Genomic DNA, 144,179 nt, shown 5'->3' on the forward strand with positions numbered 1-144,179 from the left:
CCCACTGTGGTTTATCTGACATATGCAAAATTGTTCCATGCGTTCTGGCTACAAAGATACAGTACGAACCAAACCCGGTCCTGAAGGTCTACTCTTAACGTATGGCGCTGGTGCTGTGCTTACAGTTATTCTGGAAGTAGTCTGTACTACAGTTACATTTTATAGGACTGTGAGTATCCCTTATTATTAACCCATTGACTACTTTTTTTATGATTTGCCAATTTTTTTTTTTTTATTTCGCCATTTTTTTTTTGTTTGTTTGTTTAGTATAGGCTTTTGTATTACTGTACTAGGTGTTCTGGTGACACATGAAGGCATTTATTTGTTCTGAAATGCAATGGGATGCGGCCGAGTCCAGTCACTACTCTCCTTCCCATGTACAATGATGCCTGGTTTGCTGCTCATTTTTGTGGTTACAGACACATTTTGCAGTGATCTCATTTTCCTTATTTTTTTTGATTCTTTTCAAATTTTCTGCCCTCTGGGACACGGGAACATCTGCATCCTGTTATTGAGAGGAAATCCACGGAGGAGATTACCTTCAGAACACTCGTAAATTCGACAGACACAGGTAGAGGACAAAGCATCATTCAGCCTGAGACACAGGGGCCATTCAAAGCAGAATACTCTCTATGGTGCATCTCCAGCAACTGATCAACTAACGCCGCCACTGAGATCTCAGCTCCTTGCCTTGGAATTTAAGAAAGCGAGTTCGTGTGCAAACCAACTGAGCAATGGAGGTATTATGGGGAACTGTATTGAAAATATTAAGAAATTAATTAGTACCTTAAATAGTAAAGCCTCATTAAACATATATTTATTAGGGGTGTGCACCGGCCACTTTTCGTGTTTTGTGTTTTGGATTTGGATCTGGATCTTTCTTCGTGTTTTAGATTGGGATTGGTTTTGCCAAAACCACCCTTCCGTGTTTTGGGTTCTGGGTGTTGTGTTTTGGATCTGTATTTTTTTTTAAAAAAGCATAAAAACAGCTAAAATCACAGAATGTGTGGGTTTTTCTGCTCCTATGCTATTATTAACCTCAATAACCTTAATTTCCACTCATTTCCAGTCTATTCTGAACACCTCACACCTCACAATAGTGTTTTTATGTCCAAAAGGTTGCACCGAGGTAGCTGGATGACTATGCTAAGCGACACGAGTGGGCGGCACAAACACGTGGCCCATCTAGGAGTGACACTGCAGTGGCAGACAGGATGGCAGTTTGAAAAACTAGGCCCCAAACAGAACATAATGCAAAGAAAAAAAAAAGGGTTGAGATGTAATTGTCCTTGGGCCCTCCCACCCACCATTATGTTGTATAAACAGGACATGCACACTTTAACAAACCAATCATTTCAGCGCCACGACTGTGGCTGAAATGATTGGTTCGTTTGGGCCCCCACAAAACAAGCTGGCAATTAATCCGTCCCTGCACAAACTGGCTCTACGGAGGCAAGATGTCGTCCTCATCCTCCCCATCCACCGATTCCTCACCCTCTTCAGTGTTGTGTACAACCTCATCCTCACAGAGTATTAATTCGTCCCTGCTGGAATCCACCACCACAGGTCCCTCTGTACGTTCTGGAGGCTGGTCTCCCTGGAAGAGTTGATAATTCATTTTTATGAACATCATCTTCTCCAGATATTGTGGAAGCAACCTCTAACACCTTTCGCTGACAAGGTTCCCTGCAGCACTAAACACTCTTTCGGAGTACACACTGGAGGGGGGGCAACTCAGGTAAAATAGAGCCAGTTTGTACAGGGGCTTCCAAATTGCCTCTTTTTCCTGCCAGTACAGGTACGGACTGTCTGACATGCTTACATGGATGCTGTCACCAATGTAATCCTCCACAATTCTGTCAATGGTGACAGTATCATATGCAGTGACAGTAGACATGTCAGAAATTGTTGGCACGTCCTTCAGTCCGGACCAGATGTCCAAACCGGCCCTTGACTTATGACACATGCGCGCGCTTGGCGTTGCTGCTGTGTTGATGCACGTGCGACTACTGCGCATACATTTTGCACACAAACACAGAAAAAAAAGAATTGTTTATTTTTTGTGGAGTGCACTTTGGGGGTTACACCACCCTTTAACAGACAGACGCACGCTTGGCGCTGCTGCTTTGAGGATGCAGGTGCGGCTACTGCGCATATATTTCACACACAAACACAGAAAAAAAGAAGAGATTATTTTATTTTGTTGGAGCGCACTTTGGGGGTTGCACCACCCTTTAACAGATAGATACACGCTTGGCACTGCTGCTTTGAGGATGCAGGTGCAGCTACAGCCCGCACAATTCACAAAGACAGAAAAAAAAGAAGAATTTTTTATTTTTTGTGGAGCACACTTTGGGGGTTACACCACCCTTTAACAGACAGACGCACGCTTGTCGCTGTTGCTTTGAGGATGCAGGTGAGGCTACTGCGCATACATTTCACACACAAACACAGAAAAAAAGATTATTTTATTTTGTTGGAGCGCATTTTGGGGGTTACACCACCCTTTAACAGACAGACGCACGCTTGGCGCTGCTCCTTTGTTGATGCAGGTGCGGCTACAGCCCACACAATTCACAAAGACAGAAAATATTTTTTTATTATTTTGTTTGGAGTGCACTTTGGGGATTACACCACCCTTTAACAGATGAGCCACAGCCGGCCCTTTACCTATGATACAGGCGCACGCTTGGCGCTGCTCCTTTGTTGATGCACGTGCAGCCACAGTGCACACAATTCACAAACACAGAAAATAATTTTTTATTTTGTTTGGAGTGCACTTTGGGGGTTACAGCACCCTTTAACGGTCAAGCCAGCCGGCCCTTTACTTATGACACAGGCGCACACTTGGCGTTACTTTGTTGATGCATGTGCAGCTACTGCGCACACAATTCACAAACAAAAAAATATATATTTTTTTTTGGAGTGCACTTTGGGGGTTACAGCACCCTTTAACGGACAAGCCAGCCGGCCCATGATTTATGACACAGGCGCACGCTTGGCGCTACTTTGTTGATGCATGTGCGGTTACTGTGCACACAATTCACAAACACAGAAAATAATTTTTTATTTTGTTTGGAGTGCACTTTGGGGGTTACAGCACCCTTTAACGGACAAGCCAGCCGGCCCTTGATTTATGACACAGGCGCACGCTTGGTGCTACTTTGTTGATGCACGTGCGGCTACTGCGCACACAATTCACAAACAGAAAAAACTTATTTTTTTGGGAGTGCACATTGGGGGAGCACCCCTGATGGATAGATCACCTCCTGGACAACACTACAGCACCCTTCTAGGACTACAGCCTTTATGAGACACTGCACAACACAGTCCAGCCAGCCCCTATAGACTTTGGAGTGGACACAGCCCTTATGGACAACTGACTGCATAACACAGCCCAGCCAGCCCCTATGACAGCAGCACAACACAGCCCAGCCAGCCCCTATGGACAACAGCAGCACAACACAGCCCAGTCAGCCACCTATGGACTGAGTGGTCACAATGCCTATGGACAACAGCAGCACAACACAGCCCAGCCAGCCTTAGCTCCCACCCAGCCAGCCTTAGCTTCACTGTCCACAGCCGGAGTGAGAAACGGCGCCGACGCGGGGACCTTTTATAGAATCCAAAACCTGCAAGATCCGGAAGGCGGGATGATGATGTTTTGCCTCGATTTCAGATCCAAATCAGGCGGGAAAAGTCGAGCCTGACTCAGATACGACTCGAATCGGGGGGGCTCGGGGGGGTTCGTATTTCGCTCATCCCTAATATTTATTAACTTCCCCCCTTCTTACTAATTAATACTCATATTGGAAATATTAACATGTCAATCTACAGATGTGGCCACATACATTTTTACTAAATTATCACGCCAAATAGGCTTGGTTGGCATGCCACGGACTTTGCAACTTAGCCATGCCAAACACCCCGCCAGCGACTTTTTCTCATAATATGTGTCTAATAGTCGCTAACATTACATGTACTTCTCTATACGGCTTAGGGTCTGATTCAAAGACGGACGCTTATAGGGGTGGGCAATAAGCGGTCCTAACAGCTGTTGTAGAACTACACATCCCAGCATGCCTTGCCACAGCTTTGCTATTTGCCCATGCTAAAACTGTTGCAAGGCATCCTGGGATGTGTAGTTCAACAACAGCTGGCAGGCAGCTTACTGCCCACCCTAGCAACAGCCTTTGCATATTACCTGTGCTATTATATGCAAAGGCCGCAGAACGTGGTTTAAGTCAAAAGACACCCACTGCCGGCTTCCCTGATCCGATGGCTGCGTCCAAAGACGCAGCCATCGGATCAACTGCGTGACAATTGGATATCTGGGTAACCCTCAGGTTACTCAGGATGTCTGGGAATATCACACTGCCAAGGATGTAGCCACTGGCTTTGGCACGGGTGGAAGACAGGGTCAATCGTTGCCCTGTCGCCACCCCGAATCGCTAACAGCATGTCAATCATGCTGCAGAATTTGGGGACACCCAGGTGTGTGTTGTTGTCCCTCCCCACTGCAATCCCTGCACCCATTATAAATATGCCACTAGTGGGCGGTAGAGCACACACACATTTATCTAATATTCATACTGTTTCCAGCCGCAGTGCATATTCATACTGTATACCTTCCAACACGGCGCTTTCCAAGCAGGACACAAGCAAGGAGCTGACATTGGGGATCATTTACTGACATTGTGTTTAGGTGCAAAATTTGCACTGGACCACAAAACCCAGTCAGTAAATAATAACTTTTATCTGTGTAGTGCAAATTAGAGAATAAATAAAAGTGTGCAGCGGTTCAGTAAACATTCTGCACCCAGCCCAGGCTCTACACAGTGGTCACCAGCAACTCCCCTCCAGGAACTCTCCCTGTGGGGAATACATCTAGTTGGTGAGTATGAGCAGGGTGCCATTTAAAGGTGTCTACATTTCAAGATCAATTAAATACAAAATCATGGTCAAAACGTCCCAATGTTGGACAGCAATCTGAGCACCGGACAAGTGCTTTCCTAGAAACAATTGGATATAGACAAGTTAAGTGAAAAGTCATAATAAATAGACTAGTAAGTCAAAAAGCACAAAAAAAGTTTTAATACAGTTCAGACACCCACAATAACTTTTAAACACACAACATTCATTTGGGAGCTCCATGCTCCAATTAATGTAGTGAATACTCTCCTGTATGTAGGCACTTATACTCTCCTGGGTGCAGGCACTTATACTCTCCTTGGCGCAGGCACTTATACTCTCCTGGGTGCAGCCACTTATACTCTCCTGGATGCAGGCACATACTCTCCTGGGTGCAGGCACTTATACTCTCCTGGGTGTAGGCACTTATACTCTCCTGAATGCAGGCACATACTCTCCTGGGTGCAGGCACTTATATACTCTCCAGGGTGCAGACACTTATAGTCTTCTGGATGCAGGCACTTATACTCTTCTGGGTGCAGGCACTTATACTCTCCTGGATACTAACACTTATACTCTCCTGGGTGCAGGCACTTATTCTCTCCTGGATGCAGGCACTTAAACTCTTATGGATGCAGGCACTTATACTCTCCTGGGTGCAGAAACTTATACTCTTCTGGATACAGGCACTTAGAATCTTCTGAATGCAGGCACTTATACTCTCCTGGGTGCAGGCACTTATACTCTCCTTGATGCAAGCACTTATACTCTCCTGGGTGGAGGCACTTATACTCTCCTGGATGCAGGCACTTAAACTCTGCTGGATGCAGGCACTTATACTCTCCTGGGTGCAGGCACTTAAACTCTTCTGGATGCAGGCACTTATACTCTCCTGGGTGCAGGCACTTATACTCTATTGGATGCAGGCACATACTCTCCTGGGTGCAGGCACTTATACTCTCCTGGGTGTAGGGACTTATACTCTCCTTGATGCAGGCACATACTCTGCTGGATGCAGGCACTTATACTCTTCTGGATGCAGGCACTTATACTCTCCTGGGTGCAGGCACTTATACTCTCCTGGATGCAAGCACTTATACTTTCCTGGATGCAGGCACTTATACTCTTCTGGATGCAGGTACTTATACTCTCCTGGGTGCAGGCACTTATACTCTCCTGGGTGCAGGCACTTATATACACTCTCCTGGATGCAGGCACTTATACTCTTCTGGATGCAGGCACTTAAACTCTCCTAGATGCAGGCATTTATACTCTCCTGGATGCAGGCACTTATACTCTCCCAACGCACTGGCATGCCTGCGTTCGCCCGACCACCCCCCCATCACCACCCACAAACGGCATTTCCTGACATTCACTCTGCCATGGGTCTGCATACACACTGCGCTCTCATTCCCAATCGCAGTGGCTAGTTCTCGCTCGCGCACTGCGATGCATACGCATGTGCAGATCGTGAAAATCGCCCGACTGTGTGCATCTTAGCACTTGCGATCCTTGCGATCCTTGCTGATTCAGGCCCAGAGTACCCAAAATCTCGAGCATCTAGGGAGCTGCATCTTTAGTGTGTTAGTGATGGGTACCAGTGCTAAACTTACTTTTTACACATAGCTTTTAAGGAAGATTTTTTTTTCCCATCTTTAAAGTAAAAGGAGTCAATGAAGGATAAAACGTCTTTTTTTTTTTTTTTAAATCTCTTTCTTTAATGCAATATTTGGACATAGTTGATGGGTTTATTAAGGTTAATGAGGGAAGGGGAAGCTAAGGGGGGCAGGAAAGGGAAGGGTTGAACATTTCCCAAAGCTCAAGGTCAACTTCTTTTTAATTTTAATGTCAAAATTCCAAGATAAAACAGCAGGTGGCGATATAAATGCAACACCACAGTCTGTCATTTTAATCCACAACCTTGTAAACAGTTGCAAGAGTACAATAATGTTAGTAGTATAGGTGGATGTAGGTATAATGTGCATTAGTGTGTGGCTGGATGTAGATTTGCAGTAGTTTCACAAGCTCATCTGCTTCAATCTTCACTTGTTGTGTTATTAGTTCTTGAGAACTCTTATCTTGGTTGATCCACCATACGAGCTGTCTTCTGTCATTAATGAAAGAGGATGGGAAAAGTTGATAAAAGGGGTCAGCTCGGTGGTATCCCATTGGCTTAGAGCAGTGGTTTTCAAACTCGATCCTCAGGACCCCACAAAGTTCACGTTTTGCAGGTCACTCAGCAGGTGCACAGGTGTATTCATTACTTACTGACACATTTTAAAGTTCCACAGGTGGAGCTAATTATTTCCCTTGTGATTCTGTGAGGACCTGGAAAACATGCACTGTTTGAGGTCCTGAGGACCAAGTTTGAGAACCTGTGGCTTAGAGTGTAGGTGCAGTGAACCCTCTACCACAGTATAAATTTTACTAAAATTAATTAGAAAAATTAAAGGCATATATGTCACCAACTCCAACTATATTAACACTTATCAATTACTGCCCTTAATCCTGATTAAAAATACAACCCCCTTTCTATAATCTTCAAATTACTGATGACCAGGGGAGTTACTAGGTATTTGAAGGCTCCATAGCAAAAGTTTGTAAGGGCCCCTATGTACCACCCAATGGTGAAAAATGGATATAAAACATGTAACTTTGACAAGGAAGTGGGCCCCCCTCAGTTTGGGGCCACATAGCAGCCGCACCCCTTGCACCTATGGTAGTTATGCCCATGCTGAAGACCTCTAACTACTACATATACCACCTGATGTCCCCTTTTCCCTTAGCTAACTTATGAACAATTTTCTACCAAAACCCCAATTTCAGTCATCCTATCACATTCACCCAATAGGTCACAGGCTAATAGGAAATAATAAATAGAAATTAACTTATTCTCTAAATACTATAAATTTGCAAAATGTTCTAATAGTTTATTGCCACTCTGTGTTGGTGCACTTACTGGAACAGTTAGACCCAGGTCTTTATAATATGAGTATTAGGCAGTACATTTATTGGACTATTTATTTCAGCATGCCCTAAACTCTCTATGATAAGCAGATATATTTATTGATCCTGGTTAATCCTATACTGCTCCTCTACTTACTGGGACTTCATGAAACGACCACGGTGAGTGAACTTACAGAACTAATCCTCAAATACTGTGGCTGTCTCTGTTTATAATGTTGTTTGCAAGCCTGTTTTTTTTCTTGCAGCTGCCAGCAAGTGACAGATTTCTTGAACATGATTTTTGGTGGCTTGCTCTGCCATTGACACAGCATGCAGGTAAGCCCTCCGCATCAACCACCAAAACTGGCATTATCCCACAGGGGTGTAACTAGACTTAGGGGGGACCCATAGCAAAATTTTCATGGTGAGTCCGTAGGTCCCCCCCCCTGTTTGTTCCCCCCTCACCCTCCTCACTTTCCCTCTTCTCAACTTACCTGCTCTGTGGTCGCACTGCACAGGGCAGGTACACCTCCTCTCCCAGTCGGTTCCATTTTTTGTGTCCTTTCTAGACTTGACCACTTCCCCAATGACATCATGTACCACCGCCATATCCTGCACATTGCCATTAGGTCATAACCTTAAACTATTATGTAGTGTGAAGATTATCAAATCTCAATTCTATTAACAGGATAGTAGACCTCACAGCCTCTTAACCTTCTAAGAGACTCCATTATGAAAAAAAACAAAGACCACATCAAGTAAAATCAATTTGAAAATATATTTATTATGAATTTTTAGAACAAGGAAAATAACACTTTATTTTTACTCTGCATTGTAAATAAATTAGTGCCCAAGATTAGCCGGAGGCTCTTACAAGCTTGTCCTATAAGAGGACCAAGATGGTGGAAGCCTCGTGACTCACAAATAATCATCCTTCAGCACTCAGGAGAGGAAAAACCCCCTGTGGAGGAAACCTCTGGGGACCCATGGCTTGAAGGATTGCCCCTCCCTCTGGGCACTAGGAGGCTATGCAGAGTTATATTTCCAAACTTATTTAAAATACTGTATGAACATTTGACACTAAAATACAGTATACAGTTTACCACATTAATAAATAACATTGGCTGACGTCATTAATATAGTTCCTGTCCACATCTCCTGACATTACCCAATTTACATTCCTCACAAAGCTGCGCAATTTTCTGAAGAGGATGGTCATCCCCTTTTGAGAAGCACCGAGTTTACCCGAATGGCTACTACATTGCTTTAGATGTGCTGTGCTCCTAGAACCTCCAATTATAGAAATAAACAAGCTCAAGGTCATATTTTAGGGTAGTCAAGCTCCAAGTCTGCAGGCACATCCAAGTGAAACGCCCTTGTCTTTGATGAGATACTTACCTCAAGAGGATATTTTGCCCTCAGTGGGCTGGGTGCAAGAGATGTATTTGGAGTATGTTAATGACAGCAATGATAATGCTATGTCAGTGTCCTGGGCGGTTAAGAGTGAGCAACAGCAAAGAGTTACCTTTATGACATCACAGCATGACCTCACTCGTGTTCTACATTCCTTAAAGGAGAAGTGCACAAAATAATCTCTACTGATGTGTGATATTTTTATATTCTCCATCACCTCTGCTTCCCATGATACACCTGCCATTTATTATTATTACACATCTGTCCCTTTGCCTTCTCCTTATTCGCCAAAGTTCTCTTTTACTGCATCCACTCATTGAATCAATCAGTTCCTATCAGCTCTTTCTCATTTCATTAACCTGCTGCTTCTGTCCAATTTTTATTTTTCAAGACTGCTACTTGGGTAGAAAACAAGCAAGGGATTGAATGAAAATGAAAAACACAATTAATATGAAAATACTGCTAGGATGTTTAGAAATTGAAATGACATTAATAGCTAGGCCAAGGCTAGTTATTTCTGCACCTCTATAGTTGTGAGCAAAGCCGAGCGAGGTTTTCCTGCAGGATGACCAGCGTTACATCAGTGTGCAATATTCTGATGGAAACGTGCTTCTTTTTGAATCTCCCCAATAGTCTCTGTTCCCAGTATAGAATAGAATTGGCAATGATGAATATAGAGTGGAGGACCGATTTTGCCCATTATACAGTAGACTTTTAGGATTGATAAATATTCAATTTAGCCTAATGTAACTTGATCAGTATGCAATATATCCCTGTTATGCTTGGCCACTATACAGAATACGTACTCTAATTAGGGGTGAGCGGGTTCGGATTTCTGAAATCCGAACCCCCCCGAGCCCCCCCGATCCGAGTCCGATCCGAGTCAGGCTCGACTTTTCCCGTCTGACTCGGATCTGAAATCGAGGCAAAACGTCATCATCCCGCCTTCCGAGTCTCGCGGGTTTTGGATCCTATATAAGGTACCCGCGTCGGCGCCATTTTCTCACTCGGCTGTGGACAGTGAAGAGGGAGGGTGGGAGTTAGGGCTGTGTAGTGTAGTGTAGTGTAGTGCTGCTGTTGTCCACTACTTCAAAGTCCATAGGGGCTGGCTGTGTTGTGCTGTGCTGCTGTTGTTAATAGGGGCTGTGTCCACTACTTCAAAGTCCATAGGGGCTGGCTGGACTGTGTTGTGCAGTCAGTTCTCCATAGGGGCTGTGTCCACTCCAAAGTCCTGTGCAGTGTCCCAGTCCTAAAGGAGTGCTGTAGTGTTGTCCAGGGGGTGCTCTGTCCATCAGGGGTGCTCCCCCCAAGTGCTAAAAAAATAATATATTTTCTATGTTTGTGAATTGTGTGCGCAGTAGCCGCACGTGCATCAACAAAGTAGTGCCAAGCGTGCGCCTGTGTCATAAGTAAAGGGCCGGCTGGCTTGACCGTTAAAGGGTGCTGTAACCCCCGAAAGTACACTCCAGTCCAAACCAAAAAAAAAATATTTTCTGTGTTTGTGAATTGTGTGCGCAGTAGCCGCACGTGCATCAACAAAGTAGTGCCAAGCGTGCGCCTGTGTCATAAGTAAAGGGCCGGCTGGCTTGACCGTTAAGGGTGCTGTAACCCCCGAAAGTACACTCCAGTCCAAACCAAAAAAAAAATTATTTTCTGTGTTTGTGAATTGTGTGCGCAGTAGCCGCACGTGCATCAACAAAGTAGTGCCAAGCGTGCGCCTGTGTCATAAGTAAAGGGCCGGCTGGCTTGACCGTTAAAGGGTGCTGTAACCCCCGAAAGTACACTCCAGTCCAAACCAAAAAAAAATTATTTTCTGTGTTTGTGAATTGTGTGCGCAGTAGCCGCACGTGCATCAACAAAGTAGTGCCAAGCGTGCGCCTGTGTCATAAGTAAAGGGCCGGCTGGCTTGACCGTTAAAGGGTGCTGTAACCCCCAAAGTACACTCCAGTCCAAACCAAAAAAAAAATTATTTTCTGTGTTTGTGAATTGTGTGCGCAGTAGCCGCACGTGCATCAACAAAGTAGTGCCAAGCGTGCGCCTGTGTCATAAGTAAAGGGCCGGCTGGCTTGACCGTTAAAGGGTGCTGTAACCCCCGAAAGTACACTCCAGTCCAAACCAAAAAAAAAATTATTTTCTGTGTTTGTGAATTGTGTGCGCAGTAGCCGCACGTGCATCAACAAAGTAGTGTCAAGCGTGCGCCTGTGTCATAAGTAAAGGGCCAGCTGGCTTGACCGTTAAAGGGTGCTGTAACCCCCGAAAGTACACTCCAGTCCAAACCAAAAAAAAATTATTTTCTGTGTTTGTGAATTGTGTGCGCAGTAGCCGCACGTGCATCAACAAAGTAGTGCCAAGCGTGCGCCTGTGTCATAAGTAAAGGGCCGGCTGGCTTGACCGTTAAAGGGTGCTGTAACCCACAAAGTACACTCCAGTCCAAACCAAAAAAAAAATTATTTTCTGTGTTTAGCCGCACGTATATATCAAATCGGTATAACATAAATGGAGGACCAAACTTTCTCCGATAAAAATAAAATAGAGAAAGATCAAGAACCACTTCCTCCTAGTGCTGAAGCTGCTGCCACTAGTCATGACATAGACGATAACATGCCATCAACGTCGTCTGCCAAGGCCGATGCCCAATGTCATAGTAGAGGGCACATACAATCCCAAATGGCAAAGTTCAGGAAAATGACCTTGAAAAAGACATTTAAATCAGCTGAAGAGAAACGTAAACTTGCCAATATGCCATTTACGACACGGAGTGGCAAGGAACGGCTAAGGTCGATCCCTAGTATGTTCATGACTAGTGGTTCAGCTTCACATGACGATGGAAGCCCTCCTCCCACTAAAAAAATCAAAAGAGTTAAGCTGGCAAAAGCACAGCGAAGAACTGTGCTTTCTAAGAAGATATCACAAATCCCCAAGGAGAGTCCAAGTGTGGTGGTGGTTGCGATGCCTGACCTTCCCAGCACTGGACGGGAAGAGGTGGCTCTTTCCACCATTTGCCCGCCCCCTGCAAGTGCTGAAAGGAGCACCCACAGTCCACTTGCTGATATGCAAATTGAAGATGTCACTGTTGAAGTACAACAGGATGAGGATACTGGTGTAGCTGGCGCTGAGGAGGAAGTTGGCGAGGAGGATTCTGATGGTGATGTGGTTTGTTTAAATCAGGCTCCGGGGGAGACAGTTGTTGTCCGTGGGATGAAAAAGCCCATCACGGTCATGCCTGGGCAGAAGACCAAACATTCCACCTCTTTGGTCTGGCAATATTTCTATCCAAATCCGGACAACAACTGTCTTGCCATATGTACCATATGTAAAGGTGAAATAAGTAGGGGTAGGGACGTCAAACCACCTAGGAACATCCTCCCTTATACGGCACCTGCAGCGCGTTCATAAAAAGTTACTGTCAAGTTCAGAAACTTTGGCTAAGACCGTAAGCAGTCCAGGGACACCTAAATCCCGTTGTCCTGTTGTATCCAAGCGCCTGCAAACCACACCGTCAACTCCCTCCTCGTCAATTTCCTCCTTAGTCAGGATCGGAAGTAGTCCTGCAGGCCATGTCACTGGCATGACTGACTCTCCTATCCGGGATTCCTCTGGAGGATCCTGCATTGCTACGCCTACTGCTGCCGCTGCTGCTGTTGCTGCTGCTGGGAGTCGTTCATCATCCCAGAGAGGAAGTAGGAACACCACTACTTTTACTAAACAATTGACCCTCCAACAGTCCTTAGCGAGGAGGATGAAGTACGACAGCAGTCATCCTGAAGCAAAACGTATAACTGAGGCCTTGACTGCTATGTTGGTGTTAGACGTGCGTCCGGTATCCGCCATTAGTGCAGTGGGATTTAGACAATTGATGGAGGTAGTGTGTCCCCGGTTCCAAATCCCGTCTAGATTCCACTTCACTAGGCAGGCGATACCGAGACTGTACAGAAACGTCAGAAAAAGTGTCCTCAGTGTCCTGAAAAATGCCGTTGTACACAATGTCCACTTAACCACGGACATGTGGACAAGTGGAACAGGGCAGACTAAGGACTATATGACTGTGACAGCCCACTGGGTAGATGTATCACCTTACGCAGCAACAGCAGCAGCGTCACCAGTAGCAGCATCTCAGAAACGCCAGCTCGTTACAAGGCAGGCTACGCTGTGTATCACCGGTTTCAGTAAGAGGCACACCGCCGACAACCTCTTAGAGAAACTGAGGGAAATCATCGCCCAGTGGCTTACCCCACTTAGACTCTCCTGGGGATTTGTGATATCTGACAACGCCACCAATATTGTGCGGGCATTACATCTGGGCAAATTCCAGCACGTCCCATGTTTTGCTCACACAATAAACTTGGTGGTGCAGAATTTTCTGAAAAGCGACAGGGGCGTGCAGGAGACGCTTTGGGTGGCCCGAAAAATTTCTGGCCACTTTCGCCATTCAGCGACTGCGTGCCGAAGACTGGAGCGCCAGCAAACACTCTTGAACCTGCCCCGCCATCACCTGAAGCAAGAGGTTGTGACGCGGTGGAACTCAACCCTCTATATGCTTCAGAGGATGGAGGAGCAGCAAAAGGCCATACAAGCCTATACATCCACCTATGACATAGGCAAAGGAGGGGGTATGCACCTGACTCAAGCGCAGTGGAGAATGATTTCCGTGTTGTGCAAGGTTCTCCAGCCCTTCGAACTTGCCACACGTGAAGTCAGTTCAGACACAGCCAGCTTGAGTCAGGTCATTCCCCTCATCAGGCTTTTGCAGAAGCAGCTGGAGAAAGTGAAGGAGGAGCTAAGACGGAGCGATTCCGCTCGGCATGTGGGACTTGTGGATGAAGCCCTTCATTCGCTTTGCCAGGATTCCAGGGTGGTCAATCTGTTGAAATCAGACCACTACATTTTGGCCACCGTGCTTGATCCTAGGTTTAAAGCCTATGTGGTGTCTCTCTTTCCGGCCGACACAAGCCTGCAGAGGTGCAAAGACCTGCTGGTGAACACACTGTCAGCTGAAGCGGAACGTGACACGTCAACGGCTCCTTCTTCATTTTCTCCCGCAACTGGGGCTGCCAGGAAAAAACTTAGGTATCCTAAGCAACCCGCTGGCGGTGATGCAGGGCAGGCAGGACCAAGTTTGGACATCTGGTCCGGACTGAAGGACCTGGCAACAATTTCTGACATGTCTACTGTCACTGCATATGATACTGTCACCATTGACAGAATGGTGGAGGATTACATCGGTGACAGCATCCAAGTAGGCATGTCAGACAGTCCATACCTGTACTGGCAGGAAAAAGAGGCAATTTGGAGGCCCCTGTACAAGCTGGCTCTATTTTACCTGAGTTGCCCCCCCTCCAGTGTGTACTCCGAAAGAGTGTTTAGTGCAGCCGGGAACCTTGTCAGCGAAAGGCGTAGGAGGTTGCTTCCACAGAATGTGGAGAAGATGATGTTCATCAAAATGAATTATCAGCTCTTCCAGGGAGACCAGCCTCCAGAAGGTACAGAGGGACCTGTGGTGGTGGATTCAAGTGGGGACGAGTTAATACTTTGTGAGGATGAGGATGTACACACTGAAGAGGGTGAGGAATCGGTGGATGAGGAGGATGAGGATGACATCTTGCCTCCGTAGAGCCAGTTTGTGCAGGGACACATTAATTGCCAGCTTGTTTTGTGGGGGCCCAAACGAACCAATCATTTCAGCCACAGTTGTGTGGCAGACCCTGGCGCTGAAATGATTGATTTGTTAAAGTGTGCATGTCCTGTTTATACAACATAAGGGTGGGTGGGAGGGCCCAAGGACAATTCCATCTTGCACTTCTTTTTTTTCTTTGCATTATGTACAGTTTGGGGCCTAGTTTTTCTAACTGCCATCCTGTCTGCCACTGCAGTGTCACTCCTAGATGGGTCACGTGTTTGTGCCGCCCACTCGTGTCGCTTAGCATAGTCATCCAGCTACCTCGGTGCAACCTTTTGGACATGAAAACACTATTGTGAGGTGTTCAGAATAGACTGGAAATGAGTGGAAATTAAGGTTATTGAGGTTAATAATAGCATAGGAGCAGAGAAACCAACAAATTCTGTGATTTTAGCTGTTTTTATGCTTTTTTAAAAAAAAATACAGATCCAAAACACAAAACCCAGAACCCAAAACACGGAAGGGTGGTTTTGGCAAAACCAATCCAGATCCAAAACACGAAGAAAGATCCAGATCCAAAACCAAAACACAAAACACGAAAAGTGGCCGGTGCACACCCCTAACTCTAATAGGTAATCTGCTACTACAGTCCTCATCAGATGCTGTTACCTTGATTGCTATTGCACAGCTTTAAAGATTTTACTCTAGGTAAATTATCACTACTGCTATATTAGGAGCAATTTCTATAGAGGAAGTTAGGAATATTTTGTGAATCTGTGATGGTCCACTCCCTTCTCACAAACTGTTTATCTTAGACTTTATTGCATCCCAATTTAGTGTGTTGAGCTCTGGGGGTGGGGTCCCAATCAGTGAGCACACAGACACATGTTTGAAACTTTAGTTATTAGTGATCAGTAAGGCTGCAAAGATGTAGGCTGCATTAGATTCAAAGTGTTAGATTATAAGTGTTATTACAATTTAATAACTAAGACGCAGTTACGCTGGAGGAAAACTGATGGAAAACATCCTCAAAGCCAGACCACCTTCTGACCGACATCAAGCAACATATTTATGTGAGTTTCCAAAATCATCATCTGCCGTTGTATGAATACCTAGAACTCTCCTTGCTGCACTCACTACTAGGACATTGCAAGTACCCCCCTATCTGCGTGCTTCTCCTATTGATTGATCTTTGTTGTTCATAAAATTTCTGACTGGATGGTCCCTGTACATTGAAATTTTTCCCCTCATACTACAAAATCTTGTTTGTATTGCCTTTTTCCTTTGCGTCACATATGTTCACCTTAATCATTCTTTTAATAACTAATTCCTGCACCCACTACTCACACACCTCTCTTTATATATCACACTTGTAGCTGCACTAATACATTAGCAGCACTCTTCTTTTACCTGTATTTCTGAACATTTAACTCCAGTTTTCATCTCACTTATTACCTCGTCCACAGCATGAACACGCTTACTTCGAACACCCCCAACATTCAGTGCCCACATAATCCTCTGCTTTATCCATCTCTATCTTACCCTTCTTGTCTCCTCCACTTGTTGTTCCCCCTTTTATCTCTCATCAGTCTGCCTTCAAACCCTCTGCTCCTTTCCCCCACCTTTCCTGTTCCTCCACTCTCAACCACCTCCCTCCCTCCATGGTCTTGTTACCCCACCACTAAGCCATATGCCCTCTTGGTTCTGCCTGTCACCTCCAGGGCTGCCAAGAGAAATTCTGGGCCCAGGCACAACAACAACCTGTGGGACCACAACATGTTGGGCATGGCTACACCCATTTGTGGGTGGGTCTAGCATGTGAGATGCACCCACTGATGGGAGCATGGCATAGCACCCAGCAGCTGGGATTAAAGTAGTCACTACTGTATTAGGATGGCAGGACAGTCCCATAATATATGCATTTTTATCTGGATGTACTGTATTTAGATGCTACAATGTAACACACAATAATTAAGGTGCTACAACTTTATTTTGTACATCTCTCATGTAAATAACACATAATCAAAATCTATTTGTTGACATAGAGATAGATGAATGAAGGACTTAATTTTGACATAACATCAGGTCATCTTATACACACACATTCCGCAGCATATATACTAACCCACTGCTCCATGCTCCTTCCTCACTATCTACCCCATCTGTGTCGCCCCTGTCTGTCTGCCCCTCCCCTTTAGAATGTAAGCTCTGATGAGCAGGGCCCTCATCCCTCACGTGCTTCTCCTCCCCCTACGTATAGTATAATTTACTCCTAACTCCCCACAACAGCACCTAACACTTGGTTGCTTATGTCCTGCTGCTTGTGTTATGCAGATATGTCTATAAACCATGTCCTTGTCCTGCATTGTATTGTATGGCTAATAACTGTTTTTCTTGTGTGCTCATTTATGTACTGTGTAAGGCGCTGCGGAACCTTGGTGGCGCCATATAAATAAAGGATAATAATAATAATAACAATAATAATCTCTCCTCACTGACTGATGCTGGGAGGAGTCGGCCATTTAAGTAAGCAAGTAGAGGAGAGGGGAGTGAGGAGGGTGCGAGGGGGGCCATGGTGCGAGGCCTAGCACCGTAGGTGCAGAGGGAGGGCCGGGCACTGGGTCGGTCCGGGCCCCATAGCAGCCGCGCTCCCTGCACATATGGTAGTTACACCGCTGTTAACCCATTTACTGCCTCAGGTGGAATATGTCACATAAAGTTGGATATAGGGGTAGGCTCTACTAAAGAGTTCGCTCTAATAAACATTTTCAGAGAGCATGTAAAGATATGAAGATAGTGGGAAAGTGTAGTCTGGCATGGTAGGGAATACCACAGTGGGTAGCTGCAGTCATATAGTGGGAGTGAAAGGTGTATATCAGAGACGAGCCTTAGCGCCAAGATGATGCAGATCTAAATACACTTGAGAGATGCGATTGGGGATGTATTAAAGGTTCTATTTTTTATGGCTTTGTGGGTAAAAGAAAGTAATTTAAATTAGGAGGCTACCTGGAGGAATGTAAGGATTTTCAGAAAGCAGCAGTGAGAGGAAGATTAATGTTACTGCAGAATTTAGAGTGGATGGGAGCAGAATTAGACGGGAAGGGGGATGACAGATTGAGGTCGTATTAGTCGACATGGCAGATGATGATTTTGAGTTGTGTTATAAAAGGGGCATATTCCTATTATATTTTGAAGTTGGAGGTGAGAGGAAACTCGATGTGAGGAGTAAAGATAAAGGCAAACTCAATTATGACACTGTAGAGATTATAGACAGGGTATTGTAGAGAGGTTAGTATCTGGCATTAATAAGTCACATATTGCTCAAATGATCACAGTATGCATATGAACTGATTTTTGGTAATCAGAATCAATTGAATGAAGAGCCCATGGAAGTCTTTCATTTGTATGTAACTCACAGTCAGGAAACCAGAGGTGGTCTGGGTAATTTCAATCAAAATGTACTTTGCTTATATCCTGTGACCAGGAAAGCCTTTTGTCTGAGGGTGCATACAAATGAATAAAGGATGTTTGCCTGACTCCTAAAACAAGGGTAAACACTCAGCTGTCTGCCTGCAAAGGTATTAAGACATAAGCAGAGATCAAAGCCTCATCATATATTATCTGGTTTTGACATAATATTGACATTTCTATAATAATTAGGAGTTTCCAAAATCCTAGAAATATTTCTGAACTCTATGCTCAGGTTAGGTGTGATTTGGGGCTCACTAGGACTTATGGTTTGAGAGATATTAGGTACAGATGTAGCCAGCCTCATTGTTGCCACGATGCGTCCACACATGCACACACAACATGGCATAATGCAGCAATCTCCAGGCTGCGAGCGCTTGTAAATGGCGATTACCCCATTGAAGTCTGTGGTGTGCGCATGCCTACGCACGACGCACGCCATAGATGCAGTCACGCTAGTCGTGCCATCCATGCCACGATGCGCTCGCGTCGAGGCATAGATGAGAGTGGCTACATCTGTATCTAACCAAGCACACATAACACAGATATCATGTTTGCATTTATTTGATATCTTAAATCATCTAGATCAATGTGAACATACCATATTGTAACTGACATTTTTCCTGGTTTAATTACTGAGCCAGCCAGTCAGCAGAGACTTAGTTATGACATCACAGGGAGGTGGGAAAACCTGATAAAAGGCATGGGAGCACACTGCTCTGTGTCAGACTAGGGGATCAATTTCTCAGTTGAGGCCAGAATAGGCTGCACATATAGTCAGTAAGTTTTCTTTTTATTTGACATTGCAATACCTGTTTGTCTAAGTAACCTGTAATCCTGTTTAGATCATTTCTGTAACTAAGGACTGTACTTCTTTTGTGCTCCTTTATCAGTCTATTTCATTTATGCTCCAGAACCTAGTCTTTGAGAAAAACGATTAGATTGCTAAGGTTATGCTATATCTATTTTTTGTTGCTACAAGCAGGGGGAGACAAGCTAATTGTTTGGTAGTCTGTGTCGCTGAGTCTGCTCAAGTGTGATTTAGGGTATACTATAACTGTTATTGATTGCCAGAAGCAGGGGGAGACTAAACTAACTGCGTGGTAATTTGTGTTGCCGAGCCTGCACTACTGGATGAATGGTGCCATTCCAGGTATCCTACTATACAGATGAAGGGGCCGTTGGGACAGTTATGCTGCCGCCCCCAAGGCCTGTGCAGAGCCACAACTAGGGGTGTGCGAACGGTGCTGTCCCCTGGGCGCAGGGCCTTGGGAGTGGCACAGTTACTGCCCCACGGCTCCTGCATGTGGCTTGCAGGGTACCTGGAATGCCAACCTGCAGCCAGTAGCTCAACTGCAGAGCAGCAAGGAGCATCTGAGGTACACTTGGTCCTGCACAGTGCAGCCTGTAGAGCTGTCCAGGGTCTCCTTAGGAAGCAGTGTTCTACTTCCAAATGCCGGTGGCCCCTCCCCCCATTGGCATTACATCATGAGGTCACAGAGGCATAGGGTGGCATACAGCCCTGTCCTGGCCCTGCGCCATGGGTGAAGGCACCCCTCGCTTACCTCTCCCTACGACCCTGGGTATCACATTGTCATCAACTAGGAGCATAATTTTGAATGTCATTAGTTAGCTCTGAAGACAGACTCCTTATGCATGGGTGTGCACACTTAGGCAGCCATTGTAAAGTATTATAGGTTTTGTACTTCACTTTACTAACAAGTGTCTTTTTGTTTTTCAGTTGCGTTTGTTAGTTGCAAAGTCACATAAAAGGTAGAAAAAGGTCTGATATGAATTATCTTGATTTAAGACTTTACACTACAAAAACCTGCAATTTCAATAGGATGTGAAGACTCTAAGGGGTAAATTTACTAAGAAACACGTCTGGTCCGAGTTTAAACACTCACAGCATGAGGAGGTTGCTCTAGACTAAGAGGCCACTGATTGGCTGTGACCCACATGGCTTTGATTGACAGCCATGTGGCTTACAGCCAATCAGCGGCTGCTTACTCTAGAGCGGCCTCTGATTGGCTGACGGCCTGGCTAATGACAGAAACCACCCAGTCTCAGTCATTTATCGGGGTAGAGATGTATGTGTTTACAGTACATATATATTTCTACATGTCCGAAATGGTTTGGGCTATTAGGTTTGTTTTTTTGCCAAGAGGTAGGTGAGTATTGGAATTTTTGTTTTTTAGGAAAACCGTGGGAAGTATGGTAAGTATGTGTGAGTGAGTTTAATATGTAATAAAACTTTACTTTCTACGGTGTGTGTGTGTACTGTGATTATTTTAGGTTTTTTTTTACAGTGGGGGTACGGGTGCTGGCCACCTGCTGGCATGTTTAGTTCCACAAGTGCAAAAGGGTAGGCATGCTTGCACCTGTAGTCCCACTGTAAAAAACAATAGTAGACATATATTAATCCCACTATTACCTCTGCAACCACTGGCCAGGGGTGCAGGAAAGAGCCCCAGGCTTCAGCCTAAGCTCGGGGTGCTCGGGAGAGGGGGACCCCTTTTATTGGGGAGTCCCCACTTCCCCTAAGATCCCCGGCTTGGGCTGACTAGCTTGGGGTGGGAATGCTTTGGACGGGGTGAACCAGGGGGAAAGGGTTCCCTGGCTGTGACATTACACCCTGGCTAGGTTCGATTCCGGTGCTGGTTTTAAAAAATTGGGGGTACCCTACGCCATTTTCACCCCTATTTTTTTTAAACCAATACTGGCTCACAGAGCCAAGTGCTGATTCAGAAAATATGGGGAACCCTACATGTTTTGTCCCCCATATTTTTAGAACCAGGATTGGCTCAGGAGCCTGAGGTTGGTTGTGCTTTGGGGGGGAAGGGGGCCCAACGTCATTTAAAAAAAAAAAAATTAAACCTTTATTTCCCTATTCAAAGGCAGAAACATACACGGATCACACTGATCTGTGTATGTTTCTGCTAAACATGCAGCTCAGGAGGTAGTCTATTTGAAACTTTTATTTAGGACCAAATTTGCTAAAATTACGCCCATGATTATAATCACGATTCTTGGTAAATTCACGAGTTGTATTCCTGTCTATGGAAAGTACCTGTGAGTTTGGCCGATGGTGTTTTTATTTCTATTTGTGTTTTCACCTGAGATTTGCAGAGAGTTTCATGATTTCTGACCTCAGTTGGCCTTTAGTAAATTTGCGAGTTGTAAAAAATGCCCAAAGACACCCGTGATTGCAATCTCAACCAGACACAGGGCCTGATTCAGCAAGGAACGCACGGATGCAGACACACGCAATCAGCCAATGTTCGCATAGTGCGCATGCATCTGGGTCGCAGTGCGCTTGCGCAAACTGCTCACTGCATCCGCAAAAGCGAGCACAGTGAATACGCAGACCCAGGGAAAAGTGATTGACAGGAATTGCCGTTTGTGGGTGGATATGGGGAGTGTTCGGCTGAACGCAGGCGTGCCAGTGCATTCACACCCCGTTACAGGGGCGTGCATAAATTTAACCTCTGAGGAAACAGCCAGCTTTGAGAGCCGAGAAACGACACGTTAGCTGTTCCCACTCACACTCCTAAGAACAAGACTCATTGAGCCGGGATGCGGCTTGAGAGCCGAGGTGATTACAGGTTGTGTTGCGGGCTGAGATGCGGCTATGACAGCCTGGATGGGGCTTGAGAGCCAAGGTGATTACAGGTTGTGTTGCGGGCCGAGGTGCTATGACAGCCAGGAAGCGGCTTGAGAGCTTCCTGGCTGTTCAGGCAGAGAGATGGTAACTGATGGCCACAAAAGCAACAAGGCCGCAGGCAAAGCATGACCCAAAGCACTACATAGATAGCAGTATATCAGAAATCTAAATGGAGGAATGAGAGTTTGGACTGAGAATCTATGAGGTAGAGGCAGAACAGGCACAGACGAGCAGGAACACAACTGGCAGGAACTGGGAGGACGTGTGCAGACATGCTATATCCGGCAAGCCAGCAATGAACTAGCAGGCTTAAGAAAGGAATCAAACCAATGGAGTAACAGGTCAGGTGATTAATGGTAATCCACAGGTGAGGATGACACATCATCTGGCATCACGTGCTGTAATGCGGCGTCCCAGTCTCCTAGTAACAGAAGTTGTCCCGGAGGAGAAAAGACAATCGGAGCATGGATAATGGATATGTAACAAAGTGTACTGGCGACTTGTGACAGTATCACCCACCACCACTTTCGCAAGGGGTTAAGGAACCCCTAGAACCGCATTTGTTGGGAAAGTCCTTGAAAAACCTCTGTTTTAACTTCAGAGCATGTAAAGACTTCTCAGGTACCCAAGAACACTCCTCTGGTCCATACCCCTTCCAGTGAACCAGAAAATGTAACTGTCCTCTCGTAAACTTGGAGTCTAAAATCTTCTTCACCACAAACTCTTGTTGACCTTGGACGAGCATTGGAGATGGTCTTCCAGGATGTTTAGATCTGAACTTAGAGGAGAAGAATACTGGCTTAAGTAAGGAACAGTAAAAGGTGTTTTTAAACTTCAGCGTGTTGGGCAATTTAAGCCGGAAAACCACAGGCTTGACTTGATCTGGAATGGTCCAATGTATCTAGGACCAAGCATTGGGAAGGCTGGCAGAGCCTGATGTTCTTTGCCGACAACCAGACCAAATCCCTAACTTTGAAATTACATGGCTTATAGCATTTATCCGCCAGTGTCTTAGAACGTAATGAAGCTTTGAGGAGACATTGGTGCACCTTGTTCCAAACAGAGCAGAGTTGAGAGACTGAAGATGGAGAAGAAGAATTCCTGACATTAGCTTCAAAGGAGTTTGCTCTAGGGTGCAGTCCGATGATGCAGAAAAAAAGGCGAGACTGTGGAAGAAGAGTGGCAAGAATTATTAAAAGCAAATTCAACCATAGGCAAATGGCTCACCCAGTCGTTATGGCACTTGGAGACAAAACACCGGAGATATTGTTCCAGAGACTGGTTAACCAGTTCCGCCTGCCCATTGGATTGGGGATGGTAACCAGAAGATAAACTAAGACTGATACCTAAGGAAGAATAGAAGATCTTCCAGAAGCGAGCAATAAACTGTGTTCCTCGATCTGATACAATGTCCAGAGGTAAACCATGGAGCCAGAAGCTATGTTGGATGAACAGAGTGGAGAGCTCTTTAGCAGTGGGGAGTTTGGTTAAAGGAATGAAATGTGCCATTTTACTAAACTGATCCACCACATTCCAAATGACGGTACATCATGAGGAATGAGGAAGGACCACCACGAAATCCATAGCAATATGTGTCCTGGGTTTAGAAGGTACTTAGAGCAGCAGTAACAGGCCAGTACGAGCGACCCAAGGAGTCTTGTTCCTAGTGCAGATGTCACAGGCCAGAACAATCTCTCAAACATCTTGAGGCAATGATGGCCACCATACCAAAGGGGGAGCAGTTCAAGAGTCTTGAAAATACCCGGGTGACCTGCAGTTTTGCTGGAATGAAAGTCTACCAGAAATGATTCTCTGAGTCGCTGCGGAATAAATAGCAGTCCTGGTGGTATTTCAGGTAGACTGCTGAATAGGAAGAAAACTTCGAGAGAGGGCCTCAGCTTTAATGTTCTTGGATCCGGGCTGAAAGAAAATGATATAATTAAAGCATGTAAAAAACAATTCCCAGTGAGCTTGCCTGGAGTTCAATCTCTGCTGTCTCAATGTAAGACAAATTCTTATGATCGGTTAGGACAGTGATTTGATGTTTGACCACCTCTGACCAGTGTTTCCAATCCTCAAACGCAGATTTTATGGTGAGTAACTCGCGATAGCCCACATCGTAATTTTTCTCGGCAGGGGCGAACTTTCAAGATAAGAAGGCACAAGGATGTAATTTGTTGTCCTGGGGATCCTTCTGAGACAATATGGCACCAACTCCAACCTCAAAAACATCCACCTTCACAACAGCCGAGGCATTGGCGAGTCCAAAGGGCATGACTAAGTATTCATATGGGTAAATTTACTAAGGTCAAATTACATCGAATGGGGCAAATTCAGACGTAAAATGCATATTAGGAATTTGCTAAAGGCTAAACTCTGCCGAATTTGCTCCATTTGATGTCTAAAACTCTGCTGACAATACCTGTAGCTCGGCCGGTAACATGTTTTCGGACACATAGACCATCGGAACAACTTGGCAGAACTTTGCCATAGAAAGCGATAGGACCTGGAAATTTACTAAGGATTCGTATTTGTTTTAACGGACGAAATATAGTGCAAATCGGCCGCCAAATACACAAAAAAGAACCCAAATAGAAAACTCCAATAGAACACCTTTTTCTATTTGAGTTTCACATCTGAACCTACACAGATGCAGGAATCGGTATGATTTAAATGGATGCAGGAATCGGTATGATTTGGAATCCTGACACCAGCATCCCGGCAGCAGTGGAAATCCCGATCGTCCTCAGGTAAGTATTAGCTAACCTAATTCTACCCCCTAACCCTAACCCTCCCTTAGGGGTGCCTAACCCTAACCTCCCCCCGGTACCTAACCCTAATCCCCCCTCTAAGTGCCTAAACCTAACCCCCCCTTCCCCGCTGCCTAAACTTAAGTCCCCCGGGGGGGTGCCTAACTCTAACCTCCCCCCGGGGGTGCCTAACCCTAACCTCCCCCCGGGGGTGCCTAACCCTAACCTCAACCTGGGGGTGCCTAACCCTAACCCCCCCCTTCCCCTAGTCTAACCCTAACCTCCCAGGGTGATGCCTAACCCTAAGTCTCCCCCGGGAGCCCTAAACCTAACCCTCCCCCCCCGCAGCTATCCGGGGCTCGGCGCCCGGCATCCCTTCGATCGGGATGCCGGGCGTCGGTCTCCCGGCATATGTCTAATGACAGGCGTCGGCATATCGACGCCTGTCTTTAGACCCTTGTCGGGATTAGGTTCTCCGGCTTCCTGACTGCATATCCAGATGCATGCATGGATCAAGGAGATCCATGATACATGCATCTTTGTGTAAATAAATAAACACAGAAGCATGGATGGGATCAGTGAGATCCGTATGTATTTCTGTGTTAAAAAATTAAAAACCAGTGTAAAATTAGAAAATAAACTACGTGGCCCCCTCCCTAAAAGAACAACCAGCACCGAGCTTTGGATACCCTGCACTGGTTGTACTAAATATAGGGGACAACAACATAGGGGTCCCCTGTATTAAACACAAGCAGCACCAGGCTATTCAGAACTAGCCCTGGTTGCCAAAATACAGGGGATAAATGATGTAGGGGTCCCCTGTATTTAGCTCAACCAGCACTGGGCTCTGAGCCGGTCCTGGTTCTGGAAATACAGGAGAAAAAATGCATAGGGTTCCCCTGTAAATTCCAGAACCAGCATCGGACTATTTCTAGCGGAGGGGTAATGCCACAGTCAGGGAAACCCTTTCACTGGGTCCCCCAGCCAAAGCATTACCCCTGACCGCTAGTCAGCCCAGGCCGGGGTTTACCCAAAGCATTACCCCCCACCCCCTTCTAGAAACAGGTGCTGGATCTGGAATTTACAGGCGAACCCTATGCATTTTTCCACCTGTATTTCCAGAACCAGGACAGACTCGGAGCCCAGTGCTGGTTGCGCTAAATACAGGGGACCCCTATGTCTTTTGTCCCCTGTATTTTGGCAACATGGGCTGGTTCTGAATAGGAAAACCAACTAGCCCAGGTGCTTAATAGAGTTTATAACAAACCTTAATACCTTTCAACGGCTGAATGAGGTAGTCAGCCTCATAGAAAAGAGAAATATGTATAAAAGCAGTCGTGAAAGGAAAAAGGGGAACAAATGTACTCAAGTCAATATATACTAAACAATTTATTCATACATTAAAAAACAGTCACGACTGCTTTTATACATATTTCGCTGATTCTGAATAGTTAGGTGCTGGGTGTGTTTAATACAGAGGACCCCTACATTGTGTGTCCCCTGTATTTAGCACAACCAGTACTGGGTCTCCAAAGCCCGGTTCTGGCTCTTCTCTTGGGGAGTATGCCACGCCGGTTTTTTTTTCTAATTTTACACTGGTTTTAATTTTTTTAACACATAAGAACTGATGGATCTCACTGATCCTGTCCATGCATCTGTGTTTATTTAATTCCACACAGATGCATGTATCATGGATCTCCTTGCATGTGCATGCATCTGTTCGTTCGAGTTAGTGAAACCGAACGCCAAATAGAAAAGAATAATACGAATGACGAATGATTACACCAGCGAACAACATGAATGACAGGAACTCGGCAGTTTAGTAAATTCAGTAATCTGTTTGAAAAATTAAACACATGAATCCGGACGATGTCATCTGAGATTGATCTCGGATAACATCGAATAGAAATCGGCACGTTAGTAAATTTACCCCATAGTTTTCCGAATGAGTGTTAAAAGCTGTCTTCTATTTGTCACCCCCTTCTGATTCGGATAAGATTATATGCTCCTCGGAGATCAATCTTTTGAAAAGATGGTAGCTTTCCGTAATTGGTCAAAAAGAACAGAGATCAACGGCAGAGAATAAGAATTTTTTACTGTAACCTGGTTAAGACCCTGATAATTTATACAAGGCTGAAGGGACCTATCTTTCTTCTCGACAAAGAAGAAACCTGCCATAACAGGTGATTTTGAAGGATGAATAAAGCCTTTAGCTAAACTATCTTGAATGCAGGAGCTGTGCGTCTCTCAGCTCCACTCCCCCAGACGCAGTGTGCGTCTCTCAGCCACACTCCCCCAGACCCAGTGTGCATTTCTCAGCTCCATTCCCCCAGACCCAATGTGCATCTCTCAGCCCCAATAACCCAGACCCAATGTGCGTCTCTCAGCCCCATTCCCCCAGACCCAGTGTGCGTCTCTCAGCTACATTCCACCAGACCCAGTGTGCGTCTCTCTGCCCCATTCCCCCAGACCCAGTGTGCGTCTCTCAGCTACATTCCCCCAGACCCAGTGTGCATCTCTCAGCCCCATTCCCCCAGACCCAGTGTGCATCTCTCAGCCCCATTCCCCCAGACCCAATGTGCGTCTCTCAGCCCCATTCCCCCAGACCCAGTGTGCGTCTCTCAGCCCCATTCCCCCAGACCCAGTGTGCGTCTCTCAGCCCCATTCCCCCAGACCCAGTGTGCGTCTCTCAGCCCCATTCCCCCAGACCCAGTGTGCGTCTCTCAGCCCCATTCCCCCAGACCCAGTGTGCGTCTCTCAGCCCCATTCCCCCAGACCCAGTGTGCGTCTCTCAGCCCCTTTCCCCCAGACCCAGTGTGCGTCTCTCTGCCCCATTCCCCCAGACCCAGTGTGTGTCTCTCAGCCCCATTCCCCCAGACCCAGTGTGCGTCTCTCAGCTTCTCTCCCCCAGACCCAGTGTGCATCTCTCTGCCCCATTCCCCCAGACCCAGTATGCATCTCTCAGCCCCATTCCCCCAGACCCAGTGTGCATCTCTCAGCCCCATTCCCCCAGACCCAGTGTGTGTCTCTCAGCCCCATTCCCCAGACCCAGTGTGTGTCTCTCAGCCCCATTCCCCCAGCCCCAGTGTGCGTCTCTCAGCTTCTCTCCCCCAGACCCAGTGTGCATCTCTCAGCCCCATTCCCCCAGACCCAGTGTGCGTCTCTCAGCCCCTTTCCCCCAGACCCTGTGTGCGTCTCTCAGCTACATTCCCCCAGACCCAGTGTGCGTCTCTCAGCTACATTCCCCCAGATCCAGTGTGCATCTCTCAGCCCCATTCCCCCAGACCCAGTGTGTGTCTCTCAGCTACATTCCCCCAGACCCAGTGTGCATCTCTCAGCCCCATTCCCCCAGACCCAGTGTGCGTCTCTCAGCTACATTCCCCCAGACCGAGTGTGTGTCTCTCAGCCCCATTCCCACAGACCCAGTGTGCGTCTCTCAGCCCCATTCCCCCAGACCCAGTGTGCGTCTCTCAGCCCCATTCCCCCAGACCGAGTGTGCGTCTCTCAGCCCCATTCCCCCAGACCCAGTGTGCGTCTCTCAGCCCCATTCCCCCAGACCCAGTGTGCGTCTCTCAGCCCCATTCCCCCAGACCCAGTGTGCGTCTCTCAGCCCCATTCCCCCAGACCCAGTGTGCGTCTCTCAGCCCCATTCCCCCAGACCCAGTGTGCGTCTCTCAGCCCCATTCCCCCAGACCCAGTGTGTGTCTCTCAGCTACATTCCCCCAGACCCAGTGTGCATCTCTCAGCCCCATTCCCCCAGACCCAGTGTGCATCTCTCAGCCCCATTCCCCCAGACCCAGTGTGCGTCTCTCAGCCCCATTCCCCCAGACCCAGTGTGCGTCTCTCAGCCCCATTCCCCCAGACCCAGTGTGCGTCTCTCAGCTTCTCTCCCCCAGACCCAGTGTGCGTCTCTCAGCCCCATTGCCCCAGACCCAGTGTGCGTCTCTCAGCCCCATTCCCCCAGACCCAGTGAACGTCTCTCAGCTCCTCTCCCCCAGACCCAGTGTGCGTTTCTCAGCCCCATTCCCCCAGACCCAGTGTGCGTCTCTCTGCCCCATTCCCCCAGACCCAGTGTGCGTCTCTCAGCCCCATTCCCCCAGACCCAGTGTGCATCTCTCAGCCCCATTCCCCGACCCAGTGTGTATCTCTCAGCCCCATCCCCCCAGACCCAGTGTGCATCTCTCAGCCCCATTCCTCCAGACCCAGTGTGCATCTCTCAGCCCCATTCCCCCGGCCCCAGTGTGCGTCTCTCAGCCCCATTCCCCCAGACCCAGTGTGCGTCTCTCAGCTACATTCCCCCAGACCCAGTGTGCGTCTCTCAGCTACATTCCCCCAGACCCAGTGTGCGTCTCTCTGCCCCATTCCCCCAAACCCAGTGTGCGTCTCTCAGCCACATTCCCAGACCCAGTGTGCGTCTCTCAGCTACGTTCCCCCAGACCCAGTGTGCGTCACCTAGATCACACTATAGTCTAAAAGGAATAAAGAAAAACTAGCAAGCATGTTTTAAATTGTACAGAAAGTGGATTTTAGTCTTGCCTGTCTTTTCCTGCACCCATCTTTGTTCCAGTGTCTACGGCGTGTCCTCGGCGACCTGTTATCTATTGTCCACATCTCCATCATTTGCACCTCCACATTACTTACTTGATTGCTATAGTAGCAGTGTCAGGACAAGATGCATTGGTAAACAAGTCACAGGTACCCAACTGCCCTCTTTGAATCATACAGTCCAATTCTGGTCACCATCTTGAAAGCACACCATACATTGCACAGCACTCTCCACAACAATGCCGTATGGAGAATTGGCTGAAGTGCAGAATTGGCTGCCATGTTTTATGAAAGTATTAATAATGCACCAGTAATATCAATTCATATTATAAATAGTTATAACTGCACAGGCCTGATCATTGTTAGGTGGGGTGAGAAATGCTGGGTATTTATGGCTAGATCAGAAGACAGACCTATGGAACTGAACTATATGCCCATACCTCCCCCAAGCCCTGTGTACTCAGCTCCAACCTCCCCCCAAGCCCTGTGTACTCAGCTCCAATCTCCCCCAAGCCCTATGTACTCAGCTCCAAGCTCCCCGCAGCCCTGTGTCCTCAGCTCCAACCTCCCCCCAAACCCTGTGTCCTCAGCTCCAACCTCCCCCCAGCCAACCAACACTTACCTGTTGCTCCTCTGTTTGGCTGCCTGCTCCGACTGTGGCAGGCCTGGTATCACCGTGCAGGCTGCCTATTGTTGCAGCATGGAGATTGTCCTGGCCGCACAGGTCCTGGAGGAAGAGCTGTCAGTGGAGTCTGGCTCCACAAAGGTTTGAGGATAGGCATGCGCAGCAGTTCCCCCGTTGGCCATTTTTTTTTTACTTTAAGGTAAGTTTCTGCACATGCGCACTTCGTAGAAACTGTAGTTTGGAGCTACGAGGCAGCGGGGGGTGGCCGCTGGCCACTGTAGGGACCGGCCCAACGGGAACCGGCCTTGGGGAAAGATGGCACCCTGCCCCCCCGGCCCAGCCCGCCTCTGCTTGGATGTATTCCTCCATAGCCTTATTTTCAGGAATAGAAAGCGCTTACAATCTGACCTTAGGTAAATTCGTGCCTGATATTAACTCAATGGCACAATCGTAAGGCCTATGCGGGGGCAGAGTATTAACCTTTTTCTTAGAGAAAACATCAATAAAAACATGGCACGAGGCAGGTAATTCAGAGGAGGTAATTGGTGGAGAAGGTTGTCCTGCCCGGACTGAAAGAAAAGACACCTGGGGGTAAATTTATCAAAGGTCGATTTGCAGGTCGTTTTGAAGAGTGATTTAGCTGTTCTCAAACTGACTTAAATCGAATGTTGCAAAACCAGTGATTTTGCCAGATTAACTATTATTCGATTTGTTTTGCGATTTGCAAAACAAATTAGAATTGAGCCGGTTTTGAACAGTGATTTTCTGTTCGATTTGGCATGTTCATGTACAAATCAAATGGCAAATCACACTTCAAAACGAACTGCAAATCTCTAACAGCATAGGACTGCTTCATGTTTCACTTTCAGCATGAGCAGTTCGTTCTCACACAGATACATGCAGACATCAGTGAGATTCCTGCATGTATCTAACTGTAAAATGTAAATAGTTAAAACTTTAAAAAAAATTACGTGATGTCCCCCCCCCTAAACAGAACCAGCCCCGGACTGTTCAAACCGAGTTCTGGTTGACTAAGTACAGGGAAAAATTGCATAGGGTCACCCTGTACTCAATACAACCAGCATTGGGCTATGGGAACTAGGGCTGGTTCTGGAACTACAGGGAAAAATTTGCATAGGGTCTCCCTGTAATTCACAACACCAGCCCTGGACCCTTTCTAACGGGGGACTGATGCCACAGCCAGGGGAACCCTATCACCATGCCCCCCAACCGCAGCATCAGCCCTGACCGCTAGTCAGCCCAGGCCAGGGATCCCTGGGGAGTTGGAGACCCCTTCAATAAATGAACAGCCCGGAGCTGGTACTGTTTTTTTTGGGGGGGGAACCTCACATAATTTTTTTTAAGTTTTAACTCTTTATTTACTTTTTACAGTCAGATACATGCAGGCATCTCACTGATCATGCTCAAATTGAAAGTATGAAGCAGGTCTATTCATTTGGTAATTTGAAGTTCGATTTGAAGCCCGATTTTGAGGTAAATTTCAAATCGAATGATAGTAAATAAGGGTTTTGTGTGTTGGGCTATGTAAAAGTGCCAATGTTTTTCCGATGGTCGATTTGAGGCCGATTTGAATACAAATTTTATTTGAAATTCAATTTTACATTCGATTTGGCCTTTAGTAATTACCCAAAAGCAAAATCGAATACAAATCGAATGAAAATCGCACCTCGAATCACTCAAAATGCAAAATCAACCTTTGATAAATTTACCCCCTGGACTTACAGACGATCTCACCGGAATTCCAGTTTAGAACCAGGTTGTGGTTCCTGAGCCATGGCTGACCGAGGACAATGGGAGCCAACGTGCAATGCAGCAGGTAAAAGGTGACCAATTCCAAATGTAATGCTCCCACGGTGAGTCGGATAGATGAGGTTTGGAGCTTTATAAACACCATTGGATAGTGGGCTTCCATCAAGCCAACAGATGGAAATCAGAGATGTAAGGACTTCTGATAGAAAGGAAAAGTCCATAATATTTCCAGCCGCTCCACTATACGCAAAGGCGGAAGCAGAATTTTTGTTCCACCTACCTGAACAAGTGCAGGTACTAAGATGGAATTTTTGGGAAAAACGGATGCAAGGCCTAGATGTGGTTCCTCCAGTAGATCTAAACCTTGCCTTTTCCCAACTTAGATGAGCAGGAGTTGGCAGTGTGTCCTAATGAGTCAGTAGATTTTCAAGCTGAGATGTGGCATTGAGAGCCAAGGTGTGGCTAATGAGCTGGTATGTTTTCAGGCTGAGATGTGGCCTTGAGGGCCGAGGTTCGGCTAATGAGCCGATAAGTATTCAGACTGAGATGCAGCCTTGCGGGCTTAGGTGTGGCTATGACAGCCAGGATGCGACGTGAGAGCCGAGGTGATTACAGGATGAGTTGCAGCCTTGCAGGCCGAGGTGCGTCTATGACTATGGTAACTGATGGCCACAACAGCCGCATGGCCATGGGCACAGCATGACCTGGAGCACTACGTAGATAGCAGTATATCAGAACTCTAGATGGAGGAATGAGTTTGGACTGAGAATCTATGAGGTAGAGGCAGAACAGGCAAGAACATGACTGGCAGGAACCGGAAGGCATTGTTGCCTACCTTGGGCTTTTCCTCCCCAGGAGAAGCCTTGGTAGGAGAAGCAGGTGGGCTGTGATGGGGCGGGGCCTGATGGTTTGCGTAATTAAGCCTTGCCCCCTTCGTGGCAAATTGTTGCGAGTGGCTTAAATTAAAATAGAAGCCCGGGCTAAATGATGCTATTCAGAGAGAATCGCATCATTAAACCCCGCCCCTACACGGGAACCCACGATCACCGCGGAAATTCTGCCCATTCTGTCCACTTCACTAGGGAGTGGGCAGAATGCGGGAGAAGTGCCTACCCTTCTGGGGGTGCGGGGGATTACCCGAAAAAGCGGAAGCCTCCTGCAAAAACCGGGAGGGTAGAAATGTATGCCGGAAGGACATGTACAGACACGCTATAGCTGGCAAACCGGCAATGAACCAGCAGGCTTAAGAAAGAAATTATACCAATGGAGTAACAGGGCAGGTGATTAATGGTAATCCACAGGTGAGGAGGACACATCATCCGGCATCACATGCTGTAATCCAGTGTCCCATTCTTCTAGCACCAGAAGTTGTCGTCCCAGTACTGCATGCACGTTGCTCAAGAGCAGAAGTTCGGGCATGTGGTTGGCAACCCATAGGAGGAGAGACAACCAGAGCACGGATATGTTACAAGGCGCGTTGGCAACTTGTGACAGACTGACAGAAATCCAGAGCAGCGGCATATTGATTACATCCCGTTTTTATTGACTTGATATGTTTATATGTATAGTTGAATACATTTTTATGAATATATACTGTATACACAGTTGAGTCACATTATTATGACCACCTCCTACATGTGACATCAGCGCGTAGCTCATGACTGGCGTAGCTACTGCCCCCGCAGCCCCCGTGGTGGCTTGGAGGCGCCGGGTATCTTGGGGGTGACGGGGCAGTGGTTACGCCACTGCAACTGTGAGCACTGGCCTCTGAAGTGATCGGAGGCACTTCCGTTCCCAGTAATGCAGTGCGCGGGTGAAGTCATGACGTCACCCGCGACCTGGGGAACCTGCGTGGCTGCGTCTGCTGGATTTATTTAGATCCAGTCAGCGTGGTAACAGGAGAGACAGCCTGGATGACAGCGCCTGGAGTCAGGTAAGTACAAGGGGGAAGGGAGAGGCCACAACAACAGGGGACACCACTTGAGGGGCACAACTACAGCGGGCACTACTAAAAGGGGAACAACTACAGAGGGCATTACTAGAAGTGGCACAACTACAGGGGGCAATACTAAAGGGCACAACTGCAGGGGGCACTACTAAAAGGGGCACAACTACAGGGGGCACTACTAGAAGGGGCACAACAACAGAGGGCATTACTAAAGGGCACTACTTGAAGGGGCACAACTACAGGGGGCACTGCATATGGGCACAACTACAGGGGGCACTACTTAAATGGGCACAATTACAGCGGGCCCTGCATAATGGGCACTATTACAGGGGGCATTTGATAAGGGGCACTATTACAGGGCATTGCATAAGGGGCACTAGTATAGGGGGCATTGCATTTTGGGGCACAATTACAGGGGGCACTGTATAAGGGGCACTAACTTGATACACACAGTTTACAGGTTATAAACTATGGGCCTGATTCAGAGCCGCTCGTAAGCGGCCGCTCATTCACTCTGAGCGATGTTCGCACGTCTGCGCATGCGCCAACCAGTCAGTGCAGTCGGATAACGTGTGTTCGCAAAATTGCGAGTGCCTGCTAATTTGAGTGACAGGATGAGGCGTTTGTGGGTGGTAACAGGGGAAGGTGCTTGAAAACGGGGAGTGGAGATCTGAGGGTGTGCATAATTAACAAAGCAGCGTCATCGACCACGTCACTTGGTTGTTTCTTAGCCTGAACTGTTCGCATGATTGCGGTAGGAAAATCCAAACACAAGCACTGCGAGCAGTTCAGACACCTTTCGATGTACTCGATTAATCTAATAAATAGCGGAGATGACGTATGATGCGAGCGGCCAGGGGGCGTCTTTACAAAATAGCGAGCGCATGTTTCGTTCGCTCGCTCATACATAGAGGCGTCAACAGACCGCAAAGAGCGCTCAATTTAAATAGCCAGCCCCTTTTTCTGAACGAGCGAGCGCAAATAGCGTCCGGCTCTGAATCAGGCCCTATGTTCCCAATAATCTGGCTCTACATGGACATAAACACTGTGCAACCAGTCTTGAGCTGAGGTGACAGACTGGCAGAAGCAGAGAGGAGGGTTGGTGAAGTAGATCTGTCAGGGTGGAATGTAATGGGCATTACTGTTTGGCATAATGTGTATTTGGCATTACTGTGTGCACAATGTGCTATTAGGGGCATTACTGTGTGACATAATGTGTAAGGGCATTACTGTGTGGCATAATGTGTTAAATGTAGCATTACTGTGTGGCATAATGTGTTGTGTGTGGCATTACAGTGGGGCATTACAGCATGGCATAAATTTGTTATAAGGGCATTACTGTATGACATTATATGTTATACGTGGCATTATTGTGTGGCATGTGTAAGGGGCATTGCTGTGTGGCATAATGTGTCGTAAGGGGCATTCCGGTGTGGCATAATGTGTTGTAAGGGGCATTCCGGTGTGGCATAATGTGTTGTAAGGGGCATTCCGTTGTGGCACACTGTGTTATAAGTTACATTACTTAGTGTGTCATAATGTGTAAGGTACATTACTGTATCATGTAACAACACACCTTAAACGTCGTCTTTGGGTGTGTTTGATCTTTGGGCGGGGGGGGGATATTCTGAGTGCACTCTACTCTGCAGGGTTTGGGGAGAAGGCATCCCTTTCACCGTCAAATGTGGGTGATGACAGATTCTGTCAGTAGTGACAGCAGTGGCAGTAAGACAAGGCTTTGCTGTATTTTACAGACTTTTTCCTAATGTGGGGGGGGATTGCCTTGCAACCAGACTCCGCCCCCTCCAATGGATGCTGTCTCAGGGCTCTGGCACGCCTTACAGCCAGTCTCCGGAATGATGAGCTTCAGCCTCCGGCACACCCCCTATGACACTGGCTGTCAGTCTCTGGGTCCCCGTCACACCACGCCTCCGGAACACAGCACTGCCAGACAGCGCTGTCCTCTCTGCACTCCCGGCTCTGGTCACAGGCCCTGATTCAGAGCCGGATGCTCTGATAGAGCGCTCGCTCTGAATCAGGGCGTCTTTTTTTTTTATGGAGCGGCCACCTGGCCGCTCGCATTGCTGTGGGTTGCCACCCACAGCTAAAGCAAGCGGCCAGGATGATGGTCACGATGGTCAAGTCCATTGCGACCGTCAGGCTTGCGACAAGACCCTTTTGGTAGGGCCTCGTGGCTGCAAGCCCCAGAGAGCTTTCGGCTCAAACAGAGCCGAAAGCTCTCCCACTGATATCACTTGTGATGTCAGTGGGGCCGCCCCCAAATGGCAGGCGTTCTCATGGGAACACCTCTGTCTGGGCAGCCACCCCCCTGGCCCACCCACCAAAGGGGGCGTGCTGTCACTCAACATCGACAGCACGCCCCCTTTGGTTTAAGACCCGGAGCGATGGATTGCCCGTCGCTATCCGGGTCTCGCGCATGCGCTCTGGCTGCCATTGATCCGGTTGTGAGCTTGCGACCGGGACTGAATCAGGCCAACTGTCAGGTAAAGCATCCGGTGAAAGGGTTGCCTTCTCCCCAAACCCTGCAGAGTAGAGTGCACTCAGAATATCCCTTACTTTAGTTAAGAAGTTTACTCAAGAGGAGATTAGACAGCAGCCACTGTATAGACTGCCATTGCAATTAACCAACTCCAGACTCACTGCCTTAAGCAGTTATAACTATCAGTTACCAACAGTTACAGTTACAGTTTAGGAGACAACAGGAATTGCTTTCATTGTTGAGAGGAATTAAATTGTCAATCCTAGGAGAAGTTAACATTTCACTGTAACATCTTGGTAAATTTATTGCTACTATTTGGATATTTAGACTTGCAAGTTACCAATGCTACAAAGTAGCTCTAGTGCACCACCTCTACAAATTCAGCTGGCCAGCATTACCGTTATGTACTGTTTTGATGCTTGATAACTTTTAATTTAGATTGAACCAAGTTATAGGATAATATTGTGTTGATGATGCATTTCTGCACTGTTGACCTTGATTAATGTTCCAGGAATGGTGATCGGAGGAATCATTAGCCTACAGAGTTCAACTATAATAAAAACTGCATTGTGCTGCATGAGTTTTACTTACCTGTAGTGACATTTACTGTATGTATCTTATTGTTCATATATATTGCTCTTTGTTTCAAATACATATGCTAGTAGTGTAAAGTTTATTTCTTCAAATAAATAACAGTCTTGCTGACACTAACTGGACTGATTCATTGTGTGAAGAGTAGCCCTCCCTCTTCACTACTGGAGATTCCACTGCCGAAGAAATAAACTCTGAGTGTGACCAAATACATCTGTGGTAAGAGACCTACACTCCACAACACAATCCAACTCAAGATACCTGGGTATCACACCTATGCCAACCAACCAGCACCTTATTGAATCGCTCCCAGCCCCTCTAGCTGCTGTCCGTGCTTCACACAGCGGTTACTCTGGCTATTAGCTGGTGGTCATAATAATATGACTCCACTGTGTATATTAGCAGATTGATCAATGCGCCCCCTTGGTGATAATTTGTTACCATCTAGAATATGATTGTACCAATTTTGGTAGCGTAGACTTGCTAGATGGAATGCTGCAATTCGATTATTTAAACTTGTCTGTTCCCTGTTTATTGGTGCCAGTAAATGCGCCTGGTTATATATGTCTCTGAAATGCAAAAGCAGCCAGTATTTACCCTGCATGCAAAAATAATAACTGTGTTTACACCCCTTTCATCGCAACATGGTTTGTTCCTGAAACAAAATTACTTGCTTTTTTTTTTTTTATCCTAACTAAATTTACTAAAGTGACAGTTTTTAGAAGTGGATAATCAGATTCTAGCTATTATCTTCTAGAAGGTGCTACTTAAATGTTAAATAGAATCTGATTGGTTGCTATGGGCAACATCTCCGCTTCTAAAAACTCTCACTTTAGTAAATATATCCCTCAGAACCAACCCCATGGTACTCACATTTAGTATATGCATTAGAATATTGATTAGATGGGGTATTTTAGGGAGGCATACCTCACCTCACTCAAATGCAGCAGCCAGTATCGGTAATATAAAGAGAAAAAACAGATATTGAAACGCTGTCTATGAAATATAATACAGCTTTATTCACAGAATTAAGGACATAAACCAGACCTAATACACAATGTTAAGTAATTAAAATTAAAAACAATTAAAAGGGACCCATTAGGACAATGATTTAGGAAGTCATTGGACACAATGTAAAAACCTATATAGGAAAACACAGCTAGTTGGCAACAATGACTCTAAGGAAACAACATAATATCAGTCCTGCACCAGCAATTAATGCATTGATATAAAAAAGTAGCAATCCTTGAATTTATGACACAGGCCCTGATTCAGAGCCGGATGCATATTTGCTGAAATTAATAGTCCATTTTAATAAGATGGTACACGGAATCGAGTACTTTCAATCTACTGACAATAGTTAGCTGAAATGAAAAAAATGGCAGTTTCGTACCTCCCTTTGATAGAGACACCGCGCTGTACCTCCGATGCTTAAACACCGGGAATGTGTGTCCGCTGAAAGGCTCTAACAACCATGTGGTGCACTCACATGTGTGGCCAGATAAATCCGGACGTATGAGAACAGGATTCAATCCTCTGTTCACCTCGATCTGTATGCTCCAGGACAGCGGCGGTTCGTGCTGATGCTGACAGGGGTAACTGGCATGTGCAGTGTGATCACACTGATGGCTGACTGCCGCCACAACAATATATAGACATCAAATTGTGCCAATAGCACAAAAAAAACCAAGTCTGAACACAATTGATATCAATCACTCCTGATCAGTCACAGATTAAATGCTCCTGTAACATTATATATGATGACTAAAATTGTTTCCATCAGACTTTCTGGTTGTTGTTTGTTAGTAGGGAACACACGTGACTTAACCCTGCTTGATCTTACTGTTACCCAGGGCCATGTGTGAGTCTTTATCCCCTGCTCATGTGTGACTCTGCCTCCCCAGCCCATAGCTCATGTGTGACTCTGCCTTCTCTGCCTGTGTGTCGCTCTTTATCCCCAGCCCATATGTGTTCAGCCCCCCTTTCTCCATATGTGCCCCTGCCCCCTGTTCATGTGTGACTCTATACCTCTGCCCATGTGTGACTGAGTGACTCTGCCCCACTGCCCATGACTTGTCTGGGTGCATTTCTTTATCCTTTTTGTGTAAGCCTCTTCCTTTCATTCTCCCCCTTCTCTTACCTTCTCTCTTTTGACACCTTTCCATCCTCCTCTCCTGGATGTGGAGATCCATTGCTAGTGGATAATTAGAAGTGGCAAGGATGAACAGGGGCACAACTGTGTTACAGAAGGGTTACAGATGGAGATAACACAGCTATTGCAACACCTGGCCAGTCAGCAGGAAGAATTTGTGTCCAACTCCCACTCTGTGGTATAAGATGTTTCTTGTGGCTTGAACTGGTAGACAAAGCTGGAGCAAGGATCTCTTGCACTCCTTGGGTTTTCCATCAAAATGTAAGTGTGCAGCAAATTGGGGCTCTTGGTCGTTTGATTTTTAAGAGACAAAAATCTTGGGGATAGAAGTTGATGCACTGGAAAGCAAGGCAAGACTCTATAAATCACCATGAACTGCTGAGATGCCCTGTATCACCAGGGAAATCTGGTAAACCTTAGCACTGGTGTGATCTGTTTATTCATGAATATGGTTTTTTAACTTTACAAAATAGACCCTTTAGTCCTTATTGTCTTGACCCTTAGCTGGAGCCATATCAGGGTGCCCTGGGCTGAAAACTACCCTTCTCTGGAGTACATGACATCACAGAACAGCAGCAGGGGAGCAGGAAGATCAGTGCTGGTTCTAGGCAACCCACAAGTTGTAAAACGGTACTTGCAGGGCAGCAACCATGTCACCCCTTGATTTTGTACCCAAAGTGGTGGCACCTGTTGCTCACCCCTCCTTGTGGCCCTGCTCGTAGGAGAAGTGCTCAGCCTGCAGTAAAGCTTACATAAGAGTGTAGCAGAGCCTCCCATTCATGTGGCTGGCGGGTGACCACGGGCAAATGCAGGATTTCTTTAGGGGGTTTCAAGATGCTTGATTTGAGAACATGCAAGCAGTAAACCTGGAAGACACTCTTTCGTATCTAAGTTGTTTTACTGTAATAAAGTATGGGGAAGTCCCCACGTGTTGCTTATTCATATACTGTTACAGTATATTTCATCTAACAACAATGCTACAGTTTAGCTGATGTTCAACTGATCACGGCCTAAATGTGTAAACAGAAATCCAACCAACCTAACAATAAGTCATACTTACCAGGTGGTAGGTGCAGTAGGCATGGTACTGCCAAGTGGGCAGGGGGCATGGTGTCACGATTGCATCATTGTGGTCCCCACTGCTATACCATACCGTGATTACCGATATGGCAAAGTGAGTCAGGGCCATGATGATGTGATACAGCATGAAATGTGTCATCAAGCTGATTGCGCCCCCAGCCCCGGTCACATGGCGCAAACATATTGATTTTTTTGCAAGGAGGGTTTTCCGGTAGAGAATAGAGGGCCGGATTCAGACCCCCTCACGAGCGCTATGCGCTCGCAAGCGGGTCGATGGTGGTCCAGTGCCGGCTCCGTCATGCGCATGCGCGAGACCCGGATAGCGACGAGCAAACCGTCGCTCCGGGTCTCGTACCAAAGGGGGCGTGCTGACGATGTTGAGTGACAGCACGCCCCCTTTGGTGGGTGGGCCGGGGGAGTGGCTGCCCAAACGGAGGTGTTCTCATGTGAACGCCTCCGTTTGGGGGCGGCCCCACTGACATCATGAGCGATGTCAGTTGGAGAGATTTCGGCTCTGTGAGAGCCGAAATCTCTCTGGGGCTTGCGGCAACAAGATCCTACCTCAAGGGTGTTCTTTGCAAGCCCGATGGTCGTGATGGTCTTGACCATCGCGACCATCTTCCTGGCCGCTCGCTATAGCTGTGGGTGGTCACCCACAGCTATGCGAGCGGCCAGGAGGCTGCTCTAAAAAACAAGAAGGCCGGCCCTGATTCAGAGCGAGCGCTCTGTCAGAGCGTCCGGCTCTGAATCAGGGCCAGAATTCATGATTCCATCAATTATTGCAAGTCACCCAGGTCCTGAAGCAGCAAAACAACCCCACACCATCACACTACCACTGCCATGTGCAGGGTTGGACTGGCCCACAGGGGTACAGGGGAAATCCCCGGTGGGCCCCACTGTTTGAGGGCCCCAATACTTGCTCTAATGTCAAGTTCCAGAGTTTGGACTTGAATTACTCTATTAGAGGGTCAGTTACATGGTCTCTAATGTCTACCCAAGCCTGTGGGGGCTATCCTCATCCCCTGTGGTAACTGACCTAACCCCAAAGCATGGGCCCCTACCACTGCAATCCCCTGATGGGCCATCCATGCTCCAGTCCAACACTGGCCATGTGTGATCCTTGGTGTTTCCGGTGGAAACAAATAGTTCAGGTGTACAGCAGCAGAGTGATATAAATGACACAATCCGCACATAGTTTAAGTTAATTAAATAATTAAACTGATTTATTGGTACTTAGCTTTGGTTTCCAATACAATTCCGATACTGGTCCAATACAGCACAATCACATCCGGGAGCCTCGTCCTACACAATAGGCCGGATGGTACACCGGACCTAGCACTTTTTGCAGTCAGTCTGGGACTTCCGCATTTCCCACCTAATTATAGGGCTCTTAAAGACCGGATACTATATGCCTTATAAGGTCGTAATATTAAAATAAGTATTAGCAATAGGGGGCAGCATTGCCTCAAATATGGTTAATGGCACAGTATTATAACAAATGACATTGACATTTATATGTTCAAGGCTCCTTACTTAAAACAAACAATATCACACAATCTTAGATGTCACTAATCAAAATATATATAACTATAGCACATTCCTATCATATCAAAACGCACCTTCTAATAAAACAATAGAACATTTGGTTAACATAGTTGAATGTTAGTATCAAATTGCATACCTATATTAGTAGAAAAACATTCTAATAATCTTAATTTAAATCACTAATATATACATTAAAAGTACTCTGAACAGTTTAACAGCAAAATAGCGAAACAACCATTTTGTTTGTATCATCTGTTACACTTGGGGGTAAATTTACTAAAGGTCGATTTGGCATTTTGTGTGATTTGAGGTGCGATTTTCATTCGCTTTGTATTCGATTTTGCTTTTGGGTATTTACTACAGGCCAAATCAAATGTAAAATCAAATTTTTTGTCAAATCGGCCTCAAATCGACCATCGGAAAAACATTGGTACTTTTACATAGCCCAACACACAAGACCCTTATTTACTATCATTCGATTTGAAATCGACCTCAAAATCAGACTTCAAATCGAACTTCAAATCACCAAATTAATAGACCTGCTTCATGCTTTCGATTTGAGCATGAGCAGGTCGGATTTACACAGATACATGCAGACATCAGTGAGATGCCTGCATGTATCTCACTGTAAAAAGTAATTAAACAGTTAAAAGTTAAAAAAAAATTGATGTGAGGCCCCCCAAAACGCAACCAGCCCCGGATTGCTCAAACCCAGGTCTGGTTGACTAAGCACAGGGAAAAACTGACGTAGGGTCTCCCTGTACTCAGTACAACTAGCACTGGGCTATGGGAAGCAGGGCTGGTTCTGGATTTACAGGGAAAAAATTTGCGTAGGGTCTCCCTGTAAATCACAGAACCAGCCCTGGACCCTTTCTAACGGGGGACTGATGCCACAGCCAGGGGAGCCCTATCACTGGGCCCCCCAGCTGCAGCTTCAGCCCTGACCGCTAGTCAGCCCAGACCAGGGATCCCTGGGGAGTTGGAGACCCCTTCACAAAAAGGGGTCTCCCACTCCAGGGCACTCCTAGCCTAGGCTTATAGCCCGGGGCTATCCCCGTCACCCCTGGGCGGTGGGTTGATTGTGTTAGTGATGTGTAGAAATAGAAGTAATAAAACATTGTCTTTCCAGTAGAACTGCAGGTCCCAGCAAGCCTCCCCCACATGCTGGTACTTGGAGAACCACAAGTACCAGCATGCGGGGCATTAAGGGCCCACTGGGACCTGTAGTTCACCTGTAAAGAAATGTTTAAAGAAACACACACACACTTAACACAGTATAAGTTAAATACATACATACATACACACTCACACATACTCACCTATATTACCTCGAGTGGTCCCCTTGTCCAGTAGGCATTCATGAGTTAAAATAAGAAAATGAGAAACCCGACTCTCGCACTAAGGATATTTCATTCTAACTAAAATAATTATTCCTTCCCGAATGAAGCACACAGCTGCGGCTTCCTCCTTTGAAGCTCCGTGTCTGTGCGTTCATTGGCTGAGAGAGGTCAGGCCCCACCTCTCAGCCAATGAACGGCTCCTCCATTGAACTCAATGGTGGGTGCCGCAGAGTAACTAAAGTTTATCGCAGATGATAAAACATTGCTCGACTGAGTCTGGACAAGAATCAAGCCCTCTGTGCTCCTCTTGGCTAGTACTGGTTTTGGCCTTGCAGCTCTCCCATGGATACCATTTTTGTCCAGTCTCTTTCTTATGGTGGACTCATAACATTAACTGAGGTGAGCGAGGCCTGCAGTCCTTAGACGTTTGTTTGGGTTGTTTTGTGACTTCCTTAATGAGTCGTCGACTGTTTCATAAGTAGGCGTGTGCTAGTGGTGCCATCATACAGAGCGCATGGCTCTGGGGCTGGTACTGTCGCTGCTCTGCAGTCTGTACAACCGCCCAGAGCATCCTCAGGATGCTCCATACAGCGCTGCACTTCCTGGTACAGTAGGCCCCTTCTGCGCAATGTAATGACATGCATGCACTCTGGGGGGCAGGGGCTGCACAGGGCGCACTGCAGCCCTGTTACGTCGCTGGTTGTCAATGACCCTCTGGAGGAATTTTTATAGGCTGGCCACTCCGGGGAAGATTTTCTTAATTTGCTGATAATGACTCTCACTGTGGTTCACTGGAGTCCCAGAGCTTTAGATATGGTTTTGTGACCCTTTCCAGGCTAAGGGGCTATTCATTAAACGCAAAAATTCAATGGAGATAATTAGCTTAAGAACTCTCATGGAGTTCTAGCTAATTATAGGTGGAATTCATCATTCCACCTCTCCATAAGTATCTATTCCGAAAAGCTGTCAATTTTGCGATGACAGCTTTTCGGGAAATAGATACTTTTCCCTGCCTACACTACCTTATCGCATCTGTTACATCTGTAAAACCAGTGCATGCGCAGCACTGCCTACAGATGCGTTAAGCTTCGTACTCCCCCCCCCCCCCCGACTTACCTGTCCGTGCAGCAGCCTCCGGCTCCATCCTGCTGGTCTGTCATGTGGTTTCCCAGCAGACCACATGACAGATTAGAAAAAAAAAATATTTTTTTTTCTTTTTCTAAACTTTCTTGTGCTCTGCCGGGGAACACACATGACAGACCAGCCTCCGGAGCCTGAGGACGGAGCAGAGCGCCGGAGGGACTCGTCGGGGGACCTGCACAGGGCAGCCATCAGAAATTGTGGGGCCCGGGACTGACAGAATAGGCAGGCCTCCCCCCCCACCTCCGTTATTGAATGCAGTCTGTGCGCCCTTCCTTTATATTTATTTTACCTAACCGCCCCCCTTATTGAATGTAGTCTGTGCACAGCAGGCCCTGCATTTTCATCACCTCACCCACCCCCCCCTGGTTAGTGAATATATTCTGCGCGTGGCAGGCCCTGCATTCTTATTTTTATTACCTCACCCCCCCATTACTGAATTTAGTGAGCTAGTGAGCGCGGCAGGCCCTGCATTTTTATCACCTCTCCCCCTCCTGCCCCCCGGTTGTGAAGTCTGTGAGCGGCAGGCCCTGCATTTTTATCATCTCTCCCCCTCCTGCCCCCCTGGTAGTGAAGTCTGTGAGCGGTAGACATCTCCGTTCCCCCCCCCCCCCTTCGGCCCCCCGGGTAGTAACATGTTATGCGCGGAAGGCCCTGCATTTTTATCACCTCACACTCCCCCATGCACCTGCTGACCAGACATTCCCCCACTTACCTTATGGATCAGGATCTTCTTCCACGGTCCACCAGCAGTGCAGAGTTGCAGACGCGCTCCTCTTCATCCGCAGCTCACCCTACACTGGCGCGCCGTTACGTCACACGCGCTGACTCCTAAACAAGCTTGTGGACCGGCAGCCAATCAGGAGCAGCCGCTACGGCCGGTCCTGATTGGCTGCCGTTCCGCGACCTCAGGCTGGCCCTCGTCCGCACTGCTTACATCTCTCTCCCTGCATCATTTGTTACTGCTGCTGCAGCGGCGCTGCTACCCGGGCCCCCCTCCCTCTCCCCTCCCTCCGGGCCCGGGACTCGAGGCCCGGCGGTCCCCCCCTGATGGCGGCCCTGGACCTGCACACGCTGATACAGGTAAGTGGATTCTACTATTCGCCACCTCACAGTGGCGAATAGTAACTGCATCAAATTCCGAAAATTTATAATTTTCGGAATTTGATGAATACCATAATTTCCACATCCCCATACTAATGTACTAATGTATGGGGAGTGTGGAAATTAACGCAGGGGAACTTAGCAAGGAGATATCTGTGATATCTCCTGTGTTAAGTCTGTTCATGAATACCAAAATAACGTTATTTAAGGAAAATGTCCTTAAAAACTTTATTTTAGTGTTGATGAATAGGCCCCTAAGACTGTTCTATTTCTATAACTTTCTTTCTCATCTCTTCCGGAATGGCTTTAGATCGCGGCATACAGTACTGTGCTTGCTTGTTGAGGCCCATTTAGCCAACTGAACATTGCTGAAAAAGTTCTATTCAAGTGATGTTTAGATTCAACAGGGCTGGTAGTAATCAAGCCTGACTACGTCTAGTCTCATTGAACCCAATTACAGTATATAGGTAATACGGTAGCGCTGTGTGTTTAATGTGAACGTATAATAGTATGTCACAAAATGTTTGAAAGAATGTATATACAGTATGTGGTATATTTCATGCGTGTAAAATGATGTGTGTGAGAAATTGGGTAATGAGTGAAGTGATAGTCATCAAAAATACAATATGAAAAAAACTTCCTTGAAAAAGTCCATACAGGGAAGAAACTAGTTTCAGCCTGCATCTATTCACAGGCACCAAGCCACTGGCAGGTCTGAAAAGCACAGTGCTAAGTACTAAACAGCCCGAGCAGTGCAAACACTCTTTGTATGCCACCTCATCCATTGCGCCAGTGGCGTAGCTAGGGGGGGGTCGAGCGGGGCACGTGCCCTGGGCGCCATTGCAGGCCCAGCAGATGGGGGTGCTACCGGCCAGGGCATTGTAACCAAACCGCACACCCTCCCCATCACCATTGCGCCCAGACCGAAGAAGAGGGCTTGTGATGTAATGAGCAGGCAACTGTGCCTGCTGGTGCTGACTGTAGGGGGAGCAGAAGTGCACAGACCCTCCCAAGCACTCATTTCCATACTGATAGCTGCCGGGTGACAGAGTGTCTTCCTCCCCCGGTGCTCTCTCAGCTCCGGAGCAGCCAGGTGTGTATTAGTTTTTTTGCGAGGGGGGGTGTATTTATGTGAATGAGGTGTGTGTATCAGTGTGTGTGTATCTTTGTCAGTGTGTGTGTGTATCTGTGATGATATGCTTAGAGACGACACAGAGGGGGAGGTGATGGTGTGCTGAGAGACGATGCAGGGGGGAGGCGATGGTGTGCTGAGAGATGATGCAGAGGGGGGAGGCAATTGTGTGGCTGAGAGATTACGCAGAGGGGGAGATGATGGTGTGGCTGAGAAATGATGCGGGGGGAGGCAATGGTGTGATGAGAGACGACTCAGGGAAGGAGGCAATTATGTGCCGATAGACAATGCAGGGGGGGAGGCAGTGGTGTGGCTGAGAGACTACACTGGGGGGTGGCTGAGAGACGATGCAGGGTGTAGGCAATGGTGTGGCTGAAAGATAATGCAGGGGGGAGGTGATGATGTGCTGAGAGACGATGCAGGGGGAGATTGTGTAGCTGAGAGACGCAAGGGGAAGGAAGTTACACAGGGGGAATGAGTCTGGTTGAACCGCTGTTGTATGATGATGACCTTCTTAATATTCCTACACAAACAGGCATCTTCCGGATGATGTGACCTACATAAATACCGACTGAAGACGCCTTCGGTATGTGACCACGCTTATTTTTTATGCTGCGCGCAAATATATTTTCTTGTGAGTGTGTGTGTGTGTGTGGGGGGGCGCCGTTCTTCAACTTGCCCTGGGCTCCAAAGCCCCTAGTTACGCCACTGCGTAGCGCACACTGCACAGCAGCTTATCTATTTAATACACAAGTGGCGGGGAGAGATCCGAGGCAGTTGCAGAAGTATCAGCTATACTACATATGGAGGTGAGAGGGCATCATTTAGGGGAAGGTAGGGATAGTCTCCTGAGGCACTGCACTACAGTAGCAGGAATCTTACCACCTCACAAAAAGAGCTATAACATTATTATATTGCTGGGTTTTTTTACTTGTTTTATAACTTGTTTTTTTGTTTGTTTGTTTGTTTTTTGCCTCCATTCATTCTTTTATAATTTTAGAAGTAGTTGTTTAAGAGTTTTTTTTCGTATTGTATTTTTGATGACTGCCACTTCACTCATTACCCAATTTCTCAGACACATACCTTCTTCCAAACATTTTTTCAAACATTTTGCGATATACTTTTATACGTTCATGTTAAACACACAGCGTTTCCCTATTACCTATATTATAAGTAAGGAAGTAGCTCAAAACAATGGTGCACTATTAATATTTCTATTTACGTTATTGGCAGAGTTAGCAGAATTGGCCCGGCAGTACCCTGAGCCCTAGGAGTGCTGGAATGTGTAATACCCCTTTTCCACTGCTGCAATAACCCGGGTTATTGCCAGGTCTACCCATGTCATGGCTCAATGGAAAAGGGTCAAGGGACATGGGAATTCAGCCCAGGTAACTACCAGGGTCGGACCCAGGATGGAGCCGAGTAATAGTGCAGTGTAAAGGTGCGGCCGGGTTATCTGACCTGGTTCATGCCTAAAATGAGCTGATTGGTGGTTGTGGAGTCGTCACCTCCCACTTTTTATGACCTCACAAGTTTAGCAGGGCAGACACGGGTTCAGTGTGAATGGGGCTGACCAGGGAATAATCCCAGATCGAAGATGCAGTGTAAACGGGTTCTGACCTGGGTCTGACCTGAGTTGGAACCATGTCCGAAAACCCAGGTCAGACCCAGGGTTTTGGTGGAAAATGGGTATAAGTGGTGGTTAATCCATACAGTAGGCAACTTAACCAGATTTCAGGTTTATTAACCAGGCAGAATGCAGGTGGCTTTAGATACAGGTTTACACAGGTTATTTGTATGTTAGACGCAGCCAGGAGCAATTGGGGTTGCTGGGCTTCATAGTGCGCCAGATTGTAATAGAGCATACATGGTGGTGTGTAGTGGTGTGCTCCTTGATACAAGCAGTTGTGGTATAGGGTAACAGGGAGACCTGTGGGGTCTTGTATGTCCTTGCGTTATAGACGCCAAAGGAGAAAAACGCACAGAGAAGCCGCAAACGCGCAGTATTACGTGTCGGAAGTCAGCGCTAAGCACTCCTCATCCAACATAACTAAGGGGGCAATTACTATTTCACACAGGCACAGGTGTTGTCGACTAACTTTTTCCTTCAATAAATGATATGAACATTTAAAAACTGTATTTTGTGTATACTTAGGTTGTGTTTGTCTTATATTCAATTTTGTTTGAAGATCTGAAACCATTCAAGTGTGCCAAATATGCAAAAATAGTTGAAGTCAGAAAAGGGGCAAAAACTTTTTCAAGTTGCTGTAGGTAAAGTAGTCAAGCAGTACCCTGGTGGGGTTAATCTGATAGAAATATAGCTGGGATGAAAACTATACCTGTTACAATATAGCCTGGATCTTTCAACATATGTTGTTTTGTATTTCACTTTTGAGAGTTGCAGAGAGGATCTAAGTGAGTTAACCATATAATTCCTGTGGCTATGTGCCGGAAAGTAAATACCTTATTCTTTTCTTGTAGTCTGTGCTGACTGATATGTTTTGCCTGAATGCAAAGCAGATGGGTAGCTGAAAGACTCTGACTGAATACTGCCTCTCAGTGTGTCTGCTAATTGATGATCGTTGTAGACACTGATATAGGTGGAGAAATTATGAAAGTACATGTAAACCGAAGTCTTCTATAGGATCACAAAGGAGTTAGTTGGCTGACTCTCTGTGGTAAGGTGGTGTCCAAAAACCTCTAGGTATAACAAAGTCCTGAGTTTAATGATCTATCATAATGAACAGCATGAGAAAAAGTGCAGGAGAAGCAACTGACGCGTTTCACCACCGACTGGCCATTTTCTCAGAGAGCAGTGCATGCTGGGAAAGTAGTGGCAGGCATTATATACCTGAGATCAATGATAATCATGCACCTGTTGTAAACTCAATTGGTTGACTAAGTTCTTTGGTCTGCCAAATAAAGCAAATAAAGTTATCATCGTGTTATTTGCAAAAAAAATAATAAAAATACATTGTTAATAAAAACCAATATATAGATATAAGGATATAAATATAATAAAACTGATAGCGCAGCCAATATACTATTTCATTGCCTCTTTCCTTTATGATGGAGGACTGAATCACAATAATTAAATATGCTGACACCTGAATAAATATGTGTTGGTACTGCAAATGCATTTAGGGCCTGATTCAGACCCGCTCGCAAGTGCACTGCACTCGCAAGCGGGTCGATGGTGGCCCAGTGCGCACGCGCGGCATGCGCAATGCGCATGCGCGATCCCCGTAGCGAGTGAGACCTTCACTCGCTCCGGAGCTCGCTGCAAATCGGGGCGGCTGTTGATCGACAGCTCACCCCATTTTGTAGGTGGGTAGGGGGGGGTGGCTGAACAAACGGAGGCATTCCCAAGGAATGCCTGCCTTTTGTGGGCGGCCCTACTGACATCACTCGTGATGTCAGTAGAGGACTACCAGCAGGGGCTGGCTGGCAACTTTCAGCCTGGGGGGCAGACACAAGCAAGTGGCCCAGTTTTTCTACTAGCGAATGCAATGTAAAAATGGGCGTGACAACAATGGTTTCCGTAATGTGCATGTGGTTTAAATAGCCAATTAAGTATATGATGGTAAAATTGTTATGACAAAGAGCTATAAATAAATACCATCTATTGTGTGCGTCTCCTGGGGACTGGGTTGAGCAGCTGCGCCCGGCCCTTTGTTACGTCTTCCCCTAAAGCTCCGTCCCACAGTGTGTTTATCTGACCCAGAGAACGTGGGGCACAATTCATAAATCACAAAATGGGTAGGGTGCATTTCATATTCAACAAAACGGGCAGAGCGTAGTGCCCTGCTAAAATTACCTCATGGGAACACTAATATACATACAGACACATTAAGTCCACACACACGCAGGGGAATTCAATTCAAAGCGATGTTGAATAGCCTCGGGAGGGAGCTCCTGAAGCTATGCAATACAACGCGATGTTTGGTCGGGCAAAAGGATTTCTTCTCGCACCCCCATGGGGATGCGAGGAGAAATTCGACAAAACTGCTGGCTGCACGGCTGTTTGCCAGCTTAGCACGGCGCTAACAGCCGCGTGGCTGGCACTTTAGTCAGAGAATGCCAGTTCTCATGACTAAACAACCAGGCTAAGTTGTGAGAACCGGCTTTCTCTGACTTAACAGCGCGCTGAATTGAATAGCTCCAGGAGCTCCCTCCCAGGGCTATTCGGCATCGCGCTGAACTGAATTCCGACAATGAATATTATAAAGAACAAAAACCCCCCTTGCATAGTTTATGCCACACTGATATAATTTGTATACAAGATTAGAGAGAGAAAAATAGATAGATAGATAGATAGATAGATAGATAAATATTAGATAGATAGATAGATAGATAGATAGATAGATATGAGATATAGATATGAGATAGATAGATAGATAGATAGATAGATAGATAGATAGATAGATAGATATGAGATAGATAGATAGATAGATAGATAGATATGAGATAGATAGATAGATATGAGATAGAGAGATAGATAGATAGATAGATAGATAGATAGATAGATAGATAGGAGATAGATAGATTAGATAGATAGATAGATAGATAGATATGAGATAGAGAGATAGATAGATAGATAGATAGATAGATAGATATGAGATAGATAGATTAGATATGAGATAGATAAATAGATAGATAGAAAGATATGAGATAGATAGATAGATATGAGATAGAGATAGATTGAATGACGAAATATGAATAGGATTGAGGAGTGTTAAGATTATTAGTTTTTACTGACAGTGTGTTTTGAATGACAGCCTTGTTGCTGGGTAAATTGAGTATTAGTTTGGGTGTGATCAGCTGCTTCCAAGGGCCAGTCATATAGTTTGGGGGAGTGGTTATAGGGGACTATATAGGAGCCTGTGGTCCTTGGGATCAGCCTCTTTGAAAGAAATTTTGAAAGCTAAGTACCAGTGCCCCTGTACCATAGCCCAAGCAGCTTAGTTTGATCATGCCTCGCCCACGTCGCTCTGCTCCCCCACCCGTCAGCTAGCTGATTATGCTAGCCCCCTCAGCTTGCCCCCTGCGCGTCCGCGCCCCCCCTTTCCCCACCTGTGCTGTCCCCACGTCCTCCTTCCCCCCCCACCTCACCTCTGATACTGCCGTCCTTCCCATCGGCTCCCCCTCCTCCCGTGCACGCTGGTGCGGCTGCACCAGCGCATCATGCGGGTCCTGCTACCCCGGCGGAGGTTGTGCACTCGGCAACCTCCCCGGGCCGACTCACTCCCCACGCGGCTCCGGCGGGAGCGTCCGATGGACGCTCCTCGCCGTCCCACAGCAGTCGCGCAGCGGCTGGCACTTCCGCTGCGCCAGCGGGGGCGCGAGTGCTCGCGCCTCCCGCTGGTTACTCTGCTTCGGGTCCGCCGACGGGAGCGTCCGATGGACGCTCCTTGCCGGCGCCCACCAGCCACGCGGCGGCTGCCGCTTACGCTGCACCGGTGGGGGCGCGAGTGCTCGCGCCTCCCGCTGGTCACTCTGCATCGGGCCCGCCGTCGGGAGCGTCCGCTGGACGCTCCTTGCCGGCGCCCATCAGCCACACGTCGGCTGCCGCTTACGCTGCACCGGCGGGGGCGCACGTGCTCGCGCCTCCCGCTGGTCACTCTGCATCGGGCCCGCCGTCGGGAGCGTCCGCTGGACGCTCCTTGCCGGCGCCCATCAGCCACACGTCGGCTGCCGCTTACGCTGCACCGGCGGGGGCGCACGTGCTCGCGCCTCCCGCTGGTTACTCTGCATTGGGCCCGCCGGCGGTTAGCGTCGCGGGTCACGTGGGGTCATTAGGTTTTGGTCCCCGGGGAGCGGGGGGTCCCGCAGGCCTGGTCTGCACGTCGGGCCCGGCGGCCATCTTAACCCCGGCGGCCATTTTGAGTAGCACCCCTGGGTCTATCAGCCCCATGCTTAGTCAACCTGCCCAATTTTGGCCTAGGCAGGCTGTCCCTTCCACCTATCAGAATCCATGGTTCCCCGCCAACAGTGCCCCACCTCCCATTTATAATGCGCCCCCCTTGTCAGTCGGCTCATCCTGGGGTCAGGCTTCATGGAGCTCCGGGGCGGCCCCCCCCATTTATCCCTCCACCTCAGTTGTGTCCTCTCCGCCTTTTTATCCCAACTACTCTGGGGCCACTTTTGGACCTTACCCTTTCTCAGGTTTTCATCCGCAGCTTTATTTCCCTTATTTGCCAATTTCGCAGCAAAGCGCATCATCGGCTCCCATGCCGATGCTACCTTCCGCATCTCCTGTCATGTACAGTCAAACCTCCACCAGTTTGTCCGCGACGCCCGACTTCACGCTGGTGCCTCCGGCTCGTCTGTTAGCCGCGCCTGCACCCCTTCCGCCTACGCCCGGCATTCCCACCCCCCCCGCGCAGATGGTAGTGACTTCCAGTCCTGTTGTTCACCAGTCTACCCCGGTTGCAGATAATCGGAGGGCGATCGAGGCTCCGTCAAGCGAACCAATCACTGTTGCAGCAGCTGATCCGGTGTGCGCGGAGAAAGGGACGACAGGCGAGTCTTCGGCCACGACGAATGAGCAAGTCGAGGGAGCTGTTCCGGGTCCATCTGGTGCTGGTGAGCATGAGTCTTCTTGTTCGTCTATGTCTGACTCCTCCTCTTCTTCTCATTCTTCTGGTTCCCCTGCGCGCCCGCGTAAAATAGCCAAAATGGTTGCCAGGCGTTTAGCCAAGAAGTCAGTGAGTACAGCTGCACAGGGCGTTAGTGTGGAGCTAGCTACAGTGGCGGCAGGGGCTGATTCAGTGCATTGTGCGAACACCGCCGTTCTTCGCGGCCTGCGAAAGAGTGTGAGGGGGAGAATTCGTAAAGGTAAATTTGTCGACTTCTTTACGCTTACCGAAGATATGAAAAAGGCTTTTGGTCAGGCTAAGAAGGCGGGGGGTATGGGCGAGGAGGCTTTCTGTAGTTTCACCAGTTGGTTGAAGGGCATGCTGGTATTTGCGGCGTGCTATTTGGAGACGCGAGCGGATGAACATGTAAACATAGTGAGATATATTTTTTTTAGTGCTAGACATGTTTGTCCGTTCGCGGGCCTTGGCATGGCGGGAATACGACGTGCAATTTAGAAGAAAGCATGATGGCAGCAAGATTATTCCGTTCGGAGCAAAAGACGTAGATGTGTGGTTAGAGGTGTCGCAGCAGCGTAGGCCCCCTTTGGACGGGATGCATCCTCGCAAGGGTTATGCTAGTGGCAGGACGGGGGCGACGGGAGTTATGAAGGGCAAGTGTTTTGCTTTCAACGACTCCCGGTGTACACGGGGGTCGTCCTGTCGTTTTCGTCACTCCTGTCGTCTCTGCGGGGGGGAACATCCAGCCAAGGATTGCCGTAGAGGGTCTGCTAGTGCCACCCAGGATCGTGAAGGGTCAAAAGGAGCTGGTTAAGGCTCATTCGCCTATTTGTTTAGCTGCACTAGCTCGCTGGTTGGGTCTATATCCTCATAAGGAGGACGCTTCTTTTTTGTTAGAAGGTTTTTCGTTCGGTTTTTCTCTGCCAATAGTGGGTCCTTTATGGGTCCGGTCTCCCCGTAACTTGCGCTCGGCCAGGGACTACCCAGAAGTTGTGCAAGCGAAAGTTAGGGCTGAGGTGCTGCTGGGGAGGATGGAGGGTCCTTTCCCTGTTCCTCCGTTGCAGGATCTTTGTATCTCTCCGGTAGGTGTGGTACCCAAGAAGTCCCCTGGGAAGTTTCGTTTGATCCAACACCTATCATATCCTGATGGGCGTTCGGTGAATGACGCCATTCCTGATAGTTTTTGTAGAGTGAAATATCAAAGTTTTGATGAAGTCTTAGGTTTAGTGCGCAGTTTTGGGCAGGGCGCGCTGCTGGCTAAGTTAGACATTGAGTCAGCCTTCCGTTTATTGCCGTTGCACCCAGACGCTATGCAGTTTATGGGATTCAAACTAGAGTCAGGTTACTTTGTTGACAAATGTTTGCCTATGGGTTGTGCGGTTTCCTGTGCCTATTTTGAGAAATTCAGCTCTTTTCTACACTGGTGTGTTCATGCCGGCACAGGACAAGCGGGCGTGGCACACTATTTAGATGACTTTCTCTTCATAGGTCCAGGGGAGAGCGACGTCTGTGCAGACCTCCTGTTTTCCGCTCAAGCTCTGTTTCGCAGTTTAGGAGTTCCCATTGCGCAAGATAAGACGGAGGGTCCCATTTCCTGTCTGTCGTACTTGGGAATTGAGATAGACACGGTTGCGGGTTGTTGTAGCTTACCAAGCGACAAAGTGGCTAGATTGTTAGAACAGATTGCGGGTTGTTTAGCAGTGGACACGGTAAGATTACGTGGAGTTCAGTCACTGCTGGGTTCCTTTAATTTTGCTTGTCGCATAATTCCCATGGGCAGGGTTTTCTGTAGGAAATTGGAGAGGGCCACTGCTGGGTCGAGACAGCCGCATCATCATATTCGTTTGTCGTCAGAGATTAAGCAAGATCTTCGGGTTTGGGCCAAGTTTCTGGTTCAGTTCAATGGCGAACGTATTTGGCCAGCGCCTCCAGTGGCAAATGGGTCATTGCAACTGTATACTGATGCGGCTGGATCATCTGGTTTTGGGGCTTTTTTCAATGGGGAATGGTGCGCTACTGCTTGGCCTTTAGTTTGGCGCGACAAAGGCTTAACTAGTAATTTGTTGCTCTTGGAACTGTTCCCAATTGTCGTTGCTGTGGAACTCTGGTCAGCGCGTCTGAGTAACCGGCATGTAATTTTTTGGTGCGACAATTTGGGGGTGGTGCATGCTATTAACAATCAGCGATCATCCTCTCCGTTAGTTTTGCGTTTGCTTCGTCATTTAATTTTGCGCTGTTTAGAGGCCAACATACGTTTTAGAGCTCGTCATGTACCGGGTGTTGTTAACGAGATTGCAGACGCATTGTCTCGTTTTCAATTTGAACGTTTTCGGGCGCTTGCACCGTCTGCTTCTGCTGTTGGTTTGACATGCCCCCCGTTTGTGTGGCAGATAATCAGGCCGGCTTAGAGGCTTTGGCGATGCAATCGCTCGCTCCATCAACTCTCCGCAAATACTCGGCCGCATGGCGGGATTGGAGCAGTCACTGCGCGCGCCAAGATTCGGAGGGTAAGTCTCCGAAGGAGTTGCTGTCATCCTTTGTGTGGGAGAGATATCAGCAGGGGAGGTCCAGGGCCTACGTGGCGTCGGCGCTTGCGGGAGTCTCTTTTTTTTGCAAACTAAAAGGTTTGATTGACCCAACCAGGTCTTTTCTTCTTGCTAAGGCTCTAAAAGGTTGGGCTAGGCAAGCTCCTGTTCACGCCGATTCCCGTCGGCCGGTGGACACCCAGCTTTTGGCAGCATTGCTTAAGGTTATGGAGAAGGTAGCTTCTGATTCGTTTGAGGCTGCTCTTTTTCGTTTAGCTTTTTCTGCTGCGTTTTTTGGAGCTTTCAGGGTTAGCGAATTAGTGGCAGTTAATAGTTTATCTGAGTCCTCCGGGTTGTTGTATAAGGACATTGTTTTTAGAGATGCGGCGGTGCTTTGTAAGCTCCGTCTCTCTAAAACGGATCAGTCAGGTAGGGGTAAATGGGTCACGCTTGCGCAGCAGCAGGATTGTAATATTTGCCCGGTTCATTTAGCATCGCAATACATGTCAGTGCGCCCAGTTGGGGGGATTCAGTGGTTGGTTCATGCGGATGCTAAGCCTCTCACAAAGTTTCAGTTCACTGCGTTATTTAAGCGAAGTTTAATAGAATTGGGTTTAGATCATACAGATTATGGCACCCATTCCTTTCGAATAGGGGCAGCCACTTGTGCAGCGCTTGCAGGGGCATCTCCTTCGGATATTCAAAAGGTGGGGCGTTGGAAGTCAGGGTGTTATAAGAAGTATGTTCGCTGCGACAAGTTGTAGGTGCGCACCCTGCGATAACCCGAAAACGTTGTTTACCTGCCAATCGTTGAACGGTTAGCGTTCAACAATTGGGGGTGTGAGGGGATTTTTTAATTTTCCTCCCGTTAGCCATGATCTGGCCCAATTTGGTTCACGGGTAGGTTTTTGTTTTTTTCTTCTTCACTCGGGTTCCTGTTTCCCCCTTTTTTGGCATCCCTGCTAGTTAGTTGCTCTGTTTTGTTCTAAGTTGTGTCGTTTTGATCCAGGTTGGGTGTGGTTTCTCATGTTAGGGTTTCTTCTTTTGCAGTGTTGACAAAAGAAGACGGGCAGGTGTGGTTGGTTGGCCACTCCTACATTTTTTGGGCGGAAAAACATGTCTCGGGTCGGACTAGTGGCTTGCCAATTGGTGGTCGGAAAGTGCGTTGGATTGGAGTGAGAGGTTTGCGAGTGGACGGTGTTTTGGCACTGATTGTTTCTGCGGTAGCAAAATGGGGAATGCCCGAATGGCTGGTGCTTCACGTTGGTGGCAATGATGTTGGTCAGCTGACAGGCGTGGGTTTAATCGTGAGTCTGCGTGAGATTGTGGATTCGATTCGTACAAAATGGCCATCCATTCAGATGGTGTGGTCAGAGATGACACCCCGCTTGACGTGGAGAGGAGTGCGAAAGTTTGGGGCATTGGAAAGAACACGGAGGAAGGTGAACGTGGCAGTGTCTAAGCATGTCGTGTCGATAGGTGGCTTGGTGGTGCGTCATGGCTTTTTTGAGGGTGATCTTGTACGTTTCTTCCGTCATGATGGCGTGCATTTGAACGGACTGGGTATGAATCTTTTTGTTCAGGATTTGTTTTCGTTTCTTGGTTAGTTCTTTTGGGTGGCGGGCCAGTCTCTATTAGGGCCTGGCTTTGGCGGGAGTACGCTGCAGCTCAGTGGTTTTATGGGACGCAAGATAACTGTGGGAGCACTTGCTCTCGATGTACAAGGCGGATTTGTCCTGCTCCGCACGGGGGGACCCGGGCGTTTTTGCACGAAACGCCTCGGATTGGCCCAGGAGGGAAGTGAGACCCTCACGGTTTAAGTGCGTCTGAAAGGGGGAACGGTTTAGGCGTTCCCTGAGTATTTTGGAGTAAGTTAAAAAGCTAGAACTGAGTCTGCAGCGTCTCTTTGCCACCCTGGTTAGGTTAATTGATTCAATTATAAATAAAAGCTGTGACCTTTTTTAGCCAAGCTCTGGTGTCTGTGTCTTTATTTGTAGTTAAGGTTAAGTAAGCTAATCAAGGTTGTATAAGTTTGGAAGTTATAAACGTATGTAATTCTTATAGATATGAGATAGGTAGATAGATGGATATGAGGTAGATAGATAGATAGATAGATAGATAGTTGGCTGTATTTCCCCTTCTTGCTAGGGACCTGGAAGTGACGTGAGTGAGGGTGGAAGTGCAGTTCCTGCCCATGAGAGCCAGCTACAGAAGTACTTTGTCCCCACTTAAAGAAGTTTGTTGTCCCCTCGCGGGCTCTCTGCGCTTGCCACGCTTCAGGCACGGTGGCTCGCTGCACTTGCCACAAGGTTATATTCCCCCTCTATGCCCACTTGGATGGCAGGGAATGACGCTGGACACTGGCTGATGACATCAGGGTCCTCTCCGTGAAGGGGATTTAGACATTACCATAGATAGATAGAGGAGAGAGATTGAGAGACACATAGGCTGTATATAAGCTCCACCCTCCACTTACCTGGTTTCTAAAAGGGTAGAAAAGACAAGTAGCACAGGATCTCCTGCACTCTGGATCACTCCTCACCTCTGCCCTCTCTGTCTCCCTCCTCCCTGGGTGCCATCAAACTTCTTATTCAGCTTCACTGACAGATTCCCCGGTAAGCCCTGCCCCCTTTTTCCACTTTTTAGCCTCCAGGGTTCCTGGGAAAGGAAACCTGGCTTCCCATTGGTCGACAGCGGCCATTTTTTTGTAGCTTGGTATGGGGGCAGCCATTTTTTATTAACCTCTGCAACTAGTCAGCTCTCTCTAGCAGTATAGCTGGGCAGCCGGCCACCCGTCGGAGCTGAAAGAAATAGTTATCTGCGACTGCCTGACAGTACTACTACAGCCAGGCGGCCGTGGAATACTAACATTGTACCGGCCCTGGGGGCAGATGGCACCCTGCCCCCCGGCCCAGTCCGCCACTGGCTACCGGCTCTATTAGAGCTGGAAGTCCACTCGGCATTGCGAGTGCTGAGACTCTACCTTAGGGTCTCCTCGCAATGCCGATGGTCGCAATAATCGCGACCATCTCCTGCCCGCTCGAACTAGCTGTGGGTGGGCACCCACAGCTTAGCAAGCGGACAGGAAAAAAAATAACTTCCCGCCCTGATTCAGAGCGTGCGCTCGCAAATAGCAAGCGGCTTTGAATTTTATGCATGCGTAGTTTAGCGAACATCGGTGGCGTACGACCGTGCAACCGCAACGACCGACTCTGAATGAGGTCCTCAGTCTTTATCCAAAATAAGTCACAAAGAGGTGTCTGCCTGAAAATAAACTGAGCAATCTGCAAATTAGTTTTATGGCCACGTATTTGCTAATACCTGGCGGATTTGGCAATATCATTGGCTATATTGCAGCATGTGCGGCCAGCTTTCATATGGAGGCCCCTGGGTTTACTGCTGGATAAAAATGGAGAGTACAGTAATCAAAGGTTATCACCTTTCTCAAATAACTAATGTCTATTGCTGACTATCTTCATAAAGATAGAACAATGGGAAATGCTTTGTCAGTAATTGTTTTAGCAAATAGTGCATTATTGCCGAGTGACATTTTATATTGTCAGATCATAAATATAAGAATTATTGCCAAGTGACATTTTAGCAGATCACATATATAAGAACTTTTCTACCTCATATCATATGGCTGTTACATTCTCATGAACATCTGTTCAGCATGCAAAATGGCCACCTCAAAATGGCCGCCTCCACGGTCTGTAGGTATTAGATGCACTTTAAAAGGAACTTGAGGAGGAATGTTTGTTAGGTGATAAGGCCTCTATGTTGGATTAGTATAGAGTAGGTTTAATTAGATTTTCTTTTGAAGAGTTGAACACTCTTGATATTTACTGTGGTGGTGACTAATCCAGCATTAGCCGGGATTGTACGATTACAGAGGTTTATACGGTGATGTGGAGAGGAATGCCATGTACAACACTTTTGCTTTATTAGAAATATCATCATCATCACTTATTTATAGGGCGCCACAGATTCCATAGCACTGGACAAACATAACACAGATGACATTCATGACTACCATAAGTAAGCATAAAAGATAAAAATACAATTAAGCATAATAGCTCAAACAGGACTAAGGCCCTGATTCAGACCTACTCGCAAGCGGCTGTCCACTCGCAAGTGGGTCGATGGTCTGCACTGAGCATGCGCACGACGGAGGGAGCTCCGTCGTGCGCATGCGCCAGACGCGACGAGCGAAGGAAAGTCCTTCGCTCGTTGTGTCTGATCAAAGGGGGTGTGCTGTCGATGTTGATTGACAGCACGCCCCCTTTGGTGGGCGTGCCGGGGGCGTGCCGGGGGCGTGCCTCCCTGACGGGGGCGTTCCCGCCTCCCGTCAGAAGCCGGCCCACTAGTGATGTCAGTGGGAGTGATTTTGGCTCTGATAGAGCCAAAATCACTCCGGGGCTTGCGGTTGAAAACCTCAACCGCAGGCTCTGGCTCGCAGTTTCGATGGTCGCGATGGTCACGACCATCGCGGCCATCCAACTGCACGCTCGTATAGGCTGTGGGTGGTGACCCACAGCTATACGAGCGTCCAGGAGGATGCTCCATTTTTATGGAGGGCGGCCCTCATTCAGAGCGTGCGCTCTGCTCAGAGCGTACGGCTCTGAATGAGGGCCTAAGATCATACATGACACAACAGTGTGTACTGTTAGCTCAGCAATGCACAGTCACTGTTATAGCACCTACTGGGTATGTAGTCATTATATCGACTTTCAGAATGATGACACCAGAATGCCGACATGGTCTGACATTGTCGGCCTGGGACATGAAGGACCCAACAGGGGAATGTAGTGGTAGGGACCTATTCTTAAAGGGTGTGGTCAGCCACCACAGAGGCTAGGCTAACCATTAAAGAATGTATGCTCTGAACCCCTGGTGTAGTTTCTATAGGAGTCAATCAAGCACCCATGTTCATCAGTGGTCCTGCTCCACCAGGTCACTGACCGTCTACTTAACTATGTACATTTTTAGTGGACAGTCTGGAACATGATAACCAGAGGAAGAGGTGGGCCCTCAGGTAGTAAGGCCCACCAGGGATTTTCCCTGTACCCTTGTGGGCCAGTCTGACCCTATGGACTGAATGTCGACATGCTGACAGTGAGAATGTAAACATTCACAATGTCGACATGGACATAATCATTATGTTGACATTGTGAATATTGACAGCCGGGTCAGGGCTTAAATACTGCCAAAACGATATGTCGATATGTCGCCTGTCAACTTGTAGAGGGTGGCTATGAGACTATTTACAGGATATTGATGGCTCAAATGAACAAACATACACAGGTCACAAAAGAGGAAATGCAAAGTCATCATTATAACCAGACTGGAGCACGACAAAACTGTCACACCTGCATGGCTAGCTACCCCCGCATTACTTCCCATAATACATGGTTACTGTAAACTTGTAGATGGAGCTGCAGAACCCAGGATATTTCCCTCTGCTTGCCCACATCCCCTGCAGAGAGATGAGTAATTCAAAAAGTGAAAACTTTGGGGCAATGCTGAACTCAGATTCCCATTATAGGGAATCTGCGCGTGTGCGGAACCCTGATCGCATGCAGCCCCTTCTATGCCTCTGCCTGATTGACAGTCAGGCTGGACACACACAAAAAGGGGGCCTGGCTGGACACACACAGAAGGGGGCTGGTTGGACACATAAGGGGGGCTGGTTGGACACACACAGTAGGGGTGCTGGATGGACACATAAGGGGGCCTGGCTGGACACACAGCAGGGTGGCCTGGCTGGACACACACAGCAAGGGGCCTGGCTGGACACACACAGCAGGGGGCCTGGATGAACACACACAGTAGGGGGCCTGGCTGGTCACACACAGCAGGGGCCCTAGCTGGATGCACACAGAAGGGGGTCTGGTTGGACACATAAGGCGGGCTGGCTGCAGGGGCGGATTGGGATGGAAAATCAGCCGGCAAGTTTATGGAAGCAGCCCTAATGGGGGCGGGGTCTTTTGAGGGGGTGGCATCTGTCAAGGGGACGAGACCCCTCCTCATATGGCCTGATTCATTACGTTGGACGCAGTTGCAGCCATTCTTGCATCTTTTGCAATTGGGTCTGTGACGTTATGATGATGACGTTACAATGCCCTTCTTTGGTGAACATACGGGCTTCTGAATACGCAAGGACCAAGGACTAAGATGCCCATTGTCAGTGTTTACAGACACTGCAATCATGAATGTGCATCTTTAGGCGCCACCATGGATCGTGCCATTTAAACTTTCCCCAGCCCTATGCTAGATGCAGATCATCCATTTGTGCTTGGCCGCCAATGTGAGCCATTCAGCATCTCTCTAGCCAAACCCCTGTAAACGCCCAGGAACCCCCAAAACATTTCTAATACACTTCTTGGTGTATCTGTCTGAATCCATACTGCAACTCTGTACGAACATGCACAAGAAAAAATAAAACACATTGGCCCCACACAGGGAAAAAACACAATCTCATTGGCCCTTACAGAAAGCACATTGGCCCCCACAAGAAAAGAATAAAACACACTGACCCCCTACAGAAGACAATAAAACACACCGAGCCCATACAGAAGACAATAAAACACACTGAGCCCCTACAGAAGACAATAAAACACACTGAGCCCCTACAGAAAACAATAAAACACACTGAGCCCCTACAGAAAACAATAAAACACACTGAGCCCCTACAGAAGACAATAAAACACACCTAGCCCCTACAGAAGACAATAAAACACACTGAGCCCCTACAGAAAACAATAAAACACACTGAGCCCCTACAGAAGACAATAAAACACACCTAGCCCCTACAGAAGACAATAAAACACACCGAGCCCATACAGAAGACAATAAAACACACTGAGCCCCTACAGAAGACAATAAAACACACTGAGCCCCTACAGAAAACAATAAAACACACTGAGCCCCTACAGAAAACAATAAAACACACTGACTCCCTACAGAAGACAATAAAACACACTGAGCCCCTACAGAAGACAATAAAACACACTGAGCCCCTACAGAAGACAATAAAACACACTGAGCCCCTACAGAAAACAATAAAACACACTGAGCCCCTACAGAAGACAATAAAACACACTGAGCCCCTACAGAAGACAATAAAACACACTGAGCCCCTACAGAAGACAATAAAACACACTGAGCCCCTACAGAAAACAATAAAACACACTGACACCCTACAGAAGACAATAAAACACACTGATCCCCTACAGAAAACAATAAAACACACTGACTCCCTACAGAAGACAATAAAACACACTGATCCCCTACAGAAGACAATAAAACACACTGACACCCTACAGAAGACAATAAAACACACTGAGCCCCTACAGAAAACAATAAAACACACCTAGCCCCTACAGAAGACAATAAAACACACTGACACCCTACAGAAGACAATAAAACACACTGAGCCCCTACAGAAGACAATAAAATACACCGAGCCCCTACAGAAGACAATAAAACACACTGAGCCCCTACAGAAGACAATAAAACACAATGACCTTCTACAGAAGACAATAAAACACACTGACCTTCTACAGAAGACAATAAAACACACTGACCTTCTACAGAAGACAATAAAACACACTGACCTTCTACAGAAGACAATAAAACACACTGACCTTCTACAGAAGACAATAAAACACACTGAGCCCCTACAGAAAACAATAAAACACACTGACCTTCTACAGAAGACAATAAAACACACTGACCTTCTACAGAAGACAATAAAACACACTGAGCCCCTACAGAAGACAATAAAATACACTGACACCCTACAGAAGACAATAAAACACACTGACTCCCTACAGAAAACAATAAAACACACTGACTCCCTACAGAAGACAATAAAACACACTGAGGACCTCATTCAGAGGCGGTCGTAGCGGCCGCACGGTCATATGCATCCAATGTTTTTCTTTCTGCGCCTGCGCATGGCTAGCTGTGCGCATGTGCGTACGAGCTCTACCGATGCAAAATACTGTCGGTCATGGGCTTCCGAACCGGAAGTGGCTTGCGAAAGTTGATTGACAGGAAAGTCCGTTTGTGGGTGTATACGGGGGTGGTGGTCTGCAAATGGAGGCGTGCTTCAGTTTCCCACGCGCTTTAGAGGAGTCCATAAATTAACTGCTTCGTACGACCATGAATTTCGGAAGCATGACAACGTCACTCTACGAACAGGATGATCGTCCAGGGTAAGGTAGGCAAGGAGCGTCTGTAAGCCACAACAGTACAATTGTTAATCCGATGTTACTTGTGATGTTTCTAATTGGAACCACACAAACCAAGCAGCTAAGAATCGTGCATTGTAACTATTAACACTGCTAATTACCTTGTAAATTATTTCACTTGCGTGTGCATTAGGGAATTCTTTACACAACTCTTTATTTGTTGTTTTTTAACTTATTTCTTTCTGTCCTTTTTTAAAACATAAAGCATTGTGTTTTGCGTAGCAGCCTTTTCAGATACCATACTTTTTAAACCATGTATATATTGATATAATCAAATATGGACATTTTGAAATTAACATTTAGTTTATTTTTTGTAATTAGCCATAAATCATAATCATTTTTCATATTGTTATGCCAACATTTGCACAAAATATAAACAAACAATCAAAAATATAAAAAAATTTGTTTTTAAAAAAAAAAAATGCTAAATTATAAAAGAGCTGGAGACATTGGTGACAAGAAATATGGGGACTGGACAAGAGGTGAGGGAGGAGATATCCAGGGCTACTTGCATCATTTTGGCCGGCTCGGAGGAAGAGGAAAGCTACAGACAGCCGACTGGCATGTAACACGCCGACTGGCCTGGCCAGAGGTAGATGGTATTTCCTTTGGCCTAGGCATAGGGCTTTCCATACTTGCGGGGGTTCCTGTTGGTCTGCCAGAAGTGGTGGTCCTGGGAGGAAGGGAGTCTCGCTCCATCATGGCAGGTGGGTTTGCCTGCTCCTGGGTATTGGCCCAACGATCCATGGCCCCAGCAATGGTCTCCAGGGCCACCGCCACCCTCACTAGAGTGGTCTCCATCCTCAGGAGAACACATCTGTTCTCCTGAGTTTGGGAGACCAACCTGGTGAGGAGCGGCACTGCTCGTTCAGATGGTTGCCCTGGAGTAGACTCCACAGGGTCCCCAGATGGAGTACTTGGATCCTCCCCTGCAGAGTCTTCATCTGTGCTGGACCCAGACCTGACCTCAGGAGCAGGCACTACCTCCTCTAAGTCTGGAAATAAAAATATAAAAATCAGTTTTTGAAATTTTTTAAAACGCATACACGTTTTAGCTTTATACGTTTTCGAAACAATAAATATTTACATTCTTGAACATGTGGAGCGTTGAAGTCGGCCATGTCAGTGTCCATAGTGGACACGCCGACTATCTCCTCTTCCGTCACACATCCCTGAGCCAACGTCTCCAACCTCGTCAAGGTCAGCTCCTCAGGGATGGGACCACCACCTGTCCCCGCAGCATGGTCCACCCTACTCCGTAGCTTCCTCTTGAACTGGTATTTAAAATCAGTCCATCTGACAATGATAATTGTAATTTTTTCAGGGTTAGTTTATTATATCAATATCTAGCTTTTGACTTCAGTACACTCACAATATCATTTCCCTACCTTTTTTTTACGACTTTCATGGGTCTGTGGGTTGTCCCCACAGCATTAACAGCCCTGGATATCTCTTCCCAAATCCTCTCTTTGGCTCCAGTCCTCATATTTCTTGGGGCATTGTCGAAGCTGGATAAAGATCAGTTTATAATTGTATCGCGGCGACGCCATCTTGCGACTGGCCGCAAGACGCCATTTTAGAAAATGAGATCGCAAGACGCCATTTTGCGAATGGCCGCCTGAGCGCCATTTTAGATAAACACACTTTAGTACATGTGGCGATATTACTATTAGCAACATGCAATTGCATCTTTTCACCATTTCTCATACACACATTAATACGCACAATTGCGCTGTTAACTAGTCGCATATTAGTGAATGCATAGGACTTTGTATGAAACCGCTGTTTATTTAGCTTTATGCGCACGCATCTGCCCCAAGTTAACTAGCGTCCTTGTATCAAACCCCGCATACTCACCCATTACATATTCACAATAAGGTTTAATAAGTTTTAAAGTATAAGATTTAAGTTGGTTCAGTTAGTATAATGCTGTGAAATAAAGATATTTGATAACTAAGGTTTTATACATGCTAAGAAAGCCGTGTTTGGTTTCGTACTGATGCGTACTCTTTCAACAGAATTCCGGTACTATCGGTGTGGAGATCGCATCATGCATTCTCAACTTATGGACCGCAGAGACTTCAAGCAACAAAATGTATAACTGTTAGGATTTTGCATGGGGGCGGGAGGGCAGAGACCCCCAGTTGTTAGAGGCTGGGTGAGTCTATTTGAACCAGCCTTTTAAATTCTCTGTAACAGATGCTTCCTCCCTGGGAACCAATGACATCAGCAACAAACTTCTCTATTGTCCTGTCTATTCTGGGGGGGTATAAATATGTGTGCTCAAACACTGGGATTTTAGTCTTCGTGCTGAATGCTGAATGACGACGGGGTTTCTTGCTGATGCCTAACATCTGGTCCAGAAGCGCTCCGTATGTATACTGTACTTGGGGTCTGTATAATTCCTTTGCATCTAATTGTGTCTGGATCAATAGCGTGTAACTGACTGTACTTTTACTTGAATAATACTTTGTGCTTCAGAACCACACGTTCCAAGTCTGGAGTCTTTTATTTACTGTATGACCGCATACGCAAATTAGCATCATCCGTAGAGGTTTATAGGTAGGATTTTAGAAGGTACAGGCAGGGGTATATAGAGGTTCATTCCAGTATCGTTAGTTGGGGGCTCGTAGTAGTGAGGTCACTTACCTACTCAAACGGCACATACGGCTATCGATATCTCAGCAAAGGGTGGAGTGGCCACATGCAGGGTTTTCCTGTAACCGCTTTGTGCTGAAAAATCGCTATCTGTTTTCGTGTGAGCAAAGGAAGCTGACTAGAATCCAGGGACAAGAAAGGAAAAAGTCTGTTTTCCTTTGTTGATAGAACCTTACATTTAAAAGGGGTGCCGCAGTATTGAGTACGTGGTTGAGTCGCAGTTTTGCACACAGTAAAGACGCACTTTTGCGTACGCAGCTAAAAAGTCATTATACGGTTGTGTGGTACTCGCATTATTGTGTATGCGGCTGGTCGCACAATAGCGTATACGTACTTCCGGTTCTGCTGCCACGTGTTTAAACTAGGGGTGTGCACCGGCCACTTTTCGTGTTTTGTGTTTTGGTTTTGGATCTGGATCTTTCTTCGTGTTTTGGATCTGGATTGGTTTTGCCAAAACCACCCTTCCGTGTTTTGGGTTCTGGGTTTTGTGTTTTGGATCTGTATTTTTTTGAAAAAAAGCATAAAAACAGCTAAAATCACAGAATTTGTAGGTTTTTCTGCTCCTATGCTATTATTAACCTCAATAACCTTAATTTCCACTCATTTCCAGTCTATTCTGAATACCTCACACCTCACAATAGTGTTTTTATGTCCAAAAGGTTGCACCGAGGTAGCTGGATGACTATGCTAAGCGACACGAGTGGGCGGCACAAACACGTGACCCATCTAGGCGTGAAACTGCAGTGGCAGACAGGATGGCATTGAAAAACTAGGCCCCAAACTGTACATAATGCAAAGAAAAAAAAGAGGTGCAAGATGGAATTGTCCTTGGGCCCTCCCACTCACCCTTATGTTGTATAAACAGGACATGCACACTTTAACAAACCAATCATTTCAGCGCCAGGGTCTGCCACACAACTGTGGCTGAAATGATTGGTTCGTTTGGGCCCCCACAAAACAAGCTGGCAATTAATCTGTCCCTGCACAAACTGGCTCTACGGAGGCAAGAAGTCGTCCTCATCCTCCTCATCCACAGATTCCTCACCCTCTTCAGTGTTATGTACATCCTCATCCTCACAGAGTATTAATTCGTCCCTGCTGGAACCACAGGTCCCTCTGTACGTTCTGGAGGCTGGTCTCCCTGGAAGAGTTGATCATTCATTTTATGAACATCATCTTCTCCACATTTTGTGGAAGCAACCTCCTACGCCTTTCGCTAACAAGGTTCCCGGCTGCACTAAACACTCTTTCGGAGTACACACTGGAGGGGGGGCAACTCAGGTAAAATAGAGCCAGTTTGTACAGGGACCTCCAAATTGCTTCTTTTTCCTGCCAGTACAGGTACGGACTGTCTGACATGCCTACTTGGATGCTGTCACCGATGTAATCCTTTAACAGACAGACGCACGCTTGTCGCTGCTGCTTTGAGGATTCAAGTGCGGCTACAGCCCACACAATTCACAAAGACAGAAAAAAAAAAAGAATATTTTTATTGTTTGTGGAGCACACTTTGAGGGTTACACCACCCTCTAACAGACAGACGCACGCTTGTCGCTGCTGCTTTGAGGATGCAAGTGCGGCTACAGCCCACACAATTCACAAAGACAGAAAAAAGAAGAAGAATATTTTTATTCTTTGTGTAGCACACTTTGAGGGTGTCACCACCCTTTAACAGACAGACGCACGCTTGTCGCTGCTGCTTTAAGGATGCAGGTGCGGCTACAGCCCACACATTTCACAAAGACCGGAAAAAAAAGAACAATATTTTAATTGTTTGTGTAGCACACTTTGAGGGTGTCACCACCCTTTAACAGACAGACGCACGCTTGTCGCTGCTGCTTTAAGGATGCAGGTGCGGCTACAGCCCACACAATTCACAAAGACAGAAAAAAGAAGAATATTTTTATTGTTTGTGTAGCACACTTTGAGGGTGTCACCACCCTTTAACAGACAGACGCACACTTGTCGCTGCTGCTTTGAGGATGCAAGTGCGGCTACATCGCACACAAGTCACAAACACATTAAAAAAATAGTTTTTTATTTTTTGGAGCACTTCGTGAGTTACACCACCCTTTAACAGACAGACGCACGCTTGTCACTGCTGCTTTAAGGATGCAGGTGCAGCTACAGCCCACACAATTCACAAAGACAGAAAAAAGAAGAAGAATATTTTTATTGTTTGTGTAGCACACTTTGAGGGTGTCACCACCCTTTAACAGACAGACGCACGCTTGTCGCTGCTGCTTTAAGGATGCAGGTGCGGCTACAGCCCACACAATTCACAAAGACAGAAAAAAAAAGAACAATATTTTAATTGTTTGTGTAGCACACTTTGAGGGTGTCACCACCCTTTAACAGACAGACGCACGCTTGTCGCTGCTGCTTTGAGGATGCAGGTGGAATCTAGACGGGATTTGGAACCGAGGACACACTACCTCCATCAATTGTCTAAATCCCACTGCACTAATGTCGGATACCGGACGCACGTCTAACACCAACATAGCAGTCAAGGCCTCAGTTATACGTTTTGCTTCAGGATGACTGCTGTCGTACTTCATCCTCATCGCTAGGGACTGTTGGAGGGTCAATTGTTTAGTAAAAGTAGTGATGTTCCTACTTCCTCTCTGGGATGATGAACAACTCCCAGCAGCAGCAACAGCACTAGTAGGAAGTGGTTCTTGATCTTTCCCTATTTTATTTTTATCAGAGAAAGTTTGGTCCTCCATTTATGTTATATTGATATATATACGTGCGGCTAAAGCGCACACAAACACAGAAAATATTTTTTTATTTTTGCTGGAGAGTAGTGCACTTTGTGGGTTACACCACCCTTTAAGAAATGAGCCAGCCGGCTCTTTACTTATGGGACACAGGCGCACGCTTGGCGCTGCTCCTTTGTTGATGCACGTGCAGCCACAGTGCACACAAGTCACAAACACAGAAAATATATATTTTTTTGGTTTGGAGTGTACTTTGGGGGTTACAGAACCCTTTAACGGTCAAGCCAGCCGGCCCTTTACTTATGACACAGGCGCACGCTTGGCACTACTTTGTTGATGCACGTGCGGCTACTGCGCACACAATTCACAAACAGAAAATAATTTTTTTTTTGGTTTGGACTGGAGTGTACTTTCGGGGGTTACAGCACCCTTTAACGGTCAAGCCAGCCGGCCCTTTACTTATGACACAGGCGCACACTTGGCACTACTTTGTTGATGCACGTGCGGCTACTGCGCACACAATTCACAAACACAGAAAATAAATTTTTTTTTGGTTTGGACTGGAGTGTACTTTGGGGGTTACAGCACCCTTTAACGGTCAAGCCAGCTGGCCCTTTACTTATGACACAGGCGCACGCTTGGCACTACTTTGTTGATGCACATGCGGCTACTGCGCACACAATTCACAAACACAGAAAATAATTTTTTTTTTGGTTTGGACTGGAGTGTACTTTGGGGGTTACAGCACCCTTTAACGGTCAAGCCAGCCGGCCCTTTACTTATGACACAGGCGCACGCTTGGCACTACTTTGTTGATGCACGTGCGGCTACTGCGCACACAATTCACAAACACAGAAAATAATTTTTTTTTTGGTTTGGACTGGAGTGTACTTTCGGGGGTTACAGCACCCTTAACGGTCAAGCCAGCCGGCCCTTTACTTATGACACAGGCGCACGCTTGGCACTACTTTGTTGATGCACGTGCGGCTACTGCGCACACAATTCACAAACACAGAAAATAATTTTTTTTTTGGTTTGGACTGGAGTGTACTTTCGGGGGTTACAGCACCCTTAACGGTCAAGCCAGCCGGCCCTTTACTTATGACACAGGCGCACGCTTGGCACTACTTTGTTGATGCACGTGCGGCTACTGCGCACACAATTCACAAACACAGAAAATAATTTTTTTTTTGGTTTGGACTGGAGTGTACTTTCGGGGGTTACAGCACCCTTAACGGTCAAGCCAGCCGGCCCTTTACTTATGACACAGGCGCACGCTTGGCACTACTTTGTTGATGCACGTGCGGCTACTGCGCACACAATTCACAAACACAGAAAATTATTTTTTTTTTGGTTTGGACTGGAGTGTACTTTCGGGGGTTACAGCACCCTTAACGGTCAAGCCAGCCGGCCCTTTACTTATGACACAGGCGCACGCTTGGCACTACTTTGTTGATGCACGTGCGGCTACTGCGCACACAATTCACAAACACAGAAAATAATTTTTTTTTGGTTTGGACTGGAGTGTACTTTTGGGGGTTACAGCACCCTTTAACGGTCAAGCCAGCCGGCCCTTTACTTATGACACAGGCGCACGCTTGGCACTACTTTGTTGATGCACGTGCGGCTACTGCGCACACAATTCACAAACACAGAAAATATATTATATTTTTAGCACTTGGGGGGAGCACCCCTGATGGACAGAGCACCCCCTGGACAACACTACAGCACCTCTTTAGGACTGGGACACTGCACAGGACTTTGGAGTGGACACAGCCCCTATGGAGAACTGACTGCACAACACAGTCCAGCCAGCCCCTATGGACTTTGAAGTAGTGGACACAGCCCCTATTAACAACAGCAGCACAGCACAACACAGCCAGCCCCTATGGACTTTGAAGTAGTGGACAACAGCAGCACTACACTACACTACACTACACAGCCCTAACTCCCACCCTCCCTCTTCACTGTCCACAGCCGAGTGAGAAAATGGCGCCGACGTGGGTACCTTATATAGGATCCAAAACCCGCGAGACTCGGAAGGCGGGAAGATGACGTTTTGCCTCGATTTCAGAATCCGAGTCAGGCGGGAAAAGTCGAGCCTGACTCGGATCGGACTCGGATCGGGGGGGCTCGGGGGGGTTCGGATTTCAGAAATCCGAACCCGCTCACCCCTAGTTTAAACAAAGCCGTTGAGGTTTAAATTTTTTTATTTTTATCAATAGCTGGTTTAACGTTTGTTTTTCTGTGCAGGAAAAAGTGTGTAACAGTGAATATTTGTTGAACAAAGTTAAGGGTATCGTATGATCCTTAAGGGCTAGGTGCAAGGGTTAGTCTAGCCGCTCGGTAAGTAGCTTTACCGTTCTATACACAGTAGCAGGTGTACATGTTGTCTTTGTTGTAGAGAGGTGCGTGGAAGTGGCCAACATATAAACTTCCATAGGTGTGGAAGTTGCCTTACTAAATCTTATCCGGGTGTGGAAGTTGCCTTTTTCAAATCTTTTCCAGGTGTGTGGGTGCCGCTGACTTAAATTGTCCACAGGTAAGTGAAAGTATCTTGATTGTCTTGCACCAGTTTAAATCTTTATTGAAAAGCGTAGGATTTTGGCTCAGAATGGGAGCCGCGCAAACAGTAGAGATGTTAGACAATGATGTGCTGCTAATGGAGGCGCCAATTGGATCGGCCCGTCGTATTATGCATACTAAGTACGGTACTTATGCAATAAGGTATTGTGATGTATGGTTTAAAATTATGATGAAGAGTGTTAGACCGTTTCCCAGAATTGGTAGTTTTGATAAGGATGTATTAGATAATGTCCGGGATCACATCAGTCTGATGCGCTCCCGAGAGAAAAAGGTCAAATATTGCGAATGTTTAAAATTGTGGCAGCATGAAGGGGATGCGTGGCTTAAAATGTGCAAGCGATGCAAACCAGCATTGCGAGCGCATTGCCAGAGAATGCATCCGCAATGCTGAATTGCAATGCGGGCGAGCCGCAAAATGGTGCGCACATGCGGCAAGGTAGTGTTGTAGGGAGTATTGCCAGCAGTTCACGCTCACCTCCCCCACCTTATGTGGATGGAGGTGCAAGTACAGTTACCAAAAATACCCATAAAAATGTAACAAGCAATTTGTACCCCTTCTTAAGTAACCATAAAGAAAATGTTTATGATGTGGATGATGAGCCTATTGTAATGTCTGCCATTTCCTATGCTGTGCAAATGATAGATGCTACATCACCACAAACACGAGTGGTGCCGCCATCTCCATCAATAACAGCAAGGGAAGTGTTAACACACTCTGCACCCGTAGAGGAAGTTGTTAATACCATACATAGCAGCAGCAGATTAAACCCCCAGCCAGGTAACCAGGTCAGAGGTAGCAACGCTACCGGTCTGCATCCCATTCAGACGATATGGGATGCAGATGCGAGCGGTGTAGTGCCCACGAGGGAAGTAGTAATGCGTTGTCCATGGACAAGAGCAGAACTAAATTCCATCATAAATGATTTCCCCGATCCCGGAAAGGAACTAGCCAAATGTCAAAGATTTTTGAGAAATTTGGGTAGTTCTCATAAACCAACTAATAAAGATTGGTGTGTATTGTTAAGGGCCTGTCTGCCACGCAATACCGACGTGACAAAATTTATCACAGATTGTGTATTGGATGGTGACGTTCCTTTAACAGACCAAGTAAACCAAGGTAACATTTCCCGCATTGTGATTCAATTGAGTATATATTTTCCAGTAGTAGTTAACTGGAACAAAATTTTCACAATCAAGCAAAAGGAGAGTGAAACTGCAGAAGACTATTGCGACCGGGCTCTGCAGGCTCTCACCCAGTACACTGGGATAGAAGATATTTAAAAATAGCACGATAGTCACTAAAAATAGAATGATAATCACGGTACTCACGGATGGTCTGAAGGAGAACTTAAAGACTCGGGTTCAGACCTCACAGCCTGGCTGGAGGGGACTCACAATAGATAACCTCATAGAGTCTGCCAAAGAACATGATAAAAACATCTCAAAAAAGGGAGGGAGATCCAGAGAAAAAACTAATGGCTGTCAGTATCCAAGCTCTGGAGGGAATGACTGTAACATCACAGCCAACAGACACACTCGCACCTGCACACACACTTACACCTGCCCTCACTAACCCCACACAACAAAAAACACAGCTCTATTCCACTAACCGAATACAAGCAAAGGTCCCATACTCATATCCCCCACAATACCCTTACCTTCCCTATCCTTACCCATATCCACCACCTTTACCCTCTGCTCAAACCTCACAACAACACATGTTTTCACCTGATCCACGGACATGTTTTAATTGTAAACAAACAGGACACTTAAGTAGAAATTGTACAGTAAAACGAGTAGGAACCCCAAATCAGGGAAGACCTGGATATCCCCATAAGGGATATGCACAGAGACCAGCAAATGTTCAACAGGCACCAGCTCCAATTGTGGCCGTAAATGCTTTATTGGAGAATGGTAGCCAATGCTAGGGGTCAGGTCATACCTGTAGTCTACAGATAGTCAGGTTAACGGGAAGTACTAGGGAAGAACTGGTCATGATGGTTGATGTAGCTGGTACTGAATATCCTTTTCTTGTAGACACAGGGGCGATCAGTTCAGTAATGACATCTCCCGTTAATTTACAGGTGACCAACGAGACAGTACCAACAATGGGTGTAACAGGTAAAGTGGAACATTATCCTTTAACAAAGTCCACAGAGGCATACTATTGGGCCGTTGCATACCAGACATTCTTTTCTTCTGGCTGCTGCGACCCCTACTAACCTGCTGGGAAGAGACTTGTTATGTAAAATGGGATGTGTTATATATTGCACCCCTGATGGTGTATTTTTAGATGTCCCAGAGAGAATGGTATACGAGGTGCGGGATATGTTAGACACTCCTCAAAGGATAATAAATCACTCTACAGTTTTAAAGGAAAATCCATCACAGGTAGTTGAAATGTCCCAAATTCCAAATTCCCTTTGGACTAAGGATGGACAGGACACTGGATTAATGGCAAACGTAAGCCCTGTAATGGTAAACTTAAAAAGCGGTAGGCAAGCTCCAAAAATTCCCCAGTACCCACTAAAACAGGAGGTAGAATTAGGGGTGTTTCCAATAATTGAGCGACTATTGCAACAGGGAATTTTAGTTCGTACAGCTAGTGTAGCCAACAGTCCCATTTTTCCTGTAAAGAAGAGTGGTGGGAGGGGTTATAGGCTGGTACAAGACCTTAGAGGTGTTAATAAGGTAGTAGAGAGCCAATTCCCTGTAGTGCCAAATCCAGCTGTCATCCTGATGCAGATCCCACCAAATGCAACCCATTTCACTGTCATTGACCTCTGTTCTGCTTTCTTCTCTGTGCCTCTTCACCCTGACTGTCAGTACCTATTCGCATTTACATACAGAGGTGTGCAATATACATGGACACGATTACCCCAAGGTTTCATAGACAGCCCCAGTATCTTCTCCCAGGCATTGCACAACTGTTTACAATCTTTTCAACCTGCCAATGGATCTGTTCTAATTCAATATGTGGACGATTTATTGCTATGTTCTGACTCGTTTATGTCATGTTTGTATGATACTAAACTTTTGTTACTTCATCTGTCGCAAACAGGACACCAGGTGGCTAAGGACAAACTGCAGCTGTGCCAATCCAGAGTAAAATATTTGGGACACTGCCTAACCCAGGGGTTACGACATCTTACAAATGATAGAATCCAAGCCATACAAAACATGACACTGCCGCAGAATCAACAGCAAATTTGTACCTTCTTGGGAATGTGTGGATATTGTAGGATGTGGATCCCAGGTTTTTCTATTTTGGCCTTGCCTTTACAGGAATTAGCCTGACAAAAGCTCCTGCATTGGGAATACCTGATTATGAAAAACCTTTTGATTTGTATTGTACAGAAGCCGATGGTTGTGCTGCAGGTGTCCTTACACAAAAACATGGTGATGCCAGGTGGCCCGTAGCATACTACAGTGCCCAATTGGACACGGTAGCAAGATCACTCCCCACTTGTTTGAGAAGTATAGCAGCTACCACTCTATTGGTGAGTAAAAGTGAGGACGTAGTACTGGGCCATGATATGATTGTCTACACTCCCCATGCTGTATCTGCTCTGTTGAACTCAGCTCAAACCAGACACATCTCTTCAGCTAGGTTTACCAAATGGGAACTAGCCCTAATCGCACCCACAAACATCACTGTTAAACGTTGCAGCACGCTGAATCCAACAATGTATTTACCATATGTACAACATGATGTACAAAGGGTGGAGGGAGACGAGTTGCTGGCGGGAGGTGAGTTCAGCGGACATAATGATACGCACGATTGTATAACATATCTGAATCAGACCTTTACTGCTAGACCTGACATACATGACCCACCTTTAGAGAATGTGGATGTGACTTTTTATACGGATGGGAGTTGTCATAGACAAACAGACACAGGTGAATTATGTACAGGTTATGCTGTTGTAAATGACACAGATATCATAGAAGCTAAACCTCTTGGTCCTCCTCACTCAGCCCAGGTGGCAGAGTTAGTAGCAGTAACTAGAGCATGTGAACTGGCAGCAGGCAAATCTGCTAACATTTACACTGACTCTAGGTACGCATTCGGGGTCGTGCACGATTTTGGGGCTCTATGGCGTCTGAGAAATTTTATGACAGCAGCAGGCACACCAGTTGCACACTCCCGACACATAAAACATCTTTTAGAAGCAATCCAACTGCCCAAAACAGTGGCAGTAATTAAGTGTAAAGCCCATACATGTGAGGATGACCCGGTGTCACTAGGCAACAACAGGGCCGATGAAGCTGCAAACTGGGCAGCAGGGTTGAAAATGTTTTCTCCAACTGAAAAAATTATGTCTTTTCAAACAATTGATATGCTGAAATTAATTGAGATGCAAAATTTGTGTTCAACTCAGAAAAAATCCATTTGGAAGTCCAAGGGATGTGGGCCAGAGTCCTCTGGGCTCTGGAGGGACGGACAAGGTAAACCAGTAGCCCCCAAGGCATATTACCCCAGCCTGGCTGAGGCAGCACATGGCCTGACTCATCTGGGAAAACAAGGTATGTGCAAGTTGGTGAGGGCATACTGGTGCGCACCAGGTTTTTCTTCACAAGCAGAAAAGATAGCAATGTCCTGTCTGACCTGCTTGAGGAAGAACATAGGGAAAGCGATCCCTACTGAACCGTCCCACATTCCACTGACTGATGGACCTTTCCAGGTGATACAAATTGATTTCATCCAATTACCACCCTGCAGGAACCTTAAGCATGTATTAGTGTGCACCGATGTATTTTCTAATTGAGTTGAGGCCTACCCAGCGGCCACTAATACTGCTGCATTTACTGCCAAGAAAATAGTCCAGGAATTTGTATGCAGGTACGGTATCCCTAAAATCTCCGAGAGTGACAGGGGTACTCATTTCACAGGTGATGTTTTTCAAAATATGTGTAAGCTAATGGGTATTAATAGCCGACTTCATACCCTCTACCGACCGCAAGCCAGTGCCAAGGTAGAGAGGATGAACGGGACTATTAAAAATAAGTTAAGTAAAATTATGGCAGAAACTGGACTGGGATGGCCAGAAGCGTTATCTTTGGTCCTACATAGCATAAGGACCACTCCTAGACCCCCTCTAAATCTGTCCCCATTTGAGATATTGTTCGGTAGACAACCTCATTTGATTATAAGTCCACAGGAAGACTTGAAGGGTAACAACGAGGTAACTGTAAAGTATCTTATATCAATGAGTAAGCAGTTAAAGCAACAGCAGCAGAAACTAAAATTGTTGTCTAATGATATGCCTGAAACTAACTGTCATGATGTTGAACCAGGAGAATATGTTATGATCAGAAATTTCTTGCATTCAGGTTGTTTGACTGATTGGTGGGAAGGTCTATACCAGGTGCTGCTGACGAGTACTACATCTTTGAAGGTGGCCGAGAGAGATACCTGGGTCCATTCCACTCACTGCAAAAAGGTCAATCAACCGGTGGAGAAACAAGTCGGAGACAAGGCTGATAGTGTGGACCTGTCACTCGCGAGCTTGTTCCGGGAGGATTGAAAAGGTCGTAGTGAGATACCTGAACTGACAGAAATTTTGCAGGACTTGTTGTGACAATGGACAGGCCTGCTGTGTTCATTTTCATATTCTCTATTAGAGTGTTCACCATCCTGGTCAGTTCGGGGATATCCAGTGTCTGTGATGGGGGACCGATTGAGGAAACGGGAGCTGATGGCAGTGCTGATGGAGTGGAGTCAGGAGGAATGCAATGCCAGTCAGGGGAGTGTCTGACCAATCTTAGTACTGTTATTGTTAAGAGAGCTGTCATTCCGGTTACTCAGGGAAGGTGTGGAGGTTTATCGTCTGAAGATTCCTGTATTTGTGAGCTTTGTGGATCCCTAGTTGATGAGAACTGTATCCAACAGTGCCAACCTAAATATAACCTGTACTGGGGTGGGTAAGCTTTAGAGGATTATCATAGCATGGTAGGCAAAGTGTTAAATCAAACTGATTGCTGGGTGTGTTCACACGTGCCACAGGGACAGCATAACATAGGGTTGGTGCCATTTCCACTGAATACCACGGAAATTTTAGAATTGCCAAAAGGGAAAACCTTGGATGGAAAATTCATCTCATCCAAACCACCTCATTTCAAACTCTATCAATTCCAAGTAGATAGATCACTTTTGTGTTTAAACATAACCAACCCCAATAAACCCGGAGGTTGGGAAGTGACGGGGAATAACCAGACGATGACCTTCTCACAAAGAGCTGATAATGAGTCCATAAACCATGATCTGTTACGCTCAATTAAATCTAGTGGGAAACATTTTAGGTATCGGTATACACTGAGTTCCACCAAGGAGATTATTGGTAAGGTGCCAGATGGTTATTGTGCTAAAATAATACAGTCAGAGACTTGCATGAACCAGATGGAAGACCCAGAAATAGGATTGTTTGCAAGAGAAATGTGCTTGATGATAATGATGCATACCATCCCTTATGTTCTCCCTGATAATGTATATCTTGTATGTGGAAGAAAAGCGGATAAATGGCTCTCCCCAAGTTCCAAAGGTTTGTGTTACCTGGGAAGAGTAGTCCCAGAAGTTATGACCCTCACACATGTTGAAATGCTTGGTATACATAAAAACACACCATCACCATATCTTCACACGCAATATGAACACAGAGGCAAGAGAAATATGATACCTGGTGATGTGCATAAAGCCGCTCAGTTAATTAGTGAGACAACTGGCTTTCAAGTTTTAGTTGCACTGGATCCCACCAGGATCGCTCGGGGAAAATAAAATTTTAGATATATTCAGGAACTTGCTAAATTGATAGATAATATCACCGAGATGTACGATGACACATTCAGGTATACAGGGAAAGAATTGCAAGCGTACAAGAAAGAACTGGTGCAACACAGGCTAGTGTTGAATTATTTAACTGCTGTTACCGGAGGGTATTGCGTAATGTTAGCCACCCAATTTGGAGTAAAATGTTGCACCTATGTCACCAATGATACCAGCGACCATAAGGAAGTGATAGACCGGAAGATGGATGAAATTCTGCAGCTAAAATGGGAGTTTCGTAAGAACCATAATGCTTCAGTGGCTGAAGTAGGGGAAAAGATAGAAGGATGGGTGTCATAGCTGAACCCAGTGAAATGGTTCTCAGGCCTAGGGGAATGGGTCCAGGAAGTGATCGCCAGTATAGTATTGATCCTTATACTAATTGTCATCATAATAATTGGCATATGCGTCCGGTGTGTTCCTATTGTGTTGAAGTGTGGAAAATGTAAAAACAGAGTAAAACGAAAGAATGAAGTTATGATAGTGGCCAGTATGAATACCGAGGTAAATACAGAACTGCATTACAACCCTGAGCTAGGAAATAATATCATTTGATGTATTATATTTAGACATGCATAGAATGTATTATTGAAATGTTATTTTTAAAACACCTCAGATAATGTAAAGTCTCAATTCCCCTTCAAGACTGCTTTTATAAGACTGGTGCATTCCCACACCTTTCCCATGATCCGCAGTGTGCGTATAATAGTAGTTTTATGTCCCCACCCAGAGACACATTAATGATGGATTAAGAACCACCTTGTGCCATCCCATAATAACACTAAATAATATGTAAATGTAAGCCTAAGATAAAATTCCAATAACAGATTGTGATAGCATGTTGTTTGCTATCAAAGGGTGGACTGTCGAAGCTGGATAATTGGCTGAGACAAGATCAGTTTATTATTGTATCGCGGCAACGCCATCTTGTGACTGGCCGCAAGACGCCATTTTAGAAAATGAGATCGCAAGACGCCATTTTGCGAATGGCCGCCTGAGAGCCATTTTAGATAAGTACACTTTAGTACATGTGGCGATATTACTATTAGCAACATGCAATTGCATCTTTTCACCATTTCTCATATACACATTAATACGCACAATTGCGCTGTTAACTAGTCGCATATTAGTGAATGCATAGGACTTTGTATGAAACCGCTGTTTTATTAGATTTATGCGCACGCATCTGCCCCAAGTTAACTAGCTTCCTTGTATCAAACCCCGCATACTCACCCATTACATATTCACACATAAGGTTTAATAACCTTTAAAGTATAAGATTTAAGTTGGTTCAGTTAGTATAATGCTGTGAAATAAAGATATTTGATAACTAAGGTTTCATACATGCTAAGAAAGCTGTGTTTGGTTTCGTACTGATGTGTACTCTTTCAACAGAATTCCGGTACTATCGGTGTGGAGATCGCATCATGCATTCTCAACTTATGGACCGCAGAGACTTCAAGCAACAAAATGTATAACTGTTAGGATTTTGCATGGGGGCGGGAGGGCAGAGACCCCCAGTTGTTAGAGGCTGTTTGAACCAGCCTGTTAAACTCTCTGTAACAGATGCTTCCTCCATGGGAACCAATGACATCAGCAACAAACTTCTCTATTGTCCTGTCTATTCTGGGGGGTATAAATATGTGTGCTCAAACACTGGGATTTTAGTCTTCATGCTGAATGCTGAATGACGACGGGGTTTCTTGCTGATGCCTATCATCTGGTCCAGAAGCGCTCCGTATGTATACTGTACTTGGGGTCTGTATAATTCCTTTGCGTCTAATTGTGTCTGAATCAATAGCGTGTAACTGACTGTACTTTTACTTGAATAATACTTTGTGCTTCGGAACCACACGTTCCAAGTCTGGAGTCTTTTATTTACTGTATGACTGCATACGCAAATTAGCGTCATCCGTAGAGGTTTATAGGTAGGATTTTAGAAGTTACAGGCAGGGGTATATAGAGGTTCATTCCAGTATCGTTAGTATGTACAAGGTTATCCATTGTCATGGTCACCAATGTCTCAAGCTCTAGCCTCGAAAACTGAGGATTTCTGGGCCTTGGCCTGCTGGGCCCCACCTCCTCCTCCTCTCGTGGTGGTTCTGGATTCACAGCACCTACAATAAGTTGTTGTTATTTCTTTCCAAATATTGCATTTTTGGAACATATGAACTGTTATTGACAATTTGTAAAAATGTGTTTCAAACTTACCTGGCTCATTTTGCCTCTGGCCACCATGCTCCTCGCTTGCCATTTTTCAAACTTGTGAGAGAGCATGAAGACTAGTGCTTGTGAAGACTATTGATACATGTGAGCGCATCCCTGGATTGGTCACCCGTGCATCCCTATTTGCCTACGTACAATGCACACCTTGCCTGCATTCCTTAATCACTGCGTGGGTTGGGCGAGATGTGAGCGCATCTCTGGATTGGTTACCCATGCATCCCTATTTGCCTACATACAATGCACACCTTGCCTGCACTCCTTAATCACTGCGTGGGTTGGGTGAGATGTGAGCGCATCTCTGGATTGGTTACCCGTGCATCCCTATTTGCCTACGTACAATGCACACCTTGCCTGCATTATTCAATCAATGTGTTATTTGTGCCCTTATTTAAGGCAAAGCCAAATGGTCTCTTACTTGTGGGTTGTAGTTGGAGTTAGTTTTGCGACTTGAACGGATTTGGAGTGTTTACAGTGTTTGGAATTGTTTGAGTGATGCTTGTGTGTGTTGTTTGAGTGGTGCTTGTGTGTGTTGTGTTGGTTGTTTGTTTGTTGTTGTTTTTTTTTTTTTTTTGTGTTTTTTTTTTTTTAAGTTTTTTAGGTGTGTGTTGTTTTGTTTATTTTTTTAAAATATTTTTTTGGGGTGTGTTTGTTATTTTTTTTGGGGTGTGTTTGTTTGATTATTTTTTTTAGTTAACATTTTTTTGGGGGTATCTTTTTTTTAATTTTTTTTTTTAAGTTTTTATTTTCAAAAAACCGATTACTTTGTGTGCTTTGGTGGCCATGTATTTTGTTGGGGAAAATATCAACATTGTTTGCAGACTCCAGTAAGTGTTTCAGCCTACTGCAAGCATATTTCCATTGGGTTTTTTTTTTTCAAATTTTTTAGAACATTATTTCACCAATTATAGTCATGTTTTATATTTTTGTTTTAGGCGTTTAACAGGCCAGTTTGTAGTGGATCCAGGTAAGTGTCTATTTATTTAATCCTAAAAGTTTGTCGATTTTTCATTTTAAGGGTTTTATGCTGAGGTTTTAGATTTTACAAATGTTTCAGGCTGTTTTTTTACAAATTTAAACAGTGATTTAGTCATTTATTTATATTGCACAATTTCAAAGTTAAGGATTGTTTTACCAATAATAGTAGTAATATACTTGTGTATGACTTATCCTTTTTTTTTACTTTTCCAAAACTAACAATTATTCGGAACACAAACAACACATGTAGGGGTTCCAGAAGATGGCACAGCCCGACCCTGTAAGAATATGCACCATTATTACTAAGCTAAGTATTTTTTCACATTTTAAAAAAAAACAATATCACCACAACTAATTTTTTTCAAATAAAACTTTACAGAGCGATGTCGGCCAGCTAATAGTAGCCATGTTGCCCCCCACCAACCTTCCTCAGCCTCCTCCTGAGCGTAGGCAAAGGAGGCGTGCAAGGGCCAAGATATATAGAACACGTGTCAACCTTTTTGGAATGTCTGATGATGTGGTTTTAACCATTTATCGCCTACCTCCAAATATTATCCTAGACACTCTTTCAATAATAAAGAATGATCTAGAATGTCAGATTAACATTCCTACAGCAATCACACCACTTACACAGTTGTTGGCGGTGTTACATTTCTGCACCTCAGGGTCCATCCAAACCACTGTGGGGCTGATGGGTGGCCTCTCCCAGCCCTCATTTTCACGGATCCTGAGGTGTGTGCTAGATGCATTCTTCAATCATATAGCACATTTTATTACTATGCCTTTGGATACGGAAGCCCTTGATGTGGTAGAGCAGAAGTTTTTTGAGATTGCAAGCTATCCACACGTCATAGGGGTAGCGGATGGCACTCACATAGCACTTCAGCTTCCCTGCATGCAGGGAACAAATCTATAGGAACCGAAAACATTCCCATTCGCTAAATGTAATGGTGCTATGTGATGCCTCCCTCCAGATCCTCTCCCTGAATGCCAAATTTCCGGGCTGCAGCCATGATGCATACGTGATCCAGCATTCAGGGATTTGGCCTAAATTAACCACACTGCAAGCTGATGATGTGTGGCTTCTTGGTAAGTATAAATCCAGTATGTAGCTATAGTAAAAGTGTAAACATGGTTTCATTAAAAATTTCAAAAACTTATGGTGTCCCATTTCCAACAGGTGACAGTGGTCCAACAGGTGACAGTGGATATCCTTTCATGCCCTGGCTGCTGACTCCTTATTTGAATCCCCCACCAGGGCCACAAACTCAATATAATGCTGCGTTTACTGCTACCAGGCAGGTGGTGGAGCGCTGTATCGGCCTTTTAAAGGGCCGCTTCCGGTGTCTCCATCACTCTGGTGGTGAACTCATGTACTCGCCGGATATAGTTTCTCGCATTGTGGACCTGTGTGGGATCTTCCACAACATCGCAATAAGGAGTCGAGTACCCATGCGCAAGAGGATGCCTTGCCAGAGGATGGGCCCCCGGAGGAAGGTGTTGTGATGCTGTCGGGGGGGGGGGCCAGACTCAATTATGTAGTTTCCAGATTTTTTAGGTATATATTTTTATGTTAAGTTTGTATTTTAAACTTAGAGCAAATGTATTTTAAGGTGAAACTAATTATTTATTTTTATTTCCAAAAAAAACACTTTCCATAACTGAAAAACAAATGGAACCCATTGGCAATACCCTGTACTGTTTTTGGACAACTAACATAATTTATCCGCATGTTTAGATAATTTTGTTGAATTTTGTGATGTTTTCCAAAAAAATTTATGTTGGAGTTTACCTTTTGTCGTTTATGTCTGACTAAGCAAGATATTTACTGTAAAACACCTGAAGCAATTTTATTTGTGTTATTCTGTTATGAAATGCTTTTTACAATTAAAAGCATGTTGCCAACATGTTTGTTTATAAAAAAATATAAAAAAAAAAGTTTTGGTATACATTGTTTTGGAATCCCATTTTGAGGTGGATAATGTAGGGCAACCCAAAAAAAAAACCAGCCAAACATTACTGCAAATGTTCTTAAGGTTAAAAAACACATTTTAGAATTAGTTACACTATGGGAAGGCACACAGCTTTGTTAGCAAACTATTTGAAATGCAGAATTACACCATTTAATTTGTTAAAAAAAAGAGGACAAATGGTTTTTTAACATGATTACTGTGCACTCATTATGACACCCATACTGTGATAATGAAAGCAAACACACGCCGAAAAAAAAAATAACGGCTAAAAACACAACACCACAAAAAAAAAAAAAGTGTTAAAAATTTCTATTAAAAAAAACATACCATCAGAGCCTGCTGGGGCAGCTACTGCTGGAGATGGTGGAAAGGTGGGAGGAGAAAACGGGTGAAAATTTTCAGAGAGGGGTTATTTGTGATGTTCGGGAGGGGTGAGTTGGGATGAGTGGGCAGGGGAGGGAGGATTACTAGGGGAGTATTGGAAGAAGGAGGGAGGGTTACTGGGGGAGTATGGTGGTGGGGAGGGAGGGCTGGGTTGAGCGGGTGGGGAAGGTGAGGGTGAGGGCTGCAGGTTGGGCCCTGCATTGCGTGCAATTCTGGGGGCCCTTCTCGGTCTCCGTTGTTGGGCTAAAATAAAAAAAAAAAGGATAACATCTTCGTTTAGTTTGCACTTTCTGCTACACAAAACAAGTACACTTTACACATTCTGGACAATAGGGACAACATACATGAGTGTTTGTTTACATTTAGGAAAAGAATTGGAAAAGGTACAGACATTTTTAAGGGTCCTCTAATTTAATCATTTATACAAACGCATACTTACATCGGCATATTAGCGCCTGAAAATTGGCCAAAAGGACTGGCGACCGGCGGCGCAAATCCGACCACCGCCTCTCAAGTTGGGCAATATTGCGGCGAAAACCCGCACGCCGAAGGGCACTCCTCACCTCCGCATAGGCCGCACGCTTTAAGCGGTTGGTAATGGGAGGCTCAGCGTTGGTTAGGCGCCTGTTAAGAATATTGACCATGATGGTCAATTCACGGCGGGTAATGAGGGCATGCTCTCATGAGGGCAACGGCAGTTTTTACAGAAAACATGAAATATACATGGGGGAAAAGAAAGATGATTGGCTAAAATATTTACTCAGTTTCATAAAATAAAAAACTATTGGACAATGCATTAATCATGTGACACCAAAAAAAAGGACAGATTTCATTGGTTAAAACACGCACGGTGCAATTGCAAACCTAAGAGTGCAAATTATCCTAACGCAAAATGCAAATGCATTTTTAAAGTTAACACAAATATCATCAGTACATTCAAAGATAATACACATTACTTTGGATTCGAAACAAACAAAATAAACGATAACGGGGGGAAAAAAAATGTGATCAATAAAGTTTATTGACAAACTAAAAAAAGGTTAATAAAAATAACAGCAAGAGTTAAACACTCTTAATTAGATAATTGACAACAAGCTAATAATTAGCTGTTCGATAGTCCAATGTAAACATGACATGTGACCATCAATACAACACATACGGCCGCAACCATCACAACATAATTAGCATACAGCGACTGACAGCGCCTGACTACGATTGACTCAATCGCTCGATCATATCAATTGGTAGCTAGAGGAGATGCAGTGCTAACGAATGGGTGTCACTTTGTTTATGATCGACCAGCCATACGATCGCTTCCGTTTGGGATTTTGCGGTCATAGCCCGTACGACCGTGCGGCCGCTACGACCGCCTCTGAATGAGGTCCTGAGCCCCTACAGAAGACAATAAAACACACCACTGACACCCTACAGAAAACAATAAAACACACTGAGCCCCTACAGAAGACAATAAAACACACTGACACCCTACAGAAGACAATAAAACATACCGAGCCCCTACAGAAGACAATAAAACACACCGAGCCCCTACAGAAGACAATAAAACACACTGACCCCCTACAGAAGACAATAAAACACACTGAGCCCCTACAGAAGACAATAAAACTCACTGACCCCCTACAGAAAACAATAAAACACACTGACCCTCTACAGAAGACAATAAAACACACTGAGGACCCCCTACAGAAAACAATAAAACACACTGACCTCCTACAGGAGACAATAAAACACACTGAGCCTCTACAGAAGACAATAAAACACACTGACCCCCTACAGAAGACAATAAAACACACTGACCCCCTACAGAAGACAATAAAACACACTGAGCCCCTACAGAAGACAATAAAACATACTGACTCCCTACAGAAAACAATAAAACACACCGACCTCCTACAGGAGACAATAAAACACACTGAGCCCCTACAGAAGACAATAAACCACACTGAGGACCCCCTACATAAGACAATAAAACACACTGAGCCCCTACAGAAGACAATAAAACACACTGACCCCCTACAGAAGACAATAAAACGCACTGATCCCCTACAGAAAACAATAAAACACACTGACCTTCTACAGAAGACAATAAAACACACTGAGCCCCTACAGAAGACAATAAGACACACCTAGCCCCTACAGAAGACAATAAAACATACTGAGCCCCTACATAAGACAATTAAACACACTGACCCCCTACAGAAAACAATAAAACACACTGAGCCCCTACAGAAGACAATAAAACACACTGACACCCTACAGAAGACAATAAAACATACCGAGCCCCTACAGAAGACAATAAAACACACCGAGCCCCTACAGAAGACAATAAAACACACTGACCCCCTACAGAAGACAATAAAACACACTGAGCCCCTACAGAAGACAATAAAACTCACTGACCCCCTACAGAAAACAATAAAACACACTGACCCTCTACAGAAGACAATAAAACACACTGAGGACCCCCTACAGAAAACAATAAAACACACTGACCTCCTACAGGAGACAATAAAACACACTGAGCCTCTACAGAAGACAATAAAACACACTGACCCCCTACAGAAGACAATAAAACACACTGACCCCCTACAGAAGACAATAAAACACACTGAGCCCCTACAGAAGACAATAAAACACACTGACTCCCTACAGAAAACAATAAAACACACCGACCTTCTACAGAAGACAATAAAACACAATGAGGATCTCATTCAGAGTCGGTCGTACCGGCCGCACGGTCGAAAGGGAAAAGGGGCCGGATATGCAAATGACGCCCTCGCAAGTTGTGTCCTTAAGATCGGATCGTTAGCTGGCCGACCAAGGGGAGGATGCGGCCATAAGACAAAAAATACGCCCACTTCTCGTACGCATTACACTTCATGTCTGGGCATATAAGGATTGATCGAGACCATCGGGAACCATCGGAACTGGTCGTAGAGCTTAAGGTTGACCATACCCTCTCTTAAGCACTACGATCAAGTCAGTGTACAAACCACCCATGTCACGTGTGCTATGACACTACTTTGTTAATTATGCACTCCCGTAAAAAGCCGTTTGCATAATTAGGCACGCCTGCGTTCGGATCTCCACTCCCCCGTTTTCAAGAACCTTCCCCTGTTACCACCCACAAACGTCTCAATCTGTCACTCAAACTACCGACCTGGCTGTGTTCAAGGAGAGAGAAATTTCTGATCGTAGCAGCTAGTATGTGCACGCGCATTGCGAACTTTACGCATGTGCAGTTTAGCGAACATCGGTGGCGTACAACCGTGCAGCCGCTACGGCCGACTCTGAATGAGGTCCAGAGCCCCTACAGAAGACAATAAAACACACAGAGCCCCTATAGAAGACAATAAAACACACTGACCCCCTACAGAAAACAATAAAACACACTGACCCTCTACAGAAGACAATAAAACACACTGACCCCCTACAGAAAACAATAAAACACACTGACCTTCTACAGAAGACAATAAGACACACTGAGCCCCTACAGAAGACAATAAAACACACCGAGCCCCTACAGAAGACAATAAAACACACTGAGGACCCCCTACAGGAGACAATAAAACACACTGACCCCCTACAGAAAACAATAAAACACACTGACCTCCTACAGGAGACAATAAAACACACTGAGCCCCTACAGAAGACAATAAACCACACTGACCCCCTACAAAAGACAATAAAACACACTGATCCCCTACAGAAAACAATAAAACACACTGACCTTCTACAGAAGACAATAAAACACACTGAGCCCCTACAGAAGACAATAAAACACACCGAGCCCCTACAGAAGACAATAAAACACACTGAGGACCCCCTACATAAGACAATAAAACACACTGAGCCCCTACAGAAGACAATAAAACACACTGACCCCCTACAGAAGACAATAAAACGCACTGATCCCCTACAGAAAACAATAAAACACACTGACCTTCTACAGAAGACAATAAAACACACTGAGCCCCTACAGAAGACAATAAGACACACCTAGCCCCTACAGAAGACAATAAAACATACTGAGCCCCTACATAAGACAATTAAACACACTGACCCCTTACAGAAGACAATAAAACACACTGACACACTACAGAAAACAATAAAACACACTGAGCCCCTACAGAAGACAATAAAACACACTGAGCCCCTACAGAAGACAATAAAACACACTGATCCCCTACAGAAAACAATAAAACACACTGACCCCCTACAGAAGACAATAAAACACACTGAGCCCCTACATAAGACAATAAAACACACTGAGCCCCTACAGAAGACAATAAAACACACTGACCCCCTACAGAAGACAATAAAACGCACTGATCCCCTACAGAAAACAATAAAACACACTGAGCCCCTACAGAAGACAATAAGACACACCTAGCCCCTACAGAAGACAATAAAACACACTGAGCCCCTACATAAGACAATTAAACACACTGACCCCTTACAGAAGACAATAAAACACACTGACACACTACAGAAAACAATAAAACACACTGAGCACCTACAGAAGACAATAAAACACACTGAGCCCCTACAGAAGACAATAAAACACACTGACCCCCTACAGAAAACAATAAAACACACTGAGCACCTACAGAAGACAATAAAACACACTGAGCCCCTACAGAAGACAATAAAACACACTGAGCACCTACAGAAGACAATAAAACACACTGAGCCCCTACAGAAGACAATAAAACACACTGACACCCTACAGAAGACAATAAAACACACTGACCCCTTACAGAAAACAATAAAACACACTGACCTCCTACAGGAGACAATAAAACACACTGAGCCCCTACAAAAGACAATAAAACACACTGATCCCCTACAGAAAACAATAAAACACACTGACCTTCTACAGAAGACAATAAAACACACTGAGCCCCTACAGAAGACAATAAAACACACCGAGCCCCTACAGAAGACAATAAAACACACTGAGGACCCCCTACATAAGACAATAAAACACACTGAGCCCCTACAGAAGACAATAAAACACACTGACCCCCTACAGAAGACAATAAAACGCACTGATCCCCTACAGAAAACAATAAAACACACTGACCTTCTACAGAAGACAATAAAACACACTGAGCCCCTACAGAAGACAATAAGACACACCTAGCCCCTACAGAAGACAATAAAACATACTGAGCCCCTACATAAGACAATTAAACACACTGACCCCTTACAGAAGACAATAAAACACACTGACACACTACAGAAAACAATAAAACACACTGAGCCCCTACAGAAGACAATAAAACACACTGAGCCCCTACAGAAGACAATAAAACACACTGATCCCCTACAGAAAACAATAAAACACACTGACCCCCTACAGAAGACAATAAAACACACTGAGCCCCTACAGAAGACAATAAAACACACCGAGCCCATACAGAAGACAATAAAACACACTGAGGACCCCCTACATAAGACAATAAAACACACTGAGCCCCTACAGAAGACAATAAAACACACTGACCCCCTACAGAAGACAATAAAACGCACTGATCCCCTACAGAAAACAATAAAACACACTGAGCCCCTACAGAAGACAATAAGACACACCTAGCCCCTACAGAAGACAATAAAACATACTGAGCCCCTACAGAAGACAATTAAACACACTGACCCCTTACAGAAGACAATAAAACACACTGACACACTACAGAAAACAATAAAACACACTGAGCACCTACAGAAGACAATAAAACACACTGAGCCCCTACAGAAGACAATAAAACACACTGACCCCCTACAGAAAACAATAAAACACACTGAGCCCCTACAGAAGACAATAAAACACACTGACCCCCTACAGAAAACAATAAAACACACTGAGCACCTACAGAAGACAATAAAACACACTGAGCCCCTACAGAAGACAATAAAACACACTGACCCCCTACAGAAGACAATAAAACACACTGAGCACCTACAGAAGACAATAAAACACACTGAGCCCCTACAGAAGACAATAAAACACACTGACACCCTACAGAAGACAATAAAACACACTGATCCCCTACAGAAAACAATAAAACACACTGACCTTCTACAGAAAACAATAAAACACACTGACCTTCTACAGAAGACAATAAAACACACTGAGCCCCGACAGAAGACAATAAAACACACCGAGCCCCGACAGAAGACAATAAAACACACCGAGCCCCTACAGAAGACAATAAAACACACTGATCCCCTAAAGAAAACAATAAAACACACTGACCCCCTACAGAAGACAATAAAACACACTGACCCACGACAGGAAAACAAAAACACATTAGCTTCTAAGAAAAAAAACAATCACATTGGCACCTACAGAAAGCAATAAGACAGACTGACCCAATAACAGGAAAAATAAAATAAAAACACATTAGCCCCCACAAGAGGGGAAAAAAAAAATATTGGCCCCGGCAGGAAAAAAATGAAAACAAATTGGCCTCCATAAGAAATAATAGCGTGAGCAGTGTACGTCCCTGTGGCCAGGAGGTATGGTGGGTAGTGTATGTCCCTGGCCTGGGGGGATATTATATGTCTAGGGGGCCAGGGAGTAGGATAAGATCCGGAGGCCTCGGGGTAGGGCGGATTACGGGTATGTTCGAGGGGCAGGGATGGTAGTTAGGGTGTGTACTATATTGTGAATCCATGGGGTAGTCTGGTTAGTCAATCGCCACCACCGAAGCCATCATCTGGATCATGAGGTCCATACACTCTGCCACTGCTGGGGTCAGAATGTAGTAATAGCGGGATGCAGAGGGCAGGACAGGAGTAGTAATAGTGTGGAGCAGTGAGCAGGATGGGAGTAGTAACATTGGGAAGCAGGGGGTTGGACAGGAGTAGTAGTAGTGCAGATCAGGGGCAGGATGGGAATAGTAGTGGTAATTGGGGCCAGCATGGGAGTAGTAGTAATGTGGGGCAGGCTTGGAATAGTAGTAATGCGGAGCAGGGGGCAGGCTTGGAATAGTAGTAGTGCGGAGCAGGGGGCAGGCGTGGAATAGTAGTAGTGCGGAGTAGGGGGCAGGCTGACAATAATAGTAAGGACAGGATGGGAGTAATAGAGGAGAGCAAGGGCAGGATGGGAATAGTAGTGTGGGCAGGGTCAGAAAAGTAGTGTGGAGCAGGGGGCAGGGTGGGAGCAGTAGTGTGGAGGAAGGGGCAGGATGGGAGCAGTAGTGTGGAGCAGGGGGTAGGATGGGAGTAGTAGTGTGGAGTAGGTGGCAGGGTGGGAGTAGTAGTGTGGAGCAGGGGGTAGGGTGGGAGTAGTAGTGTGGAGCAGAGGGCAGGGTGGGAGTAGTAGTGTGAAGCAGGGGTCAGGGTGGGAGTAGTAGTGTGGGGCAGGGTGGTAGGAGTAGTGTGGAGCAGGGTGGGAGGAGTAGTGTGGAGCAGGGGGCAGGATGGGAGTAGTAGTGTGGGGCAGGGTGGGAGTAGTGTGGAGCAGGGGGTAGGGTGGGAGTAGTAGTGTGAAGCAGGGGGCAGGATGGGAGTAGTAGTGTGGAGCAGGGTGGGAGTAGTGTGAAGCAGGGGGCAGGATGGGAGTAGTACTGTGAAGCAGGGTGGGAGTAGTAGTGTGGAGCAGGGGGCAGGGTGGGAGTAGTAGTAGTTTGGGGCAAGATGGGAGTAAAAGTGGTCAGCAGGGGCAAGATGGGAGTAGTGGTGGGAATAAGCAGGCAGGATGGGCTGGGAAGAAGAAAGCTGAACACGAATCACCTCCACTCCGGGCCAGGGTCACCTTCTATCCGCATGGGTCCTGACCGCCGTCCCTCTCATGCGCTGACAGCAGCCAGTGTGCACAGCTAGAGTGAGTGGACAGCTCCTGCCACCCGTATGACGTCCTGCTCCTCCGGCTCCTACTCTACACAGCTGCAGCCTGCACACACCCCTTGACGGCGGGGGGGACGATGGCAGGCGGCTAAGGCAGTGGGGGCTGACGGCAGGTGGAACGCAAATCCTGGAAGCACTGCAGCCAGCAGGCAGCCCAGCAGAGGGGTTCAAGGGACTGGCCCAGCAGGAACTTTTTGCTTTCCCGGCGGCCCAATCCGCCACTGGCTAGCTGGACACATAAGGGGGCTGGCTGGACACACACAGAAGGGGGCTGGCTGGACACATAAGGAGGGCTGGCTGGATTCACATAAGGGGGTTGGCTGGACACACATAAGGGGGACTGGCTGGATGACTATAAGGGGGACTGGCTGGACTGACATAAGGGGGGTCTTGCTGGATGACCATAAGGGGGGCATGGCTGGCTGCACATAAGGGGGGCCTGGCTGAACGCACATAAGGGGGACTGGCTGGACGCACATAAGGGGCTGGCTGGATGCACATAAGGGGGGTCTTGCTGGACGACCGTAAGGGGTGGCATGGCTGGATGCACATAAGGGGGGTCTTGCTGGACGGCCATAAGAGGGGGGCTGGCTGGACGAACGTAAGAGGACAGGCTTGATATTTTTGGGGCAAATTTATTTTTTGTAGGAATAAGATAGCTGGGGAAGGGGGGGGCCTAATGATTTTGTCAGTCCCGTTCCTCACAATTTCTGGATGCACATAAGGGGGGGGGCAGCCCTGGCTATGTCCACGGACGCAGTTTCCTGGCCTTGTAAGCCGGCTAGCCAGAGTAAGCTGAGCTCCATCCACCATCGCTACAGATGGTCGCGATGGTTATCCCAGCCTGTGACCTCGGTCGCAGTGCTGGGATGGGACAAGCAGCGAGGGGTGTCATATAGGGGGTATCATGCACCTCCTGCTACATTTGCCTATTTACAAGGATGGAATTGCAAAGCTGCTTGCGTGCACCTTTGCAATTCTGTCCCAAGCTGAATCACCCCCTTAGTACAGGCAAAGAACCATTTTACATTTGATAGTAATTTTGTAAAAAGCTCTATTGCACCATAAAACACAACTATTTTTATACAGACTTTTTTTTACGTTCACATTCAAGGCCAATATATTACTTTGAGACAAGATTGCGCTAGCTGTTTATGGGCCGTGGCCCGATTCAGACCCGCTCACAAGCGCTATGCGCTCGTAAGCGGGTCGATGGTTGTGCATTGCACACGAATGGCGTGCGCAATGCGCGTGCGCAAGCCCCAGAGCGAGTGAGAAATTAATTCGCTCCGGGGCTCGCTACAAACAGAGCGGCTGTCGATGTTGATCGACAGCTCACCCCGTTTTGTAGGCGGGGAGGGGGGGTGGCTGGCCAAACGGAGGCGTTCCCAAAGGAACGTCTGCTGTTTGAGGGCGGCCCTACTGACATCACTAGTGATGTCAGCAGTGAGCTTCCTGCTCTATTAGAGCAGGAAGCTCACTGGGGCTTGCGCGAATGAGACCCTACCACAAGGGTCTCGTCGCAAGCCCGATGGTCACGATGGTCGCGATCATCACCTAGCCGCTCGCAAATGCTGTGGGTGGTCACCCACAGCTATGCGAGCGGCCAGGAGGCCAGTTTTTTTTTAAAAAGTGGCCGCCCTGATCCAGAGTGAGCACTCGCTTTTTGCGAGAGGCTCTGAATCAGGCCCTTTGTCTGCACTGGGACCTTGACGCACACTGGGAACCAAGCATCTAGTCATGAAAGTTTGCGGCATGACATGTTCTTCAATGTCATTTCATGTAGCTATTTTATTTATTAAGAATGATTCACCTTTAGCCTGACTCAGAGAGTTCCAGGCAAGATGGCCGCATTGCTTGTTTCAAAATGTACATGGATCTTCTCCTATACTCAGAGTGGGCTGCTTTGCTCCCTTCATCCGCTTGTTAAAGTGACTGTCGTCACTAGCTTTGCACATTTGCATCAGCCCTATAATTCAGCATAGCTGGTAATTCCGCCCACATGCCGATGGCACTCACTCAGAACACATGGCCTCATTGCAAATGCCCAGTTACACACATTAAGCTGCAAAAGGACATGCGATAAAGGCCGGGTACATACTACAACAATATCTGCACGATTTCTCATTTCCAGGCAAATTGGAACGACTAATGAATATCGTGCAGTGTGCATGCACAACTGAGGGTGGTGCACAATATCTTCTGGTTGGCCGTGCTGCACGGCCAATCAGAAGATATCGTGTACGAGGTGCTGCAGTTTAATGGAGGACGGAACAAAATATCGTTCCGTCGTTCATTAAATTGCACAGTGCGTATGGGCAATCACGGATGCTCCGGTACGAAGGGAATTCGTCCCGCCCATCGTCCCTATTACCCGTCGTTGTAGTGTGTACCCGACCTTAGATACGTACAACTCTGAATCAAAGTTATGTAAACTTGTCTCGTGTGCATGTAGAAATTAATACATGGCCCCAGTACTGTTAGGTAGCGATTCTAACCATTGTGCCACCATGTTGGCCAACAGCTGCTTTTCTTCATATACTCAAAGCTTCCGGTAATCAATTTGTAGCTGACAGAGGTCATCTGTTATCTGCACTCTTCCCCTATATGATTCTGCCCATACTTGAACCCGGAAAAGTAGGCAAGTCTCTGGCACCCCCCTCCACCGCCAGCAACCCCCTTGCGTCCCCCACTCCTCCCGCTCGCACCCCCCCGCCCGCCCACAGTGAGGGGGGGCATGATGCGATTTTTGCTGATTCGCATCTTAGTAGCCCCATCGCCACCGTTTTACAATGCCTGTTTCGATGATATGCTCATGGCGACATTTCCTCTGCACCGCCCATTTTCCCACCCACCAGGCCCTCTATGTGCCGACTTAGCTGCCAACATAGTGGAGGAGGCGGCAGCAAAGTCGGTAAGTATGATTCAGCCAAGCAAACTATCGTAACAGTGATATATAAGCACTGATCTTTTGTTTGCAAAAATGGAACTGCAATAAATATAGAATTAGAGATTCCTTCTTTCAACTAAAACACCTCAAATAAAATAAAAAATGTCTGCAGAAGCAAACTTCAGTGAGGGCGAGGCCGCGGGCAACAGCTAGTCTGCAGTAAAAGTACAACACTTTAATCCTGTAATCCTCCCATTTGAAAGCATGGGAGACACTGTCTGACCTATTTGCCTGGAGTTTTCGTTTCTGCACTTTTTGCAAACTTCCAGTTCAGCATTTTTACAAAGCAAAAGGTGAAAGCAGCAGCTGAAAACAATAAACAGACTCTGATAATGAACAAGCTGAACTCTTATAACTGTGCAAGCTGGTTATACAGCTTTTCTATGACGCACCAATAGAAAACATGACCAGCAGTTTCAGATAGTTTGTGAGTATTCCAATGGAGGTATTGCCCAATCCGATTCTAGTTGTCATTTATCTACAGCCATGGCCAAAAGTTTTGAGAATGGCACAAGTATTGGTTTTCACAAAGTTTGCTGCTTCAGTATTTTTAGACCTTTTTGTCAGATGTTACTATGGTATACTGAAGTAAAATTACAAGCATTTCATAAGTGTCAAAGGCTTTTATTGACATTTACATTTAGGACCGTATTAAATTAGATGCGAAAAGCCGAGATCCGCGAAAAAGTTTAGCCGATTGCAAGTTTTCGCCTGTTGGAAAAGTATGACCATATTCAATTCCATCCGCTTTTCACTCTGCACCCTTGGAACAGCCCCCCAAAGGATAACTGCGTAAAAGAAAAACAAAAAAAAATAGAACAACACCCCAAAACATTACTTAGAAAAAGGAGGGCATAAAACTGCAATGTGGGGGTACAAACTTAAAAACTAGCAAAATAGACTTTAGGTGGGTCTGCAAGTAGGGGTGAGGTGTTTTTTTGATTGCAGGTGTTTGCTTCTGGTGTGTTTTTTGCGTTTTTAAAAAATTTACTTTAGCAACTTAAACCATCCTTGCACCCATTTTCAAGTACCCCAGATTTGACAGGGGTACTTATTTTCTCAAAAAAAACAGCTTAATGCTATTCTTTACCACTACTGCAAAGATGCTAATTAGAAGAAATTGAGACACATTAAGTACCCCATAAAGCATCCTGAGACCATTCATGTGTGGGGTTGCTTCTCAGCCAAGGGAGTGGGCTCACTCAGAATTTTGCCTAAGAACACAGCCATAAATAAAGAATGGCACCAAAACATCCTCCAAGAGCAACTTCTCCCAACCATCCAAGAACATTTTGGTGACAAACAATGCATTTTCCAGCATGATGGGGCACCTTATCATAAGGCAAAAGTGATAACTAAGTGGCTCGAGGAACAAAACATGGAAATTTTGGGTCCATGGCCAGGAAACTCCCCAGACCTTAATCCCATTGAGAACTTATGTTACGGCTACAAGCGAAGCAGGAACTTAGTTGGAATTAAGAAGGCACGAGGGTTACTGAATCGATGAAACACAGATTTATTGTCTCAGACCACCTGAAACAATGAGAAAATAATTGAAATAGGAAGCAGAAAGTCAAGTCTGTTTCAAATAAACATCAACTTTGTTGCTATATTAGCAGCAACTGTAGAAGCGGTTAAAGAAGGTAAAAGTCAAAGGTTCAGCATAGGCCAAAAGTACATCAACTATGCCATAAAGGTATCCGAGGAGTAGTCTTAAATGGCTTATTGTCCCAAAGTAGTAATTAGGCCAGGAGAGCCTTTAGGTGCTGCAGCAAGTCGTGATGCGACTAATGAGCCGTTTGTTGTGGCTATTTCAGCCAATGTAGATATTTGGCCAGGAGGGCCTTTAGATGCGATGTAGTAGCAGGATGGCCTGCAGGGCCTGGTAAACAGTGATACTTTAGACGTGAAACGGATGCAGGATTGCTGAATGGCCTGCAGGACCTAGCAGACAGCGATGCTTTAAACGTGATGTATAAGCTGGATTGCTGGATGTCCTGCAGGGCCTAGTAGACAGTGATGTTTTATCCGTGGAACAGAAGCAGGACAGCTGGATGGTCTGCAGCACTTAGCAGAAAGCCGGTGAGCAGAGTTCACGCTGCATATGAAGATGATAACTGGGAATCTGGATGCACAGCAACACAGTAGCGTAATCAAAAGTTCCACATGAAAACTCTATAGCCGACAGGGCGGCGTCAGTCCAGGAAGTTCAAATAGGATCAGCTGCCAATCAAGGAGCACTAGGAGGAAACATGTGAAGACATCTGGGTCTTCTAGCAACCGGCAACCTAGAAACATGGTCAGGAGCAGGAGAAATACTGTCAGGAAACAGGTCCTGGACCGGACTTTTAACAGTACCCCCCCCCCTGACGGGTTGAAGAACCCCCAGATCCAGGTTTATTGGTAAACTTCTGAAAAGTCTTTTCAGTCTGGGAGAACGTAGTGCATCTTCCGAAAACTCAGGAACATTCCTCCAGGCCATACCCACTCCAATGAACCAAAAACTGTAATTTACCTCTGGAGAACTTGGAGTCCAGAATCTTTTCAACAATGAATTCCTGTTGACCCTGGACCAAAACAGGAGAAGGTCTCGAAGTACCCCTACTCCAAAATGTCACTGAAGTAAAAACTGGTTTGAGAAGACAGCAATGGAAAGTGTTATTGATATGAAGAGAGCTAGGTAACTGCAATTTGCAGGCCACAGGGTTGACTTGAGCAATGATATGAAACGGCCCAATAAACTTTGGTCCCAACTTATGAGTGGGTTGACGGAGCTTGATATTCTTGGTGGAAATAAAAAAAACAATATCTCCTCTTTTGAAAGAACACGGCATGTGATGTTTATCTGCAACTCTTTTAGAATGCAGGGAGACTTTGTGAAGACTCTGACGGGCCTTAGTACAAATACGATGAAGTCAAGACACAGATGAAACAGAAAAACTGGAGCCATTAGGTTCAAGGGAGTTAGCTCGAGGATGCTGTCCAGTAACACAAAAAAAAGGAGACATGATGAGACCAAATGAGAGGCATTGTTAAAGGCAAATTTTGCCAGAGGCAAATGTGATACCCAATCTGAATGACATTTTGAGACAAAACAACGTAAGTACTGTTCTAAGGATTGGTTAGCGCATTCCATCTGTCCATTAGACTGTGGGTGATACCCTGAAGAGAGACTGAGAGCAACACCCAAAGAAGCACAAAAGGCTCTCCAGAACTGTGCAATAAACCGTGGTCCTCGATCAGAAGCAATATCCAGAGGTAAACCGTGGAGTCAAAAAGTATGCTGGAGAAATAGAACGACAATTATCTAGCTGATGGCAGCTTAGGTAAAGGAATAAATGTACCATCTTACTAAACCGGTCGACCACCGTCCAAACGACCAAACAATGAGCAGAATCCGGAAGGTCAACAATGAAATCCATTGCAATGTGTGTCCTGGGTCTTCTAGGAATGGATAATGGAAGAAGCAGCCCCAAGGGAGCTGTCTGAAGTGTCTTGTTTCGGGCACAGGTCTCACATGCCAGGACAAATTCACGGACATCCTTGGCCAAGGAAGGCCACAAAACCGAACGGAGAAAGCAATTCCACAGTCTTAGCAATGCTTGGATGACCAAAAGCCTTCTTGGAATGGAAATCTTGGAGAACAGCTTTCCTCTCTGTGAGACGAAAAAAAGATGAGCCAGAACATCCGATGGCGCTTCGGACTGACACTTCTGGAGAGTCTCAGCCAAGATCCGAGTAAGAGTGAACTGAATGCACCTCTTAGGAACAGGCACAGAAATAGGTTGTTCTGAAGAAAAACTTTTAGAAAGCGCATCAGCTTTCACATTCTTGGAGCCAGGGTGAAAAGAAATGACAAAATTAAAACAGGTAAAAAACAAGGCCCATTGTGCCTGTCTGGAGTTAAGGCGCTTAGCAGTCTCGATGTAAGCCAGGTTTTTATGGTCAGTGAGGACAGTGACCTGATGTTTGGCACCTTCAAGCCAATGGCGCTAATCCTCAAAGGCCCATTTTATGACCAACAATTCTCGGTTACCCACATCGTAATTGCGTTCAGAGGAAGAAAACTTCAGAGAAAAAAAAAGCACACGGGTGTAATTTACAATCAGAAGCATTCCTTTGGGAGAGAATAGCTCAAGCACCTACTTCCGAGGCATCAACCTCCAAAATAAAAGGTAAATCCGGCTGAGGATGGCATAAAACAGGAGCTTGAGTAAAGGCGATTTTAAGATCTTCAAAAGCTTGGATAGCATTAAACGACCAGTTCACAGTATCCGCCCCTTTTTTTGGTAAGGTCAACAATGGGTGCGACAATGGTGGAAATTTAATTAATAAATTTCCGATAATTTGCGAACCCAAGAAACCGCTGGATTCCTTTCAGGGTATTAGGTCGAAGCCAATCAAGAACTGCCTTCACTTTAGCCGAATCCATGGAAAATCCCTCAGAGGTGATGATATAGCCCAGGAAAGAAACCTGGGATACATGAAATTCACATTTCTCCAATTTGGCAAAAAGATGATGTTTTCTCAGCCATTGTAAAACCAGACGAACATGTTGTACATGGAGTTGGAAAGACTTGGAGAAGATGAGAATATCATCCAGATAAATGACAATGAAAACTCCCAAATAATCCCGAAGGATGTCATTAATCAAGTCTTGAAATACTGCAGATGCATTGGCAAGTCCAAAAGGCATAACAAGGTATTCGTAATGGCCCGAGTGAGTGTTAAAGGCCGTTTTCCACTCATCGCCTTCTTTAATACGAATTAAATTGTAAGCACCCCTTAAACCAATTTTGGAAAAAATGGTTGCACTCCAAAGTTGATCGAATATGACCGAAATCAAAGGTAAAGGATTGGAGTTCTTTATAGTTATCTTATTCAATCCTCTAAAATCAATACAGGGACGCAATGATCCATCCTTCTTCTGTACAAAAAGAAGCCTGAACCAACCGGAGATTTGGACGGCCGAATAAACCTCTTGCTAAGTCTTCTTTAATGTATTCCTCTATAGCTTTACTCTCCGGAATCGACAGAGAATAGAGGCGATCTTTAGGTAACTTTGCCCTGGGTACAAGATTAATAGCGCAGTCATACGATCAATGCGGAGGGAGAGCGTTGGCCTTCTGTTTGGAGAAGACATCAGAGAAATCAGACTACTGAGAAGGCAAACCAGGTGGAACGAAATCTTCAGAAGAACAAACAGTAAGAACGGGAATCTTGAGACAAGAAGAATGACAATTAGAACTCCATTTAGTGATCTCTCTGGACATCCAATCAATCGCAGGATTATGCTTTTTTTAGCCAAGGAAGACCCAACACCACCGGTACCAGGGGACAGTTGAGAAGATAGAACGAAATCAATTCCGTGTGAAGAAGCCCAACAGAGAATTTGACTAAAGGCATCTCAAATGTAATATTTCCTTTAGAGATGAGACCCACGTCCAAACCGCAAATGGAGAGTTCTTGGGATAAAGGTGTAGCAGGAATCCTCGAGGAACTAAAAAATGAATAATCCATAAAATTTGCAGCAGCTCCACTATCCAAAAAAGCAACAGAATCGAAGGTCTTATCAGAAATATGAAGCATTACAGGAACCAAAACTGAGTTTTTGGAGAACAATGAAGCTAGGCCTAAGTGTATCTCCTCCTGTACACATAGACCCTGCCTTTTACTGGTAATAAAGGACAATTCTTTAAAGAGTGACTTTTGTCTCCGCAATACATGCAAAGACCTCGTGAGCGTCTTCTACGTCTTTCTTCAGGTGTGAGGCAAGAGGCTCCAACCTGCATCGGTTCATCATGCTCGGAGGCTGGAAGCCAAGATGTAGGACGAGGACGCCTCGTGGGTAATTGTTGTTCTCTCATGAAGGCGACGATTGATGCGAATAACAGCCTGAATCAACTCGTCAAGAGTCTCAGAAGGGGAGTGTTGAACAAGAATGTCTTTAATAGCCTCAGAGAGACTTTTGCGAAATTGACTGAGCAATGCGGGGTCATTCCAGCCCGAGTCCACTGCCCATTGACGGAACTCGGAACAATAGTCCTCAGCAGCCGTTTGTCCTTGTTTAAGAGAACGAAGTTTAGACTCTGCTAGGGATACTTTGGGCCTGATTCAGAGCCGGACGCAATTAGCGCTCGCTCGTCCTGAAAATAGGGGTGGCTATTCAAATGAACCGTTCGCTGTTTGCGGTCTGTTTACGCCTCTAGGTCTGATCGAGAGTACAAAACTTGCAGTCGTTTTTTGGGAAACTACGCCCCGTGGCCGCTCGCATCCTACGTCATGTCCGCTATTTATTAGATTAATCGAGTACATCGACCAGGGTATGAACTGCTCGCTATTCTTGTGGTTGGTTTTTGCTACCACAATTTTGCGAGCAGTTCTGGCTTAAAAAAACCCAGTGACGTGGTCAATGACGCTGCTGTTTTAAATATGCACACCCATAAAACGCCCGTTTTGACCTTTAAGCACGCCTGCGTTCGGATCTCCACTCCCCGTTTTCAAGCACCTTCCCCTGTTACCACCCACATACGCCTCATCCTGTCACTCAAATGATCAGGCATTCGCTATTTTGCGAGCACATGAATTTTGGCCGCACTGACTTGTTCGCGCATGCGTATAACGATCCATACGCATGCGCAGTTGGGCAAACATCGCTCGGAGCAAACGAGCTGCCGCTTACGAGTGGCTCTGAATCAGGCCCTTTGTCCGGGTCATCATATAACAGACCAAGCTGAGTGAAAAAGGCATCCACGGTAAGGAGAGTCACATGCATGGAAGGAAGTATGAAAGCCCAAGTTTGCGGGTCACCCTGCAGTAGAGAAATTACAATACCCACTCTTTGTGTCTCTGACCCAGAAGAAATGGGGCGTAAACGGAAATATAACTTGCAACTCTCGCGGAAATCAAAAAAGTTTTTCGGTCCCCCGAGAACCGGTCTGGCAAGTTCATCTTAGGTTCTGTAATAGCGAACATCCTGAACCTGTAGTGAAAATTCTTGAACCTTCTGAGTAAGAACTTGTATCTGTGCTGCCAAGACTTGAGCTGGATTTTGAGGGTGTTCCATCGTGCTTCTCCAATGCAATTTGATTATATGGTCGGCTATAATGTTACGGCTACAAGCGAAGCAGGAACTTAGTTCGAATTAAGAAGGCACGAGGGTTACTGAATCAATGAAACACAGATTTATTGTCTCAGACCACCTGAAACAATGAGAAAATAACTGAAATAGGAAGCAGAAAGTCAAGTCTGTTTCAAATAAACATCAACTTTGTTGCTATATTAGCAGCAACTGTAGTAAGCGGTTAAAGAAGGTAAAAGTCAAAGGTTCAGCATAGGCCGAAAGTACATCAACTATGCCATAAAGGTATCCGAGGAGTAGTCTTAAAAGGCTTATTGTCCCAAAGTAGAAATTAGGCCAGGAGAACCTTTAGGTGTGACAGCAGCCGTGATGTGGCTAATGAGCCGTTTGTTGTGGCTATTTCAGCCAATGTAGATATTTGGCCAGGAGGGCCTTTAGGTGCGATGTAGTAGCAGGATTGCTGGGTGGCCTGCAGGGTCTGGTAAACAGTGATGCTTTAGACTTGAAACGGATGCAGCATTGCTGAATGGTCTGCAGGACCTAGCAGACAGCGATGCTTTAAACGTGATGTAGAAGCAGGATTGCTGGATGGTCTGCAGGGCCTAGATGACAGTGATGTTTTATCCGTGGAACAGAAGCAGGACAGCTGGATGGTCTGCAGCACTTAGCAGAAAGCCGGTGAGCAGAGTTCACGCTGCATATGAAGATAATAACTGGGAATCTGGACAGGGGCGTAACTAGTCTGAAGGGGGCCCCATAGCAGAATTTTCACGGGCCCCCCCTAGGTCCTAGGCCCCATAGCAGCCGCACCCTCTGCACCTAAGCTAGTAACGCCCGTTACAATGGTACAGTATCTCTCATGTCTGTGCTGTTTAGTTGCTTTATATCTGATTGCAAATAATCTTACACAAGAAAGCCAGTCAGATGTCCAGTTATGTTATGTATATCTCCAGCTACATTAATTTTATCAGGACACACCAGCTTTTACACTTGTGGACAAAGCTGCTTACTATACAATGTTGCTATCTCTCACTTCCTCTTTTGTCATAAGTGACACTGCTTGGACTTGTAGTGACTAACAGCAGTCACAGATATTGTGCCCATGCTCCTACCTGCAGTGAGTGACCCCCGTAGCTGCCTAGCTGTCTGCATCTAGCCCCGCCCATGTGAATCAAGCCCCGCCCACAAAAGGAGAACAGAGCTGAGCAGCAGGGAAAATCCTAGTATTATAGGCAGAGAGGAGTTACTGGGCCCACCTCTGCAATCTCTCACTTGGAGTATAACATGGGGATGAGCAAGATGCGCTGTGCAGCCGCATCCTGCTCCCTTGTTTCTCATTGCTCCATCTCCTCCTCTCCACATTACTCACTGTCACTCACCTCTGGGCTTATTCTCTCCTTTCCGGATGCGTCCTCACTGACAACATCGCAGATGTCATGTGACACTGCACACTGCTGAAGGACTCAACCACTGCTGGCCTGGCACCTTAGGTACAGGGGGAGGGCCGGGCCCCCGGAGGTGGCTGGGCCCCATAGCAGCTGCACCCCCTGCACCTACCGTAGTTACGCCAGTGAATCTGGATGCACAGCAACACAGTAGCATAAACAAAAGTTCCACATGAAAACTCTATAGCCGACAGGGCGGCATCAGTCCAGGAAGTTCAAACAGGATCAGCTGCCAATCAGGCAGCACTAGGAGGAAACATGTGAAGACATCTGGGTCTCCTAGCAACCGGCAACCTAGAAACATGGTCAGGAGCAGGAGGAATACTGGCAGGAAAAAGGTCCTGGACCGGACTTGTGGTCAATCCTCAAGAGGCAGGTGAACAAACAAAAACCCACAAATTCTGACAAACTCCAAGCATGGATTAGGCAAGAATGGGCGGCCATCAGTCAGTATGTGGCCCAGAAGTTGATTGACAGCATGCCAGGGCGAATTGCAGAGGTCTTTAAAAAGAAGGGTCAGCACTGCAAATATTGACTCTTTGCATAAAATTAATGTAATTGTCAATAAAAGCCTTTGACACTTATGAAATGCTTGTAATTTTACTTCAGTATACCATAGTAACATCTGACAAATAGGTCTAAAAACACTGAAGCAGAAAACTTTGTGAAAACAAATACTTGTGTCATTCTCAAAACTTCTGGCCATGGCTTTAGTCCATTCTATAAACTTGAATCGGATTTGTTGCTAAGGGCACCACTCCATTGACCCTCTTTAGATAGTTTGATAAATCTTCCCAACATTGTTTGGGCGAATAGTGTTCTGTAACTGAAATAACTGTTTTATTAATTTAACAAGACTGTCCAGAATGCTAGCATGTCTATAATATTCCCTGGTGTATAGCCGACAGGCTGGATTTATTAGCTTTGTTCCATAATAAACTGCGTTTAACACTACAGTCTTTTCACAACAGTCTGAAAGGAGCCTCAGATCAGCAGACCCTCCAACGTGACCCGATTCCAGTCTACAAAATGCTATGTGCCTAAACTTACCACTTATTTACTAATGCAGCTTCCTAAATTAGTCACTCGGGGGCATATTTATAATAGGGACCTAGCCACGATAAATATTATTTCTTATCGCTGCTATTCGTGGCAACAAGAAAATGTAGAACGCCCAAATGTATTAATAATCATCATCCGCAGTGATAGGGGCTTTGATCCCTTCACTGCTCCTTCTGGAGCCATGGGCACTACTGCGCATGCGTGGTCTACTGATTACTAATGTGCGTGTGGAGAGTGATGGGGAGTGACCATACGGGCTTCGTTAGTGTGGTGTTCATGGACCTTTCTAATTCCAGCTTCCAATACTCAGTTTATAGTTTGATGCCTCAATTCCCCTTCTCACATCATGACAATGACCCCGTCATATGCAGCCCTTTTCTCCCAAACCCATCACTCATCTCCTGATATACTCTGTACTGCTGGTGAACTCTGCTCCTTCCACTGTAAAACTCTCAGTCTGTGGCTTCATACTAGGAGCCCAGTGGCGAGATAGTTGTTGGTCCATCCAGTTGCATTCACTACCAAAACCCCAGTCCCAGCAGCACTCACACACACACACATTCTCCCTCCTACATTCACTGCCAACACCCCAGCAGCTTCCAGATACACTCTACCCTCCTCACTGCCCACACCCCAGCAGCACCCAGACACACACTCCCCTCCCCTGCATTCACTGACAACACTCCAACAGCATCCAGACATATACTACTAATGCATTCGATGCCAATGTGAGGGGGGGCATCAGGCAATTACCTCACACCATTTGCTCTCATAATCAGGCCACAATGGTGTTCCAGTCCTGGAACAGAGGTCAGACATGGACAGAAACTCTCCTACAAGAGTAGGGAAATGTGCTACACATGATGACCTCCACTGGGATCAATGGATGGTCATCATTGGCACCTTACACAGGGCTGCAAAGCGAACGAAAATGCCCAAAGGGAAGGGGGTTGGGGACAAAACATAGGGCCTGATTCAGAGCCGGACGCTATTTGCGCTCGCTTGTTCAGAAAAAGGGACTGGCTATTTAAATTAAGCGCTCGCTCTTTGCGGTCTGTTGACGCCTCTATGTCTGAGCGAGCGTTCGAAACATGCGCTTGCTATTTTGTAAAGACGCCCCTTGGCCGCTCGCATCCTACGTCATCTCCGCTATTTATTAGATTAATCGAGTACATCGAAAGGCGTATGAACTGCTCGCAGTGCTTGTGGTAGCATTTTCCTACTGCAATCGTACGAGCAGTTCAGGCTAAAAGACAACCAAGTGACGTAGTCGATGACGCTGCTTTGTTAATTATGCACACCCTTAAAACGCCCGTTTTGACCGTTTGGCACGCCTGCGTTCTGATCTCCACTCCCCGTGTTCAAGCACCTTCCCCTGTTACCACCCACAAAGGCCTCATTCTGTCACTCAAATTAGCAGGCATTCGCTATTTTGCGAGCACACGATTTCCGACCGCACTGTCTGGTTGGCGCATGCGCATTACAAGCCATACGCATGCGCAGATGTGCGAACATCGCTCGGAGCGAACGAGCGGCCACTTATGAGCGGCTCTGAATCAGGCCCATAGATTACACTCAATAGAGAAACTTTTGCCCTCATCTTAGCTATTTGAGCTTTTTCAGCTGTCTTTAAATTGTATTATTTTTATTTAATATAATGATTTGTAACAACATTATTTGAGAGTGCCCAAGTTTTTATTGCAGGCAAAAATACAATGTGGAAATTGACAATGAAGTGAACCAGTGACAATTACATTTCAAGGGGCTGATTCTGTGTTGGGTGAAAAGAAAAGACAAGCAAGTAACCTGGATAAACCATGTTGCAATGCAAGGGGAACAAATATATATTTTATTTATGCATGCAGGGTGAATAGTGGCTGCTTTTGCATGTAACCTACAAATGCCGGACAGCTTTATTTTTACATTGCAAGCCCTTCCCAAATACAAATCTCCCTGAACATGTTACATCTGCCCCCATTCACCTCTCCCCAGCCCCCCCCCCAGTAGTGCAGCATGGTTTTACTAAGGGGCAAAGGACCTCATTCAGAGTCGGTCGTTGTGGCCTCTCGGTCATACGCCACCGATGTTCGCTAAACTGTGCATGCGTAAACTTTGCAATGCGCGTGCGCAAACTAGCTATTACGATCAGAAATTTCTCTCTCCTTGAACACAGCCAGGTCGTTAGTTTGAGTGACGGGATGAGGCGTTTTTGGGTGGTAACAGGGGAAGGTGCTTGTGAACGGGGGAGTGGAGATCCGAACGCAGGAGTGCCTGACTATACAAACGGCGTTTTATGGGAGTGCATAATTAACTAAGTAGTGTCATGGCATATGTGACATGGGAGGTTTTTACACTAAAGCTGGCCACACACTAGACCAACTTACATCCAACCAGCCAACTTGTTAATTGGTTGGAATGAAAATCTGGTAACGTATGGGAGTAACTGATGATCAGCAATTTGCTCCTAAATGCCAGAAAACAGATGAAAATGGTTGTCAGACAAGTTTGTTAAATGTTTGATCTAAACAATTTGTTCAAACAGTTTTTGTCCATTTTCCAGCGTTTGGGAGCAAATTGCTGATTGTCATTTGCTTTCATTCCTTACCAGATTTTCATTCCAACCAGTCAACTAGTTGGCTGGTTGGACAGATAATCTTTAGATGTGTGGCCATCTTAACATGATCGTAGTGCTTAAGAGAGGGTATGGTCAACCTTAAGCTCTACGACCAGCTCCGAAGTTTCCTGATGATCTCGATTAATCCTTATATGCCCGGAGATGACGTGTAATGCGAACGAGAAGGGGGCGTATTTTTAGTCTTACGGACGCATCCTCCCCTCACTCGTCCAGCTAACGATCCCATCTTAACGACGCAACTTGCGAGCGCTTCATTTGCATATACGGACCATTTTACTTTATGACCGAGCGGCCGCAACGACCAACTCTGAATGAGGTCCAAAGTTCCAATGCTACAAAGTATAGATTCTATTTTAAGTTAAATATACAGTAATAACATATTTTCCTATATCACAGACAGCTGTTTTCCACAAGAACGTCAGGTGTCTAACATACCAGAATGTCGCTCAGATAAGTCAGGGGAGTTTACCGAAGATCAATTTTTGCTCTGTAAAACATTGTAATATCTTGTCATGGTATGACAGCTTTTTCCACTATCAATAGTATATAACGGAGGACTAAATGGGCCGTTTCTAGCTGAATTGCAAAATACATATTTAGGGACATAAGACCCTTATTCCAGAATTCTCCCTTTTTTTCTGTAGCTTCAGACTCAGGGGCCTATTCATCATCACTTAATTCTTACAAAAGAGGGTGAAAATTAACATTTTCCATACTTTTTTAAAAATTAAGGCTCAGGGCTATTCATTAAGCATTTAACACAGGATATCTCACTGATATCTCCTGGTTACAATTCTGCCCGGATAATTTTCACAGTCCCCATAATTTAGTATGGGGATGTGGAAATTATGAAATTCATCAAGTTCCGAAAAAGCATTTTTTTCGGAACTTGTGAGTGATGCTATTCGCCACCCTAAGATGGCGTACAGCATCCGATACCATGCACAAGCTGCAGTTTACATGGCAGCTTGTGCAGCAAAAGGGATCTATTCAGATCCCTCCTGTTGTTTACTTAGCTCCGGCGTCTCTGGCTTCCTCCTGTGCTCTTCTGCCGGGGGGGGGGGGGAGCTTGTGCTGCCGGGAGCTGGAGGAAGATTGTAAGGAGGAGGCAGCGGGGGTGAGGGACACCAGAGGGGGCGGAGACGGACTAACACTTTCGACCCCATAACTAAGCCTTCCCCGCAGCCCTGGGTGTTCATTCCCCAGCGTCCACGGAACGGAGGTTATGTACACCGATAGCCACGGTGGGAAGGGGGGTCAGATGCCGGGCGTTGGATAATGAACACCCGGGGCTGTGATGGGGGGTGAAGGACACCTACGGAGGGTGGAGACGGGTGACAGACACCAGCGGACACTCACGGGAAGGGGGGGGGGCGGGGGATGGATGAACACCGGCGTCCGCGGGGTTATGGACACTGGTGGGCGCGGAGATAAGGGGGGCTAGAAGAGATACAAGCAGCAGCACGGCCAGGGACAAGTAGAGCAGCAGCAGTGGAGGTGGGTTAAGGATGGACACCAGCGGCTATGGGGGTGAAGGGGGTCTGGGCAGTGAGGTAATCCTTATGGATATCTCTCTGGTATTTGAAAGAAAAGTTGACTTCATCTATCACCAAAGGTTCTCCATGAGCTGGGAAGATATATGTTTCTCTAATTACTTTATGGTGCTTCTCTGGCAAAAACTTGATAAATCTCCTATTGAAATAAAAGCTCTATTGTACATGAAATATCTATCTGCCACATTCGGCATGTCTTCATTCAGCACCGTCCTTTCACCAATTTGCATTAGATTTGTATATAGAAACTTCATTTTTAAACTTGTATGATTTTATTAAATGTAATGAATTCTCCAATTCATCAAGTAGAAATAAATTTGTTCTATTTTGTGGTCATCCCTTGCGCTTTAAAGTGCGACACTAAAAGCACTTACAAATATTAAAGTTGAACCATTGTAACTCCTTGATAATAGCATATAACCTACCCCCGGTGACAATCTCTTGTCATAAATCAGACAAGGCATCCTCTCTGTCAGCATCCAAGAAGGCTTGTGCCATAGAATGGCCAGGAGACACTTGATTTTTTTTTGGAAGATGTCTAGGACACCCAGAGGTGCTAAGAAGGTGTGGTCCTCCTGAGGACCCAGGGTTGACAGAGAGGCATAACCTCATCTGCTCCCCAGATGACATGGCCACTCCCACCTTGGTGCATGCTGAAAATGAGAGGCGGCACAATGGTTTATACAAAGTCCACCCAATAGGGAGTGCCTATGACCCCATGGATGTCTCAACAGTAATGGGAAAAAGTAATACTCACTGAAGGCCAGCACTGGTCTGTGACCTAGGCTGGGATGTATCATATTGATGTCAATTGTGGCAAAAAGCTAGGTCAGTGTACACCAAGGTCAAGATTTGGAGATGCATCAAATTTATGGGCTACGCATACACATTTCTTTGCTACATATGTGTACCAAAAACTGTGCTTATATACAGTAAGACTTGTACACCCTTAGGCCCGGAAAGACAAAACAGGGTGGGCAATTATGAATTCATCAAAGTATTTCACTCCCCCTGGAGATGCAAAGTAAACATGCATGGTTGAATCCCTTATTGCAAGGCATATTTTTTTTAGGTGGTTTGTCAAAGCGTGACCAATAATTTTAAAGAGGCAAACTAGCATGGCTTAGTATTTATTTTTTAATCCATCGGTCAAAGCCACCGATCATACCCTCTGGTGGGTTGGGTAAGAGATACTGATACCAGCATCCCGACAGGGTTAGGATACTGACACTTGTCGGTGAGTAGCCTAACCCTTCCCCTCTCCCTACCCTAACCCTCCCTCCCTGGTGCCTAAACCTAACCCCCCCCAATCCCTAGTGCCTAAACCTAACCTCCACCTCCCTGCACCCTAAACCTAACCCTGCCTCCCTTAGTGCCTAACCCTAACCTAGCGGGATGCTGGCGGTCTGGATTCTGGCAGGTGGCGGGATTCCAGAGCCAGCATTCTAAGCGCCGGCCTCCTGACAGTTGGTAATTTGACCGAATCTCCCCTCTGGTGTAAAGATAAGCAACAATGGTAACAGCAACATTATCTACCTGTTTCTGATTGGCTGTCATTGCGTATTGGCTTCTCCAGGTGATAGTATTCATACAATAAGTCTCGGTATACCAGGTAACTCTTCTTAGTCATTTAAAACCTATGTATTCTTGGTGGCCAAGTCAGCATATGAAGATGCTGGGTGGTAGTGAGCGGGTTGAGGACAACTTTGTCTTCTGCCGCCTGCTTTCTTTTCCCAGGCACAAAGGTTGACTAGAGGCGAGGTGGGCCTGACAGGCAGAAAATGAAAAGCACATTTCTTGTTATGTTGAGAAATAAGTCAGCTTTTAGGGACATTGAATGGGCAGTAAAGATCGCTGTAAAACGTCTAGTACATTGTATAATAAGGAACAGGTGAGAGGTCTCTCCTGACTTCCTTTCTAGCCCCCTTCATGTGTATTTTCTTTGGCTTCTACGCCTCGAGAACTGTAATTAGAACCTAACAATTCAGGCCGTGCAGATCTAGACATTAATCTCTTGGTTTCCTTATTGGGGCATCTGTACTCCCGGGTCCCTTTTTCTCAGCTCAGGTCTTAAGGAATTTATTGCACTGATGTCACTGGGGAGAATAGAGGTCTGCTGATTTATAACCCTGCAGATGACCTCTCGGAAAAATTAAACCTGGGTGAGATTCATTGCTGCTCCATCCAGAGTATAAATGAAGTGGTAAGCCCCGACTAGCATCAGGTGGCAAAGGAAATTAGGGTAGAAAAAAAGGGACTTCAAATAGAATTTTGCGGTTAGCAGTATGGCTTATGTATATATCTTCACAACATGAAAGAATGTACGTCGGGGTCAGTTGTTGCTAGCAGAAAATAAAAAATAGTCACATTTACTTGATGGCATATTTCTGTAGTAAGAAGCCTACTATCATCATGGTTTTCATGTTGTGCAATGAAGCAGCGATGCTACTGGAGAAGTGTACACAGGTTTTCTTTTCTGTATTGTTTCAAAATTATGCCTTGTGCTATCATGGCAGATTTCAATTAAGGCTATAAATGGCCTAGTTGGGTGTGGCTCACAGCCAGCCCTTGTATAGATGTGCCCCTCTGTATCTAGGAGGTGAGTACATGTAACTGCAATGTAATGATGTGCTGGGTATATATGCTAGTGTTAGGGACCCGCAGATAAATGGGGTCCCTTGACGCTGGGCTGCAGGCTTATATGCTTTGATCAAATCATGACAAAGGCCCTCATTCAGACCCGCTCGAGAGCGCTATGCGCTTGCAAACGGGTCGATGGTGGGGCACTGTGCATGCGCTGCGCGTGCGCAAGCCCCGGAGCGAGTGAGAAATGTACTCGCTCCGGGGCTCGCTACAAATGGGGCGGCTGTCGATGTTGATCAACAGCTCACCCCGTTTTGTAGGCGGGGAGGGGTGGTGGCTGGACAAACGGAGGCGTTCGTGAAGGACGCCTGCCATTTGTGGGTGGCCCTATTGACATCACTCGTGATGTCAGTAGTGAGCTTCCTGCTCTATTAGAGCAGGAAGCTCACTGGGGTTTGCAGCAGGCGAGACTCGTCGCAAGCCCAATAGTCGCGACCATCACCTGGCCGCTCGCAAAAGCTGTGGGTGGTCACCCACAGCTTAGCGAGTGGCCAGTAGGCCGGCTAAAAAAAAAAAGTGCCCGCCCTCATTCAGTGAGCGCTCGTTTTTTGCGAGTGGCTCTGAAGGAGGTCCAAAATCCCCTTGGTTTTATTTGCTGCACACACATAGATTTGCAGTATATTATTGTTAGCGCCGTTAGCAAAAGTTTTTCTGTTTTGTATACATTTATGACATTAATATTGCCACGCTGCTGGTACCATGTATGATAAGGGTAAAACTGAGCGCGGGCTTATTTCTTTTCTGTTTCATTATTAGCAGTGGCGTCACAAGTGGGGTGCGGGCCACAGCGGGTGTCAGCCTCAAAAGGGGTGACACCAAAAACTGCACACTCCCCCGCCGTCACGCAGCTGAGCTGCCCGCAGGACCACCGAGAGGGGGCGGAGCACACCAGTAGCCGCTCCAAGGTCTCGGGCAGGGGATCCGCCCACTGTCCGCCCACTCCCTCATCCTCGGCCGCCTTGCTTGAAAGTTTTTACTTTAAAGAAGGCGCGCGGCGAACGATGTCATGGAGTCAAACTGCGCCGCCACTGCTGGAAGAGAGGAGCACGCTGCCCGCCCACTGCAATAACTGTTGGAAGAGAGGAGCCCGCTGCCCGCCCACTGCAATAACTGTTGGAAGAGAGGAGCCCGCTGCCCGCCCACTGCAATAACTGTTGGAAGAGAGGAGCCCGCTGCCCGCCCGCCGCTGCTGTTGGAAGTTAGGAGCCTGCTGCCCACCTGCCGCCGCTGCTAGAAGAGAGGAGCCATCAAGAAGAAGGTAAGGGAAGAGAGAGGGCTGGCTGGGGACAGAAGAGGGGGTGGCTGGCTGGGGACAGAAGTGGGGGCGGCTGGCTGGGGACAGAAGAGGGGGTGGCTGGCTGGGGACAGAAGAGGGGGTGGCTGGCTGGGGACAGAAGAGGGGGTGGCTGGCTGGCTGGGGACAGAAGAGGGGGTGGCTGGCTGGGGACACAGAACGGAGGGCTGGCTGGCTGTGGACACAAAAGGGGAGGCAGGCTGTCTGGGGACACAGAAGGAGGACTGGCTGGCTGTCTGGAAACACAAAAGGGGGACAGGCTGTCTGGGGATAGAGAAGGGGGAACAGGCTGTCTGGGATCACAAAAGGAGGGGCAGGCTGTCTGGGGACACAGAAGGGGGGCAGGCTGTCTGGAAACACAAGGAGGGCAGGTTGTCTGGGAACACAGAAGGACGAACTAGCTGGCTGTAGGCACAGAAGGGGGGCAGGCTGTCTGGGAACACAGAAGGATGGACTACCTGGCTGTAGGCACAGAAGGGGGGCAGGCTGTCTGGGGACACAGAAGGGGGGAGGCTGTCTGGGGAAACAGAAGGGGGCAGGCTGTCTGGGGGCACAGAAGGGGGGCTGGCTGTCGGGGGGCTGGCTGTCTGGGGACACAGAAGGGGGGATGGCTAAGGACACAGGAGGAGCAGGTTGGCTGGGGACACAGAAGGGGGGAGCAGGCTGGCTGGGTACACAAAAGGTAGGGCTGGTTGGCTGTGGACATGTGCTATTTTCTGTGGGGGAGCAATGTTATTTATCTCTGTGGGGAACAATGTTATCTATTTCTGTGGGGAACAATGTTATTTATCTCTGTGGGGAGCAATGTTATTTATCTCTGTGGGGAGCAATGTTATTTATCACTGTGGGGAGCAATGTTATTTATCTCTGTGGGGAGCAATGTTATTTATCTCTGTGGGGGAGTAATGTTATTTATCTCTGTGGGGAACAATGTTATTTTTTCTATTGGAGTGCAATGTGTTTTTTTCCCTGTTGGGGGGGGGGGAACGACTGATGGGGTATCTTGGAAATTTTAACAGGTCTTGCTGTCCCTAATCCTATGGTTATGTTAACGTTATTTATTAATAAGGTAGTCTTTTCATTTGAGACCACGCCCCTTATCGTGAGACCACATTTACTATCTTAAGATTTTTTTGTGGGGGGGCACGTATTTTTGGATGTTCGCACTGGGAGCTACAGCCCATAGAAAAGACCCTGCCACTGTGGCTGCAAGCAGGGGTAGGCTCTCCGGGCCAGTCCAATGTCCGGTCTGGACTGGTACTGTTGTGTTATGCGGCCATCATAGTTAGTGCCTGCTGTATCTCGCCGATGTGGAGCTACAGGTCCCGTGAGATGATGATGTAATCATCTCGTGAGTCCCTCTCTCTCTCTGCTCATGTCTGCCGGCATTCTGGGAGGCGCACTGCAGCGTGAGTACTGGACTGCATGAGTGGTAAGGGGGGAGAGAGCATGGAGCTGCACAACTTGGTCCTGATTTTTTTTTTTTTCTTGGTGGGGGGGGTGTCACCATGAGTTATAGAACTGGGTGACACCAACCCCAGTGATGCCTCTGATTATTAGACTACCTTTTATTGATTTGTCCAGTTTCATAAAGTTAGGAAAGCAGCCGGCTTCATGTTGCATGATGGTCTCTGTAGTCCTAGAGTGAAGCTCAGCACACCGTAGCAATAAGCTCCTGGACTGACGCCAAACTACAACTCCCGCAGGTAGCCACCCTCCTCCTCTCCCAGCACTGGTTGAATAACTTGTCTCTACAGGGATGCACTATTGACTGCATGTGTTTCCAAAGCTGCATGGTAGTGCAGTCTGTCTTGTGTCTGTGAGATAGGAGACTGGGAGAGAGCAGTGATATCCGCATACAAAACCCAAATCAGCAAAGAAAAGACCCCTCGGGCTTACTGATCGCTGTCGTCAGGTAGATGGTGAGCGGGTAACTCCAGCTGTCCCAAAGGGGGCGCCAAAATTAAATTATAACTTTCCCCTTTCCCCAACCTAAAAACATTGTGGTGCCCCTGCATTCCTCCCAACCTTAGTCAAGTGGAGGGGCATTTGCACAGGCTGAAAAAGGGGGCATGGTCTGGAGAGAAATGCTTTGCCTGCGAGCCATGCCCCCTGATTTTGGCACACGGGTTCATGCTCAGTGCTATGTGAGTGGATGGGCAAGCTCCCAATCCATCTCTCCAGTGCATAGGTGCCTTACACATGCTGAGCAGAGCAGCGGTTAAGAGGTGTTTCCCAACCTCCCCAACAATGCAAGACACTGCAGTCCACGGATGGGACAGCAGGATACTGCCCAAAAGACGGGACTGTCTCGCCAAAATCGGGGCGATTGAGAAATATTGTAATTGGTTTGGCTGATTTTACTCCTCTTAGGGGGGAATCCAATTAGTCGTGAAGTTTACCCTGCGTCTAATTACCCACTGTGACCATCGCCATGGGTTATGGTCGATTCCTCAAAGTCACATGTCATGGCTGTAGGCATTCTGTGTGCCCTGGGTAAAGTGGGCTCACAGTACTATGAGTAACAACCTGGCCGTGAGCATAATGTGTATTATTATAGTTCCCCTAAAATATATATTTCAGGAATGTCTCTTTGCTGTGAATTTTCTAGTTCAAAACTATGTCTACATTATCAGCTACTCAGAACCAAGTGGTCAGGTGTTACCTAGTCTTTTGAAAACAAAGCTTCATGGAAATAGTGTTTGCTCTTCACCCTAGGTAGGGGGTCCTTGTTCATGCCCTGTGCACAGACAAACAGGCTGCTAGAGTGTCCCTTTAATATCTTAGTTTATCAACTTTTCTGCAATAAAATACCCTTTTTAAGTCATGGAGTTATGTGATGCTTAGGTTCCTGTAGACGTTCAGGTTTACAGTGACGGAGATCTGTGGAGAACAAAAGGACAGTCCTTTTGAGCCCAGAGAGGGTGGGGGCTGCTGGGTGAGAGGGTAATTGTGGAACTATAAGGATCAGCAACCCACACTACTCTGTGTTCACTCTACAAGGGAGTAGCTTTTTGCTAAGAGTGCTCCCATTTTCTGCCCTGTGGTCTTCCTCCACACAGATCGCCTAAAACCTCAGAGTAAGATCATTTAGGGTTCTGACTTTTTTTTATCCTTTTCTTTTATTGAAATCAATCTGTGCATTTATATCTGTATGTCTTGTTTATTTACCTGTTTTTCCTTGTAATTGAACCCTGGAGATATTTTCTCAATAAATCCTAAAAATTTATCAGCGTTCCTATGTGCTCTATGAATTCACGTTCCTGGAGAGGTCCATGCTACATTTGTGTAATCATTGTGAAATATTAAGTATGATTTAAGTATGATTTAAGTGTCTGGCAATCGCAAGAGCGCTATTCTTAATACTCTTCGTGATTGCAGCTCGAGTAAAACCCAAGTTGCAACTTCCCACCTGCATCAGGTTGGCATATCTGAGCGCAGGCTGGGGTGCGGTGCTGTGACACCCACGTCTGGAGATTCAACTAGCAGGGTTTACCTTCCACGTAAATTCACAGAGGTCAACAAGAAGAGGCACCTGTGGGTGGTGTGACAACTTGGGGTTATTAGCTTGGTAGATTGGTGTTAGTGGTGTAGTGATTAGATGCAAAATTAGAGTCCACACATTGCATTCCAGTAAAACAAATGAAAAATGGTGCTTTTACTTCAGCATGGACATCAGGAAACAGAAATAAAATAATAAACAACCTAGCATTTTCTTAGGGCACTAGCTCACTTCTTGAGCCCTCTCTATAGAAGCAGCTAATCTGCATGAAAGTCTCTCACAGTCTCTGAGATTTGTGGTACTTCCTGCTACATGCAGGACTGGACACTGGCCTCCTGGCCTGGTATAGCTTTCTCAGCTTGTTGGCTGCAGCCCCACCTGGACTGTCTGGCTGTGTCCACCAGCAGCCTCACCTGGGCTCTGGTCATACGGCAGCCATTATACATCTTCCCACAATGCTTTTCTACTCTGTGTGGGCGGATCTGTCCTGCCCCACACAGAATCTGCTGCTCACCAGTGCCACCTCTGGTGATACTGTCACATATCCCCCTCCCCAGCTCGAGACCCCTGGGTTCAGCTACATGGGACGAGGCATTCTCATTGCGAAGTCCCTCTTCACTCTCCTCATGAGGGAAATCAACTGCATCCACGATCATCCAGACTCTGGTAATTTCTGGGGGTCGCATCCTCCAAGTTCCGGAGGTAATTTTTCTCCTTACTTTTTTCCTCATTTTATGGTACCAATGGTGGTACTTGCTTTCTTTATGCAGTACTTGAGACTCACCCTTGGGTACCGCAACAGGCATTACAAACTTGAAGTACCTTTTTCCAAAGCAACACACTTCCTCTTTACTCCTGCCACTTAAACCTACTAAAGGCACATCTGTTGGCCAACTTCTACTTGACCCATCTTTAACCTGCAGCCTTGAAGCCATGTATTGGCTACTTGCATACTTCACTGATGGCCCCTTGGAAGAAGAGGAGCTAACAGTATCCTGAGAGTCACCAGCATCACAACTTCTGGACCTTGGCTTTATGTCAATAGACCATGTATTGGCACTGTCACCCTCATACTCCGGACTCTCATGTCTATATAAGTTACTTGAGAGTTTACTCCATTGATCCACAGACTTGATCTCATGGCTATGATGGCTATCTGCCACTTCAAATACATGAGAATTACTCTTCACAAGACTGTTACCATTAACTACCTGTAAGCTTCTGTTTTCCACTGCAAAAATGCATGACTTGGGCACATTCACAACACTGTAGTTATATAGTGACAGCAGAGTCTCATCTTTGGAAGCCATCAACATATCTGTAGACTTCTGTACATCTTGTACCTTTTCCTCATGGGTTATGCGATCACCAACCATATATGTTAGTTCTTTATCGCCAACTTCAGACACGATTTTGCAATCAGGACCTGTGCCCTTTTGGGAGGACTTCACACCCACAGCTATTACTGTAAGCTGAAAGTCACTGCAAGGAATCTCATCCACTTGGAATCTTTGCAACTGGTCCCGTGTATTTAGCAGACACTTCTCAAGGTTCTCACTCTGTTCTTGCAACTTCCAAGCCCTGTCATGAGCAAGGTTAAGCTCTCTCTCCAAAGATTCGCTTTGCTCTGCGGCTTTATGCAGACTTTCCTCCAGGAATAGATTTCTTTCCGTCAGACATTCTGAAACTGCTTGGAGTGGAGAGTTTGTACTTGCTCCTTACAGCTGACTTTAAGACAGTCCATCTCTTTTCCTTCACGGTCAGTTTCCCACTAAGCGCGAGTCTGCAGCATCTGGAGATACTTCTCTTTTACTTCACAAAACTTTTCAACCAAAGAACTTTTTTCCAATTCACAAGCTTTAAGCTTTACTTGTGTGGACACAATTAAAGAGTCTTTTCCTTTTAACAGGAGAGCCAGAATCGCCACTTTCACTTGTGTGCACTTTGCATCACTCCGGTGTCTCTGAACACCTTCTTTCAATTCCTCCACTTCCTGCTGAAGTACCACACACTTTTGCTGCAATTCAACAACATCTTGCTCTAATAAGTCATTATTTCATAGGAGCACATCATTCTCATACTTTGTAACACATTTGAAAAGTTTAGCTTCCTCAAGGCGTTCAGACATAGCTGCCAATTTGAGGTCTGTCTCTTTAAGAACTTCACGTTATTTTATTTCTTCCTGGTCAAATGCCATTTTCAAAGAGGACAATTCACTCCGTAATTTCTTTTCAGCTTGCTCATGAAAATTTCTCTCATCAGCTAATTGTTCCATTAAGTCATCAACCTTCCCAGCAAAATACGCATTACCTTCATTCAAAACTTTACGCATATTGTCAAATTCTTCCAGGCTGATATAGTCCTTTCTGGACGGACCTTGCACCATACCCTGACCACTTTCTTTTTGGGCCTTGAGCTTTGCCCACTGCTGCTTGTTGGCTTCTTGCAGTGCTGCTGCAGCAAGGCCTACACCATGTCATCCATGTTGTCTCAAAGGGTAAGAGTGAAGCAGAATTTGACTTGCCTAATAATCATTTGGATGATGCCTTCATGGGGAACATGGGACAACAGTCTTTTCAGCCACAACAAATTGGGTGTCTGTCACTTTAAGGTTTAAATGCTTTTTTTTTTAAGCACACAATTTTTAACTTGCAACACTTGGCTTTCAAATTTATATGCTTCACAACATAACACAGCAACTGTTTTGGTTGTTACTTGCACCAACTTTGATTGCAATGAACAGCATATAACAAGTTTCTTTCCCTTTAATTGCAAAAGGAAAAGTCCAGGATACAGAGTACCACACCTTGAAATTAACGAGCAGGTCCTGAGCATTCAGCAGAATAAACCACTTTTCCTTGCAGGTTTTCAACATTAGAGAATACACACATTCTCTTCACAGACACAGTATATACTGCATAACTGGTCATTTCAATACATTTGCACACCTTTAAACCATGATTTGTAGGCATGCATACAACTTTTCCATGAAATACTTCAACAGTATTTAACTTCACTCACCACCTTGACGAGCATTCCACCATGCAGATGCAGTGAGTCTCCTTTTGGCTTTCTAGGAGAGTCCAATTATGCAGTGCAATAAGCATCCATATTTCCATTTGTATTCCACATTTTCTGCAGCATAGATCTTTTTGTGTAGAATCTGTATCCCCGCAATCTCCACCACATGTGACAACTTGGGGTTATTAGCTTGGTAGATTGGTGTTAGTGGTGCAGTGATTAGATGCAGAATTAGAGTCCACACATTGCATTCCAGTAAAACAAATGAAAAAAGATGCTTTTACTTCAGCATGGACACCAGGAAACAGAAATAAAATAATAAACAACCTAGCCCATTCTTAGGGCACTAGCTCACTTCTTGAGCCCTCTCTATAGAAGCAGCTAATCTGCATGAAAGTCTCTCACAGTCTCTGAGATTTGTGGTCCTTCCTGCTACATGCAGGACTAGACACTGGCCTCCTGGCCTGGTATAGCTTTCTCAGTTTGTTGGCTGCCGCCTCTCACAAGGACAGTGTCAGAGGTATATGGATCTGCCTGCCTCCTTGCAGGTATGATCCTGACCACCTGGTCTGCTTCACTCACACTGCAGCACCATCTGGACTATCTGGCTGTTTCCACCAGCAGCCTCACCTGGGCTCTGGTCATACGGCAGCCATTATACATCTTCCCACAATGATTTTCTACTGTGTGGGCGGATCTGTCCTGCCCCACACAGAATCTGCTGCTCACCAGTGCCACCTCTGGTGATACTGCCACAGTGGTTAAAGCGCAGGGAAATGTGGAATTAGTGGGTTACTGTGCATTAACCCCTGGCTTCCTTAGGCATAATACGGGGGTTTGTGCGCCTACAAGCAGAAAGCTGTGCCGCCTGCTGATCTTACGCCAAATACCATAACCGTCATTATTAGTATCGGCAGTCCCATGCCAGGCGCTATAGATGCATCAGAAACAGGTTTCCCCTCGCTGTACCTGCGAATCAGAAGCGCACATAACTTTACATACACGTCCGCAACACTCCCACAAGTCTTGACGGTTCTATGCGATTGCATTGTTGCCACCCTATCCCGCACTGAAATGCAAAATTTCACAGAAAGAAAGATCTGGACCAGTTCTGACTCAGAATGGGATGGACAGACCCAAACATTTTAATTCACATCTGAGCTTACGCTCAATGCAACAACCTGCCAGTTACTTTTGTTACTAAGATCAGTCCGACTCAGAATCAATCTATATTCTTTACCACATGTACACACACATACTCATTGGGGTTAAATGTTGTCAGAATGCAATTAATCTACCAGTATGTTTTCGGAGTGTGGGAGGAAACTGGAGCACCTGGAGGAAACACAATCACAAGGAGGACATGCAAACCACACATATATGCCTTAGTGCTGTGAGGCAGTAATGCATACCACTGTTTCAATCATGCTGTCCATATATAGACCTGGATATAGACATATTGATTTATATATACACTTCTATATTGGTCCCAGGGGCGGATTGGGTCACCGGGTATTCGGGACCAGGGGTGTATTTATAATAGATGCAAGGTAAAATGGGTATGCACCCTCCTCACCTCTGGGCTTCTCATGCATGCTGTGCACTATGTGCATTATAGCAAACCCCTGCAATAGCCTTATTATTGTACAATATGCATGAGGTGGCGTCACTGCAAGGGGACAGTGCCACTGCATGTAGAGCTCCAGCACTGCCTGAGTGATATGGCTGGGCATGGCTCTGTTTCTTCCCTCTGTATCTTTCTTCTGTCTCTCACTCCTCCTTCTGTCTGTCTCTTCCCTCTGTCTCTCTTTCCTGCCCATCTGTCTCTCCCCATCTATCACTCTCTGCCATCTGTCTGTCTCTTCCTTCTGCTTGTCTGTCCCTTCCTTCTGCCTGTCTGTCTCTTCTCTCTGCCTGTCTCTTCTCTGGGGCTGAAGATTTCACTACTCATTTCTAATTACCTTGTTTTTTCCCTCTGTTAGTCTTTCTCACACACACTAGCTAAATAGCCTATTTTTTTTTCTTGTTTACTCAGGTAACACAATAACACCATGGGATAGGGTGTTAAGAAAGACACAAGGTATGACTTAAACCTAGGATCAAGTATGGTCGCTAAAATATAGTGATCTGATTTCAAGAGATTGATGACCCTTGGATCCTGGCGAACCGAATGAAGGGCTTGATCTACAAGTCCAACATATTTTAGCGGAATCACTCCATTTCAGCTCCTCCTTCAGTTTCTCAAGCTACTTTTGCAAAAGTCTGATTAGGGGAATGACAAGACTCAAGTTGGCAGTGTCTGAACTAAGGGCCTGATTCAGACCTGCTCGCGAGCGCTGAGCGCTCGCAAGCGGGTCGATGTTGGCTCAGTGCGCATGCGCACGATGGAGGCGGCTCCGTCGTGCGCAAGCGCGAGACCCAGATAGCGATGGGCAAGCCGTCGCTCCGGGTCTCGCTACAAAGAGGGTACGCTGTCGATTTTGATCGACAGCACACCCCCCATTTGGTGGGCGTGCCGGGGGCGTGGCTGCCCAGATGGAGGTGTTCCCATGGGAACACCTACCGTCTAGGGTCGGCCCCACTGACATCACAAGTGATGTCAGTGGAGCAAGAAGTCCACTGGGACTTGCGGCAACGAGACCCTACCACAAGGGTCTCGTCGCAAGTCCGATGGTCGCGATGGTCTTGACCATCGCGAACATCATCCTGGCCACTCGCACTAGCTGTGGGCGGTCACCCACAGCTATGCGAGCTCTAAAAATACAATAGGCGGGCACTGATTCAGAGCGAGCGCTCTGAAAGAGCGTCCGGCTCTGAATCAGGCCCTAACTTCACATATGGCGAGTTCAAAGGGATGGAGAACCTTGCACAACACAGTGGTATGTGGGATGTGTGCGCCGTGTACATTAGGTGTGACATGCACGTGACACAGCCACAATTAGGTCATCACACAAACGTGCATAATGACCTAATTGTTATCAGGCTCTGATTCTATATAGACAAGTAAAGGGACCTGGGATATGCTGGGTCACCTCACTTCGCCCCTGTCCAGTCCCCATCCCTCCCCACTGTACTTACCCCCATTGCCAGTGCAATGGTCCTCCTCTTCTGGTGGTCTGTCCTGTTGCTGCAGTGGGAGCCATTTGGTGGGGAGGGAGGTTACACCAGAACAAGCTGAACCTGTATTATAAGGACTCATACAGGGGCGTAACTAGGTATTTGAAGGCCCCATAGCAAAAGTTCACTACCGAGTCACACAGCGCTCACGCTGGATAGGAGGATAGATGTATGTGGACACATCTGTATCTCCTTAGGTTGTAGGTACAGGTTACCCTTTCATACCGCCCATACCCCCTGAATATCAGTGATGAAATAGATTGTGGACATACTCGTGTTCCGGCTATCATGTGACTATGACTTCCAGTCTTTCTAAATTTCCTTGCCCTGTTGCCGGCTTATCTGAGGACAGGTGGATTAAATGAAAGGTCTTTCTGCTTCCCAGGATATTTCTGGGCTCCTATTATGACATCTTCTATATGGTTTGTTAAACTTCCTACGTGCCATTATCCTCAAAGCACAAATACTGACCTGACTCCAGGCCTGATTCAGAGATGAATGCTAATGCCACCGCAGCTGCAAATTTGTACTTTTTGTGCAAAAATATACAAATGTTGAGAATGCAGGGGTTTGTATTGAAACGCCCACAGGAAGCACTGCAAATCCAATATGCAGCATCAGTCACAGATCCTTTGATGATTAACCAAATCCTATGGACAGGGGGCATAAGGATGGAGTGACATGGGGCATGAGTGACAGGAAGCAGGACCCTGAAATGAAAGTGGCAGGAGGCTGGAGAGACATGGGGCATGAGTGACAGGAAGCAGGACCCTGAAATGAAAGTGGGCAGGAGGCTGGAGAAACGGGCTGGAGTGATGGAGGCAGGAGTCTGGAGTGACAGTGGGCAGGAGTGACAGGAAACAAGAGTCTTGAAAGACAGGGGGCTGCAATGACAGGGGGCAGGAGGCTGGAGTGACATGGGGCAAGAGTGACAGGGGGAAAGAGGCTCAAATGACAGGGGGCCGTAGTGACGGGGCAGGAGGCTGTAGTGATATGTGTGAGGTTCTGATTTTATTGTGGACCCGGGGTGGTGATAGGAGCAGACACAGAAGCAGACTTAAATGAAAAAGTGGAGTTTTTAATAAGTAGCTTAGAAGACATGGGAAATGGCAAATGAAAAAAGTCCAGGTATAGCACTAAAGTCTACTTGATAACTGTAGTGGGGGTTAATGGGAGAATGTCCAGATAGTGACAGGCAGGAACAGTCCAGTATACAGGTATGGTGAGCTGTAACAGAATGCAGGTATGGTGAGCTGTAACTGAATACAGGTATGGGGAGCTGTAACAAATGCAGGCAGAGGTAATGAAGTCCAGCTGGGAGTGAAAGGAGGCAAGGTGCAGGGAAACAGCAGGTTCAGGTACTCAGGCAGGTGAGAAGGTAGGTGGAGGGTGCAGGGTAAGTCCAGCAGGTTGGAGCAGGCAAGGTTCAGGCTAGAGCGCTTCCAAGTAGACAGGGTAGGCACAGGTACTCTCTCTCAGCCGCAGCTGAGAAACACGTTGCACTAGCAAAGGAAGGAAGGCTCTGGACCTTCCTAAATACTCAGTGCCATGCTGTGACTGACTGGAATGAGCACATGACCTACCAGGATTGGGCAGCTGGAATCACATGGCCGCAGGCAAGATGGCGGCACCCATGCCAACAGAACGGAAACACCGCCAGACCACACCAGGCCTAGTCACAATGTGCCCGCATAGAACCACGCGCAGCCAATGCCCCTCGCCAAACACCAGCACCACTGCCAGAGACCCCCCGCCATAACGACCTCACAGGTAATACCCGGTAACCACCATGCCGAGAAACCTTGGCCGTGACAATATGGGGCAGGAGTGACAGGGAGCAGGACCCTGAAATTAAAGTGGGCAGGAGGCTGGAAAAACGGGCTGGAGTGACATGGGGCAAGAGTGACATGGGGCAGGAGTGACAGGGTGCAAGAGGCTCGAAAGACGGGGCTGAAGTGACAGGGGGCAGGAGTGACATGGGGCAAGAGGCTCAAAAAGACATGGGGCTGGAGTGACATGGGGCAGGAGGTTGGAAAGACCAGAATGGAGCTACAGGGTGCAGGAGGCTGGAAAGACAGGAGACTGGAGTGAGAGGGGGCAGGAGGCTGGAAAGACATGAGGCAGGAGGTTGGAAAGACAGGAGGCTGGATGACATGGGGCAGGAGGCTAGAGTGACACGGGGTAGGAGGCTGGAAAGACATGGGGTAGGAGGCTGGAAAGACAGGAGACTGGAGTGACAAGGGGCAGGAGACTGGAGTGACATGGGGCAGGAGGTTGGAAAGACCAGAATGGAGTTACAGGGGGCAGGAGGCAGGAAAGACCAGAATGGAGTTACAGAGGGCAGGAGGCTGGAAAGACAGGAGACTAGAGGGGCAGGAGGCTGGAAAGACATGGGACAGGAGGCTGAAAGACAGGAGGCTGCATTTTAATCAATATTCGCTCAGCACAGAAAATGGCTATATAACAGGTTACAAGAATATACTGTACTGCATTCATGCTCTTCTTCTGTAAAGATGATGCATTAATGTTATGGATGATGGGATTTAGAAGAAAAAAAAGAGCATTTTTCTGAGACGTGGGATGCGTTATTTAAATAATAGCTTCGGTCTTTCCACTTAGTGACTCAGATTATTATTATTATTATTACAAGGTTCATTCTGCATTAAATCAACACAATTTCCCCCAAAAATATCTACTTTACATTCTCTAATTTATATTAATTTGGTATAATAAATCTTGTCATGGGTGTAAAGTAAACCCCCAAATCTTAGGCTGATAAGTACACTGGTTTTGAAGTTAAATGCTGTTGAATTCGTCAATAAACCTTTTAATATATTCCTTCCTATAAACCTCTAAGACTCACCTGCCTAGAACCTCTAAGACAAAACCCTGCCTAAAACCTCTAAACAGAACGCTAATTGCGTACACAGTTTAACCGCAAATAAAGACAGGAGTGGAATCTGTGGTTCCAACGCACAAGTATTATTCAGGTAAAAGTACAGTCAGTTACACGCAATCTATACATACATAATTTAGGCGTAAAAGGAAATAATACAGACCCAAGTACGGTTATACATACGCTGCGCCTCTGGACCCAGAGATAGACTTCTGACTAGATATCCTCAGTTCACCCAAAATTCAGCATGAACTGGCAAACCAGTGTTCGGACACATGTATTTATTCCCCCCCAGACTGAAACAGGACAAAGGGGGAACTTCCTGCTGATCTCATTGGTTCCCAGAGGAGAAGCATATGTAACGACACATTTAACAGGTTGTTTCAAATAGACTTTCCCTGCCTCTAACAGCCGGAGTCTTTCTGGTAACGCCTCCTGTAACATTCCATCAACTAAACATTTTGTTGCTTGTAAGTTCTGCGATCCGTAACTTGAGTTTGCATGATGCGATCTCTCCACCGATAACACCGGGATTCTGTAAAAAGCGTACGCATCAGAACGAAACCAAACACACCTTGCTTATCATGTATAATACCTTCGATATCAAAAACCTCTATTTCTGAGCATTTAAACTAACTTAACCAACTTGAATCATACAATTTGATGCTAATGGAACCTTGTGTGCGAATATGTAGTGTGTGAGTATTCGGGGTTTGATATAAGGACGCTAGTTATTAATGGGTGAGATTTAAGTGCATAATTTCTCATACACGAAGTGAACATCCAGCAGTGTGGATGGCTGAGGGTTGTAGTTCTACATGCACTCTGTCAGCAGGCCCCCACCTGTTGTGTGTTCAAAGGAAAACAAAACCTCTTTTGTTCTCACAGACTCTTGTGTGAAATGCAAATGTATTACCACCTCAAGCTGTGGAATTTGGGGCCATCCTGTCTAGGATTCAGACTAATCCAATTGTGTAGATATTATATTACAATTGCCACAACTATACTTTATCTGCATCCAGGGATTCCCAATTTGTATGTAAAAATACCCATTATCTCTTCTTATTTACTTTTACTCAGAAAGCTTGTTTTTCCAGTTGCCCTTGGTAGGTTAACAAAAACATTGCCATCTGTTCTTAGCTCCTGAGTTATAACTTGAATTGACGCTGACCACAAAAATGGTGTCTTGCGATCTCATTTCCAAAATGGAGTCTTGCGGCCATTCGCAATATGGCGTCGCCGCGATTAAATTTTAAACTGAACTTGTCTCAGCCAATTATTCAGCTTCGACAATGCCTTTAAAGCTGCAATTTTTTAATAAAAAATTTGCAATTAACAGATTTTTTTTCAATTGCACTTGCAGCTCGCCTAATTAAGCTAGAGAGTTGGGTAAGGGCTCATTTTAAACCTCTATTTATGGGCTTCATGTGATATATAACACAGCAGTATGTTTCACTAAAAATGAAAAAATTTACATTTTAAAATTAAAAATTTTTATTTTCTCAAAAAGCCAAACTTTCAAAAACTGTTCATAGTGTTGTTAATAAATCCCCAAAGTTTTATTTTGTGATCGTGATGGGATCACTTGCTATAAGAGCTTTCATTTTGAGTGTTTCATAAAAATTGTATTTATTGAGGCACTACACATCTGAGAAAAACATCAAAACAATATTTCTTCGAATTTACTTCATTAGAGGAATGCATGTTCCTCTTCAGGTGTGTTTGGGGACAAGATTCTACAGTCAGTGCCTGCTCCCACTTTTGCTGCTCTCTCGTTGCACCTGTTGGGACCCTCTCTTACCAGCACGGATTCAACCACCTGGCATCACCACTATCAGCGATATCCCTGCCAGGACACCATCAGCTCTTACGGTCTGTCCGCTACACCACTCACTTGCCGCGTGAGTCGGACGCTTGGCTGGAATCTGGGGCTAGCACAATGAGCTCCCTCACTGCCTCACACACCTGCCGGGTGAGTTGGATGCTTGGCCGGAGCCTTGTGACAGCACATTGAGCTCCCTCATTGCTGAGCCCCCTCATTGCTATATACTCACTTGCCGTGTGAGTTAGAACTATTGCCGGAGTTTCTTGGCCACGTGTGGAATATCCTCATTGGACACAGACCGGCTTCCCTGTACGGGTATCACATCAGCCTGCGCCATTCATTTTTCAGCCTCTCCGTGCTGTGGGACTACTCTCAAGGGGTGAGCAATTTATGGGTCATTTACAGACCTTTTACTGATATTACCAGCACTTCACCAAATCACTGCCATTCATCTGCTATTGGAACCTGGGACATATGTTTCTATTTATCCAGGTTACTAAGAGATTTTGATTTGGAAAGTTTTACATTGGACTTTAGCATGTGACCATTGCTCCTCAGGTTTCATATTGATTGTATTATTGTATTATATGTTACCATATGTTGAATCCAGCTGCTATTTGATGGATTATCTCTTTTAAATGTGTATTTTTATATACAGTCAGGTGCATAAATATTGGGACAATGACAGAATTTTCATATTTTGGCCTCTATTCACCACTACAATGGCTTTCTGTGCCCATACTGAGTTTTGGAGGGAACTCAGGTGTGCAGCCTGAGTGCTAGCATGCTGAGTAAACACACTGACAGCAAAGAGCAGGAACTGTGTGGACAGACCTCATAGCCAGCTGGATGTGATTTTCAGTGCAGGCGGACTTCTGCATCATCCGGGAGTGTCGTGCGGTCACAGTACGAAGCGGACCTCAGCGCTAGCTGAAACAAACACTGTAGATGTAAAACAGGGAAATATGGGAAAAATTAGTCAGGATCATGACACGCTGTAATTAAATACTCCGCTCTTTCAAATGTGACACAAATGGTCCAGGGACAGGCTAGTTTTGGATGGGCTTTTCTTCACTAACTAAAGCCCATCCAAATCTAACCTGTCTTTCCACTTTAGTTTGTGCGCCTACAAGTACAATAACACAGCGCTTAAGATATCAGTAATAAATGGATAATGATCGATTAATCCTAAATTCGAATATTTAATATACATACAGTCAGGTGCATAAATATTGGGACATTGACAGAATTTTCATATTTTGGCCTCTATTCACCACCACAATGGCTTTGAAATGAAACAAACAAGATGTGCTTTAACTGCAGACTTTCAGATTTAGTTTGAGGGTAATTACATCCAAATCAGGTGAACGGTGTAGGAATTACAACGGTTTCTATATGTGCCTCCCACTTTTTAAGGGGCCAAAAGTAATGGGACAAACTAAACAATCCTAAATCAAACTTTCACTTTTTAATACTTTGTTGCAAATCCTTTGCAGGCAATTACAGCCTGAAGTCTGGAACGCATAGACAGCACCAGACGCTGGGTTTCATCCCTGGTGACGCTCTGCCAGGCCTCTACTGCAAATGTCTTCAGTTCCTGCTTGTTCTTGGGGCATTTTCCCTTTAGTTTTGTCTTCATCAAGTGAAATGCATGCTCAATCGGATTCAGGTCAGGGGATTGACTTGGCCATTGCATAACATTCCACTTTTTAGCCTTAAAAAACTCTTTGGTTGCTTTTGCAGTATGCTTCGGGTCATTGTCCATCTGCACTGTGAAGCACCATCTAATGAGTTCTGAAGCATTTGACTGAATATGAGCATATAATATTGCCCGAAACACTTCAGAATTCATTCTGCTGCTTTTGTCAGCAGTCACATCATCAATAAATACAAGGGAACCAGTTCCATTGGCAGCCATACATGCCCACGCCATGACACTACCACCACCATGTTTCACTGATGAGGTGGTATGTTCTGGATCATGAGCAGTTCCTTTCCTTCTCCATACTCTTCTCTTCCCATCACTCTGGTACAAGTTGATATTTGTCTCATCTGTCCATAGGATGTTGTTCCAGAACTGTAATGGCTTTTTTAGATGTTGTTTGGCAAACTCTAATCTGGTCTTCCTGTTTTTGAGGCTCACCAATGGTTTACATCTTGTGGTGAACCCTCTATATTCACTCTTGTGAAGTCTTCTCTTGATTGTTGACTTTGACACATATACACCTACCTCCTGGAGAGTGTTCTTGATTTGACCAACTGTTGTGAAGGGGTTTTTTCTTCACCAGCAAAATAATTCTTCTGTCATTCACTGCAGTTGTTTTCCGTGGTCTTCCGGGACTTTTGGTGTTCCTGAGCTCTCTGGTGCGTTCTTTTTTTTTAAGAATGTTCCAAACAGTTGATTTGGCCACACCTAGGGCCTGATTCAGAACCGCTCGTAAGCGGCCGCTCGTTCGCTCCGGGCGATGTTCGCACATCTGCGCATGCGTATGGGTCGTAATGCGCATGCGCCAACCAGTCAGTGCGGTCAGAAATCGTGTGCTCGCAAAATAGCGAATGCCTGCTAATTTGAGTGACAGGATGAGGCATTTGTGGGTGGTAACAGGGGAAGGTGTTTGAAAACGGGGAGTGGAGATCCGAACGCAGGCGTGCCAAACGGTCAAAATGGGCATTTTAAGGGTGTGCATAATTAACAAAGCAGCGTTATCGACCACGTCACTTGGTTGTCTTGAACTGCTCGCATGATTGCGGTAGGAAAATGCTACCACAAGAATAGCAAGCAGTTCATACGCCTTTCGATGTACTCGATTAATGAAATAAATAGAGGAGATGACGTATGATGCGAGCGGCCAAGGGGCGTCTTTACAAAATGGCGAGCGCATGTTTCGTTCGCTCGCTCAGACATAGCGGCGTCAACAGACCGCAAAGAGCGAGCGCTCAATTTAAATAGCCAGCCTCTTTCTGAACGAGCGTCCGCAAATAGCGTCCGGCTCTGACCGCACTTACTGGTTGGCGCATGCGCATTACAACCCATACGCATGCGCAGATGTGCGAACATCGCTCGGAGCGAACGAGCGGCCGCTTACAAGCGGCTCTGAATCAGGCCCAGAGTGTTTAATTACAGCGTGTCATGATCCTGACTAAATTTTCCCATATTTCCCTGTTTTTCCGCCTGCACTGAAAATCACATCCAGCTGGCTATGAGGTCTGTCCACACAGTTCCTGCTCTTTGCTCTCAGCGTGTTTACTCAACATGCTAACACTCAGGCTGCACACCTGAGTTCCCTCCAAAACTCAGTATGGGCACAGAAATGTTGGATTCATTACCTGATTCTCCTCCACCACTCAGAATGCTGCTTCCAGACCAGCTGATCGCAGTATCCAATCTCTGGGGTTCCACCCCTATAAATGCCATTTTCAGACTGAGCACACATTGCCAGTACAACATTGGAATGGTATAAATCGCCTTCAGTATTTGTACCTGGAAGTGATGTGAAGTGAGGGCCCCCAGATACTCTGTATCTGAATGATTCCTGTCCATGTGATTCCAGTTCCAAGTCTGGTTGCAAGTCTCCATTGCATCTGTGCTCCAGTCTTGGTAATCCACTGAGACTTGCTCCTAACTACAACCATCGGGACCCAGCCGATATCTCCAACCATGGGGCCCCAGCTGATATCTAAAACCATCGGGCCCTAGCCGATATCTCCAACCATCGGCCCCAGACCGATCCAGTACTTCAATTCATCAACATCGGTCTCAAACTGATCCAGTTCTTCAATTCATCAACATCGGTTCCAACCTGACTATCTTCAAATATCAGTTCCACTCCGATTGTCTCCAGCATTGGTTCCAATCAGATCCTGCTTCCTCAATTCCATAACATCGATTCTATTTCATCGATTCTACAACATTGGTTCCAATCCGATCCTGCTTCATCAATTCCATATCATAGATTGTGCTCCATCGATTCTACAGCATCGGTTCCAATCCGACCCTGCTTCAATTGCATATCATCGTTTCTACTACATCGGTTTCTATACAATTCTACCACTACAGTTCCAATTCAATTTCCAGTGTAATAAAGTTGTTCTCTACTGTCCTCTCCTTCAGGCTCATCACCTCTAGCAGTTCCACCGCCTCCTAACTTCCCTTTATGCATGAGGAAGATCTGGTTCAAGCCACCCAGACTCATACATGCCCTCTACAGTTTCCACTTCAGATTGGGAGGGACAGCAACTTGGAGAAGGGGTGCTGGGAGGGAGAGACACAGCAGACTGGGAACAACACTGTACTCACAAGAAGAAGCCTCAGTCACCCGGCCAGGCAGAGAAGTGATGGTACAGTCCATGAGGCTGCTGCTGATATCCATGGGTCAGAGGAGCATGTGATGGGCTACTGCAATCAGAGCGCAGCAAATGCTCCTCTCACCCCTCAGCAGAGTCTCATGGGAATTATTTCACAATAGAGCATTCCCCCAGTAGCTGCTGGATCCCAATAACCCTCCTGCCAACTGAAGTCACCGCTGGGGCTGTCAAAACAGCCTTGATGACTGACCTGGCAAGCAGCTGCACTGCACCCTGCACTCTGATTAAGCAACCAGCGTGTCGCCATAGTCCCATAGAAACCATAGAGGGTATTATTGATACCCCTTAATCGCTATACCTAAATGTCGCTATTTAGTGCTACAAGTCGCTAAATTGAAATAATTGCTTTCCAATCCAATTGTGGTTCCAAAGCACAAAAAGTTATATTATTCAAGGAAAAGTATAACTCGCTGTGATCTAAACAATTAGCGCAAAAAGCAAGTAAATACAAAGGTACAAGCCGATACATACGCGTGCGCACTGGTTCCAGTATCCAGTCATCAATCCAGAAGCCTGTGGTCATCCAAGGAGAATGGCTGCATACTATAATCAGTACTCAGGTTATTATATACCTTACAGAGTTCAGCTCTAACAAAGAAACTAGTTGACAGATTTCCATTGGTTCATGCTACTGGACATTCTGGTACGATGCAGGTCATAGGTCAGTTCATACAGTGTCACTAGGGGTATGTCCAAGCTCCTCAGTTTCTTTATGTGGTTTTCCTGCCGAAGAACTGGTTTAAACTAGCTAAAGACAATACATACAGAGGTATACATTCCAATCACTAATTCCCTATACTTCATAACTTGCGGACGCATGATGCGATCTCCTTGCCGATAGAACCGGAGATCTGCGAATAAACAGGGATTTAGAATGGTACCAAACATGACTTGTCTATTAGTTTCTGTACCTTAAATATCATATACATTACATTTCACAACATAAGCATTTGGTAATAAAACCTCTAATATCAAGCTTAATGTGAGGGAACCTTTTTATAAGTGCGTGCATGTGTGAGAATATTATGTATTTTTCGCTAGTATGCGTTGTGTGTCTATGTGTTTTGTGCTTATCTGTAGGCCTTGATGTACAGCGTAAATGTGCGTTGTGCGTCTTGTATATTTTATATGTATTATCTAATGTGCGTATAGGTTTTGTTTGGACTTTCAACAATAAGTAGCAAACAGACTCACGACGCTAATAACCAAGTATAGCGTCGTACACAATGGTATCGTGCTGACGACGCAAAATGGCGTCATTAGATGCGACGCAAAATGGCGTCGCCAGATATTAATTGAAAAGATTTGGTCTCAGCCAATCATCCGGCTTCGACAGTATGTAAATGCTGTCTATGACAACAAATGGTGGCTCGCATTTATTCTGGATGAAGATGAAAACATTGATGAAGTGCAAGTGACAATCCTCCATCCAGCTAATCCATAACCATCTTTTTTTGTACCCAAGGAAAGCAGATGTTTTATGGATTCCTATGGTATATGTCAGAGCCGTAACTACACTTTTTGGTGTCCTGGGCCAGAAAGGGCACTAGCACCTGCAGCGCTATTTTTTCAAATAGGGACATAAGGCGCGTGCCCGGAAAAGGGGTGTGGCCTCATGGGGAAGGGGGATGACAAATCTGATTGTCCTGTACAATGATGAAGGGGTACAGATCCCTTTTTAACACTGTTATCCAGGTATCACTGCCAAATACAGTGTGAGTCCAATGGCTGCAATGACAATACACAATAATTATGCAGTATAACTCACCAGCTCTAGATGTAGGAGAGCGCTGGTGAAGCTGCACCTGCAGCAGGATTTGTCCATCAGAACAGCCGCACACAAGCCTGGAGCCAGCAGTGTAGATCACTGGCTGAAGGTATAGAATGAGTGCTACAGGGGCTGCGTCTGGAGTGACAGGCTGCAAGAGACTGGAGTGACCAGGAGCAGGAGGCTCGAGTGACATGGGGAAGGAGTGACAGGAGGCTGTAGTGTTACTCTAGAGTCTAGTGTGGTTGAACACCTGCAACATATGCTCCTTCTGACAGTCGTACCTGCTGCTTTTTCGACTCTGCTGCTCCTGGTCACTCCAGCCTCCTGCTCTGTCACTCCAGCCTCTTGCAGCCTGTCAATCCAGCCTCCTGCCCCCTGTCACTCTAGACGTCTGCCCAGACCCTACTAATTGGTTCCCAACAAAAAAAGTAACCCTAGTGTATATGTGTGTGACCATGTGTTAGGGAATATAGGGCCTGATTCAGACCCGGTCGCAAGCGCTGAGCGCTCGCAACCGGGTCGATGTTTGCCCACTTGGTATGCGCACGACGGAGTTGTGCGCATGCGCGAGACCCGGCTAGCAACGGGCGCTCCGTCGCTCCGGGTCTCGCACCAAAGGGGGCGAGCTGTCGATGGTGATTGACAGCACGCCCCGTTTGGGAGGCATGGCCGGGGGGTGGCTTCACAAACGGAGGCGTTCCCAGGCGAACGCCTACCGTTTGTGGGCGGCCCCAGTGACATCACCAGTGATGTCAGTGGGAGAGATTTCGGCTCTGTTAGAGCAGAAATCTCTCTGGGGCTTGCGGCAACGAGACCCTACCACAAGGGTCTCGTCGCAAGCCCGATGGTCGCGATGGTCTTAACCATCGCGACCATCATCCTGGCCGCTCGCTATAGCTGTGGGTGGTCACCCACAGCTATGCTGTCACCCAAAGCATCCGTCTCTGAATCAGGGCCATAGATTGTAAGCTCCTCTGGGGCAGGGACTGATGTGAATGGAAAAATATTCTCTGTAAAGCACTGCCGAATTTGTGTGCACTATATAAATAACTGGTGGGTTATTCCATATCAAATGAGCACAGGGGTTTCAACCTGACCGTTTGTTGGGTCTTGTCATTAAATCAATACATGTCATGGGTATGTGGTCACATTGTCGACAGTTACCATGTTTACATTCATGATGACACTAGAATGTGATGAATGTCAATATGTTCATTGTTGACATACTAAGCATGTCGACATTTCGACCATGTTGACATATGGATCCCTCCTGTCGGTGGCTGGGTTCTTTGTGCGCATGCGTTAACCCAAGATCACGCATGCACCGGCTCGGCAGTGCTAATTTTCACTGCTGCGGGATTGCAAAGCGAGCTGACCTTTGGATCTACAGGAGCAAAGTTGAATTAATCCGGGTACATATTATGCCATTGCACGATATATCATTCAGACACAGATTAGAAAGATATATTGTGTATATCTCATAGCGTGTAAGGCCGATCACACATGCCAGCATAATGTTCATCGCATCGTCATCTGTGGTGAACTAGGTAATTGATGAGAAAGGTGTTTCAGGACAGGTGATGGCTATCATAAATTATGAGGGAAGTCCAGGAACAGAGCATTTTGGGCCTCATTCAGAGGCGGTCGTAGGATGCAAGCGGTCGTTCTGAAACAGGGCAGCCGCTTGCATCCTGAACGGCCGCCTCCATGACGGTCGTTAGGCTGTGGGTTAACACCCACAGCTCTAACGACCGACAAGGGTGATGGTCGCGATGGTCAAGACCATCGCGACCATCGGGGCTTACGACAAGACCCTAAGGTAGGGTCTCATCAACCTTAAGCCCCAGGGAGCTTCCTGCTCTGATCGAGCAGGAAGCTCCCCACTGACATCACTTATGATGTCAGTGGGGCCGCCCCCAAACGGCAAGCGTTCCTGCTGGAACGCCTCCGTTTGGGCAGGCACGCCCCCGGCCCATCCAGAAAACGGGGCGAGCTGTCACTCAACATCGACAGCTCGCCCCGTCTACGACAAGACCCCTAACGACGGATCACCCGTCGTTAGCCGGGTCTCGCGCATGCGCACGACGGAGCCGGCTCCGTCATGAGCATGCGCTGTGGGGCAACATTGAGTCGGCCGTGAGCGCTCAGCGCTCACGACCGACTCTGAATGAGCTCCTTTGTCCCCCCTGGAATGGGTCATGTTGGGAGGTCTGTGTCAGTGTGGTCATTGCAGACAGATTTTTTTTTCACATTCCTCTTGAGTCCTCACTGTCCTGATGATTTAGGTCAGTGGCCCTGATTCAGAGCCGGACGCTCTTTCAGTGCGCTCCCTCTCAATCAGAGCGTTTTTTGATTTTTTTGGAGCCGGCCTCCTGGCCGCTCGCTAAACTGTGGGTGACCACCCACATCATTTGTGAGCGGCCAGGTGATGGTCACGATGGTCGCGACCATCGCGACCATCTGGCTTGCGACGAGACCCTTGTGGTAGGGTCTCGTTCCCGCAAGCCCCAGTGAGCTTCCTGCTCTAATTGAGCAGGAAGCTCAACTACTGACATCACGATCATCAGGAACGCCTCCGTTTGGCCAGCCACCCCCCCTCCCCTAACACAACAGCCCAAGTATGTGTGTGGGGGGAGGGGGAGGGGAGCAATCTGCAGTCCAAGTGTGTGTGTGGGGGCTGGAGGGCAGCAGTATGAAATACATGTGTGGGGGGGGCTGGAGGGCAGCAGTATGCAGGCCAGGTGTGTGCATGGGGGGCTGGAGGGCAGCAGTATGAAATACAGGTCTGTGTGGGGGGGGCTGGAGGGTAGCAATCTGCAGTCCAACTGTGTGTGTGTGGGTTGGTGGGCAGCAGTATGAAATACAGGTGTGTATGGGGGGGCTGGAGGGAAGCAGTATGAAATACAGGTCTGTGTGGGGGGGGGGGCTGGAGGGTAGCAATCTGCAGTCCAACTGTGTGTGTGTGGGTTGGTGGGCAGCAGTATGAAATACAGGTGTGTGTGGGGGGGCTGGAGGGCAGCAGTATGAAATACATGTGTGGGGGGGGGGCTGGAGGGCAGCAGTATGCAGGCCAGGTGTGTGCGTGGGGGGCTGGAGGGCAGCAGTATGAAATACAGGTCTGTGTGGGGGGGGCTGGAGGGCAGCAGTATGAAATACAGGTGTGTGTGGGGTTTCCCCCTTGTGTGTCATGAAAGGACTCACTACAGCACACACTAGTGATCAGTGCATTGCTGCGGCCAGGTGTTGGGTCAGCTCTGGACCCTGCCCTCCCACAGAAGAGGGCGGGACTCTGAGTCAAGGAAATTTGTGACAGGGCGGGTGGTGGGAGGACTTAGGCAGGCAGGAAGTGTGCCCGCAGGCTGCCGGGGGCGGAACACGGACAGGCAGACGTGGAACTGCAGTGGCCAGAGAGATTCTCTGTGCTGTTGTGAAACCCTACTTGTACTGTGGTACACTTACTCGAAGTACCTGAATGTACTGTCTCTCACCCCTTCACTGTGACTCTCCTCAGTTACAGCTATGGCGTGGGCAGGGCCGGACTGGCCATCGGGCACTTCTGGCATATGGGCTGTCTCACCCTCTCTATACACATGGGCTGTCTCTTCACAGGAGATTCCTCACTGGTCTGCTGTACAAGAGCTCTTTCTACTGTACACTCCCTCCTCACTCCAGGTATACCACAGCCTAATATAGGGGCTCTTCCCCTTTATATATTAATTGCAGCTCATGGCAGCCGCCATGCATCCCCCTGAACGCCAGGGTACCGTGGGACCTCCCTCCTCCTGTTCTATGGCCCCAGTACAAAATGCACATCCTCCTTCATGAGTTCGCCAGGCTGCAGCCATGGCCGGGACGTGATCGCGAATGCCGAGAGGCCATGCCCCCTGTTCGGCCTGCTTCACCCTGTCCTCCCAGTGATTGATGAATGATGTCATCGGAAGGTGGGGCTTAATCGCAGCAGTGCTGGGAAGTGGAGCTTAATTGTGGGGTGAAGCTTAAGCCGGGTGCTGCCAGGTATTACACTGTGACAGCCCTTACTGTGCCTGGTGGCCCTAGCACTGCAGAATTGTACCGGCCCAGGGAGGCAGATGGCACTCTGCCCCCAAGCCCATCCAGCCCCTGATAAGCGCGCATTAAAGTTGGTGTATACCACTACTTCTGAGAAGCGTGCCATACAATTGATTTACATATAAATGTAAATGAGCCCCAAAGCAGCTAGTAAGATCGAAGTGGAGATTAAAACACACTAATACTTCTCCGAAAATGCATGTAGCCGTAGGGATTAGTGGCGTAACTAGGGCAGGGCCGCCGGGGCTCGTGCCCTGGGTACTGTGGGCCTGGCAGCGCAGGGGGGGGGGGGGGGCGCGCAGCAGGCCACGGTACCGGCCTGTCCTAGTTAGCCAGTGTAGTGCCGACTGCAGTGAGTGCGGTCGCACTGCAAATTTACACACACATATCCGCCAGCGCGGCGGTGATGTGTGTGTTTCAGCAGCCAATGAGCCAGACAGACTCTTATTGGCTGCTGCTGCGCCCACTGCAAGAGCCGGGCTGGAGCTCAATCATGTGCTCCGCCTTCCAGCTCCTGCAGTGCATGATGGGAGAGATATTATGATGTCATGATGTCTCTCTCATAATGCAGAGTGCGCCAGCCCGGGAGGACTGCTGTGCGGACAGCAGTGGGAGCAGGAGCCAGAGCGGGATTCAGGTAAGTGTTTTTTTTTTACTCGTGTGTTTGTCTGCACAACTGGGGGCTCTGCATCAAGGGGGGGACCTCAACTAAGGGGGCTACTACTGGAAGCACTGCATCAGGGGGGACCTCTATTGGGTACTGCTACTTGGGGGGGGCTACTACTGGGGGCACTGCATCAGGGGGGACCTCTATTGGGTACTGCTACTGGGGGGGGCTACTACTGGGGGCACTGCATCGGAGGGGGCAGCAGTACTGGGGGCACTACTGTGGGGACTACTGGGGGCACTGCATCAGGGGACTACTACTGGGAGCACTGCATAGGGGGGGACTACTACTGGGGGCACTATATAAAGGGCACTGCATCGGGGGACTACTACTGGGTGGCACTCTATAAAGGGGTTACTACTGGGAGCACAAGGGGCACTGCACTGGACCACTACTGGGGGCACTGAATAGGGAGGTTCACTACAGGGGGCACTGTATAAGGGGCACTGGATAGGGGGGATCACTACATGTGGCACTGTATAAGGGGCACTGGATAGGGGGGATCACTACTGGGGGCCTGCATGAGGGGTACCACTACTGGGGGCACTGTATAAAGGGCACTACATTGGGGGGACCACTACATGGGGTACTGCATAAGGGGGACCACTATTGGGGCACTGTATTAGGGGAACTAATGGGGGGCTGCATAAGGGGGGGCCACTACTGGGGGTACTGTATAAGGGGCACAACTGGGGGCCTGCAAAAGAGGGACCACTACTGGGGACATTGCATACTGGGGGTATTGTATAAGGGGCACTACTGGGGGCCTGCATAAGGGGGACCACTACTGGGGGCACTGCACAGGGGGGACTGTATAAGGGCACTGCATTAAGGTGCTTATGGAATGAAAAGGAATGTTCACATTGATGAGAAAGGGGTGTGTGTCATGTTGACCGCCCCATTTTTAAGTGACCACGTACCTTGTGACCACGCCCATTTTTCCGCCGCGCACACATAGTGGGAGGGGGTTGCATTTTCAGATTTGCCCTGGGCAAATTACTACCAGTTACGCCACTGGATCATTGTTCTTATAGCCAAGGCAGAAAAATGATACTAATGATCCCATTTAAATTTATAATTCTCTGTTTTTTTTTTGTTTTTTTTTAATAACAGCTTCATAGTTGGGGTAAGGAGCAATCATGGAGATTGGTAGACTTTTCAGTGAGACAGGGCGATTATTACTATTTCAGGGAGTCTCCCTGACAATCGGGAAGAGTAGGCTAGTATGCAAACATGACCCATTCCATTAGGTACAAAATGATCTGCTCCTGGACTTCCCACCTAATTTATGATTGCAGTCACCTGTGCTGAACTAGGTAATTGAAGAGACAGGTGTTTCAGCACAAATGGCTGCAATCATAAATGAAGAGAGAAGTCCAGGAGCAGAGCATTTTGTACCTAATGGAACATGGTCATGTTGGAGGGTCTGAACTCATTCCTCAGGGAGCAATAACAGCGGTGGTGGGCTGGGCCGGGGGGCAGGGTGCCATCTGCCCCAGGCCGGTATAATTTCAGTGTTATGGGGCCACCCAATACGTTGACCGCGATCTACCAGTAGCTCACGGAGCTCCCGCCAGTAGATCGCGACCGACTTGCTGCAGTAACTGGGAAAGCTGGTCTCTGAAATGATCAGAGACTAAAGAAGCCTCTGATCGTTTCAGAGGCCAGGATTCCCAGTAATCTAGTGCACGGGTGATGTCATGACGTCACCCGCGTTGTAAAGAGCCTGCGCCTGCTCAATCTAATTAGATCCAGTCAGTGTCAGGCAGCGGACATCTACGCGGAAGTGCTGACCAGTGTGAAGAAAGGTAAGTACTGCACAGGGGAGGGGACACAGCATAAGGGGCATTAGGGGTAACAACAGCATACAGGCACTGCTGGGGGAACAGCATAAGGGGCACTACATAAAGGACACCACTGGGGCACGACTGGGGCACTGCATAAGGGATTCTAATACAGGGGGTCATTGCATAATGGCCACAACTACAGGGGCATTGCATTACATAATGGGCACAACTACAGGGGGCATTGTATAATGGTCACTACTACTGGGGCATTGAATAAAGGGCATTGATTACTGTGGGAACAGCATAAGGGGTACTGCATAAGGGGCACTACTGAGGGCACTGTATAAGGGGCACTACTGGGGTACTGTATAAGGGGCACTACTGGGGATATTGTATAAGGGGCACTACTGTGGGCATTGTGTATAAGGGGCACTACTGTGTGTCATAACATGAAGAGGGGTAAAAGGCCAGGATGTGATTGGAGAAAAAGAAATAGCGGAGGCAGAAGAGAGATATGGAGAAGAGACAGAGCAGGAAGTGAAAGACGGAATGAGAAGGGAAAAGTTGAGAGGAGAAACGTGGGTGGAAGAGAGAGAGAGAAAGAGTTTAAAAAATTGAAAAGAAATGCACTAAAAAAATATAGGATTTATTCCATACTCATCATATCACAGATAAGGCTTAGGCAGGGCCGGTTCCAGGGTTCGGAGCACCCTGTGCCGGCCCTCGAGATGGGGGCGTGGCCTAATTACCATAGGCCACGCCCACTAGGTGACGTTATTTGGAGGCGTGCCCGCATGGCACACCTCCAAATAACGTCAGGCTGGGGGTAAAGCCCAGCACTCCGTCACTGGCTGGGCTTCCCCCAGCCTCTCCCGTCAGTGAATGGTTGCCGCTCGCATGCGCGCAGCATCCATTCACTCTCCGGGGGTCCGGCACCGGGGGGTCCCCAGCCTCCCGAATTGACCACCCGCAGGCCACTTCGGCCCGCGGGTGGAACAGCGGGACAGTACTGTCCGCTGAAATCGGGATGCTGGGGAGGGGTGCCGCCCCTCTACGGGTGGCGCCCCTGTGCGACCGCACTGGTCAAACACCCCTAAAGCTGGCCCTGGGCTTAGGGAGGTCTCAACGTCTCAGTCCACACAGGGCCATCCTCAGGAGGCACAACCGCACAACAATAGCATCAGGGCATATAGCCCACCCAAAAGTCAGTATAACACTAACCACATCTACCAGGCCCCCATAAACACCACCTAAAGGCGCCAAAAGCAATTGCCGCGCACCAGTGCGAGGCCCATGTGACGTAACATCCGTCACTACAATCAAATGTTGTGAAACATCTCATTCACCTCGAGATCAGCGTGCAGAAAATGCCAGCTCCGGTAAGCCATAATCAATAACCTGGCCTACATGCCGGGTGCGAGACATCACATCCGGCCAACAAACAATAACATCTGGCTTAGCACACATGCGCAAAGCCGCACATCACATGACATACCCCGGCAAGTAGCCAACCACGGATGCCAAGATACTTCCGTGTTCCAGCTAAAACGCACAATATTGGCCACATAATAATCAAAGCATATAAGGCACAGGGAAATAGTAGAATAGCTCCAAATAGGAATCATTCTATAAGCTTAGCATAAACCATAGAGAGACATCAAACTAATCACACCTATTCAAGCATAAGAGGGTTGTTATAATGATCATAACCATGGTATTTATAGAGACCTGGTACATGTGGGAGAAAGCATATAAACCAATCATAATCACATACTAAAAAAGACATAAAAAACAAATACAAAACAAGATAAAGAAACCATAATAATAATGAATAATACTAATAATAATAATAATAGGTGTTGGTCCAAAAAAAGAAAGGAAAACCCCCCAAAAAAGAATCTAAATTAGCGCAAAAAAACGTTCAAAGGATTGCATTCATTCAATCCATGTGGCGCTACTTTCCCAAGTCGGAAGATCCATCTGACCTTACGCTTCTTCAAAAGCAACATGCGGTCACCCACGCGTGCAAGGGCCGGAATCCAATCTATAATACGGCAGTGTAAAGAGAAAACTTGATGTCCTCTAAGGAGAAAATGCTGAGCTACTGGTTTATCAGAACTCCCAGTGGATAATACTTGTCTGATGGTACACCTATGATTAGCCATCCTGTCACGAAATCTGCATGATGTCATACCCACATATGCAAGCCCACAGGGGCATGTGAGTAGATATATCACAAAGTCTAAAAGTCAATGCAATTTGTAATGAATGGGAATAGGACGACCACTGTGTGGATGGGGGAAACTTGGACTAGGTATCATTTGCCTACATATGGCACACCCAGTACATTTAATGCATCCAGGTTTCTTGGTTAGGAGCCAAATGCTATCCTTTAATGCCCACGACTGAGGTGGATGCATCAATAGTTGCTTCAAGTTTTTGCCCCTCCTGAATGCCATCATAGGAGGTTCCTGGAGCAAATTACACATATTATGATCAGATCTCACAATGGGCCAATGTTTAAGAAGGGACTTTGCCACAGAATTTGAGACTCCATCATATTGCGTAACAAACAACATCCGGTTCTGTGCTCGTTTACGTGTTTTTGAGCGCATGCTACATGCTCTGGTAAGGCACCCCTCTATGGTCTTTCTCCTGTTGCCACGCTCCAGGAAACGTTCTTTCATCTAAAGCAGTTGTCGTTCAGCCACCACTGGGTCGGTGTTGTGCAATACTCATGAATTGAGAGACCGGGAGACTGTCTTTCAATTTCGGTGGATGATCACATATAACAGAGTGTTGCGATCCGTTTCTCTGCGGAACAAAGTTGTTCCCAATTTAGTTCCTACACGGGACACTGCGACGTCGAGAAAATTGATGGAATCATGGTTACAGCTTCCAGTAAAGCGCACAGTGCAATCCAAAATATTAAACTCAAAAAACATTGTGTTAAACTCTTCCTCTGTGCCTCTCCAGATAAAAAAAAACCATCTATAAAACGTTTGTAATGAATGATACGATCTTCATATCTAGAGAATAATATAGGTAGACTCATAGTCATGCATGAATATTCCAGCATAGGCTGGGGCCACATTGGAGCCCATCGCGGTGCCCGATGCTTGCATGTAATAGCGCCCATCATACAAAAAAATGGTTGTATACCAATATCAATTCCAAGAGTTCTAAAATGAACTCCAAGGAGAGACCCCACATTTTCACCCTGCTCATAAGTTTCTTAACAGAGGCCACACAATGAGCATGGGGGATAATGGTGTACAAGGATGACACATCCAGTGTCACCAATAACATGTCATCAGACAGGTCATCCGTTTATAAAATCTTATCAAGGAAGTCCCCTGTATCACGCAAATAACTGGGAATCAATGGGAGAAGTTCCTGAAGGAAGCTATCCATAAACATTGCCAAAGGCTGCAAAAAAGATCCCCTGGCAGAGATAATAGGTCTGCCAGGGGATTGGTCAAGGACTTATGGACCTTTGGAAATGTGTAGACAACTGGAAACACCGGATACTCAACTTTCAGGAAATTGGCAATGTCAATAATTAATCAACCATAGTTGATGGCTCGATCAATGTGACTATCAACCAGCTTCTTAATTTTAGGCATCGGATTGTTCTCACACAATGTGTATACTTCACTGTCTGAAAGTTGGCGCCTGATCTCAGCATCATAGTCAACGTGATTTTGAATCACCACCGCCCCGCCCTTAACCACAAGGCAAATCACAATTGTATGGTTGTGCCTTAAAGAGCAAAGGGCTGATCTTTGATCAGGCGTCAAATTTCCAAATTGATGTGAGGAGATAGCTGTATTGAAGTCCCCCTCAGTCATCCTTAAAAAAGTACGGTTGCTTGCATTGGGAGACTGGGGATCAAACAAGCTAGGGGAGGAGAACAGCGATGATTCACTGATATTGAAGCCAGAGTCACAATTTTTACCAAGAAAAAATTATTTTAGCTTCAATTTGCTCCCAAATTTACAATGATCAACAGCAATGTTGAATCTATCATGTTTGAATGTGGGCATAAAAGACAAACCAAGTGATAACAATGACCTCTCTCCTTTAGATAGACGATAATTTGAGAGATTAAAAATCAAACAGATCCTCCTTCTCCTCCCTCCTCTCCTTATAACCCCCTCTCCTCGGGTGGGGCCTACGAACCCTCCCAGCTCGGGGTCTGGCCTGCCCTGCCTAGCTGTGGCTAAAAAAACACTCGGTGGAAGGGGGCTCAAAGCTGCGGCTGCCTGATTAAGAAGGACACTGCAGACTTCTCTCTGTCCGCCCACCTTGCCCAGTCACATATTCAATGATCGGGCCTCACCTTAGGAAGGGTCTGGGTCCCAGGGGAAGCGCTGTGCTGCGGCCAATACCTGCGACCAAAACCCGACCCAGCTGCACAGCAGAGAGAGACACTGGACAGCGCTCCTGTCATTGAAGTAGGTGCCGGTCGTGAGCCAATCGGAGTTCGAGGACTGGCAGCCAATCAGCAGCGGCTGCTGGTCTGCGACCTCTGATTGGCTAGCGACCGGCGCCAGATTGCAATGACAGAGGCGCTAGGCTGAAGTGCTGCAGCGGCTGCCTGCTGATGCGGTCGTGGGGAGGCCCGAAATGAAAGAGCGGCTCACTAGGTATGAGGCTGCTC

The sequence above is a fragment of the Taudactylus pleione genome, unplaced genomic scaffold (genome assembly GCF_031769625.1).
Source record: "Taudactylus pleione unplaced genomic scaffold, aTauple2 ptg000081l, whole genome shotgun sequence".
NCBI classification, from domain to species: domain Eukaryota; kingdom Metazoa; phylum Chordata; class Amphibia; order Anura; family Myobatrachidae; genus Taudactylus; species Taudactylus pleione.